The sequence below is a fragment of the Eulemur rufifrons genome, chromosome 22 (assembly GCF_041146395.1).
Source record: "Eulemur rufifrons isolate Redbay chromosome 22, OSU_ERuf_1, whole genome shotgun sequence".
In the NCBI taxonomy this organism is placed as follows: domain Eukaryota; kingdom Metazoa; phylum Chordata; class Mammalia; order Primates; family Lemuridae; genus Eulemur; species Eulemur rufifrons.
The window spans coordinates 1,674,557-1,788,879 of record NC_091004.1 but is presented as its reverse complement, the minus strand read 5'-3'; the positions used below and the strand labels follow the sequence as shown (position 1 = coordinate 1,788,879).

The window sequence follows — 114,323 nt, the reverse complement described above, 5'->3', positions numbered from 1 at the left end:
AGATTAACTTATTGTACCTGTGACATTGGGCCGATCACTTAACTCACACGGGCACCTCAGGAAAACGGAAGTTAACAGGGCTGGGTTCACAGAGCTACTGAGTGTTGCATGCAAGAAATTAGCCAACTCCAAGCCATCACAGAAACGTGAATTACGGTTCCGTATTTATTTAAAAATCTAGTGCAGTTGAAATGTTTCAAGAAAACCTCATTGATGCGGGAATTTTGGCACTATCTCCAGAAGCATTATTGAACGTTCAAAAATTAATTTGTGGAAGAGAGTACACAACCACATGTTTTCTGCAAGAAGTTACCATCAAAATAGTTGCTGTCGGTGCATCGCTTGAGCTGTTCCTCACCCACCTCACCTACAAAATAGGGCACATCTTCCTGCCATCAAAAGATTTGACCATATCATCTCTTGGGGTCACTCCCAGGTTGAAGATCTGTGGCTCCCACATTACAAACGCATCTCTTCTCCCCACTTGGCAAAGTGAGAACAAGGAGGAAGGGGAAACAGGTGTGTTTAAAAACATTCCTTATCACCTAGAAAACATCATAGGATTACGGACAAAATACTAAAAGCTGGGGTCACCTTGATAAAAGCCCAAATTGCTGGGTTTAAAAAAAAAAAAAAAAAGAAAGTAACGCATTCATCTTGGGAGTCAGTATTTACTCCTAGTAATTGAAGGAAAACAAAAATCAACGAGTCCAGGATCTGTGGCCCAAAAAGCATCGCGACCCAGCAGAGTACAGCCTAAATGCTTCCGAGCACCCAGGATGCAGAAAGCAGCGACTGCACCTTCCGGGGCAAGTCAAAAAACCATAAAAGAAAGAAAAAAAAAAAAAAACGCTGCACCTTCCGGGGCAAGTCAAAAAACCATAAAAGAAAAAAAAAAAAACAAAAAACGCTGCACCTTCCGGGGGCAAGTCAAAAAACCATAAAAGAAAAACAAAACAAACAAACAAAAAAAAACGCTGCACCTTCCGAGGCAAGTCAAAAAACCATAAAAGAAAAAAAAAAACAGAAGGCTGCACCTTCCGGGGCAAGTCAAAAAAATCATAAAAGAAAAAAAAAACAAAAACGCTGCACCTTCCGGGGCAAGTCAAAAAAACCATAAAAGAAAAAAAAACAAAAAACGCTGCACCTTCCGGGGCAAGTCAAAAAAACCATAAAAGAAAAAAAAAAACAAAAAACGCTGCACCTTCCGGGGCAAGTCAAAAAAACCATAAAAGAAAAAAAAACCAAAAACGCTGCACCTTCCGGGGCAAGTCAAAAAAACCATAAAAGAAAAAAAAACAAAAAACGCTGCACCTTCCGGGGCAAGTCAAAAAAACCATAAAAGAAAAAAAAAAAGTAAGGAAAATCTACAATCCGAGAGTCGTAGGATCAAGAGAAGCCGTTTTTTTTTTTTGTTGTTGTTGTTTTTTTTTTTTTTTTTACAGAAATACCAACGACCCTGCAGGAAGCTGCTTCGCACAGACCCGGGCGTTACCTGTTAGCCGGGTGCACCTGTCGAGAGGGCGGGCGTGGAATCGCGCTCGGCCCCGGCCCCGCACGTGCGCCCCTTAACAAACCACACATGAGACGTTCGGGAACGTTTCAACGCTAAGCCGGGAAAAAACGACGCCGCGGCGAGCAAGGCGCGATAAATTCCGACGCCCGCCGGATGCACCGCCGCCCGCTTCCGACCTCCGAGTCCGCCGCGCAGGGAGCGAGCGGGCGGCCCGGCGGCTGCGACCGACCGGCGACACCCGGCTGGGCGGAGGACGATGGCGCCAACGCGGCCGCGGTGTCCTGAGGGGCGGCGCGCGGTGCCCGGATGACGTGCCCGCGCTCCCGAGCCCCGCCGCCCTTGACCCCCGGACGACCCCGGCGTCCGCGCCACGCCGGCCGCGGCGGGCCCGGCCACCGGCGCCGCCGCCGCCACCCGCCGCCCGCCGGCCGGAGGGCCCGAGCGGCGGCCGCGCGTTCCGGTGCGCGCGCGCGCCTCAGCCAATCGCTGGCTCGCCCGCCCCCCCGCCGCCGCGGCGAGGCTGGCGCTGGGAAGAGGAAGAAGAACCTTCGCCGCCCTCCTCCTCCTCCTCCTCCTCCTCCTCCTCCTCCTCCTCCTCCTCCCAGCGCGCGGGCGGCGGCGGCGGCGGCGGCACCGGGGTCACGAACTCTGACCTTTCACTGACAAAAACAATAACAAACGCCCCCTTCCCCGCGACCCCGGCGGCGCCTCCTCCCCGGGCCCGGCCCCGCTCCCAGCGCGGCGGCGTCTCGTCGCCTGTCGCGTGTCGCCCGCCGCCGCCGCCGCCGTCGCCGGGAGCCCGGCGTCCCCGCGCGCCCTGCCCTCCGCGCCGGGGGCCGCGCGCCGCAGACACGGGACCCGCTTCGAGGCCGCTTTGGCGCCAAATCCTGAGGTAAAACGGAAACGGGGTCGCGGCGGCGGCGGTCGCGGAGGGGGCGGGCCGGGCGCGCGGACATGGAGGCGCCGCGGCGGCGACGGCGGCTGAACCCGACCCTTTTACCTTTGCCACGGGGCGGCGGCGGCGGCGCTTTGCATAGTGGGCCGGGCCGCTCCCCTCCCGTCCCCTCCCCGCCCGCGGCCGCGCGAGGCGACGGTCCCCCCTGCCCGGCCCGGCGACGCGGGGGTGGGGGCGGACGGCGGCGGGGGGGGGGGGGGCGATGGCCGCGGCCCCGCCTCGCAGCTGGCGCCCCGCCAGCGCCGCCATCTTGTGCTCGCCGGGGACGGCGCCGGGCGGGCTCCTCCCCGCGCCCCTGCCGCCCGCCCGTCTCTCCCCGCCTCGCCCTGCGCCCTCCTGCCGTCCCTCCTCCCCTGTCCCCGGCTGCTCGGCCCCCTCCGCTTCCCGATCGCCGTTGGCGGCGGCCGCGGCCCAACCGCCGTTTTTTTTTTTTTTTTGTTTTGTTTTTTTTTTCCCTCCGAGGGAGAGGAGGAAGGCGGGGGCGGGGCGGGAGGCGCGGCCTTGTGAGCGACGGCTGCGCCGGCCAATGGCTGCCCACTAGGAGGGCCGGGCCTCCGTGGCGCCGCCCCCTGGGTCTCCGCTGATTGGCTGGCGCGCGCGAGAGGGCGGGGCGCTCGCGCCGCTGGGAGGCGCCGGCCCCGGCGGGGCGGGAGCAGAGCTCGGGGCGCGGCGTGAGGGGCCGGGGGGGGGGGGCGGGACCCGGGGGGGGGGGGGGCGGGACCCGGGGGGGGGGGCGCGGCGGGGCGCCCCGCACCTGGCGGCCAGGTGGGGAGTCGGGAGTGCGGTGGGGCGGCGGTAAAGGGACATGAGGCGTTTGGAATCCGCGGTCTCGTGAGAAGAGCGTTCCGCACGCGGGACGCCAGGCGGGGGCTCCGGCCTCAGTTTCGGGGCGCCCCCTTCCCCCGACCCCGGGGTCGCGCCTCCCTGCCCGGGGCCGGTTCGGGGGTCTCTCTCCGCTCGGACAATGGAGTCGAGGCTGCGTCGCGAGCCCCCCCCAGTGGTTTTCAGACGGCGTCGGCGTTAGAGACGGGAGCGGGAAGCTGGGGGGCCCGGGAGGGCGCAGTTTTGGGGGGATTTACGTCGTTTTGGGGCCGTGGGCGCGTCCCGAGAACCAGCTGCCCCTCCCCCCCCCCCCGGACTGGGGGCGTTCGGGGCGAACCCGCAAAGACGATTTCGGAGCGTGGCGAATTGGATGCAAGAAACCGGATGCTGTGCAGGGGCCGGTGTAGACGGGGACGGTCAGGGGTGCCGGGACCGAGGAACTCGCGGCGACCCAGGCGACACGCGGGGAGGCCGCGGAGGGACGGTGCTCAGTGGCGCCGAGTCAGGCCCGGGGTGGCCGGAGAGTGGCCGGAGCTGATGCATTTGTCCCTTCCATCGTCGCACCCCCCCACCTCCAGGCCACAGTCTGTGCAGTGTGGCCCAGGTGACAGCGAGATGTGACAATGACAGTCCGGGAAAATACGGCCACCCCGGGAATGGCTGGTGAACACGTGACTTGCAGGGGGCGGGGGGACCCAGAAAGTCACTTTACTGCCCAGATGGAAATCCTGTCTCGGCCTCTTCTGTCCCTCCTCGATTCATCCGATATTTGCCGAGTCTCGTGAATGCCCCCAGGTGCCCCGTGCCAGGCTGGGATGGCAAAGATGTAACTTCCGACGCTGATCGTCAAATATGCGTGGATGTGATTCTCTGCGTGTGAATTCTGTGCTCTTTCTCTCCTGTCTTTCTGTAGCGTTCTAGGTCTGCGCAGGCGCACACGCACGATTTGTCGACGGAAGCTGGATAGTGTTATTATGGGGTAGCACGACCTTCGCCAGCCGTGCGAATTTGTGCAAGTTACTTTGCCCTTCCTGGCCTCGGTATCCCCTTATCAACAGTGGCCGAACCTGCCTTCTAGAATGGAGGATTAAATGCATGTAAATAAAGAGCTTAGAAAAGGGCATGACACATACAGCGAATGCTCAATAAATAATTGGAGGCCGGGCGCGGTGGCTCATGCCTGTCACCCCAGCACTCTGGGAGGCCGAGGTGGGAGGATCGCTCGAGGTCAGGAGTTGGAGACCAGCCTGGACAACATAGCAAGATCCCATCTCTACAAAAAAGAAAAATGAGCTGGGCGTGGTGGCGCGTGCCTGTAGTCTCAGCTACTCAGGAGGCCGTGGCAGGAGGATCGCTTGAGCCCAGGAGTCTGAGGTTGCTGTGAGCGAGGCTGACGCCACGGCACTCCAGCCCGGGCGACAGAGCCAGACTCTGTCTCCAAAAAAAAGAGCTCAGAAAAGTGCCTGACACGTAGTGAATACTCAGTAAATAATTGGAGTAATTATTGTCATCACGAAGCACCGGTGACATCGTGTCTATATCACTTAGACATCGGGCTCATTAAGTGATACAAACACTGACATCTTTGGGCAGCAGGGTATAGGAGCAGAAACAACGGATTTAGAGCACCGGAATTCTTGTTTCGACTCTTTGTTTTCGGCCAGTCACTTGGGATCCGTGCCAAAAAATGTGTTTAGGGAAGAAAGTAGTGGAACCGAGTAGTATTCACGAAAAAGTGCAGGGTGCTTTACAGTTTGCAAATCTCATTTACGCTCATTACATTGTTTAGAGCTCGTGCAAAAGGTGGAGGCCCTTTTGCAGGCCCTCGTCTTGCTCCCTGATGCATAACCTTTCCAAGGGTTAGGGATAGGGCATTGTTTTCTTGTCCCTGTACCTCTAGCTCCCTGTGCTTTAGACACCCCGGCCTACCTTGAACTTGAACTTCCTTGAACTTGAACTTCCTCGACAGTGTGGCTTATCTTCTACCTTTTCATATGCTGTTCCCCCGGCCTGGAACACTCAGCTGTCTGCCCCCCTTTCCCCTTCCCCTCCCCCATTCCCCAGTTCCCTTCCCCCCATCACTTCTGCAGATCTTGGCTCAGATACCACTTCCTCAGGGAAGTCCTCCCTGATTGCCTTTGCCAGTCCAGATCGGATTCTTTTACTTTCGTAATGTGTTTCATTCCTTTATAGCCTTCATCTGACTTTGAAATCACACACTCCATTGTGTGATGATTTGATTAATGTCTGTCCTCCTGAGCACACCCTAAGCTTTTTGAGAGCAGGAATCGGTTTGTGCTCACCAGTGTGTATCTAGCGCTCAGCAGAGCGCCCGGCACTGTTTGTCGAGTAAATGAATTGGTAGTAATTTATGATATCACGGATAACTAAGTGGCTGCTCATCGACGAGGACCTTTTTATGTGGGCTTGTTTGGCAATTAATTCACACTGCACCGCCAGCAGTAAAACGTCTGTTGGGTGTTTGGATGAATTTAGGAACTTAAGATGTCTGCTCTTATTTGCGTGAATTTAAAATGTCTGTTACAGTATTTGGATGAATTTAGGAATTTAGGATGAACAGGCCTGCCACTGCCCGTGGACGTAAATATGGATAAGATGACCCATTTGGATTCTTTTTTCCCCACTACGTTGATTTTTTTATTTGTTTGTTTTTATTTGTTTTTGGTGTTTTTTTTGTTGTTGTTTGGTTTTTTTGTTTTGTTTTGTTTTGACAGAGTCTGGCTCTGTTGTCCAGGGCTAGAGTGCCGTGGCGTCAGCCTCGCTCACAGCAACCTCCAACTCCTGGGCTCAAGCGATCCTCCTGCCTCAGCCTCCCGGGTAGCTGGGACTACAGGCACGCGCCACCATGCCCGGCTAATTTTTCTTGTTTTTAGAGATGGGGTCTTGTGATGTTGTCCAGGCTGGCCTCAAACTCCCAGGCTCAAGCGATCCTCTTGCCTCAGCCTCCCAAGTAGCTGGGCCTGCAGGCATGAGCCACCATGCCCAGCTAATTTTTCTTTTTTGTAGAGATGGGGTCTTGCTATGTTGTCCAGGCTGGCCTCAAACTCCCGGGCTCAAGCCATCCTCCTGCCTCAGCCTCCCAAGTAGCTGGGACTACAGGCATGCGCCACCACGCCCGGCTCATTTTTTCTATATATGTTTTTAGCTGTCCAGATAATTTCTTTCTATTTTTAGTAGAGACGGGGTCTCGCTCTTGCTCAGGCTGGTCTCGAACTCCTGAGCTCAAACGATCCTCCCGCCTCGGCCTCCCAGAGCGCTGGGATGACAGGCGTGAGCCACCATGCCCGGCCTGACTTTTTGTATTCTATTTAGAGATGGGGTCTTGCTATGTTGCCCAGGCTGGTCTCCCCAGAGTGCTGAGATGACAGGCGTGCGCCACCGCGCCCGGCCTCACTATGTTGATTTGTTTATTTCTTTTTAAAGAAAAGAGATAGGTAATTTATCCATTCATTGAATTACAAGTTTAATTACATGAAAGCTAATAAGTTGATACGTCAAGAATTAAATAGCCCACAGATAATCCTGTCATTTACTTCAACTGAAGAAACAAAGCGCCAAGCTGACATGACTTTCTTGAAATCAAAAATTCTAGGTTTTATTTGTCACGTGGACCTGAGAACAGGGAAGAAGCCTTTAGTGGGTTTGCAGGGAGTTGGGGGTTCAAAGTCCCTATGGCCATCAATTTTGAATATTTAGCTTTCCAAAGATAAATGGATGCATGTAACGAAATTATTGAAAAATCTCCTTTTTAATTGGTTTCCCAAAGTTGCAAGCAGATGTTGCAAAGTATATGGAAAGTCTGGTAAATAAAACATCTGTATTGAATTATTTTATGTAATGTAACTTTTTAAAAATAAAACGACTGTTACCATACTTTAAAAAACAGTAACAGTCAGGAAAGTCTGGTAGATACAACACGGGTATTGCATTATTGTATAGAGTGTAACTTTGTAAAAATAAAATGACTGTTACTGTACTTGAAAAAAAATAACGGTCGCAGTTTTATTTAATTCTTCGTTTCCTTTTCGTATCCCTTGTTCAGTTCAACACTTGATCCCTTGAACTAATTACTCGGGGTAACCCAAGAACTGATAGTTTAGTGAAAAAGCGACATATTGTCTTACGCCGTTGAATGACTTATTTATTGCTTTCGATGGTTACATTTACAGCGACCTTGAAGTTCTGTTGTCGTTGGTGACGGTGCCTTTACAGAAAGAAGGAAAACCCTGTCACAACGTCCTCTCTTTACGAGGACTGCTGGGAAGGTTTTAACGTTTGTCTCCGAGGAGTCCCCTGACCGAGCAGGGAACCAAAAAGGCTTAGGCTGGGGAGGCGGGAGGACCTGGTTCCAGAACCTTCTCTGAGGCTTGTACACGCCCCGTTTATGAAATAGGGGTGGGGGAGCCCATACTGAGACTGGGGACAGGGGTGGCAGCCGCTTGTTGTCCACACGGCTTTGAGAACAAGGAGGGGGCCTGTGCGAAGCAGCCCCTCCTGCTGTGTCCCTGTCACCTGCCGCCTAGAGACTGCGATTCTCTGTCCCCTGCCGTCCTCTCTCCGTGTCCCTGTCACCTGCTGCCTAGAGACTGCGATTCTCTGTCCCCTACCGTCCTCTCTCCGTGTCCCTGTCACCTGCTGCCTAGAGACTGTGATTCTCTGTCCCCTACCGTCCTCTCTCCGTGTCCCTGTCACCTGCCGCCTAGAGACTGCGATTCTCTGTCCCCTACCGTCCTCTCTCCGTGTCCCTGTCACCTGCTGCCTAGAGACTGTGATTCTCTGTCCCCTACCGTCCTCTCTCCGTGTCCCTGTCACCTGCCGCCTAGAGACTGCGATTCTCTGTCCCCTGCCGTCCTCTCTCCGTGTCCCTGTCACCTGCTGCCTAGAGACTGCGATTCTCTGTCCCCTACCGTCCTCTCTCCGTGTCCCTGTCACCTGCCGCCTAGAGACTGCGATTCTCTGTCCCCTACCGTCCTCTCTCCGTGTCCCTGTCACCTGCCGCCTAGAGACTGCGATTCTCTGTCCCCTACTGTCCTCTCTCCGTGTCCCTGTCACCTGCTGCCTAGAGACTGCGATTGTCCGTCCCCTACCGTCCTCTCTCCGTGTCCCTGTCACCTGCTGCCTAGAGACTGCGATTCTCTGTCCCCTACCGTCCTCTCTCCGTGTCCCTGTCACCTGCTGCCTAGAGACTGTGATTCTCTGTCCCCTACCGTCCTCTCTCCGTGTCCCTGTCACCTGCTGCCTAGAGACTGCGATTGTCCGTCCCCTACCGTCCTCTCTCCGTGTCCCTGTCACCTGCCGCCTAGAGACTGCGATTGTCCGTCCCCTACCGTCCTCTCTCCGTGTCCCTGTCACCTGCTGCCTAGAGACTGTGATTCTCTGTCCCCTACCGTCCTCTCTCCGTGTCCCTGTCACCTGCTGCCTAGAGACTGCGATTGTCCGTCCCCTACCGTCCTCTCTCCGTGTCCCTGTCACCTGCTGCCTAGAGACTGCGATTCTCTGTCCCCTACCGTCCTCTCTCCGTGTCCCTGTCACCTGCCGCTTAGAGACTGCGATTCTCTGTCCCCTACCGTCCTCTCTCCGTGTCCCTGTCACCTGCTGCCTAGAGACTGCGATTCTCTGTCCCCTACCGTCCTCTCTCCGTGTCCCTGTCACCTGCCGCCTAGAGACTGCGATTCTCTGTCCCCTACCGTCCTCTCTCCGTGTCCCTGTCACCTGCTGCCTAGAGACTGTGATTCTCTGTCCCCTGCCGTCCCCTCTCCATGTCCCTGTCACCTGCTGTCTAGAGACTGCGATTCTCTGTCCCCTCCCGTCCTGCCGTCCCCTCTCCACGTCCCTGTCACCTGCCTAGAGACTGCGATTGTCTGTCCCCTCCCGTCCTGCCGTCCCAATAGGTCTGGCTTCCTGGGAGGGACAGCTGTGCTCGAGTAGGTCACGGTGACAGCGAGCGGGAGGAAAACCCAGATCCGGGCATCGGCACTAGGCCGTTTGTTACAGAGACAGTGAAGGCAGACTTAGAGGCCCGGCGTGCGGGAGTCTAGGCCTAGAGAGGTGGGAGGTGAGCTGCCAAGGACAGGAAGGGACTGGGCTGGCTCAGACCCCTAACTGCGTTTTCTGATTCAGCCTGGGACTCCAGGCAGCTTAGAATGACGAAAATCAACCTCAGATGCAAAGCATGATTTTTTTGTTTGTTTGTTTGAGACAGAATCTGGCTCTGTCGCCCGGGCTAGAGTGCCGTGGCGTCAGCCTCGCTCACAGCAGCCTCAGACTCCTGGGCTCCAGCGATCCTCCTGCCTCAGCCTCCCAAGTAGCTGGGACGACAGGCATGCGCCACCACGCCCAGCTCATTTTTCTTTTTTTCTTTTTTGTAGAGATGGGGTCTTGCTATGTTGTCCAGGCTGGCCTCAAACTCCAGGGCTCAAGCCATCCTCCTGCCTCAGCCTCCCGAGTAGCTGGGACGACAGGCATGCGCCACCACGCCCGGCTCATTTTTTCTATATATATTTTTAGCTGTCCAGCTAATTTCTTTCTGTTTTTAGTAGAAACGGGGTCTCGCTCTTGCTCGGGCTGGTCTCGAACTCCTGACCTCGAGCGATCCTCCCGCCTCGGCCTCCCAGCGTGCCGGGATGACAGGCGTGAGCCACCACGCCCGGCCCCTAACTCTCTCTGTAGGAGCCCCCTCTCCTTACTGGCTTCAGGGGGAGGGCCGGGACACAGACCCGGGCCGTCCTGTGGGCCTATTACGGCGGTTTGCATTTGCTCTGACTGCGTAGACCCGTCTTCTTGCCGCAGCGGGAGGATTCTGAGGCCAGAAGTTTGTCTTGCGTCGCTGCGCCTGGCACGCGTTGGGTGGATGTGGCCGAATGAGCCCAGCTCTGTTACTCCCGTGGGTGTTTTTGCAGGTAACGCAGCCTGGATGTTTTTGCTTTTGCTTTGCATGAAAGAGGACCTTGCAAAGACCTCACAAGTTTAAAACCATCAGATCGGAATTATAATCCCAGCTAGACTCGGGAGGTGGGGCCCGGAAGTTGGAGAGCGGCCTGGGCAACATAGAGATGCTGAGGCCTCCTGTCTGCAAAAAAGTAGCCGGGCCTGGTCTGCCTGGAAGGCCCAACTGGGAGGATCGCGTGAGCCCGGAAACTGGAGGCCGCGGTGAACAAAAAATAAAAATAAAAAAATAAAAATTGCCTCCCTAGGAAGCTGCGCGTGTTGTTTGCAGAACACGACGTTTCCGGGCCTCTCCAAATCTTCCCTCCTCCCCTGCTTGAAGCCTCAAAATCGTCGTCGTGAGTCGGCCGGGCTCCATGGCAACCTCCTCGCGAGCTTCCAGACTGGAAGCTCATGTTCAGGGGGACAGGATTGAGCGAAGGCGACGATCTAGGGGGGAAGGGAGAACTTTCTGCAAAGCCCGAGTGCGTCTTTCCTAGCAAAGCGGTTAATCGCATCAGGCAAACCGTGTCAACAGCTGGCAAAACAGCAGGAACACGTGTCTCTCGTCTCTCGGTGTGGCTTCCTTGGTTACAGGCAGTGACGGACTTGACCTTGAGCATGGGTAGTGGGGGGACGGTCACAGCGAGGGCATCTTTTTAAACAGCCCGGGGTCTGCGTTCTGGTGAATGGAATCCGCAGGCTCTGAACGCAAATGCCTGTGACTCCCCCGCAGCCAGACCCCCTGGCCGGGCTTGGTCGGCCTCTGTGTGTGTGGCCGGGAGGTTGACCAGCAGGACAGATGTCATTCAAGCTGCAAATACAGCTGGCCTGGCGCGTGTGACTGGCCCCCCCCCCCCAAAAAAGCAGGGCTTTGCAGCAGCCAGGTGTGTTCTCTGGGAGAAGCCTCGTTGGCCTGGCGCGGCGCTGGTTCGCGTGGGACCATAGTGGAGAGACAGACGCCTGTCGTCTGTCTCAAGGGTCCACGCAGGGTGGGCTGCCACGCAAAGCTCTGGCATCGTTTCTTCACGGGAATTCGCATCTGAGCTCGCTGGAGGAAGAAACTCGGGCGCGGCTGCCGCCGTTTGCTGTCCCCCCGGCAGGTTGACCCGCCTGGGGACAGAGTCGAGTCCCCACGCCGTAACCGCGCCGATGGCGCTCGACTTCGGATCTCCGGCTCTGTGCGCGACATTCAGGGCCCTCTGGTTTTACCCCTTTCTCGAACCCGTGTCCCCAGCCGGAAAATCCAACAGCTGTGACGTCATCAGTTCTGACGTCAGGGGTGCTGGCCTGCGGGGTGTGGGTCCCGGCGTCCTTCGTGGGCTGTGCCAGTAAAGAAGAGCTTGGCGTCCACGTGACGCCGCGGGACGCGATTCTGTCGGGGACACGGCGTGAGGCCAGGGGCGGGTGCGTGTTGGAGGCCGGCGGCCTCCCGTGGACTCTGGTGGCCGCCTGGTGCACACAGAGCGTTGACCCCTCTGCCCGCTGACCCTCCACCAGGGTTAGGGTCAGGGGAGTTAGGGTTAGGGTTAGGGTCAGGGGAATTAGGGGGGTTAGGGTTAGGGGGGTTAGGGTCAGGGGGACTAAGGTTAGGGTTAGGGTTGGGGGGCTAAGGTTAGGGTTTAAGGTTAGGATTAGGGTCGGGGGGTTGGGGTTAGGGTTAGGGTAGGGGGGCTAAGGTTAGGATTAAGGTTAGGGTTAGGGTCGGGGGGCTAAGGTTAGGCTTAAGGTTAGGGTTAGGGTTAGGGGAGTTAGGGTTACGGTTAGGGGGGTTAGGATTAGGGGTGTTAGGTTTAGGGGGGCTAAGCTTAGGGTTTAAGGTTAGGATTAGGGTCAGGGGGGTTAGGGGTGTTAGTTTTAGGGGGGCTAAGCTTAGGGTTTAAGGTTAGGGTTAGGTTCAGGGGAGTTAGGGTTAGGGGGGGTTAGGGTTACGGTTAGGGTTAGGGGGGTTAGGCTTAGGGGGGTTAGGGTTAGGGGGCCTAAGGTTAGGGTTAGGGGAGTTAGGGTTAGGGTTAGGGTTAAGGTTAGGGTTACGGTTAGAGGGGGTTAGGGTTAGGGTTAAGGTTAGGGTTACGGTTAGAGGGGGTTAGGGTTAGGGTTACGGTTACGGTTACAGGGGGTTGGGGTTAGGGGAGTTAGGGTTAGAGTTAGGGCGTTAGGGTTAGGGGGGTTAGGGTTAGGGGGGCTAAGGTTAGGGTTACGGTTAGAGGGGGTGAGGAAGTTTATGGTTAGGGGGGTTAGGGTTAGGGGGGTTAAGGTTAGAGTTAGAGTCAAGAGGGTTAGGGTTAGGGTGGTCGGGGTGGTTAGGGTTAAGGCTAAGGTCAGGGATAGGGATAGGGTTAGGGTTAGGGCTAGGGTTAGGGGGGTTAGGGTTAGGGGGGTTAAGGTTAGAGTTAGAGTCAAGAGGGTTAGGGTTAGGGTGGTCGGGGTGGTTAGGGTTAAGGCTAAGGTCAGGGATAGGGATAGGGTTAGGGTTAGGGCTAGGGTTAGGGGGGTTAGGGTTAGGGTGGCGGGGTGGTTAGGGTTAAGGCTAAGGTCAGGAATAGGGTTAGGGTTAGGGCTAGGGTTAGGAGGGTTAGGGTTAGGGTTAGGGTGGTCGGGTGGTTAGGGTTAAGGCTAAGGTCAGGGATAGGGTTAGGGTTAGGGCTAGGGTTAGGAGGGTTAGGGTTAGGGTTAGGGTGGTCGGGGTGGTTAGGGTTAAGGCTAAGGTCAGGGATAGGGCTAGGCGTGTGTAGCGCGTGGTGTGCGGCGTGTGTGGCATGTGGCGGCCCCTGTGAACGACATACAGAGGGAGGACGTGGGACATCACAGTTCAGGCCGCAGACGTCCCTCCGGCCTAGAAGCCTTTACCACACTGTGGCGTTTACAGCCTCCGTTGGGAGCCAGACGTTTCCCGTCTGAGATTTGTAACGTTATCAGGGTCCGCGTGATCTGTTTGTTCACAAGGTGTGAACTCCTGGTACCCTGCTAATACTCAATGGGAGTGTTGCAGCCCAAAGCCCAGAATAAATTACGGATTTAGTATCGCACAAGAACTCGGTGCCATGAGCATCATCGTCTTTGACCCAGATGTTTGTCTTTGAGCAAGTAAGTGACGACATGTGAAGCACAGCAATTTTTCCTAAGAAGCATTTCCTTTTTTCCTTTCTTTTTTTTTTTTTTGAGACAGAGTCTTGCTCTGTTGCCCGGGCTAGAGTGCCGTGGCATCAGCAACCTCAGACTCCTGGGCTCAAGCCATCCTCCTGCCTCAGCCTCCCGAGTAGCTGGGACGACAGGCATGCGCCATCACGCCTGGCTCATTTTTCTTTTTTGTAGAGATGGGGTCTTGCTATGTTGTCCAGGCTGGCCTCAAACTCCGGGGCTCAAGCCATCCTCCTGCCTCAGCCTCCCGAGTCGCTGGGACGACAGGCGTGTGCCACCACACCCGGATAATTTTATATATATATATTTTTAGTTGTCCAGCTAATTTCTTTCTATTTTTAGTAGAGCCGGGGTCTCGCTCTTGCTCAGGCTGGTCTCGAACTGCTGACCTCGAGCGATCCTCCCGCCTCGGCCTCCCAGTGTGCTGGGATGACAGGCGTGAGCCACCGCGCCCGGCCATGGTGTATATGATACACGCCCACATCATGTACCCAGGTGAGCAGGCGGCACCGTGAAGCGTGGCCTTGGCAGATACTGACGAACCTCCAGACACTCGTGTTACGATGGGCCTTTCTCAGCCGCGTCCCGCTGAGGCTGGGAAGCTGTCGGGACCCGTTCGTGAGCGCTGCTCACAGGAGTTTTCAGTGTCACGCTGCTTTTGTCTGTCGTCCCCTGCACTATTTTAAAAGCCTTTCTCGGTTCCTGCAGATCCTCTTGGGCAGCAAAAAAGAGCGCTTTTCTGGAAACTGTCATCTTAGAGGAGTGTTTCGCAGCTGGCTTTGGAGACAGTGAAAAATTTCAAAGACCGTCCCTAAAAAGTTATAGCGTTAACTTTTTACTCGACGAAAGTTACACAGAGCAGAGCTGAAAATTCCTTTGGCTTTTTCTGACATTTTCAACATTAAGAAACAGCTCTCTCAAGATTATATCTTCTTGGGGGTCATCCTGCGGCGACGATATCTCATGGATGCCTTTGTTATCGGGGGTCTGCAACTCACGACCGCGCACGTTTGTCACTCAAGGCCACAGTGGGAGCGAGAGGCTCGGTCCCCCGGCCACCCCCGGGCGTCGTTCCGAACCCCTTTGTGACCCAGCTCCGCCCCTGTCGCCCGCAGGTACCCGGCACGCAGACCTCCAGGCCGGAATCTCCAGGGATGACCAGCCCCTCCCCGCGCATCCAGATAATCTCCACCGACTCCGCCGTAGCCTCACCGCAGCGCATCCAGGTACCTGCACCGGCCACCGGCCTCCCGCCACCTGCCTCCCCTGCGTCCTGTCCCGAAGGAAACCCTGCCCTGGGGCATCGAGGACAGGACAGCCTCATTTATTCTTTTTTTGTTTTGGATGCAGAGTCTTACAGTCAAGAAGCAGCATTAGCATTTTCTCAGATATTTTACTCCCTTGCTATCCTGAGAGTCCGGACGAAGCGATCTTTTTTCGCACAAAGTATAAAATCAAAGCAACAGGTCCTTGGCGTACAGTTGAGCAGGCTGCGCACTGCACAAGCCCAGGGACATTGTATATAAGACTAAAAGGTCAGGGAGTGACCAGCGGAATCACACAGAGCAAAGAGTTACTTTGAGGAGGTATTAGAGGGGGATAGTGTTTGCCTCAATCAGAAAGAAAAACTTTTTACATTTTAAATTTTTTTTTGTTGTTGTTTGTTTTTTTTTTTTTTGAGATAGAGTCTCGCTCTGTCGCCCGGGCTAGAGTGCCGTGGCGTCAGCCTCGCTCACAGCAGCCTCAGACTCCTGGGCTCAAGCGATCCTCCTGCCTCAGCCTCCCGAGTAGCTGGAACTGTAGGAGTAGCTGGGACTAGAGGAGTAGCTGGGACCACAGGCATGCGCCACCACGCCCGACTTATTTTTTCTATATATATTTTTAGCTGTCCAGATCATTTCTTTCTATTTTTAGTAGAGACGGGGTCTCGCTCTTGCTCAGGCTGGTCTCGAACTCCTGACCTCAAGCGATCCTCCCGCCTCGGCCTCCCAGAGTGCTGGGATGACAGGTGTGAGCCACCATGTGCGCCCGGCCTGGACAGGTTTAATTAAGTTAAACCTATCCTCTATTATCCACTACTGTGTTCATTTCCTAAAAGAAAGGGCATTTTCATTCTAAAAGTAGCAGGAAAGGTAAACTCCTGTGGTAAAATCAGCTTTGTGAAAATTCATTTCCGACAAGCTCACTGTTGCGTTGTCTTTTTCTCGCTTCACCGCGTGGGCTGGAGAAACCGGCGTTAACTAAAGGACCGACGGTCGGCGGTCGCCACGCCCGGGCCTCGTGACCCTCCGTGTTGTGTCTTGCAGATTGTGACCGACCAGCAGACGGGACAGAAGATCCAGATCGTCACCGCAGTGGACGCCTCCGGGTCCCCCAAACAGCAGTTCATCCTGACCAGCCCCGATGGCGCTGGAGCCGGGAAGGTGATCCTGGCGTCCCCGGAGACGTCCAGCGCCAAGCAGCTCATATTCACCACCTCCGACAATCTCGTCCCCGGCCGCATCCAGGTAAAGCCCGGGGACAGGTCTCTGCCGAGCGCTTCCGCTGTCGAACTTGCTCCTGCCTGGCAAGCCACGTGCATCATTTCGTTTGTGCATCTGTTGGTGGACACGTGGGTTTTTCTCCCCTTTGGGGCTGTTGTAGTTGATGCCGCTAAGAATCCGTGTGTCTTGGGGGGTGACTTTTTAACTACGGAGAAACTTAGGGACGGAAAGCATTTTTTTTTCCTCTGATCATTTTGTTTGTCCATCTGTTGGTGGACATGTGGGTTTTTCTCCCCTTTGGCTGTTGTAGTTGATGCCGCTAAGAATCTGTGTGTTTTTTGGGGGGGCAGGGACTTTTTAACTACGGCGAAACTTAGGGACGGAAAGCATTTTTTTTTCCTCCGATCATTTTGTTTGTCCATCTGTTGGTGGACACGTGGGCTTTTCTCCCCTTTCGGGCTGTTGTAGTTGATGCCGCTAAGAATCTGTGTGTTTTGAGGGGTGACTTTTTAACTACGGAGAAACTTAGGGACGGAAAGCATTTTTTTTTCCTCCGATCATTTTGTTCGTCCATCTGTTGGTGGACATGTGGGTTTTTCTCCCCTTTGGGGCTGTTGTAGTTGATGCCGCTAAGAATCCGTGTGTTTTGGGGGGTGACTTTTTAACTACGGAGAAACTTAGGGATGGAAAGCATTTTTTTTTCCTCCGATCATTTTGTTTGTCCATCTGTTGGTGGACACGTGGGTTTTTCTCCCCTTTGGCTGTTGTAGTTGATGCCGCTAAGAATCCGTGTGTTTTTGTTGTGGGGGGGAGGGACTTTTTAACTACGGAGAAACTTAGGGACGGAAAGCATTTTTTTTTCCTCCGATCATTTTGTTTGTCCATCTGTTGGTGGACACGTGGGCTTTTCTCCCCTTTCAGGCTATTGTAGTTGATGCCGCTAAGAATCCGTGTGTCTTGGGGGGTGACTTTTTAACTATGGAGAAACTTAGGGAAGGAAAGCATTTTTTTTTCCTCCGATCATTTTGTTTGTCCATCTGTTGGTGGACACGTGGGTTTTTCTCCCCTTTGGGGCTGTTGTAGTTGATGCCGCTAAGAATCCGTGTGTTTTAGGGGGTGACTTTTTAACTACTGAGAAACTTAGGGATGGAAAGCATTTTTTTTTCCTCCGATCATTTTGTTTGTCCATCTGTTGATGGACACGTGGGTTTTTCTCTCCTTTGGGGCTGTTGTGGTTGATGCCGCTAAGAATCCATGTGTCTTGGGGGGTGACTTTTTAACTACGGAGAAACTTAGGGATGGAAAACATTTTTTTTTCCTCCAATCATTTTGTTTGTCCATCTGTTGGTGGACACGTGGGTTTTTCTCCCCTTTGGCTGTTGTAGTTGATGCCACTAAGAATCAGTGTGTCTTGGGGGGTGACTTTTTAACTACGGAGAAACTTAGGGACGGAAAGCATTTTTTTTTCCTCCGATCATTTTGTTTGTCCATCTGTTGGTGGACACGTGGGTTTTTCTCCCCTTTGGCTGTTGTAGTTGATGCCGCTAAGAATCCGTGTGTTTTTTGGGGGGGGGAGGGACTTTTTAACTACGGAGAAACTTAGGGACGGAAAGCATTTTTTTTTCCTCCGATCATTTTGTTTGTCCATCTGTTGGTGGACACGTGGGCTTTTCTCCCCCTTGGGGCTGTTGTAGTTGATGCCGCTAAGAATCCGTGTGTTTTTTTTGGGGGGGGGGGGACTTTTTAACTACGGAGAAACTTAAGGAAGGAAAGAATTTTTTCTGCTCCGATCGAGCTGGGATCGAAACACGGATGAGTTCGGCTCGCAGAACTGTCCTTTTTAGACGCCCTGCGTGGCACTTCGTGAGCACCGTGTCATCCTTTCCGCCGTGGGCAAGGGTGGGGTTTGGACACCAGCGAGGCCGCGCTGGGCGTCCGATGAAGTCGGCAGCTGGAATCTTCCCAGCTCTGCCCGGAGTCAGACACCCAGGATCAGGGATTTACAGTCAGACACCACTCGGCCTGGTGGTCTGGTTTCTAACGGGCGCCGTTTGTTTCCCGATTCCTCCCAGATCGTCACGGATTCTGCTTCCGTGGAGCGACTGCTGGGCAAGGCGGACGTGCAGCGGCCCCAGGTGGTGGAGTACTGCGTGGTCTGCGGCGACAAAGCCTCGGGTACGTGGCCCCCGGCCACGGCGTGGGTGGCCGTGTGGGACGGGGTGGGGACGTGGAGCCCTGTGATCATTCTGCAGCCAGCATCGGCGCAGGGCTTGGCTGTTTTGCAGGATGTGTATGGTATCCTGTGTGTGTGTATTAGATGCGTATGAGTTACCTGTGTGATGTCTCTTCTTCCTGACTGGGACCATCTCTGTCACCCCCTGACTGTGCCCCACCGTGATCACCTGCTGTAAGGGAGCAGGAGGGAGCGTGTGATTCTGGCCGGAGTCCTCGGGGCAGGACAGGCCCCAGAGAGCCGGTCACGCCCGGGCGGCTCGGAGGCTGGCTGGGCGCACGTTGGTGGAGTGGGAGGAGAAGGGCGTCCCAGCTAGTGGGACCCGGGGGGGCTCCTCGTCTGGGCCCACAGTGGCCTTGGGAGAGAGCTCCAAGGTCACGGGAAACTGGAGAGGATGTCTGGCCCAGAAGTCCAGGTTTTGGCCCGCTGGCACTAGGGAGCTACGGAAGGTTAGGGAGGGAGGCAGGTAGGAAAGGAGAAGGATTTGATGAGCCGAGGACATAGTTCCAGGGATGCCAGGGCCACAGGCCTGAATTCGGTGATGGCTGCTTGGTTCTACTTCATTCCGTGGTCACAGATGTGACAGGAACTTTGGACACTTTGTAGGTACTGGTTTGTTTTTGTGTGTTTGGTTTTTGTTTGTTTGTTTGTTTGTTGTTTGGTTTTTTTGTTTGTTTTGTTTTTTTAAGGGGAGGTAGGACCAACCCTCTTAGGCAGACAGCTCCAGGCGATCATCCAAGCTTCTAAGATGAGAAGCTCCAGTTTCTCCTCAAGCTGATGAGGCCGTTTCTCTGCCAGGAGTTCCTGCCCGGCCCTCTGGGCCTGGTAAAGCCGCCCTCCCGCCCCTTGTCTGAGGGCCTCGACCTACCCCACGTGGGCAGATAGACCAAGACGCCTCTGGTCCCAACTGCCCTTTTTGTTGTTGGTTTTTTTTTTTTTTTTTTGAGACAGAGTCTGGCTCTGTTGCCCGGGCTAGCGTGCCATGGCATCAGCCTCGCTCACAGCAACCTCAGACTCCTGGGCTCAAGCGATCCTCCTGCCTCGGCCTCCCGAGTAGCTGGGACTACAGGCATGAGCCACCATGCCCGGCTAATTTTTTCTATATATATTTTAGTTGGCCAGATAATTTCTTTCTATTTTTAGTAGAGACGGGGTCTCGCTCTTGCTCAGGCTGGTCTCGAACTCCTGACCTCGAGCGATCCTCCTGCCTCGGCCTCCCACAGTGCTGGGATGACAGGCCTGAGCCACCGCGCCCGGCCTTAGCACAGCTTTCATTAAAAGAATAAAATTGAGAACCCTCCAAACACACACGGGGGCAACGGCTCCACACACTATCGCCTAGGACAGTGGGATCTTCCGTGGCCACGAGAAGTGACAATCCTGTGAAATGTGTCCCTCAATCCTGTGAAATATGTCCTCCCTCGCAATGTAGCTGTGACATCGGGTGACACAAACACGACTGAGCCAGAAGCGCCGTGTCCACGGTCAGTCTCAGCTGGGAACAAACCAGGCGTAATGTGTGTGAACCAGGAAGGGTAAACTGAGGTACGGGGAGATTTTTTTTTAAAGATCGTTGAGAATTAGAAATCAGAGATACCGCGAACTATTAGTACACACCTGGCAAAGGATTCATACCCAGACTATATAGGAAACTTAAGAGCAAAAAGCAAAATAACCCAATTTGAAAGTGGGCAAAAGAGCTTCATGAACATCTCTCAAAAGAAGACATTCAGATTCCAACAGGTATGTGGAAAAATGCTTTAACATCACCGATCGTCAGGGAAACACATCGAACCGCAGTGAGGTGCTGCCAGACTCTAGTTAGCACGGCCATGGTCAGAAAGACAGAAGGAGACAGATGTTGATCGGGATGGGGAGGAAAGGGGGACACTCACACACTGTGGGCGGGACTGTCAATTGTCACAGCCACCCGTGTGGAGATTCTCCAAAAAGTTAAGACTAGAAGGCCGGGCGCGGTATCTCATGCCTGTCATCCCAGCACTCTGGGAGGCCGAGGCGGGAGGATCGCTCGAGGGCAGGAGTTCGAGACCAGCCTGAGCAAGAGCGAGACCCCATCTCTACTAAAAATAGAAAGAAATGATCTGGAGAGCTAAAAATATATAGAAAAAATGAGCCAGGCGTGGTGGCGCATGCCTGTAGTCCCAGGTACTTGGGAGGCTGAGGCAGGAGGATGGCTTGAGACCTGGAGTTTGAGGCCAGCCTGGACAACATAGCAAGACCTCATCTCTACAAAAAAGAAAAATTAGCCGGGCGTGGTGGCGCATGCCTGTCGTCCCAGCTACTCGGGAGGCTGAGGCAGGAGGATCGCTTGAGCCCAGGAGGTTGAGGCTGCTGTGAGCGAGGCTGACGCCACAGCACTCTAGCCCGGGCGACAGAGCGAGACTCTGTCTCAAATAAAAACAAAAAAAAACTGGAACTACGTATGATCCAGTAATCCCGCCCAAAGGAAGTGAGGTCAGCGTCTCGGAGACGTGTCTACACTGCCGTTTAAAGTAGCCAAGATATTCATTCTGTGTTTCCAAAGATCTGCAAGAGAGGCTTTTGCATTTCCCTGCCACAAAGAAGTTACGAATGCGTGCGGCTCAGTGGTCACGATTTTATCGTCACACAGCATGTGCGTGTATGGAAATGTCAAACCATACCCCATCAGTATGTGCAATTATAGCGTGTCAGTTAAAAGATAAATTTTAAACTTTAGGGACACCAAAATAATCAAGATTGGGGGGGAAAAAAAAACGGTGTTTAATGAATATATTCTCAGGACTGCGGCTCTAGAAGGCTCTGAGCAGCCTCAGCCAGCCGTGCGGTGACCGTCCTTTGCCCTGGGCCTTCACGGTCCCGGTCCCCAAGCTTCTCCTCTGACCACCCTCTTCTTCCTCCCGGGGAGGCGTAAGGCTCGGGACACGGATCAGAGAGAGGGGCCAAAGGCAGGAGCGAGATCCCGTGTGCTAAGACGGTACACACGCGTGTAACCGTCTGAACTTCAGTATTTGCATCACAAACTTGCAAGGCTGCTTGCAAGATTACAGAGAAATATAAACTTATAAACTTGTAAGATGACAGAGAAATCGGGGGAAGGGGTTGGCCACCACGCTTCACGTTCAGGCCTGCAGAGATCCACGCGGTCACCACGGTGAGACGTGGCCTGGGGCCGGTGATTGATCACCTCTTCGGGTGGATCCACAAAATAGAGGTGCTCAAACAAATGCTCACCGTGTTCTCGTCCTCCTTCCAGGCCGTCACTATGGGGCCGTCAGCTGCGAAGGCTGTAAAGGTTTCTTCAAACGGAGCGTGAGGAAGAACCTGACGTACAGCTGCCGCAGCAACCAGGACTGTATCATCAACAAGCACCACCGCAACCGCTGCCAGTTCTGCCGGCTGAAAAAATGCCTGGAGATGGGGATGAAGATGGAATGTGAGTAGCAGGGTCGGAAACTGCGGCTGGGCGCGGTGGGGGGGCGGGGGGGCTCGCGCCTGTCGTCCCAGCGCTGCGGGAGGATCGCTCGAGGTCAGGAGTTCCAGACCTGAGCAAGAGCGAGACCCCGTCTCTACTAAAAATAAAAAGAAATTACCTGGGCAGCTAAAAATATGTATAGAAAAAAATTAGCTGGGCGTAGTGACGCATGCCTGTCGTCCCAGCTACTCCTGTAGTCCCAGCTACTCCTCTAGTCCCAGCTACTCCCACAGTCCCAGCTACTCCCACAGTCCCAGCTACTCCGACAGTCCCAGCTACTCCCACAGTCCCAGCTACTCCTCTAGTCCCAGCTACTCCCACAGTCCCAGCTACTCCCACAGTCCCAGCTACTCCCACAGTCCCACCTACTCCCGCAGTCCCAGCTACTCCCGCAGTCCCAGGCACTCCTACAGTCCGAGACTCCGCAGCTCACAGTGATCTTCCCCCTTCAGCGTCACTGAAGGCCCCTCACTCTCTCCACCACGGGGGACACAGCGTTTACTGGCGGAAATTTCTAAACACGAGTGTTTGTGTTGCGATTTAAGCTGTGCAGAGTGAACGGAAGCCGTTCGACGTGCAGCGGGAGAAACCGAGCAACTGCGCCGCCTCGACGGAGAAGATCTACATCCGCAAGGACCTGAGAAGCCCCCTCATCGCCACGCCCACGTTCGTGGCCGACAAAGATGGAGCGAGGTCAGTCCCCCTGCTGTCCCCGCAGGCGGCCTTTGCAGCTGGTCGGAGGGGCGGGGGGTGGTCCCCGGGGGGGAAAGGGCACCGGTGTGGCTCCCAGCCCACCCTCCGGAACCTTCCGCCTCGCCCCGCCCCAGCCCACTCCTGGAGCCCCCCGCTCACCCCTAGACGGGCCCGTTTTAAGATGGAGTCAGCGATTCTCCTAGCTCGGGCTCAGATTACGTTTTTGCATTTGGGCATCATTTCTACGGGAAAGCAATCGTCCTGCAATTCCAGATCGGGGCTTTTTTTTGCAGCACAGACGAAAGGTTTAGGGTGAGGTGAGGTCTCAGATAGTGCTGCAAGTTGATTGGTCCATGCCTTTGACCTCATGGACCGAGTTTATTTTAAAAGGAGCAGAGAGAGAGAGAGAGAGAGGGAGAGCGAGAAATCTAAAATGTATCCCACAAAGGAAGTGGAGTTGGTGACTTTGTGGAGATGCCGTTAACTTTTCCCGGCAGATTGGCCGCAGTCTGCAGCCGGTCCGGAAGGCCTTGGGGGTTGGGGGTGTCTCTCTGTTCTGTCCCGTCTCAGCCCGTGGCCCCGACTCTGCGAGCCTCTCACTGCAGAGAAAGGGGGGCGCCCGTGAGCCGCTCACTCGGCGGCCGAGTCTCGTTAGGGCTTTTCTGCCGTCAGACGGTTCGCAGGCGCAGAAGGGGCTGGACAGCACAGCACGATCCACCGTGTCCAAAACCCTGGCAGCTACTCTGGGTTTCTTTATGTCTCAAATAGACCAACGGCTCTTCTTGATCCAGGGATGCTCGTGAACATCCAGCAGCCTCTGATCCGTGAGGACGGCACGGTGCTCTTGGCCACGGATTCCAAGGTGACGTCCTCTGCTCGTGCCTCTTCCCGTCCTCCTCCTCCTCCTCGTGCCCGACCGCCCGCCCGGCCTTCCGGGGCCGCGTGGGAAGCCTGGCGCGCCCCGCAGCCTGCTCCTAGCTGCAGTGGCCGTCCGGGGATTTGTTCTGAGAGAAGCTGGTGGCTTCTCAGAAACCGCAGTCAGGGCCGGCCGGCCGGTCGGTCGCCGTAAGCGGTCAAGTTCAGACGTGGATTGCGTGGACGTTCCGTGGCTCTGTTCTCTGTTAGGGTTCGCTTTTCCCGTATAGAGACGTCATAGCACGGTGAGCGAGGAGACAGCTGCCCCATCCCACACGGTCTTTCGCCAAAGCTCCCAGTTCCCTTTTCATCAGATGATCGGAAGGAGGAAGTTTAGCCGAGGCTTTGCTAGAACAAATCGGCCCGGGCGTTTGACTTGGGGGCAGAGATGTTTGTCGGTCCCAGAGGGAGAGGGGACCGGCCAGCGCCTCTGAAGATCACCAAGGGAGGGGGCTTTTGTCCAGGCTGGGGGACCCCACTCCCCGACTTTCTCTTCTTGCTGTAAACTGAGTCATGAGGAAGCCGCAGCCAGCCACAGCCCTGGCCGAGAGCTGGCTCGGCTGCAGCCCTGGGAGCTGGATGGAGCGAGGCCTGGTGGCTTCCGTCTGGTCTGTCCACGTGCTCAGCCGTGGGCACCCCCGGGGCGTCACGGAGTGTCATTTTGGGGACAGAGAAGGCAAAGTCTAGAGCCTTCGAACTGCTCTGTGAGCGTCGGGCTTCAGGACAGGCTCTGAGCTCCCCTGTCTGGGCGGTGGGGGGGATCGGGGAGACGGGGGCTGACAGATGCCACCCGGCTTGCCGCCTGTCCCCAGCAGGCGTTCTGGGACAGCCGCTTTCTAACTGCACAATGGGATATAGACAGAGACGGCGTCAGTGTGCAAGTCAGGCCCAGATAACCTTAGAAACTCCCGCTGACCCCCGGCTCCATGCACCGCAGCCGTTCTGGGCTGCCGTCCACGCAGGGGTTAAGGCCCAAGACCCCGCAGCCGGCGGGGCCCCCTGGCTCAGAGTGTCGCGCCGCTCTTAGCAGCTGCGTGCCTCGCCCCGTGCCTCAGTTTCCCCCCCCGTGCCTACCACACAGGGCCGTGGGGAGACTGGGGCAAGTTAATGTCATAGAGCAGTTAGACACAGCACTCAGCACACGGTCACTGCTAGGAATCAGTTCTTGTCACGGGGTGGAGGAGAGTGGACGCAAAAGCTGTGTTGTATTTATGTGATCAGGAGGAAAAGCTTCAGGGTGACAGTCGTGTCTGCTCCTTCGTCCCCTCCTGTGGGAAATGGAAATAACTATACCCACCCCACAAGTGTGTTTTTTTTTGTTTTTTTTTTTTTTTGACAGAGTCTCGCTCTGTCGCCCGGGCTAGAGTGCCGTGGCGTCAGCCTCGCTCACAGCAGCCTCAGACTCCTGGGCTCAAGCGATCCTCCTGCCTCAGCCTCCCAGGTAGCTGGGACGATAGGCATGCGCCACCACGCCCAGCTCATTTTTCTTTTTTTCTTTTTTGTAGAGATGGGGTCTTGCTATGTTGTCCAGGCTGGCCTCAAACTCCAGGGCTCAAGCGATCCTCCTGCCTCAGCCTCCTGAGTAGCTGGGACTACAGGCATGCGCCACCATGCCCGGCTCATTTTTCTATATATATTTTTAGCTGTCCAGATCATTTCTTTCTATTTTTAGTAGAGACGGGGTCTCACTCTTGCTCAGGCTGGTCTCGACCTCTTGACCTCTAGCGATCCTCCCGCCTCGGCCTCCCAGAGTGCTGGGATGACAGGCATGAGCCACCACACCCGGCCCACAAGTTTATGAATAATAAAATACATGCAAAGCACCTGAGGGTGGCTATTTTGAGAAGCTGTCTTTTTTTTTTTTTTTTTTTGAGACAGAGTCTCACTCTGTTGCCCAGGCTAGAGTGAGTGCCGTGGCGTCAGCCTGGCTCACAGCAACCTCAAACTCCTGGGCTCAAGCGATCCTCCTGTCTCAGCCTCCCGAGTAGCTGGGACTACAGGCATGCGCCACCATGCCCGGCTAATTTTTTCTATATATATTTTTAGCTGTCCATATAATTTCTTTCTATTTTTAGTAGAGATGGGGTCTCGCTCTTGCTCAGGCTGGTCTCGAACTCCTGAGCTCAAACGATCCGCCCACCTCGGCCTCCCAGAGTGCTAGGATTACAGGCGTGAGCCACCGCGCCCGGCCGAGAAGCTGTTTTTTAATGTTACTCTGAAATGAGCCGTTAGAGAGTTCCCGGGGTAGCTTTCACCTGGATCCTCCCAGTGCTCACGTTGTGCGTAACTGGTACAATGTTACAATGTTACAACCAGTGCATTGACTTGGATACAAACTGTGGGTCTTGTTCTGTCTGTCTGTTGTTTTTTTTTCGTTTTTTTTTTTCTGTTTTTTTTTTTTTTTTAACTCTTTTCAACTTTATTTCCTTCAACATACCTTTCTATCACGATGACCTAGATCTTACCGGCACGTGCCCAATATTCTATTCTAGGGTTCTATTGTGACTTATTAATCATTTCTCTGTTTATGACCTTTCCCTATTGATTCTCTTTTTACTTTTATCATCAAGACACGACAGACATTTGTGTCGTAGACATGTCTCGGGTTATTCGCGTATGTCTCAGGCTTCTTTTTTAAATTGCGATGTAATTCACACAGCATAAAATTTGTCCTTTTAGTGTATAATCGAGTGGTTTTTTTTTTTTTTTTTTTTGAGACAGAGTCTCACTCTGTTGCCCAGGCTAGAGTGCCGTGGCGTCAGCCTCGCTCACAGCAACCTCAAACTCCTGGGCTCAAGCGATCCTCCTGCCTCAGCCTCCCTCCCGAGTAGCTGGGACTACAGGCATGCGCCACCATGCCCGGCTAATTTTTTCTATATATTTTTAGCTGTCCATATAATTTCTTTCTATTTTTTAGTAGAGGTGGGGTCTCGCTCTTGCTCAGGCTGGTCTCGAACTCCTGAGCTCAAACGATCCGCCCACCTCGGCCTCCCAGAGTGCTAGGATTACAGGCGTGAGCCACCGCGCCCGGCCTCGAGTGGTTTTTTTAGTATATTCGCAAGGTTGTGCAGCCCTCACTACTAATTTTAGAATATTTTTCTTTTTGCATCAAAATAAACCCTGACGCAGTCCTTCATCTCTTCCCAACCCCCGCCAGTCACCGGTCTGTTTTCTGACTCTCTGATTTTGCCAGTTCTGTACATTTCACGTAAAGGAAATCAATCGTACATTACGTGGTCCTCTGTGACTGGCCTCTTTCACTCAGGGTGAGGTTTCAAGCCCTGTCCGTGTTGTAGCGTGGACAGTTTCTGTGCCATTTTACCGCCAAATAATACGCCATTGATCCACTCATCAGCTGAGGGGCATTGGGGCTGTTTCTACTTTAAGAATGGAATTGCTGGCCGGGCGCGGTGGCTCAGGCCTGTCATCCCAGCACTCTGGGGAGATCAGGCTGGACAGCATAGCAAGACCCCGTGTCTAAATAAAATACAAAAAAATCAGGCCGGGCGCATGCGGTGGCTCATGCCTGTCATCCCAGCACTCTGGGAGGCCGAGGCGGGTGGATCGCTCGAAGTCAGGAGTTCGAGACCAGCCTGAGCAAGAGCGAGACCCCGTCTCTACTAAAAAGAGAAAGAAATGAGCCAAACTAAAAATATATAGAAAAAATGAGCCGGGCGTGGTGGCGCATTCCTGTAGTCCGAGGTACTCGGGAGGCTGAGGCAGGAGGATTGCTTGAGCCCCGGAGTTTGAGGCCAGCCTGGACAACATAGCAAGACCCCATCTCTACAAAAAAGAAAAATTTGCCAGGCGTGGTGGCGCATGCCTGTCGTCCCAGCGACTCGGGAGGCTGAGGCAGGAGGATCGCTTGAGCCCAGGAGTCTGAGGCTGCTGTGAGTGAGGCTGACGCCACGGCACTCTAGCCCGGGCGACAGAGCAAGAATGTGTCTCAAAAAAAAAAAAAAAAGAATGGAATTGCTGGTCACATGTGATTCGGATTTACAGTTCTAGTGGCTGTTGAACATCTTTCCCTGCGCTTGTTGGCCATTTGCATACCCTGTCTGGGAAAATATCTGTTCAGATTCTTTCTCCGTTTTTAAATCAGGCTGTTTGTCTTGTTGCCGTTGAGTTGTTAACGTTCTTTAGATGTTCTGGCCACTAATCCGTTCTGGGATACGTGATTGGCGGGTATCTTCTCCCATGCCGTGAATTTTGGCTTTTTGGGTTTTTTTTTTGTTGTTGCTGTTGTTGTTGTTTTATGGGTCGCGTTTTTACTTTCTTGACCGTTTCTTTTGAAGCACAGATTTTAATTCTAGCGAAGGCCAGTTTATTATCTGTGTTCTGTCGTCTTATGGCATGTGTAGACCTGTGTAAAAACCACCAAAACCAAGGCACAGAACTGTCCCATCACTGAAAAGGTGTCCCTTGGGTCACCCTTTGTTGTCACACCGCCCTAGCAGCTGTTTCTGGCCCGAGAGTCATTTGCACGTGTCCTCACTTTTGATGTCACTACTTTTCTGTTTAATAGGCCGAAACGAGCCAGGGAGCGCTGGGCACGCTGGCAAATGTCGTGACGTCCCTTGCCAACCTCAGCGAGTCCTTGAACAACGGTGACACGTCAGAAGTCCAGCCGGAGGACCAGTCTGCAAGCGAGATCACCCGGTACGCGCCCACGAGGGTGGACACCCCCCGTCCCGACCTGCGGGGACGGTCGCCGTGGTGTGAAGGGTGGATGGGGGCGTTTGGGTGCCCGCGCTGTGTTTAATCGGGGACTATAAAATTGCCGTCAAGACCTGTGCGTCTGTCGTGTTTCCGAGTTTAACTAGGGGAACACAGACCGGCTCGCATGACGTGGTCTGTGGCCGTCAAAACTGTCTTTCAGGCCGGGCGCGGTGGCTCACGCCTGTAATCCTAGCACTCTGGGAGGCCGAGGCGGGTGGATCGCTCGAGGTCAGGAGTTCGAGACCAGCCTGAGTGAGACCCCGTCTCTACTAAAAATAGAAAGAAATTATATGGACAACTAAAATATATATATACAAAAAATTAGCCGGGCATGGTGGCGCATGCCTGTAGTCCCAGCTACTCGGGAGGCTGAGACAGGAGGATCGCTTGAGCCCAGGAGTTTGAGGTTGCTGTGAGCTAGGCTGACGCCATGGCACTCACTCTAGCCTGGGCAACAGAGTGAGACTCTGTCTCAAAAAAAAAAAAAAAAAAAAAAAAAAACTGTCTTTCACTCCAAACTGTGAAAAAGGAAATCTAGGAACTCCATGGAAATGGGGGTGGGGGGAGGGGCGTTCAGTGCGCAGAAGTTATTTGTGTTAATCACTATTTAACGTACCTGCATATTAGTAGTTTATCCCTTTCCTGCTTCTGTTTTAGCCTTAGTTTTCTTTCTTTCTTTCTTTTTTTTTTTTTTTTGAGACAGAGTCTGGCTCTGTCGCCCGGACTGGAGTGCCGTGGCGTCAGCCTCGCTCACAGCAGCCTCAGACTCCTGGGCTCAAGCGATCCTCCTGCCTCGGCCTCCCGAGTAGCTGGGACTGCAGGAGTAGCTGGGACTAGAGGAGTAGCTGGGACTGCGGGAGTAGCTGGGACTGTGGGAGTAGCTGGGACTGTGGGAGTAGCTGGGACTAGAGGAGTAGCTGGGACTAGAGGAGTAGCTGGGACTGTGGGAGTAGCTGGGACTGCAGGAGTAGCTGGGACTAGAGGAGTAGCTGGGACTAGAGGAGTAGCTGGGACTGTGGGAGTATCTGGGACTGTGGGAGTATCTGGGACTAGAGGAGTATCTGGGACTGCGGGAGTATCTGGGACTGCGGGAGTAGCTGGGACTAGAGGAGTAGCTGGGACTGCAGGAATAGCTGGGGCTGCAGGAGGAGCTGGGACTACAGGCATGCACCACCACGCCTGGTTAATTTTTTCTATACATATTTTTAGCTGTCCAGCTAATTTCTTTCTATTTTTAGTAGAGATGGGACCTCACTCTTGCTCAGGCTGGTCTCGAACCCCCAACCTCGAGCGATCCCCCCGCCTCGGCCTCCCCAGAGTGCTGGGATGACAGGCGTGAGCCACCACGCCCCGGCCTAGCCTTATTTTTCTCGCGTATATTTTTTTCTAAGTAGCGAGTTTAGAGCATAAATCCACCGGGGTGGCCAGACCGACACCAGCTGACAGATGGCACGAGCCGGACCCAGACGTCGGTCACTGCGGCCGAGGCCGGTTCTCCTGGCTCTGGCCCTTTGCCACTTCCGTTCCCGCCTGTCGTGTCGGGCCAGGGCAGGGGCCAGGCCGGGGCCCACACGAGCGCTCTGGTCCTCGTTGTTCCCTTGCGGTCCGATAACAAACAAGATCTCGGTCCCGCGAAAAGAGGGTTAGGTTCGAATTAGGTAGAATTCCAGGTCCACCACTTCCTACGTGGCTGGTCTTAGAGAAGTTATTTAATGTCTGTAAGGCTCAGTGTCCACACTGGTAAAAGGGAGACAGTTTCTGCCTTTGGAGGGTAGCTGTGAAAAGTGTCAACATTGATACTAGCTCAGTACCCGAGTTGCTGTGTAGACAAATACACAGAAACTTCCAAACCCTCTGCAGGTGGAGTTTAATTATCTTTTCCCCCAATACATCGTTTTGCTAAATCACGTCCCGGCTCGAGCTCTGTTTCCCCCTCAAAGCTGCGGACTCACAGCACTCGCTCGCTTCGTTTTTTGCTCGCAGGGCGTTCGATACTTTAGCTAAAGCGCTTAATACCACAGACAGCTCATCGTCCCCGAGCCTGGCGGACGGCGTGGACGCCGGGGGCGGAGGGGGCATCCACGTCATCAGCAGAGACCAGTCGACACCCATCATCGAGGTCGAGGGCCCCCTCCTGTCGGACACGCACGTCACGTTCAAGGTGAGTGGGCTGGGCCTGACCCCCTGCTCCCGGGACGGGAGTCCTCCGCCAGCGCTGGTCTGCGGCTTCAAACTCAGCCCTTGGAGGGGGCTTATTTCCATACCGTGACATTTGACATGGTGACTTCAAGCGGGGTTTTATATTCCAGAATAACCCACGTCCCGTTATGAAGCATATTTTATTTTATTTTTTTTTTGAGACGGAGTCTCGCTCTGTCGCCCGGGCTAGAGTGCCGTGGCGTCAGCCTCGCTCACAGCAGCCTCAGACTCCTGGGCTCAAGTGATCCTCCTGCCTCGGCCTCCCGAGTAGCTGGGACTACAGGCATGTGCCACCACGCCCGGCTCATTTTTCTTTTTTTCTTTTTTGTAGAGATGGGGTCTTGCTATGTTGTCCAGGCTGGCCTCCAACTCCAGGTCTCAAGCGATCCTCCTGCCTCAGCCTCCCGAGTAGCTGGGACTGTAGGAGTAGCTGGGACTGGAGGAGTAGCTGGGACTATAGGAGTAGCTGGGACTGGAGGAGTAGCTGGGACTATAGGAGTAGCTGGGACTGGAGGAGTAGCTGGGACTGGAGGAGTAGCTGGGACGACAGGCATGTGCCACCACGCCTGGCTACTTTTTTCTGTATATATATTTTTAGCTGTCCAGATCATTTCTTTCTATATTTAGTAGAGACGGGGTCTCGCTCTTGCTCAGGCTAGTCTCGAACTCCTGACCTCGAGTGATCCTCCCGCCTCGGCCTCCCACAGTGCTGGGGTGACAGGCACGAGCCACCGCGCCCGGCCTGTTTTCCCAGCACTCTCGACCACAGAGATCCGGCCAGTCCCTGCTCAGAGCTGCTAAAGGTCGCAGGTCACCAGTGGGGGCCCAGCGCCAGAGATAGGGGTGTTGCCAGAGCCCAGCCCAGCTTTCTGGCCGCGGGGTGTCTCCGTCCTGTCTCTCCCTCTCTGTCACGCACCGGCACCTTAGGGCCACCTGCCGGGATCCCTGTTCCCCCGAGAAGCCGACCCCCGTTCCCGATTCCAGTTTAGACCTTACCCCGTGGCTCGGAGCGGACTTGCCGCAGTTTGGCAAAGGAGACCGTTGAGATGTGTGTTTTGGGTTGTTTTTTGCTTTGAGTTTTTTTTTTTTTTTTTTTATTAAACATGACCGGAGAGAAGCCTGTTTTTGTGCGGGTGAGCCGGGGGTCTCCCCAGGCTCCGTCACCCCATCCCAGGGGCTGTCGGACTCTGTTGCGCGGAGCCAGACAACACAGAGTCAGCGCCAGCCCCCGCTGCCCGGGGACGCACCCCCCCCCGCCCCCGTCAGGAGCTTAAAAATCGGGGACAGGGGCCGACAGGCCGGGCCGGGCCCGGTCCCCGCTCACCTGGCGCGCTGGGCGTCCCCTCTCGATTGCAGCTGACCATGCCCAGCCCGATGCCCGAGTACCTGAACGTGCACTACATCTGTGAGTCCGCGTCCCGTCTGCTCTTCCTGTCCATGCACTGGGCTCGCTCCATCCCTGCCTTCCAGGCGCTGGGGTAAGTGGCTGCTCCCCCTGCGCGTGTCCCCTCTCTAGGAACCACCTGCGGGGTCTCCGAGGGCCCCTCCGGTCTAGCTGTCCCACGGCCTCGTCTAAGGGGGACCCCAAATATCTTACAAAACACGCGCAGTGTGGGAGCCCAGGAGTTTGAGGTTGCAGTGAGCTATGACGACGCCCCTGCTCTCCGGCCTGGGTGACAGAGCAAGAATCAGTCACCAACAAAAAACAAACGGCCCATGAAATCGGCATGGGGGGTGTCACTCTGGGAAGAAAATATTCCCCCCGTTTTTATTTCTCTTGGTTTCCCTCACGCATGGGTTATTGAGGATCTTGTGACGTGATTTCCAACCCCGTTTTTTAAGCAATTTCAGGTGTCTTCTGTCATGGGCGTCTGCCCTGATTGCATTCCGTTTTATTTTAATTCTATACAAATTAAAGACGTTTTATTATGATCCAAAAAAAAAAAACAAAAAGCAACAAAAAAAAAACGCACAGCGTGACTCAACAGGCTGAAGCCAGGCCAGGAGGCTGTACCTGAGCCTCAATGAGACAGGGGCCACCGAGTCACAGTCGCACACGAGAACGTCCCCGCGGGGTGACGGGTCCCTGAGCAGCGTGACCCTGTGCTGTCTCTGCAGCCCCACCCCCCCCCTCCTTCCCCGAGCGGCTCTTGTGGCTCACAGTGTAGCCGGAAGCGAAGTAGCCACGTAAGAAGAGAAATACAGTAACAGTTAATGCCTGTGACAAAGTGAACGTCCCAATGTCACACGTGGCAAATGCCGGCATGGAAGGCCGGGTCTCCACGGGTTTATCCCGCTGAGTTTGAGGCACACGGACCTGGTGCTGGGTCGTAAGAACAGGATGTCCCGGCCGTGTGGCCTTGTGCCGGTCCCTTGCCTTTCTGAGCCTCTGGTCTCCTCCTCCTCCCCCTCCTCCCCCTCCTCCCCCTCCTCCCCCTCCCCCTCCCCCTCCTCCCCCTCCTCCCCCTCCTCCTCCCCCTCCTCCCCCTCCTCCCCCTCCCCCTCCTCCCCCTCCTCCCCCTCCTCCTCCCCCTCCTCCCCCTCCTCCTCCCCCTCCTCCCCCTCCTCCTCCCCCTCCTCCCCCTCCTCCCCCTCCTCCCCCTCCTCCCCCTCCTCCTCCTCCCCCTCCTCCCCCTCCCCCTCCCCCTCCTCCCCCTCCTCCTCCCCCTCCTCCCCCTCCCCCTCCCCCTCCTCCCCCTCCTCCTCCTCCTTGAACCCTCACGAGGGGCTGAGGCCTGTAAAGCGCCTTTCCTTCCCCACCATACGGGGAGGACTCAGTAGAAGACAGCGTGGAGCTGCTGGGCCGGGCAGGTGGCAGGCAGTTGTCACATGGTGGCCTCGCTTGCCCGGTTAAACGAGAGAGGCCACCAGAACTGGCCCCGGGTCGTCCGAGGAGAACTGGGGAGGAGGTGACACTGAGGACATGCGTTGGCAAGTCACTGTTAACTTCCTGGGGGAACGGCCTGGCCCTCGCTGCCACCCGGGAGGTGGCGTGACCTTGGGCATCTTGTCGGTGACACCGCGGCTGTTGGTCCTGGTGGGGGAGCTAAGGTTTTTTGAGAGAGGTTGAAAAGCGATCCACCCGCCGCCCTGAATGTGTCTCTCGAGTTGTGATCTGGAACTTTCTCCCGCCCGGTTTCTCAGCCCGGACTGGACAGAACCCGCGACCACCTTTATGAAGGCGGTTTCGGTCGTGTTTCATGAACAGGATAAAATGCCAGACACGCACGGCAGCCAGGGCTATTGTCACCTTGCCGCGCCCGGGCCATCCTCAGGGCAAAACCAGAGCCGGCAGCCCGGTCCAAGCAGCCCAGCGTCTCGGGCCTTCTGGGGTCTGGGGACAAGAAAGGGACATGGTGCATTTGGCGTTTGCTGAGGCTGGGCCTGTCCCCCCTGCTTCTGTCCTGGCCCCCCGCTTCTGTGGGGCGCGTTTCTGCCCTTTGGAGCCCACGCTCGGCTTCTGGTCCTTTGGCCCCTGCAGCCTCTCCCGACCTCGGCTGCGGGACCGAAGTCACAGACGCCTGTCCCCCCGGGGCAGAGCCAGGCCGGGACCGCTGAGGACGTAGAAGGCCGTAGCAGGGAGTGACAGTTTGGCCGTGCTTGTTAAAATCGCTCATCCCTTAAATCCAAAGAATGTTTTTGAAAGAGAATAGAGGGTTTATCAAGCAGAGGAGCTGGAACGAAGACATTGATGGACTTTGTCGTTTTCCTGGAAAATGATCCGGGACACGCCACAGACCAGAATCCATGTGTTCTGCAGGGCGCTGGGGGCTTGAGCCCGTGCACCCCAAATCCAGAATCCGTGCATTCCGGGGGGCGCTGGGGGCTCGAGCCCATGTATCCCGAAATCCAGAATCCACGCATTTTGGGGGCGCTGGGGGCTCGAGCCCATGTATCCCGAAATCCAGAATCCACGCATTTTGGGGGCGCTGGGGGCTCGAGCCCATGTATCCCCAAATCCAAAATCCGTGCATTCCGGGGGGCGCTGGGGGCTCGAGCCCGTGCACCCCAAATCCAAAATCCGTGCATTCCAGAGGGCGCTGGGGGCTCGAGCCCGTGCACCCCAAATCCAAAATCCGTGCATTCCGGGGGGCGCTGGGGGCTCGAGCCCGTGTACCCCAAATCCAGAATCCGTGCATTCCGGGGGGTGCTGAGGGCTCGAGCCCGTGCACCCCAAATCCAAAATCCGTGCATTCCGCGGGGTGCTGAGGGCTCGAGCCCGTGCACCCCAAATCCAGCATCTGTGCATTCCGGGGGGCGCTGGGGGCTCGAGCCCGTGCACCCCGGGTCCTCGCCGAGCGCCGCCCGGCCCTGACGCGGCCCCGTGTGTGCCCGCAGGCAGGACTGCAACACCAGCCTGGTGCGGGCCTGCTGGAACGAGCTGTTCACGCTGGGCCTGGCGCAGTGCGCCCAGGTCATGAGTCTTTCCACCATCCTGGCCGCCATCGTCAACCACCTGCAGAACAGCATTCAGGAAGGTAGGGCGGGGACGGGGGCCCCCCCGGCGGGACCCTGTGCCTGGGGGCGGGGTGGGGAGCCCGGCCGTCGCTCGGGGAGGTGGCACAACAACTTAGGGTCCTTTCCCGGTGAGAACGTGGAAATCCCTGCCGGACCGCGCGCTCGGCACGCGGTGACCATCAAGAAGCAGAGAAAGTTTTACAAGTCAAGTTCCTGATAGGCGTTTAGTGACGTGTGCAAAATAATCCCACGTTATATTTTCATGCACACGTGACGGCTCACTTTTTTTTTTTTTTTTCCGAGTACGGTAGTTCACGAATGCTCACAACCGTATACAGTCGGCACTGTTACCTCATTGGTTCCGATGGGGAGACTGAGGCGCCGCTAAAGCCCTTTGCTTGGCCCCAGATGAAACGGGAAGTAGCAAAACGGGGGGCGCAGACCTGGGTCTTGCAACCCCCTAATCGAAGGCATCTTTGCCTCCCCCGAGAAGCTCCTCAAGAATGAACGAATGGGCCGGGCGCGGTGGCGCACGCCTGTCATCCCAGCCCTCTGGGAGGCCGAGGCGGGAGGATCGCTCGAGGTCAGGAGTTCGAAAGCAGCCTGAGCAAGAGCGAGAACCCGTCTCTACTAAAAATAAAAAAAAAAAATAGAAAGAAATTAGCTGGACAGCTAAAAAAATATATATAGAAAAAAAATTAGCCAGGCGAGGTGGCGCATGCCTGTGGTCCCAGCTACTCCTGCAGTCCCAGCTACTCCTGCAGTCCCAGCTACTCCTGTAGTCCCAGCTACTCCTGCAGTCCCAGCTACTCTAGTCCCAGCTACTCCTACGGTCCCAGCTACTATGGTCCCAGCTACTCTAGTCCCAGCTACTCCTACAGTCCCAGCTACTCCTCTAGTCCCAGCTACTCCTCTAGTCCCAGCTACTCCTGCAGTCCCAGCTACTCCTCTAGTCCCAGCTACTCCCACAGTCCCAGCTACTCCCGCAGTCCCAGCTACTCCTCTAGTCCCAGCTACTCCTACGGTCCCAGCTACTATGGTCCCAGCTACTCTAGTCCCAGCTACTCCTACAGTCCCAGCTACTCCTCTAGTCCCAGCTACTCCTGCAGTCCCAGCTACTCCTCTAGTCCCAGCTACTCCTGCAGTCCCAGCTACTCCTCTAGTCCCAGCTACTCCTGCAGTCCCAGCTACTCCTCTAGTCCCAGCTACTCCCACAGTCCCAGCTACTCCTCTAGTCCCAGCTCCTCGGGAGGCCAAGGCAGGAGGATCGCTTGAGCCCAGGAGTCTGAGGCTGCTGTGAGCGAGGCTGACGCCACGGCACTCCAGCCCGGGCGACAGAGCGAGACTCTGTCTCCAAAAAAAAAAAAGAGTGGAATGATTCTGCCGAGTGTTTGCACCCGCGGGTCTCCGCGTCGTGCCCAGCCTCTCTGAGGCCGTGCGCCGTGTCCTTGCAGACAAGCTGTCGGGCGAGCGGATCAAGCAGGTGATGGAGCACATCTGGAAGCTACAGGAGTTCTGCAACAGCATGGCCAGGCTGGATATAGACGGCTATGAGTACGCATACCTTAAAGCTATAGTTCTCTTTAGCCCCGGTAAGCTCTGCAGTGGGGACTCGCCGCACTTTGCCTCCCGTGTCTACTGCGATTTCCTAGCGTGAACGTGTCGTCCCGTCGCCCCGCGGTGTAGACAGGGCCCTGCCAGGCTGCCCGCGTGGGCCCCGTGTGCTCGAGACGCGTGCTTGGCTGGCCCCAACCCCGTGCAGCCCCGAGGACACGGGCTGCAGACCCCGGGTGCGGGGTGGGGGGTGGCGGGGGTCATGCATTGGGCAGATTTAGTGTGTAGCGTGATTAAGGGACCGGAGCACACGGAACACGCGTGTCCTGCTGGCCAGTGTCCTTTGCTCTTTCTGGTTTTGTTTTTTTTTTTTTTTTTGGTTTGGTTCTTTGCCGATTCCCGGGCTCTGTTAACACCGGCATAGATAATCCGGTAGAGATTGAAGCTACACGCTTCCCCCGTGGTCTCGGGGTACGGCAGGGCCGGCTGCGGGGGAGGAAGAGGAGGCAGAAGACAGCCAGGCCGGCCTCACGCGCCCGCTGCCCTCGGTGGTGGCCGCGGAGCCCATCGGGAGGTCACTCAGGGTGACCGTTGTCCTCGATGGCCGGCCGGGGTTGGACACACCTCAATCTTGTCCCTCCTCCCCGGCCATCCACTCACGGACGACAAAATAGCTAATAAAGGCTGGGAGAAACGATACGATCAAGTAATCTACAAAGTCGATGATGATTTCTGATTTTATGGCATCGTTTGAAAGTCGATGTGTTTTCTAGAGTAGTTAAGAAGCCGGTGGGGGGGTGTTAGACGCCCGAACCTTGACCCCCTCCCTCCTGCTGGGGACCTTCCGGCCTCGGCCGCAAACGGAGGAGAAGCCTGCGGGTCCCAGTGGTGCCCAAGCTAAGACCAGCCTTCCCGTCCCTTCTGTCGTGCTTTGGAGAAGTCTGTCGGAAGTTTGAGTGAAAGTAAAGATCGGAAATCTGCCCGGGAGACTTTGCAAATACAGAGGGGGCCGGGGGGTGTTTTCCTGTTTCCAGATCACCCGGGTTTGACGAGCACCAGCCAGATTGAAAAGTTCCAGGAGAAGGCCCAGATGGAGCTGCAGGACTATGTGCAGAAAACCTACGCGGAAGACACGTACCGGTGAGACGCCCGCGCGGGGGGCGAGGACGAGGGCGGCGGCCTCAGTCCTTCCGGATGTAGATGCTGTCGCCGTCCCCGGCGGCCGGGCAGAGCCTCCGTTAGATGACACTTTCACTCCTTTTTTTTTTTTTTTTTTTTTCCTTTGGAGACAGAGTCTGGCTCTGTCGCCCGGGCTAGAGTGCCGTGGCGTCAGCCTCGCTCACAGCAGCCTCAGACTCCTGGGCTCAAGCGATCCTCCTGCCTCGGCCTCCCGAGTAGCTGGGACTAGAGGAGTAGCTGGGACTAGAGGAGTAGCTGGGACTAGAGGAGCAGCTGGGACTGTAGGAGCAGCTGGGACTAGAGGAGCAGCTGGGACTAGAGGAGTAGCTGGGACTAGAGGAGCAGCTGGGACTGTGGGAGCAGCTGGGACTAGAGGAGTAGCTGGGACTAGAGGAGTCGCTGGGACTGTGGGAGTCGCTGGGACCAGAGGAGTCGCTGGGACTGTGGGAGTAGCTGGGACTGTAGGAGCAGCTGGGACTAGAGGAGCAGCTGGGACTAGAGGAGCAGCTGGGACTGTGGGAGCAGCTGGGACTGTGGGAGCAGCTGGGACTGTGGGAGCAGCTGGGACTGGAGGAGTAGCTGGGACTGTAGGAGTAGCTGGGACTAGAGGAGTAGCTGGGACTGTAGGAGTAGCTGGGACTAGAGGAGTAGCTGGGACTGTAGGAGTAGCTGGGACTGTAGGAGTAGCTGAGACTGTGGGAGTAGCTGGGACTAGAGGAGTAGCTGGGACTGGACGAGTAGCTGGGACTGGAGGAGCAGCTGGGACTAGAGGAGCAGCTGGGACTAGAGGAGTAGCTGGGACTACAGGCATGCGCCACCACGCCCGGCTCATTTTTTCTATATATATTTTTATCTGTTCAGCTAATTGCTTTCTATTTTTAGTAGAGACGGGGTCTCGCTCTTGCTCAGGCTAGTCTCGAACTCCTGACCTCGAGCAATCCTCCCGCCTTGGCCTCCCAGAGTGCTGGGATGACAGGCGTGAGCCACCGCGCCCAGCCGACACTTTAGTGCTTGAATTCAGAGGTGGGGACAGGGCAGGGACAGCCCCAGGCGAGGAGGGTCCGGACTCCAGGGTCGTGTGACGTGGGGAGGCCTCAGACTGCTTGACCTTAATTGGAGGGTGTCACCCGCCCTCGGGTAACACCGCGCGTGAGGCTCGGGTTCCCATGGGGGTCCCCCTTGTCCGGAATAGTCTGAGACCTGCCCCTCTGCCCAGCGTCCTCTGAGGTGGTGGCACTAACGGTGACAACTGACAGGAACTGAGTCTGGCCCTGTGAAGGAGGGGGCGAGTCGCACAAAGTACTGATTTTACCCTCCGATAAACTGACAGACAAGTCCCTCGATGTGGGCCAGATTTAATTGACCGTGTTCTTTGTGGTGGGTGCTCGGCAAGAAATAAACAAAAATGAGCCTTTCTCCTGCGGATCTGGGCGCCAAAGTTGTCCAGATCTATCCGAAGGCGGAACGCGCCGGCCGGGCGGGGGCTGCAGGAATCTCCGGGGTCCTTTCATGTGAAGCATTTCCTATTTGTTCCCTACCGTGTCCCCCGAAAATTTTGGAGCACGCTTATAGTCCCAGCTACTCCTACAGTCCCAGCTACTCCCACAGTCCCAGCTACTCTAGTCCCAGCTACTCCTCTAGTCCCAGCTACTCCCACAGTCCCAGCTACTCTAGTCCCAGCTACTCCCACAGTCCCAGCTACTCCCACAGTCCCAGCTACTCCCGCAGTCCCAGCTACTCCTCTAGTCCCAGCTACTCCCACAGTCCCAGCTACTCCTACAGTCCCAGCTACTCCTCTAGTCCCAGCTACTCCCGCAGTCCCAGCTACTCCCGCAGTCCCAGCTACTCCCCCAGTCCCAGCTACTCCCCCAGTCCCAGCTACTCCCGCAGTCCCAGCTACTCCCGCAGTCCCAGCTACTCCCCTAGTCCCAGCTACTCCCCTAGTCCCAGCTGCTCCTCTAGTCCCAGCTACTCCCCTAGTCCCAGCTACTCCCCCAGTCCCAGCTACTCCCCTAGTCCCAGCTACTCCCCCAGTCCCAGCTACTCCCCTAGTCCCAGCTACTCCCCTAGTCCCAGCTGCTCCTCTAGTCCCAGCTGCTCCTCTAGTCCCAGCTACTCCCCTAGTCCCAGCTACTCCCACAGTCCCAGCTGCTCCTCTAGTCCCAGCTACTCCTCTAGTCCCAGCTACTCCCCCAGTCCCAGCTACTCCCCTAGTCCCAGCTACTCCCCCAGTCCCAGCTACTCCCCTAGTCCCAGCTACTCCCCTAGTCCCAGCTGCTCCTCTAGTCCCAGCTACTCCTCTAGTCCCAGCTACTCCCGCAGTTCCAGCTACTCCCGCAGTCCCAGCTGCTCCTCTAGTCCCAGCTGCTCCTCTAGTCCCAGCTACTCCCCCAGTCCCAGCTACTCCCCTAGTCCCAGCTACTCCCCCAGTCCCAGCTACTCCCCTAGTCCCAGCTACTCCCACAGTTCCAGCTACTCCTCTAGTCCCAGCTACTCGCCCAGTCCCAGCTACTCCCACAGTCCCAGCTACTCCTCCAGTCCCAGCTACTCCCGCAGTCCCAGCTACTCCCGCAGTCCCAGCTACTCCCGCAGTCCCAGCTACTCCTCTAGTCCCAGCTACTCCCGCAGTCCCAGCTACTCCCGCAGTCCCAGCTACTCCTCCAGTCCCAGCTACTCCCACAGTCCCAGCTACTCCTCTAGTCCCAGCTACTCCCGCAGTCCCAGCTACTCCCACAGTCCCAGCTACTCCTCCAGTCCCAGCTACTCCCACAGTCCCAGCTACTCCTCTAGTCCCAGCTACTCCTGCCCTCCCAGCTACTCCTCTAGTCCCAGCTACTCCTACAGTCCCAGCTACTCCTCTAGTCTCAGCTACTCGGGAGGCTGAGGCAGGAGGATCGCTGGAGCCCAGGAGGTTGAGGCTGCTGTGAGCGAGGCTGACGGCACGGCACTCTAGCCCGGGCGACAGAGCCACACTCTGTCTCCAAAAAAAAAAAAAAAAGACCGTTTTGTGCGTTTACTTCTAGAAACCTTGGTGTATTTGATGTAACGGAGATGCTCAACACCAAAGGTTTTGTGACCCTTTTTCGTGTCATACACAACGAGCATTAACAGTCTCCATCATCATTTTCCATGGCGGACATTTCCCTGCTGGCGTAAACGTCGGCTGTTCCCAGTTCGGGGTGTCCTGCACAGGGCCCCCCGAGTTCCTCGGGGAGCAGGCCTGGCCGTGCGGGGGACCCCCTCCAGTCGTCCAGGGTCCCCCCCAGGGCCGGTGCTCGGTGTCGCCTCCCAGCCACGCTTTCTCCAAACGGAAGCTTCTCCACTGCGTCGTGTGTTGCAGTGACGCCAACTGGCTACTGGAAATGGGGACAGCCCAGAAAATAAGTCCCTGCCAATCCCAACACCCACGGCCCGGCCACGAGCAGCGTAGGGAACGTTTTTCTAGACGCTTTCTGCACACGCGTGCACACACACGCAGACACGCACAGACACGCACACACCGGGCTGGGCCGTGCGTGCCGCCTGGCAGCCTCGCGTTAGACTTTTGCAGAGCGGCATGTCGTGGGTGTCTTGTCCCTATCAGGAAACCGAGACCCTTGTCATCGTTTCTGACGGCCACCGTGTGCAGACGCTGTGTCAGCCTGTCCTGTCGGTGGGACCCCCGAGTGCGGTGCTGGGGCTGGGACAGTCGAGGTGGGAGGGACAGCGTGGAGGGGACGCGCTTAGACGTGCATTTTGCACTTGTCTGATTTTTTTTTCTTTTCTGTTTTTTTTTTCTTTTCTGTTTTTTTTTTCTTTTCTGTTTTTTTTTTCTTTTCTGTTTTTTTTTCTTTTCTGTTTTTTTTTTCTTTTCTGTTTTTTTTTTCTTTTCTGTTTTTTTTTCCCCTCGTGATAAATTCCCATAAGCGGAACAGTTGGAACAGTTGCAATCCGAGAACCGGGAGGCGGTGGCTGGTGGGGCTCCGTGCGGTGTAGACGGGGGCTCCCTGGCCGACCGCGTCCCCTGTCGCCGGTTTTGCAGGTTGGCCCGGATCCTGGTCCGGCTGCCGGCGCTGCGGCTCATGAGCTCCAGCATCACGGAGGAGCTGTTCTTCACTGGCCTCATCGGCAACGTGTCCATCGACAGCATCATCCCCTACATCCTCAAGATGGAGACGGCGGAATACAACGGGCAGATCACGGGCGCCAGCCTATAGTGCCCGCCGCGGAGCCGCCGGGGACACGGAGCGCGTGGACGCGGCGCGGTGTGTGTCGGTATGTGCAAAAAAAAAAAAAAAAATCTCCCGTGTCGGCCGCGTCGTCCTCGCCTGTCCCCTCCCCCCCCCGCCCCGGCGACAGCACCTCAAAGACTTCGTGGGAAACTCTCCCCGTCCCCCGTCACCCCCGAGACACGTTCTCATGCCTTTTGACGAAGCCGCCGATTTCCGGAACGATCTTTTAAAACTCGATTTGTACCTAGAGATTCTCAAAGGGCAAAAAAAAAAAAAAACAAAAAACAAAAAACGACGAAAAAAAAAAAGGAGAAAGAAAAAAAAAATATGAAGTTTTATAATGTCAGAGACTTAGTATTAAAGAAAACTCAAAGAACCTAAGAGACGACAGTATGTGTGTATGTATAGTTAAAAAAAAAGCAAAAAAGAAATGTCCTTGGAACGCATAGGTACTAATGACCAGGGTAATGAGATTAGCACTTTCTAGGCACTTCTCGGCCACGCGCAGCGTCGGTGACGTGTCACCCGTGGGCAGGGCCGGCGGGAACCGCGTGTGTGTTTTGCCGCAACGCTACCGATCTCTGTGAAAAGTCGCTTGGGGCACAAGAGACAATCATTCAGGCGTGAGGACAGAAGTTGGCGTTTGTGTCGGTGTCGGGCTGGGTCCCCCGTGGGTGACATGTGTCACACGGCTTCTTGGCGTCACGCCGTGGGTGGGAGCAGGTGGCACGGTCGGCGGGGACACGACCCGGAAGCTTCCAGCCGTGGAGTTGACACTCGTCACATCCCCTGACTGCCCTGGCCTGGTCGACGCCGGGCGTCTGCAGATTGTTCTAGAAGGAGGGGTTGGCGCCCGACGGCTGTTTTTTTTTTTTCAGAGCTGGGTCCAGTCAGACGCTCACGGCCAAGCGAGCCGTGAAATTCCTGCAGCAGCTGAAAGAAAACGTCCCTGAGTCCCCTCCCCACCCCCGACCACGGGTGACACAGGGGGCCCTCCGCAAAGGCGGGCGTTGGAGACCGTGGCGGCGCGTCTGGTGGTCTGGGTGGCCGCGTGTGGCCCACATGGAGTGTCACGGCTCTGTCCCCGGAGGTTCCGGTCCCCCGGGAAGGACTAGTTCAGGGTCTCGCTGCCCGGCCGGGGCCACCGGGGCCGGGGAAGCTTTGAGGACAGCCTCTTCCTGCTGACCTTGAGCATCGGGGACGTTCCGGAATGTCCCCAGGCTCGGGACTTCTGAGGTCCCTGCACGCCGCGCGCGCTTGGCTTCTCCAGGCCGGCTGCCACGGGCCACCCCGGGGCGTTTTCAGGGGCGGCTGCGGAAGCCAGTCCCTGCTCCTTACAGGACAACCCCCGGTCCCCAAGGTGACCGTCTCTCTCCTCCTCAGTCCCAGCAGCCAGAGTGTCCAGGAGCAGCGTGTTTAGCAGGAGGTTATGTCTGACCCAGAGCTCCCGCCAGTTCCGGTGGCTGGGAGTCGGTGGCCTGTCCTGTCTGGGGACGGTGGCCCGTGCAGGGCCGGGCCGAGAGCTTTGTCCTTTGCTTTGTGTGGCGGCCACGTTAAAACGCACCCCATCGGGTTAAATCTGTGTCTGGTGAACCCGTTGGCCGGAGAATATTCAGAAAGATCCGGCCCGTGTGGCCCCGTGGGGACAGGTGGCCCCGTGGGGACAGGCTGACAAGGGCCACAGCCCCGGGGCGCTAAGCAGCACTTTATGTCGGTCACCGTCAGTGGGACCGAGTTGGGGACGGCGTCTCCAGCCTCTGAATTCCCTCCCGTTTGGGCCGAGCGAGACTCTGCGGAGCAGCCAGAGCGGCCGCCGGAAAAAGTGGTGGGAAGTGTTTGATTTTTCCGGCTTCGGTGATTTGTAACTTTCCAACCCGGAAGTGTTGTCAGTTTCACAGTGAAGACAAAGAGCCGGCCGGGGGCAGTGAGGGCGGGTCTGTCTCCGCATCTCTGTCTGTGATGAAGGGTCTTGGCAGCAGTGTGTCCCCTCCCCCATCCCCCACCCCCCTGGGGACCGCTGTGCCGCCCACACGGAGCCGCTGCCTCTCTGTGCTCCTCCCGGGAGCCGTTCTGCGCTTTCGCTGGCTTCCCGGATCCTCTCGTCCTGCCTGCCTTTCCTGTGGCCTTTTCTTTTCTTTTCTTTTTTTGAGACAGAGTCTGGCTCTGTCACCCGGGCTAGAGTGCCGTGGCGTCAGCCTCGCTCACAGCAACCTCAGACTCCTGGGCTCAAGCGATCCTCCTGCCACGGCCTCCTGAGTAGCTGAGACTACAGGCATGCACCACCACGCCCGGCTCATTTTTCTTTTTTTCTTTTTTGTAGAGATGGGGTCTTGCTATGTTGTCCAGGCTGGACTCAAACTCCAGGGCTCAAGCGATCTTCCTGCCTCAGCCTCCCGAGTAGCTGAGCCTACAGGCATGCGCCACCACGCCCGGCTCATTTTTTTTTTCTATATATATTTTTAGCTGTCCAGCTAATTTCTTTCTATTTTTAGTAGAGACGGGGTCTCGCTCTCGCTCAGGCTGGTCTCAAACTCCTGACCTCGAGCGATCCTCCCACCTCGGCCTCCCAGAGTGCCGGGATGACAGGCGTGAGCCACCGCGCCCGGCCTCCTGTGGCCTTTTCTCTGAGGGTCACGTCCCTCGCGTCCCAGACTCGCTCGGAGCCTCTGACTGCGGGTCCCTGTCCCCTCCCATCAGATCGGTCAGGGAAAGTCGCCCAAAGTCAGGAATGAGTTAAAAACATCCCGGCCCCACGTTCGGGCTCCGCCTTTCACGGGGCTCAGAGTCCTCGTTGGCGGCTTGTGACACTCTGGGCTTAGGGAGGGTGGCCAGCCCCGGGCAAGGACAGGCACACGGCTCGGGGACGTGGGACAGACACTGTCACTCCGTGGTCAAGGGGCTGTTTTCCAGAAGCATCTCAGACGGTGTCGGACTCAGACACGCACACGCTGGAGTTGGTGGGGACTGTCACTCGGGAGCGTAGGACAGGACAGGGAGAGATTTGGAAAGACCAAGTCACCGAGGCAAGTGACGCGTTTCCAGTTCCTCCTGGAAGGCGTCTAAGGAAGCCTCGTGCCACCGCCCCCCTGCGTGTGACGTCTGTGTGTGGGGACCGGGGGCCGCGTCCTTTCCCGTCTGAGCCCTGCCGTGTGCGGTTTGTGTCTCTCTCGTTTTGGGTTTTGTGTTTAATTTCAGGCGGAGTCGCCTGTAAGGTGTCCTGTACCCGCCCCGCGAGGGGGACCGTGCGTGTGTGTGTGTGAGCTTCTCGGTGTCGCTGTTGAACCTGCGCCTTGTCCTGTGGCTTTTGGAAATGTCATAGCGTTGCTGTCACTGTTCCCAGGCGGCCGCCCGCCGGGACAGGCCTGGCTGGGGTCCCGACCTCTGACGTCCGGACAGAGCAAAGGTTCTGACGCGGTGACGTTTCTGCGTGTTGTCTAAGCCCAGACCAGGGCCGGGAAGCCGGAGGCCGGTTTGTCCCCAAATGTCCAAAACCCGGTGGGACTCTCTAACCCGCTTCTCGCTCGGCCTGACAGGGAGGAGCTTGGGGTTGGTGGAGCTGTCACCGTCCCGCATGTCCAGAGCTCTGTCACCGGGTCCCCAGATGGGCACGGTCACGGGCTCAGAATGGGCCATGTTGGGGGGGACCTGGGTCCCAGGTGGTGGCCTTTTCCCGAGCTCGCTCTGGGCTCGGTCAGCCGTGTCCGGGGACACCGCCCTGTGACCCAGCGGGACCTCTCGTCCCCCCAGCGCCCGTGAGACCCGAACACCCCCCATTAATCGGGCTTTGGGCCGAGACGCCGCGCTCGCTCGGGGGCCGGGTTCTGGGAGGCGGGACCGCCGGTGACCGCAGACATTCGCCACCCGCAGGTCACTGGTTTTGGTTTCAATCAGCTGGCAAAGTGCTCAGAAATGACCTCGTGAGACCCCAGTACTCAGTGCCTTCTGTGACAGGGTGGGTCCCTCCCTCGGCCTGCAGCTCCTCCCAGCCTCCCCGACCTCGACCGCTCAGCCTCCCCGACCAGCCTCCCCGGCCCGGCTGTCCTGACAATCTAGTTAAAATAGTCTCTAAGTGGATCTTTAACATAGAAGTTTGCCTTCAGGTGTATTTATCATCTTCACAGCAATCTAGAAACTACTCAACTGGGAGCTGAGCACAAGGGCCTCCCGGTCGGGGGTCGGGGGTCAAGAGAAACGTCAGACGTTTTTACCGCCCAGAAACCGGTAACTTCCGCGTCTCCATATTCATACATGCAGCATAGGGAAAAAAAAACAAAAAACGTTCAGCATTTACGCGTTGCCTGTGTTCAAGTTTAATGTTTGCATAACATTTGGAAATAGCAGCAGACTTAACAGTTAAAAATGGCTTTTCTTTAGGAAAGTATAATCAGTTGTTGTCATTTCAACGACCACAGCACGCAGGGACCCAAACGCGGCCTCCGCCGCCCCCCGCCGGCGACTCACGTGCTGGGATATTTTTCTACAGCCTCCGCCGCCCCCCGACGACCCCGTAAACCGGTGTTGGAACAGTTTTCTAACCGAAAAGCTGCACATTTTTCACAGTACAGAGACTGTAGTTTTTACCCGTAGTCTGGACCTCTGTTAAAAATGTCGCCCTTTTAAAAGGCGACCGTCACCCAGGGAAATCCGGGTGTTTGTTGTCAAGATTTTTCTTGGGACCGGTTCTGTCGCCTCCGCCCTTCCCGGTATAGAAAATATTTGTTTCTCCCATTTACGTTTTAAAATTCCAGGTTCAGAACCTGTCGGAAGCCGTAGCTTCCCGCGACTTTCTCCTCCTCCGCCACCCGCCCCGTGAGATCACTTTATATGTGATGGCATTAAAGAAAAAAAAACAAAAAACAAACAAAAAAAACGGCATGTTGTTTTTAAACTGAATTTTATATCTAATCCATGTCTTCGGTCTGGAAGGGGACCGTGCGTTGTCCTGTGTACATAGCGTGTCGCGGTGCATGAACTGGCCGTGTGCATTTCACTCGATGCTGTGTCCATGTGGCGTTACTGTCGTGGCTGAATTACTACTACCTACCTGAGGTTTCTACCATTAAAAGTGAGTTAAAGACGAACGCGGATCCCGCTTGTCATTTCTCTCCGTAGCGGTGACGCCTGGGTCCCCCGGATGCCCCCCGGGGAGCCTGGTGGCAGGTGTGTGAGGTGCCCCGGTGGCTGTGTTCCTGCAGCTCGCGCCCCGGCCGCGGCGGCCGAGGGGGGTCTGGTCTTTGATGGGGGCCCACGGGCCGTACGTAGAAAAGTCCCGGCAGGACGAGCGACACCGGCCGGGAAGGGCGTTTGCTCTCGAGGGTAAAAGTGTCTTCTTGCAGTTTCAGAAGTTGGGCCTCGCGTCATCTGACCTCTCGTGTCCCAGGTGAGGAGGGGCTCACGGCAACTCAGCGGCCGCCGGAGCAGCGGACAGGGGACGGCGGGGCCGATGGCGGCCACTTCAGAAGAGCAGGAATCGAGCACGTGTCAACTGCAGAGTCCTCAGGGCCACCTTCGTCTCTGCTAACCTCCCGTTTCTGTGCGTTTCAAAGCCGCCTTTCATCTCTACCCGGCGACACAGGAAGAGACCCCGGCTGGGGCGACAAGAGCCCGAAGGCGCTGAGAGCTTCCTGGTGGCCAAGTAGAAAAGTCCAGCCGGCTGGTGGCACCGTCAGGACTTCGGTCGGCTGCGTGGGAGCAGCGGGAACCGGGGACAGCGTCCCCTCCCTGCCCTCCGAGTGCCAAACTTCAGTTCCACACCGTTCAGCGAGCCTGTCCCCGCAGGGACAGCTGTGACCGCTGCGAAATCAGCCCACACACCCGCCAGCTTCCCGCCCAGCGCCCCGGAGCCGCCCCCCCGAGCGCAGGTCTGCGCGAGACCCCCACAGCCCGGGACGTGAGCAAGTGTCACACGCACAAGGATTTGAAACCCGCCCGAGGTAACGTGACTCCCCGGCAAAGCACGCTGCGGTTTCACACGTCACGAGCTGCCTCTGCGCCCACGTGACAGGTGGACAAGCCAGGTAAGGGACCCCGGGGGGCCTCGGGGCTCGGCCGGGGCCCTGCTGCCCCTCTGTGACTCCCGTGTCCCCCGTCCCCCTCTGCCCCGCGCAGGCCAGGCTCCCTGGCCGAGGGTCCCCTGGCATCTGTCGTCCGGCGGGTCCTGCCCTTTCGATTGGTGGAACCTGCTCTTCAGGGGACCGTGGCGGACGCCGTTTCCGGAGCCGAAACCAGCTGCCTTCAGGGAGGGACCCGCTGGGAAGACGCTCGGTGACAGATGCGTCTCGGTGACAAAGGCATCGCTTCCTCTTCCAAGCCTCCATGAGCCGCGACTGCAGGAGTGACCAGGCCGCGGGGCCCGGCGGGGGCCCGTCCCTGAGGGGGCCCGTCCTGCTGTCCCCAGGGCCCCTCCGTCTCTGGCCCGTGGCCGCGGTGTCAAAGGTGAGCGAACACTGCGGCGTTGCCTTTGAACTTCTGACAACCACCCCGAGGACCCGGCTGGAGGGGCGTCTACACGGCCGGCCCCACGGGACCCCGGCGGCCCCGCGTTCCCCAGAGGAGGGTCTGGAGGGAGATTCGAACCCAGCGGGGACCAGGAAGACGGTCGCAGGCCCAAGACGGGTGTCGACACGCTGTGGCCCGACACCGTCCCGGCCAGGAGCCCCGGCTTGGGGCCGCCCGAGTGAGTGACAAGCGCGTTACGTCCCAGTCCCTGGATCTAAGAGGAACAGAAGAAGGAAAAAAAACGAACTACAATAAAAAAAAAACAACAGTGTTTTCCTGAGCCACAGAGCAGACAGAGTCACCCGGCAGCTCGCTGGAGGACACCGTCTCCCCACGTCCCGCGCCACCACCGTGTGTCACGGGCACCTTTGATTGCGAGGGCGTTGCCGGGGTCGTCTCTCCGGGGACACAGCGGTCCCGTCCCCGGGGCCTCAGTCCCGGGCGCCGGCCCGGAGCGCGGCGCGGTACTTGCCGGTCATCTCCGGGGGCAGCGGCACGAGCCCGGGGCAGGGGACCTGGCCCTCGACCTCGCACATGCACTGGCGCGGGCAGTACTTGCGGGGCCCGAAGTTGGCCGGGTGGGACAGCTGCTGCCGCTGCTGCTGCTCTCTCCGGAGGGTCTCCCTGCGGAGGGGGACACACGGCCGCGGAGTGTCAGGACGGGGGGGACGTCTCGGCCCGGGGAGCCCTTCGGAGAGCCGGGGGGACCCGGGGCTCCTCGCACCCAAAGTCCTCCCCATCTGCACGGGGACCTGGAGCAGAGGGGGGACCGCAGCCCCCCAGGCCACAGGGCCAGACACCTGCCAGCTCCAAACCGAGATGTCCCCGGGGAGAAGCCTCGGCCGCTTTCCAGCCCCCCGCCACCCCCGCCTGCCCACCCCGTCCCCCCGCAAGCCCCCGGGCTGAGCAGTTTGCGGTCCCCAGCCCCGGCCGGCCACTCACTCGCTCTTCCCCAGGATCTTCCTGACGTGCTCCACGATCTCCTGGTTGCTCTTGGTCTCCACGTCCACCAGGACCTGCTCCCCGGAGTCTGCGGGGGAGGGGGGGGCGGGAAACTCGGGGTGAGCAGCGGCCGGGGCTGCACACAAGCACGCTCCGCTGAGCTTTTAGAGGCGGAAACTTTTTTTTTTTTTCCCACAGTGAAATGCGTGCATTATCCGTTTGCATACCCCATAACCCACCCTTCCTTCCTCCTCTCTTTATAGACATGAGCAGACGCAAAAAACTTTTTTTTAGCTCTGCTGCAAAAGCAGATTGTGCCGAGGGAGAGACAGCCCATGTTCATGGATACACTGGACCTTGGTCACGTGGCCAATTCCCCGCACGCTGATCCACAGATCCGATCCAGTGATCTGATCCACAGATCCGATCCAGTGATCTGATCCACAGATCCGATCCAGTGATCTGATCCATAGATCCGATCCAGTGATCTGATCCATAGATCCGATCCAGTCCCCGTGCAAATCCCAGCAGGTATTTACTTCTGTCCAAGCTGACAAGTTGGGCCTGAGATTCGTACAGAAAATGCTAACGACCCCAAACAGCCGCACGGTTTTGAAAAGCAAAAAAATGGGAGAAAATGTTCAACTTTCCAGTTCAAATTAACCAGACGTTGAAATGCCTGTGGTCAGCACTAACATAAGGACAGACACGCGACACAACAGAACGAGCCTAGACGCAAACTCTTTATCTGTATGGGCGACTGATTTTTTTCAGCAAAGACGCCACCCTAAAAGTCAATGAACACAGTCCTTTTTTAATAAATGGTGCTGGGACAACTGGCTGGTCACAGGCACATAAGTGAATTTAGATCTTTACTCCACAAGATAAAGCAAAAAGAAAAAAAGCAGACAAAACCTCAAAAAGCATCAGAGACCTAAATGTAAGAGCTAAAACTTTAAAAAAAAAAACTAGAAGAGAACATCGGAGAAAAATCTTCATCACCTTACCTAGGCAAAGATATTTTTAGATATGACATTAAAAAAAACCCAAAGTTCAATAAATTGAACTTTTAATGGAAATCCAACATTTTGCAGTTTAAAAAGACATGCTAAGCCACAGTCTGGGGGAAAATCTTTATGATGGATACATCTAATAAAGGATTTGTGTCCACAATATATAAAGAACTCTCACAACTCAATAGGATAAACAATCCAATTAAAAAAAAATGGGTAAAATATTTGAAAAAAACACGCAACAATCCAATTAAAAGAAAAATAGGCAAAATATTTGAATAAACATGTAATCCAAAAAAATTGCAATGGCTGATAATCATGAAAAGATGTTCAATATTAGTCATCAGGGAAATGCAAATTAAAAGCACAATAAGATGTTACAGTGGCTTTTTTCTTTTTTGAGACAGGGTCTTGCTCTTCCCCACCCCGCGAGTGGGTACCACCATGGCTCACTGCAGCCTCGAACTCCTGACCTCGAGCGATCCTCCTGCCTCGGCCTCCCAGAGTGCTGGGATCACAGGCCTGAGCCGCCGCGCCCGGCCCAAAATTTTAAAAAATGGTCCCTATCAGGTGCTCATGAGAAAACAGAATAACTAGGAACTATCACACAGTGCTGGCGGAAATGCAAAATATTATTACTGCCATGGTAGCCAGTGAACTAAGACTAATAAATACTAAATAAATAAACTGTAAAAGAAACACAACTGTCTCTATTTGCAGATGACAATGATACATAGAAAGTCCTGAGCAATCTAGAAAATAAAAACCACATGAAATAGTCAGCGAATTTAGCAAAATTTTCAAGACATGACCTTACCACAAAATTTTGTCCACATACAAAAATCAACGGTCCTTCTAACCACCAGACAACTGGAAAATAAAACGTTTTAAAATACTATTTACAGCAGTCACAGAACATACGCAATGTTGTTAAAAACCTCCAATCTCCACAAAATGATCTCTAACGCGATTCCCAGGGAATCCCGATCAAAACTCCCAGCGAGCTTTGTTCTAGAAACTGCCAAACAGATACTAAAGTTTCTATGGAAAATGCAAAGGACCAAAATAGCCAAAGTGACAGCCCAATACAGTTGGACTCATATTTCCTCATTTCAGCGCTGACTGCCAAGATTAACACTGTCTAGTTCCAGAAACTTCTCATCCTCCCAAACAGAAAACCTTGTCCGTACCCTGCAGTCTCTAGTCCCCTTGGCCCTGGGCAGCCGCTCTCTAGCTGTGGACTTACGTATTCCAGATACTTCACACAAAGATGACAAGGACACTAAGAGGGGGAAAGTAATCTCTCAAACGTGCTACGACACACAACCAGACAGCCCAAACTTAAAAGACGAAAATGAACCCCAATCCCTCCCCCACTTAATACAAGAGAACAACTCAAAGTCCGTCACAGGCCTAAACGTAACATCTGAAACTATGGTATCTCTCAAGGGAACACAGGGGACATTCTTGGAGGCCTTGGGGTGGCCAGAGACTTCCTGGACGGGACACAAAAAGCATCAAACATAAAACAAAAAGACGGGTAATGTGGAATTCATCCAAATGACAACTTCTCTTCAAAAGACACCGTTAAAGACAAACTTGTTACAAAAATAAGTGGACCAGCCGGGACAACACAGCAAGACCCCATCTCTACAAAAAATTTAAAAAGAGGGAGAGATGTACGTGATATTTCTCAAGGGAACACAGGGGACATTCTTTAAGGCCTTGGGGTGGCCAGAAAAGCATCAAACATAAGAGAAAAAGACGGGCAACGTGGAATTCACCCAAATGACAACTTCTCTTCAAAAGACACCATTAAAGACAAACTTGTCACAAAAATAAGTGGACCAGCCGGGACAATATAGCAAGACCCCATCTCTACAAAAAATTTAAAAAGAAAGAGAACCGTACGTGGCCAACAGCTCATGAAAGGCACATCACAGAGAAATGAGGATAAAAACTTCGGTTAGGACGGATGACATTCAAAACACTTAACGCCGTGGGAAAAATATGGTCCTGAGAGAGGGCCCATGTCCTGATCCCCCAGAACTTGGGGACGCACAGCAAAAGGGACTTGCAGATGTGACTAAAGCTACGGACCTCGACGTGGGGAGGTTATTCTGGATAATCCGGTCGGCCTGATTCGATCACGGGGGTCGTGAAAATCGGAACCTGCCCAGGCTGTGGTCAGAGGTGACGCTGGCCAGGCAGGACGGCCACACGCAGCACGTGGCTGGCTTTGCAGACGGAGGAGCAAGGTGACCAGAGAAAGAGCGTGTGCTCGGGGACCCGCGGGGTCTAGACAGAAGCGGCGAGAAGTGGATTCTCTCTGGCGCCCCCTCCGGAAAGGCAGGCCGTGTGGACGCTGCCCGCGGAACCACGAGAGGGTGTGTCTCGTATTCAGCCACCGATCGTCACAGCCCTGGGACACCCTCGTCACTCACCCAGGTAGAAGCGCAAGAAGGGAGACGGCGTCATGTTCTTGAACATCATGATCTGCACCCAGGGGTTCTTGTACTGGATCTGCGGGATGTTGAAGAACACGAACTTCCTGCCAGAGGGAAGAGACGCCACCCGTGAGAAAAAGAGTTTTTTAACCTAAATTTGTTTGTTTGCCCGCGTGGGTTTTTCTAATGACAAGGCCTAGAGCTTTCGTCACATTCTCTGGGGACCTCGCTCCCCACAAAAAGGCGGAGAAAAAAACAGCTCAGAGGGATCTTTCCTGCGTGTGTTCTCACGGGGGGAGGGAGGGGTTGGGACCCCCCCCCGGGGGAGTCATTTGAGGGGACAGAAATCCCTATCCCGACCTGCCCTGCACATAGCCTGAAACTCACCAACACGAAAAAAAAAAAAAAAAAAACGAAGAAAAAAAAAAAACGAAGGAAAAAAAAACGAAGGAAAAAAAAAAATGGAGGAAAAACAAACAAACAAACAAACAAAAAAAACACGAAATGACAAGGGCTGGGCTCACACCCGTCATCCCAACACTTTGGGGGGCCCAAGGTGGGAGGATCGAGCAAGACCAGGAATCCGGGGTCACAGTGAGCTACGATGGCACCACCGCGCCCCCGCCCGGGTGACAGAGCGAGACTATTAATTATCTTGATTTGCGCGGATACGCGGGGCACACGTGTGCGCAGAAAGTTCCCGGGGCTGCATCGTTCCGGTGGGCACCGCCTCTAGGCTCTGCCAGGATTTTAAAATAAACGAAGTTATGGAAATACACAAGGGGGGTGGATATTTTCGCGATCTGAGAGGAGAGGAACACGTTCAAACCGAGGAGGTTTAAAACAGAACCGTTAACTCTGGCTAACGTTAAAACCTTTGCGCGGCAAAAATGTATCCAAAACAAATTTGACATTCGGCAAACCAAAAGCAAAATGTGTGCAAAACGTAAAACGAAGGGCTTTTCTCCTCTGTGAAATGGGCAAAAAATAAATAAATAATTAAAAATCCAGGAGGAAAAAAAAAACAAAACAGGAAAAAAACCAAAAACACCAAGCAAAAAAAAAAACAAAGGGCTAATTCCCTCAATAAGGAGTAGTACATGTCATTCATCCAACCGATGGCATCTCACGACAACAGGCAAGGGCCACCGACAGGCGGCTCACAGAGCAAGACACCCGGACGGCCCAGCCTCGTATGAAGAGGTTCTCAAATTCTTCCCAATAAAGTCGTGTCAATTAAAATGATTCCTTTTCACCTCTTATGTCATTACAGATTTTAAGTGATGGAAGTGAGCAGACACTTCTTTTTAAGAACATGAATCGGTCAGGCGCGCTGGCTCACGCCGTCATCCCAGCACTCGGGGAGGCCGAGGCGGGAGGATCGCTCGAGGTCAGGAGTTCAAGACCAGCCTGAGCAAGAGCGAGACCCCGTCTCTGCTAAAAATAGAAAGAAATTAGCTGGACAACTAAAAATATATAGAAAAAGTGAGCCGGGCGTGGTGGCGCATGCCTGTAGTCCCAGCTTCTTGGGAGGCTGAGGCAGGAGGATGGCTTGAGCCCAGGAGTTGGAGGCCAGCCTGGACAACATAGCAAGACCCCATCTGTACAAAAAAGAAAAAAAGAACAATGAGCCGGGCGTGGTGGCGCATGCCTGTAGTCCCAGCTACTCGGGAGGCTGAGGCAGGAGGATCGCTTGAGCCCAGGAGTCTGAGGTTGCTGTGAGCGAGGCTGACGCCACGGCACTCTAGCCCGGGCGACAGAGCCAGACTCTGTCTCAAAAAAAAAACCCAAGTCAATTCAAACTCTTCCCCTGCCACCACCTGCCACTCGATGAGTCCCGCTGTGCTCCGGGCTCGCGGAGTCCCCCTACTGGGGCACAGCTGACATGACATGACATGACCCCGCGTCCCGGCCGGTCCTAATCAGCCTCCCTCGCCCCCAGCCGCAAAGCCCCGCTCACCACCCGCTTCCCCCGGGGGGCAGCTCGGACCACCCAGTCGCTTGCGCCCCCCGGAGCTGGGGAACAACGCAGCTTCTGCAGGGACCCCAAGACAGGGAATCCCCGAGAAGCATCCAGAACCCTGCGGGAGGGGACCCGGCCGATGCCAGCAGCGGTCGCTTCTCCCCTTTCACCCCCACATCAGCCATACACGGGGGGGGGAGGGGGGTCTCTCCTTCCGGGACCCCGAGGAGCAGCAGCCCCGCCCCCCCCCAAAGCCGGGGGGCGGAAGAGCCGGGATCCGAGTCGGTGCTGGGGGTCCCGGGGCCGGGGAGGGTGACCGCGTCCCCCGCGCCGGAGCGAGGACCCGGGGGAGCGGGAGGGGTCCCTGTCCTGCGCACCCCGCCCCCGCCCGTCCCGACTGCCCCGCTGTCCCCGTCCCCCGCAAGTCCCCTCGTCGCCTGTCACCAGGCCGCACGGGCCCCGCCCCGCCCCGGGCCGCCCCGCCCCCACCGCGGCCTCGCGGGCTCCCGCACCCACCTGGCGCCCTCGCCGAGCTCCCCGTGCGAGTTGTAATTCACCGTCATGACCTTCACCGAGTCCTTGAACACCACGTCGCCCTGGCTCAGGTACTGCAGGGTGCGGCGGATGGGGAAGCGGCCCTTCATGGGCATGGCGGCGGCGACACGAGGTGGCCGCGCGGGCCACGAGCACGGCAGCGCCCGACGGCGACCGGGCGGACTCGGCAGCCCGGGACGCCGGAGGCCACTTCCGGCGCGCCGAAATCCACTTCCGGCGCGCCGAAATCCACTTCCGGCGCGCAGGCGTCCGGGAGGCGCTTCCCGGAGGGCAGCGCGCGTGCGCGCGCGCGCCGCGAAGCACCCTGGGGCTCGTAGTCCTGGCCCGCGGCCCAGCCCTGCGCATGCGCCTTGGCTTCGGAACGCCCTTCCGCGGGAAAAGTTGGCTTTTCAGTCAGGGTCTGTGAGTGTCGTCGTTCCCGCTCTTGCGGGAAAATATTTTTAAATAGGCTCCGACTCAAGTCAAAGAGACGAGGTTACAATAGGGAATAATCAGGACAGCTGAAGTGTGGAGGCGAAGTCAGCTGATGATTTTGCTATTCAACTTCAAAGAAGTGAATTTCTCTCTCTTCGCGTCTGCAGTGTGGAAATAAAGCGCTTGAACGCCGCCATTTCTAACGCTAACGTTAAAACGAACTGATTTTCAAAGGGGAAAAAAAAGACGGTTTGAGATCTGCCCCTTCCGAGTTCAGCCACTGAGCGGCGCGACACTTCGGTTTTCTCATCCGCAAACTGTGGACGAGATGCGTTTGTGAATTCCTCTTCCGGATCTGAGAAAAGTTTTATTTTCTCCTCTGTTTTGGAGAATCATTTTTGCCAGATACAGAATTCTAGATTGGTGGGGTGTTTTGTTTTAATATTTCACTCCCTTCGTTTTTTTTTTTTCCTTGGCCCACTTTTGTCACCTTCAGCCCGAGACCATGTTTGAGCCCGCGCGGCCCCATCCCCCAGCTGGCCCAGCTCACACCCCCCTTGCTACGACTGAGGGCCAAGCGGGTCGGGCAGACCTGGGTTTAAACCCTCCCTGCCCCGCCGACTAGCTGCGTAGACTGAGCCGCTCTCAGTTTCCACCAGTGTGACACGGGGGGTGAGAGGATCTTGACGGGTGTCGCCTCAGGCTCGCGTGAGACGGTTCATCCTCACCAACGCCGCCGGGAGAACTTGGGACGAGGGACACAACGGGAACCGTCATCTGTCCCCCGCTCGGGGGGCTTTCACCAGACAGCTAACACAGGGGCTGGGACTGTCTTCTGATCCTCCATGTCACCGTCAGAAGGGGGTGGGGCTGTCACCGGGTGATTCCCACTGGTAACACACCTGCACACACACACACACACACACACACACACGAACGTCTGTTATTTTATTTTTTTTTAAAAAAGGTTCCCATACGAGACTCCAAAGTGGCACGTGCAACCTGACCTTTGACCCGACAGTCACCGTCTGCAACCTGACAGAGACCAGCTTGTCATCTCGAGCCCCATCGCCAACCCTGCCGACGTCCAACCCACCGCGGTGGCTCGTGATGACTCAGGGGGACGTTTTAGCATCTGGACAGCGAAGCCGCATTGAGCGACACGCACCATCCGTGTCCTCAGTGTATTAGACGGGGGGGAAATAAAAACGGCACGAAAGGGCAATGCCAACGTCCTTGGCTGCCTGAATCCCAAAGTCTCGTCCATTCCGTGACCGTGATCCGTGTCTGGGGACAGCCGCGGTGCCCCAGGCAGGCCTCGTTCGTGGGCCGAGGGGACGGAGCTGTCAGTCTCCAAGGACGGCGCGGGGCAGGGTGAAGTCTCGAAGAGGTAAAAGCTTGACGGCGTGGTCACCGTGACGGGCCACCGTCTCCCTGCTCTCAACCCCTCTCTGCAAATCCGACTCGGCGTCCGGCACACGGTACGACTGAGGGGACAGAATTCCGACTCCCGCCGTGTAAGAATGAACTGGAAGGACTCACGAAAGCACCCAGGCGTGGAAGAATTCAGTCCCATCGGAGGGATCTGATTTCAGTTTGCTTTAGTTCTATTTGGTGTGAGTTGCGTTTTTGTTTTTTTTCTCCAATAGTTTTGAAAAAACGTTTCTTGTGTGTTTCTCGACGCTCTTAGTTACTTATTTGCTACCTGGGGTCAGTTTCAGGCCAAGGGGGTAAGTTTAGTTTCGTTGAAATCAGCAGCTGATTAAAAGAGAGATGCTCGCATAAGAAAAGCAATGAGGACGAAAAGTGGCAATGAGCTTCTGGAACTGCCTCCTTTTTTTGGCACAGAGGGTCGCCTCCTCTTCAGCCCAGAAGTGACAGACCAAAGAGGAGGAGGAGGAGGAGGAGGAGGAGGAGGAGGAGGGGGAGGGGGAGGGGGAGGGGGAGGAGCCAGCCAGACATGGAACCCTCCAGGGTAACTAACTACGGGGAAGGTCATGGCCCCCGGGGAAGGAAAGAGGACTGTGACAGGCAACATTTAGGACGCCTGGTCCCCAACTTCCCCCGAAGAACAGGGCTGGAACCTGGCAGACACGTCCTTATATTTGTGAGCAGATCCCGAACTCTGGAAGGTTCCTCCACACACCCTCCCTCCCCGTCCCCACAATGCCATACGGGTTTTTCATTCAGCCAAAAGCCCCAGCAGGGGCTAAAGAAATGTGAACAGCCAGCACTCTGGGAGGCCGAGGCCGGAGGATCGCTCGAGGTCAGGGGTTCGAGACCAGCATGAGCAAGAGCGAGACCCCGTCTCTACTAAAAAATAGAAAGAAATTAGCTGGACAGCTAAAAACATATATAGAAAAAAATGAGTCGGGCGTGGTGGTGCATGCCTGTCATGCCAGCTACTCGGGAGGCTGAGGCAGGAGGATCGCTTGAGCCCCAGAGTTTGAGGCCAGCCTGGACAACATAGCAAGACCCCATCTCTACAAAAAAGAAAAATTAGCCGGGCGTGGTGGCGCATGCCTGTACTTCCAGCTACTCGGGAGGCCGAGGCAGGAGGATCGCTTGAGCCCAGGAGTCTGAGGTTGCTGTGAGCGAGGCTGACGCCACGGCACTCTAGCCTGGGCAACAGAGCGAGACTCTGTCTCAAAAAAAAAAAAAAAAAGAAATGTGAACAGCAACGTCGACAGATACAGATAATTTTGACAGATACAGATAATTTTGACACCGAGAGAGCTCAGACGTCCCCGTTAGCAAGAGGCGTCTTCACCAGAATGTAACAAAACGAATTCCCGCTCTCCCACCGGCAGCCTGTGAGAGTGTGGCCCCGAGTCCCTTACAGAGTTTAAAGTGACTAGTGGTGGGTTATTGTTCGTTATTTAAGAGGCGTCACTGCAGACAGTCTACCCGAGCGGAGCGGAGCGGAGTGCACATGGCTGGCACCATGTCACATGTCACTTAAGGATGATGTCCGTGTACACCAAAGCGCCGGAGCTAAATGCGCAACTTTCCCTTTCTGCGCTTCATGGGTGAGGGGTTCACGGCCCGTGGTGATGCCGGAATGATCCGGGCTTGTGCTTTCTGCGACACGTCGGTTTCTGGAAACCACACTAAGACATCTCATCCGTGCCCAGGGTCAGGGTGAATCAGAAGCGAAGGCGGCTGCTGACGGAATAGACTCAGAAGTCACTTGAATTGACCCCGACTCCGGGAAGCTTCCCCTCTCCTGACGGGTTTCCACAAAAGCTTCCTGATCACCGATTCCTAACTTTTTTTTTTTTTAAAAAGGCCCGGATCAGAGTGATTTCTGCCAACGCCCTGGAGGGAGGTTTCTCTCGGGGAGCAGATCGTTGTTCCAAGCTAGGAGAGACTCTTCTCCCAGATGATACTGACAGCGACCAGAAAAGTTAACCACGCCTGTGTTCTAGAAAGCTCGTGATCAGCTTCACAATGATACTCCTGCACCGGGACCTTAAGGTCCTGCAGAGAGACGTCAGCCCTCTTAAGGAGAGGTGCTGGGCCCTCCCGGGTCTTCTAGACTCTTCCCTACACAGCAGCCCCTCCCCTTGCCCTGCACGGGCAGGAGCAGTGGTGGCCTCCAGGTGAAATGGGACCCATAACCTATGGGACGGACTTCTGCCAGAGCAACATAAGGTTCAGCGGAAGAGGCCGGGCGCGGGGGCTCACGCCTGTCATCCCGGCACTCTGGGAGGCCGAGGCGGGAGGATCGCTGGAGGTCAGGAGTTCGAGACCAGCCTGAGCAAGAGCGAGACCCCGTCTCTACTAAAAATAGAAAGAAATTATCTGAAAAGCTAAAAATATATATAGAAAAAATGAGCCGGGCGTGGTGGCGCACAGCTGTAGTCCCAGCTACTCGGGGAGGCTGAGGCAGGAGGATCGCTTGAGCCCAGGAGGTTGAGGTTGGTGTGAGCGAGGCTGACGCCACGGCACTCACTCTAGGGTGACAGAGTGAGACTCTGTCTCAAAACAAAACACAAAAAGCTTCAATACAATCCTTCTTGTCTATCTCAGCTAAAGGAAGGGCTGACTTATAATACTGCGCAAGGACCCAAGACTGGGTAGTAAAAATGTCAAGTCCCTTCAAGCGGGAGGAAAAAAAAAAAAAAACCTCCAATCGGGGAAAAAAAAAAAAAAACTCCAATGGGGGAAAAAGAAAAAAAAACTCCAATCGGGAAAAAAAAAAAAAAAAAACCCAAAAACAGGAAAAACAGCAAACGCGTGCTGGCTCTTCCCGTTCCATTCCCATTTTATTATGGAAGCGTGGTGGAAACGCGTTGCAGGTGCGCACGTGCTCGGCGCACGCTCCCGCCCTAACCCTCGCGCATGCGCTCTGGTTCTCGCTGCGCCCCGGTCCGGTCCGTGCGCATCAAGCGCGCCCAGCCCTCCTGCTCCCCGGCCGTGCCCTGCAGGTGACCTGCCCCTGCCCCAGCCGTGACCCGGCCGCGCCCTGCCCCTGCCCGTGACCCGGCCGTGACCTCCCCGCGCACGCGCTCAGCCCGCGCCCCCCTGCTGCCGGGCCAGCGCGCGCCGCAGCTCGCGCAGGTTCTCGGTCAGCACGTCCACCTCGTCCAGGCGGCCGCCCTGCTTGGCGTCGAAGATGTAGGCCTTGATGTTGTCGATCTGCTGCAGCAGCAGCTCCTCCTCTATGCGCTCCTCCCGCTGCTCCTCCTCCCGCTGCTGCTGCTCCGCGTCCGCGCCACTGTCGCCGTCGCCGTCCGCCTCGAAGGGGTTGCCGCCCGCGGGCTCCTCGAACGGGTTGGCGCCGCGAGCCGGGGGGCTGCGGGGCGTCCGCGGGGGGCGTCCGTCCTCCCCCTCGTCCTCGCTCTCGTCCTCGAAGGGGTTGCGCGCTGCGGCACCGGGCCGAGCGAACGGGTTCCCCGCCTCTTCCTCCTCCTCCCCCTCCTCCTCCTCCTCAAAGGGGTTGTACTCTTTGGGGGCGCGCGCCGCAGAGCTGCGGGGGGCCCCCGCCTCCTCCTGCTGCTCCGCGGGGCCGGGGGCGTCGTCCTCGGCGAAGGGGTTCAGGCAGGGCGCCCCGTCTGGGCGTGCCAGGCCGAGCGCGGGCGCCCCGTCTGGGCGTGCCAGGCCGAGCGCGGGCGCCCCGTCTGGGCGTGCCAGGCCGAGCGCGGGCGCCCCGTCTGGGCGTGCCAGGCCGAGCGCGGGGGCCCCGTCTGGGCGTGCCAGGCCGAGCGCGGGGGCCCCGTCTGGGCGTGCCCGGCCGAGCGCGGGTTCCGGAAGCGCGCGGGGCGCCGGGGGGCTGCCCAGGTCCAGGGCGTGCGCCAGTGGGGCGCGGGGCTCCCCGGGGGGCTCCAGGCGGAAGGGCCGGGCTTCCCGGAAGTCCAGCGAGCGCGTGCGCGCGTGCAGGGCCACCGTGGCCGCGCGGACCTGCTCCCGCTCCCGCTCCCGCTCGCGCTCGCGCAGCCGCTGCAGCTGCTGGCGCTGCAGCTCGTCCTCCTCGGCCTGCCGGCGCGACAGCTCGATGGCCCTGTCCGTCTGCTGCTGGTCGTACGCGTCCTGCAGCTGCCGCAGGTTCTCGCGCAGCGTGCGCACCTCGTCGGCGCGGCCCGCGGCCCGGGCCTGGCGCACGAACGACGCGATGTTGCGGATCTGCTGAAGCAGCGGGTCCGCGTCCTCGCCCTGCGCCTGCGGCCCCGACTGCGGCAGCCACCCCTCCGCCTTCCTCGGCATCGCCGCCGCCGCCGCCGCAGCCGGGGGGACCCTGCGCGCCGACGCCACCTCCCCGTTGGCCGCCCGGCCCGCCGCGCCGCTCGGCCTCTCCTCCAGCCTTCGCTGCGACTCCAGGGCGGCCTGCGGGGACACGGAAACCGGAGGGGAGGGACAGGTCACCAGGCCGGTGGCAGCCCGTGCTGTCAGCCGCCCCCCACCGCGGTCCCTCGGTCCTCGTGCCACTGGCGTTCCAATCCCCCCTTAGACGCGGGCAGCCAGCTGCAGACACCCAGCGCGCTCTCGCGGGGGCCGTGGGAACGGTGCCCGACGTTAAAATATAAAATAACGGGCCGGGCGCGGTGGCTCACGCCTGTAATCCTAGCACTCTGGGAGGCCGAGATGGGCGGATCGTTTGAGCTCAGGAGTTCGAGACCAGCCTGAGCAAGAGCGAGACCCCACCTCTACTAAAAATAGAAAGAAATTATACGGACAGCTAAAAATATATATAGAAAAAATTAGCCGGGCATGGTGGCACATGCCTGTAGTCCCAGCTACTCGGGAGGCTGAGACAGGAGGATCGCTTGAGCTCAGGATTTTGAGGTTGCTGTGAGCTAGGCTGACGCCACGGCACTCACTCTAGCCTGGGCAACAGAGTAAGACTCTGTTTCAAAAAAAAAAAAAAAAAATATAAAATAACGGATCACGGGAAGGGGATCAGGCTTTCTCAGTCTCAGGCGCACTGGCTGGACGTTCTGTCCCTTAAAACTCTGAGGTTTGTCACCCTCATCTATAGGAGAGCCTCCTGTGATGGAAATACGCCTATTATTTTGTGTTTAATATTGGACATATTCCAGGCCGGGCGCGGTGGCTCACGCCTGTCACCCCAGCACTCTGGGAGGCCGAGGCGGGAGGATCGCTTGAGGTCAGGAGTTCGAGACCAGCCTGAGCAAGAGCGAGACCCCGTCTCTACTAAAAATAGAAATTAGCCAGACAGCTAAAAATATATATAGAAAAAATGAGCTGGGCGTGGTGGCGCATGCCTGTCATCCCAGCTACTCCTGTAGTCTCAGCCACTCCTATAGTCCCAGCTACTCAGGAGGCTGAGGCAGGAGGATGGCTTGAGCCCAGGAGTTTGAGGCCAGCCTGGACAACATAGCAAGACCCCATCTCTACAAAAAAGAAAAATGAGCCGGGCGTGGTGGCGCATGCCTGTCGTCCCAGCTACTCGGGAGGCTGAGGCAGGAGGATCGCTTGAGCCCAGGAGTCTGAGGCTGCTGTGAGCGAGGCTGACGCCACAGCACTCTAGCCCGGGTGACAAAGCGAGACTCTGTCTCAAAAAAAAAAAAACCACCACAAAATTGCATATTCCCATGTGTTCTGCAAAGAACTTCCTAGTTTCCTGGTCCTTTGCAACTTCCGCCACAGGGACAATTGACTGTCTCCGTGGTGCTACAGACCGGGGAGAACCGGCAGAACCTCTGGAAGACAAACAGGACCTGGGGAGAGAAACAGTCACTCCGGTTTCCACAGAGGACAGAGAGGCTGGGACAGAACAGAAGACAGAGACACTTCAGACTGTGACTCGCTCCGGCCTCGCGGGACCTCCCGGGCGCCAGCAGCCTCTGCGTGAGCCTCGCGATGTCGGACCCCGGGCCCCGCCTTCGCTCACCTGTCTCTCCTTTGCCCTCTTCCTCTCCATTTCCTCCTTCCTCTTCCTCTTCAGCTCCTCAAACTGCTCTTTGGTTGGCAGCGACATCAAACCGAGCAGCTTTTCCTGTCGGGGGGGGCGGGGGGGGGGTCACAGAAAGTTTGACATTTGGAGCCTTTTAGGAAAAACAAACGAACCTGGAGCCCCTGGATGAGAGTCTGGGTAAGCTGAGCTACTCTGTCCTCAGAGGGTGACACTTACAGACGGCAGCGGGACAGGAATGAGCCCTCACGCTGGGCCGGAGGGCCAACCTCGAAACAGCCCTGTGTTCTCCTTAACGCAAGGATCAACGTCAGGCATCCCAGTTTCCTGCCTGACTCCGCGTGTGTCTCCAGGGGCCTCTCCGTGAGGGCCTGTCCCTGACCTCCGTCCCCGACCTCCATCCCAGCCCTCCCTGTCCCCCTGCCCTGCTTTCTGTTCTACCGTAGCTTGTCACCATCTTCCACACCACACGTTTCAGTTTATTGTCTGTCGCCCTCTCTAGAATGTGAGCTTTATGAGAACAGCAATGTCTGTCTTTTTCATTCGCTGTGGGAAAGCCAACACCTAGAAGGCAGCACGGGACGTAGTAGGTGCTCAACTAACCACGGCTGAATGACGTCACGGATCCAAAGGCGACAAGGCCGTCTTTCCTGCACTAGTGTTAGAAACTAACCCGACAGGGCCCGGTGTCTTCGATCCCTTCATCAGGGAGCCCCGGGGGGGGGCTCACTGTGGCCCTCTCAGAAGGGGCTTCTAGAAGTAGAAAGACACAACTCGGATCTAACCTCCGATCTAGGTTTAGGATGCCGTGAACAGTCAGCCGTTTCCTCCCAACCCACGGCCCGGGAGGCCCCTTGGGAGCTTATCCTACGGAAGAAACACCATCACGGCAACACTTACAACCGCAAAAAATTAGAGTCTACCAAGCGCCCAGCTAACAGGCTTAGCAAGAGAAAGATGACAGGTACAGTCAAAGCAATCTTCTGTAGCGTTCAAATGACAGCTGTTGAAGCTCCGTGTGAAAACATGCTCGTGACATAAAATACGGTGAGGCCAACGTGCACTCGTCGTAAGTACTGGACACAAAAAAATGCAAATGGGATTAAAAAAAAGAAGGAAATCTACCCCCGGCCGGGCGCGGGGGCTCATGCCTGTCATCCTGGCACTCTGGGAGGCCGAGGTGGGAGGATCGCTCGAGGTCAGGAGTTCGAGACCAGCCTGAGCAAGAGCGAGACCCCGTCTCTACTAAAAATAGAAAGAAATTATCTGGACAGCTAAAAATATATAGAGAAAAAAATGAGCCGGGCGTGGTGGCGCATGCCTGTAGTCCCAGCTCCTCGGGAGGCTGAGGCAGGAGGATGGCTTGAGCCCCGGAGTTTGAGGCCAGCCTGGACAACATAGCAAGACCCCATCTCTACAAAAAAGAAAAAAAGAAAAATGAGCCGGGCGTGGTGGTACATGCCTGTAGTCCCAGTGACTCGGGAGGCTGACGCAGGAGGATCGCTTGAGCCCAGGAGTCTGAGGTTGCTGTGAGCGAGGCTGACGCCACGGCACTCTAGCCCGGGTGACACAACAAGACTCTGGCTCAAAAAAAAAAAAAAAAAAAATTCTGCCCCCATGATGAGTTCTTGTACTGGGGATATAAGATTATAAGTAGTTTTAGTTTTCCTTGAAATCCAGACTCTTCTCTGATCTGGATCAGAGAAAAAGGTATCATGAATTCGTGATCTTAAAAAATAATAAATGTATAAAAAAACATAAGCCGTTGGCAGGAATCTGCCTTCGGGGACACAGAAGAGCAGGCCGAGGGCAACACTTACGCCCCCGGGGACAGCTTTACCTGCACGAAAAGCGTCGCCGAGTATCTGATCATCCTCTGCAGCCGCAAGGTGTTTGAGTGCGGTGGAGGGTCCTGGTTCAAGCCCAAGGTCAGGATCTTCTTGCTGAATTGGAACAAACACATCAATTCACGAGCCCCGCCAGGCACGGAAACAAGGGCGGACAGTCTCTGGGGTCGCCGGGCTTGTGTACCAGGAGACTGGGTGGAGATGAGGAACTGTCACCACTGAAGTGTCCTCGAAGGCAAAGCCCGTTTCTGGCCGGGTGTCCGGTGGCTCACACCTGTCATCCCGGCACTCTGGGAGGCCGAGGCGGGAGGATCGCTCGAGGTCAGGAGTTGGAGACCAGCCTGAGCAAGAGCGAGACCCCGTCTCTACTAAAAATACAAAGAGATGATCTCGAAAACTAAAAATATATAGAAAAAATGAGCCGGGCGTGGTGGCACAAGCCTGTCGTCCCAGCTACTCCTCTAGTCCCAGCTACTCCTACAGTCCCAGCTACTCCCACAGTCCCAGCTACTCCTCTAGTCCCAGCTACTCCCACAGTCCCAGCTACTCCCACAGTCCCAGCTACTCCTCTAGTCCCAGCTACTCCCACAGTCCCAGCTACTCCCATAGTCCCAGCTACTCCTACAGTCCCAGCTACTCCTCTAGTCCCAGCTACTCCCACAGTCCCAGCTACTCCTCTAGTCCCAGCTACTCCCGCGGTCCCAGCTACTCCCACAGTCCCAGCTACTCCTCTAGTCCCAGCTACTCCCACAGTCCCAGCTACTCCTCTAGTCCCAGCTACTCCCACAGTCCCAGCTACTCCTCTAGTCCCAGCTACTCCCACAGTCCCAGCTACTCCTCTAGTCCCAGCTACTCCCATAGTCCCAGCTACTCCTACAGTCCCAGCTACTCCTCTAGTCCCAGCTACTCCTACAGTCCCAGCTCCTCGGGAGGCTGAGGCAGGAGGATCGCTTCAGCCCAGGAGTCTGAGGTTGCTGTGAGCGAGGCTGAGGCCACGGCACTCCAGCCTGGGTGACAGAGCCAGACTCTGTCTCCAAAAAAAAAAAAAAAAAAGTGACAGAGCTGTATCAAGAGTCAGAGCTGGCGCCTTCCTCAACCTCCCCCCCACCGTCACCAGGACTCTCGAGGGGCCACCGCGTGGTCCCTGCCACCGCAGCATCAGAACGGCACCTTCTCCGCTCTCCCCGCAGGGCAGGCGCCACCGCGTGGTCCTTACCTGAGCGCGTCTATCAGCTCGTACACCTTCTGCACTTCCACGCGGAGGTCGTTGGCGTGTTCCAGGCTGTACGTCGTCTCCCCGGCGCTGAGGACAAAATCACAGGGACGTCTGGTGTGAGTTTCGCTGCGCCGAAAGGAGCGCAGAGTGTAGGCGGAGGCGAACACGATTAATTCTCTCAGCATCCGGGGCATTCGGACCCTCAGATCTAACACAGCGTCCGTTCCTTGGAATCAACGAATCACCTGGACGCCGCTTTCCATCTGGGGACACCGCAGGGACAAGGCTCGAGCCCAGGACCCTGAGGACGAGCGACTGAACTTACTCTGGCCTCCCCTGCCTAAGTGATGTCGCTACACCCAAGGCGATGTGGAAAGCGGTTTACTGAACCAGTAGGTTCCGTTAGGTTAGAGCAGAAAGCCGCGTGGTTTTTCTCACCCAAAGACGACCCATGAAGGAAAGAAACGACCGGAGATTTGACTGAGAGACCCCCCAGCGGCCATCGTGTCAACTGCTCCCACGCTCCTCAATTGTCTCAGGGACAGTTGCGCCTGGTGTGACAAAACCACGTGACCCCAACTCAGGGTGGAGCCGGGGACGTTAGCGAAGGCCACAGGTGGCTTAGCCCAAGCCTCGGGGGGAACAGAAGCAGTTAGTGTCATAACCGATGTTGGCGTTGTTCGTTTACAAGGACGTCACCCCCTACAGGCTGCCCAATTCCAAGTGTCAGCATTCTGGTTTTCCATTTTTATAGCCTACGGGCTGAGAGGAACATTCTGGAAGCTCTCTGGGCTGTTCGTCCAGCCTCAGCGATGGGTGGGAGAAAGAATCCGAGGTGGGAAAATACTCGATAAGGCGGCTTCATCGTACCTCGCTGGACAGTTCACAAAAAGAACATCGGACTGTCAATCACAAGACAGGCTTTCTCGGCTGGGCGCGCTGGCTCACGCCTGTCACCCCGGCACTCTGGGAGGCCGAGGCGGGAGGATCGCTCGGGGTCGGGAGTTCGAGACCAGCCTGAGCAAGAGCGAGACCACCGTCTCTACTAAAAAAAATGGAAAGAAATGAACCGGACAACTAAAAATAGATAGAAAAAATGAGCCGGGCGTGGTGGCGCATGCCTGTAGTCCCAGCTACTCCCACAGTCCCAGCTACTCCCGCAGTCCCAGCTACTCCCGCAGTCCCAGCTACTCCTCTAGTCCCAGCTACTCCCACAGTCCCAGCTACTCCCGCAGTCCCAGCTACTCCTCTAGTCCCAGCTACTTTAGTCCCAGCTACTCCTACAGTCCCAGCTACTCCCGTAGTCCCAGCTACTCCCGCAGTCCCAGCTACTCCTACAGTCCCAGCTACTCCTGTAGTCCCAGCTACTCCCACAGTCCCAGCTACTCCTCTAGTCCCAGCTACTCCTCCAGTCCCAGCTACTCCTACAGTCCCAGCTACTCCCACAGTCCCAGCTACTCTAGTCCCAGCTACTCCTACAGTCCCAGCTACTCCCGTAGTCCCAGCTACTCCCGCAGTCCCAGCTACTCCTGTAGTCCCAGCTACTCCTGTAGTCCCAGCTACTCCCACAGTCCCAGCTACTCCTCTAGTCCCAGCTACTCCTCCAGTCCCAGCTACTCCTACAGTCCCAGCTACTCCCAGTCCCAGCTACTCCTCTAGTCCCAGCGACTGGGGAGGCTGAGGCAGGAGGATCGCTTGAGGCCAGGAGTCTGAGGTTGCTGTGAGCGAGGCTGACGCCACGGCACTCTAGCCCGGGCGACAGAGTGAGACTTTGTCTCAAAAAAAAAAACGAAAAAAAAAAAAAAAAAGAACCAGACGGTGGGCTAGATTTCGTCTGTGGGCAGAAGTGTGCCAAGCACTGCTCTAAGGGCCATGTCTGTTCCGAGCACTGACATCCCGGTGCCACCCTGAAGTGGCACGAGCGTGAGACCCACTGTCCCACCTCCGCTCCTTTCCCATGCCGCACCCGGCCGCAGGGCCTCGCGCCTGAGCCCCTTCCCGAATCTTCTCGGTGCGAAAAGCCAGGCTCACCCGAGCACGGCTGCGTATTTTCACAAGCTCACGGGACGGTAACGTGTACCCCACCGAGAGACCGACTCTCTCCAGCTGGTCCCAGGAGAAAGCCGTGGCTACGGTTAAGAAATTTCATTTTTGTCTACCACAGCGTGACCCTCGAATGTCCGCAAGCGCCACCGGGTTGGAGAAACAGACAGAAATCGCTTACTTTAACGATGCCGCCATCCTCATGTATTCTGGGGCTTCTTGGTCAACTTTCTCCATGCAGAGCCGTAATTTCTAGTAACGAAAAACAGGAGGTAAGTGACGCTCTCGAGACCTTCAAGAGCCGACCCAGAAACTCGGCTTCGCCAACGGAGATGCATTGAAAATGCTCACTTTGCTAAAAATTTGGTTTTTATTGTGGTTATCAATTTCCTGATGGATCGACCTTCTTTGCAAGCAGAAAACCTTGCAGGAGGGAAAGAAAGTGGGGTTGGAGCTTTTGACCGGACATTTCTTTCTTTCTTTTTTTTGAGACAGAGTCTCACTCTGTCGCCCGGGCTAGAGTGCCGTGGCATCAGCCTCGCTCACAGCAGCCTCAGACTCCTGGGCTCAAGCGATCCTCCTGCCTCGGCCTCCTGAGTAGCTGGGACTACAGGTGTGCGCCACCATGCCTGGCTAAATTTTCTCTATATATTTTCAATTGTCCGGCTAATTTCTTTCCGTTTTTAGTAGTGACGGGGTCTCGCTCTTGCTCAGGCTGGTCTCGAACTCCTGACCTCAAGCAATCCTCCCGCCTCGGCCTCTAAGTAGCTGGGACTACAGGCATGCGCCACCAAGCCCGGCTCATTTTTTCTATATGTATTTTTAGCTGTCCAGCTAATTTCTTTGTATTTTTAGTAGAGACGGGGTCTCGCTCTTGCTCAGGCTGGTCTCGAACTCCTGACCTCGAGCGATCCTCCCGCCTCGGCCTCCCAGAGTACCGGGATGACAGGTGTGAGCCCCTGTGCCCAGCCTTGACCAGATGTTTCTGAGAGCAGCGAGGACTTCTGGGGCGTAAGCCAAGGTGTCGACACCGAGACGGAGACGAGGAATGAGTCGCTACCGTCTTTCTCTGCCGGGTGACGCCATGCCTGAGCTCACGCCGCAGAAGGTGGCGGCCAGTCAATCCCAGGGACTCGGGAGGCCGAGGCGGGAGGCTCGCTTTGAGGGTAGAGTCTGAAACTCGAGGCTGAGCTTCCCGGGACTGTCCCGACCCACTGCGGCCTACGCTCTCCGGCTCCGGCATTTCCTGCGGAGCCTGTCCACACCCCAGGGCGACCGCCCTTGCTCTCCCTGCCCCGGGGCCGCCCAGGCCTCCTCCCTGCGGCTTCCGAGAGCGCAGGGGCTGCAGGTGTGGGAACAAGCTTGCTGCGACAGGTCTGCGACTCACGCAGGTCCCTTCAGCAGGAGCTGAAAGGGATTCAGAGCAACACCTTCCCCAAGCGTTCTCCAGAATGTGGTGTGTGCGTGACACAGGCCCAACCCGCCTGACGCCCCGGGCCCGAGCCCGCGCGCCCCCGCGTCACCTCGTAGAGCCTCACGACGTCGGGCGTGTGCTGCCGCTCGTCGATCTGCTGCTCCTTCTTGAGCAGCGTGTCCTTGCAGTGCGTGCAGCAGCGGACGCCGTCCTGGTCCTTGTCCTCCAGCACGGAGCTCACGCTGCTCACGCTGCTCACGCTGCCGCGCCGGGACCCGTGCACGCTGTTGGGTGACTGGCTGGGGCTGGTGTGGGCGCTCAGGGCGTCCTTGCTGGCGCTGGTCAGCTTGTCTGCAAGGCACAGCGCCCGGGGGATCAGCGTCCTCCGCGGCCTCCCGTCGCCCCGCCGCCCGCCACCACGGGGGGCCAGTCCGCAGGGGTTTGGTTGGGGAGGGTAGCAAGAGCAGGCTCGGCCGGGCGCCGGAGCTCCCGCCTGTCATCCCGGCACTCTGGGAGGCCGAGGCGGGAGGATCGCTCGAGGTCAGGAGTTCGAGACCAGCCTGAGCAAGAGCGAGACCCCGTCTCTACTAAAAATAGAAAAAAATTATATGGATAGCTAAAAATATATATAGAAAAAATGAGCCAGGCGTGGTGGCGCATGCCTGTAGTCCCAGCTACTCGGGAGGCTGAGGTAGGAGGATGGCTTGAGCCTAGGAGTTGGAGGCCAGCCTGGGCAACATAGCAAGACCCCATCTGTACAAAAAAGCAAAACAGAAAAATGAGCCAGGCGTGGTGGCGCATGCCTGTAGTCTCAGCTACTCGGGAGGCTGAGGCAGGAGGATCGCTGGAGCCCAGGAGTCTGAGGCTGCTGTGAGCGAGGCTGACGCCACGGCGCTCTAGCCTGGGCGACAGAGCGAGACTCTGTCTCAAAAAAAAAAAAGACATCAGCCTCCACCTGTCCCTGTACCTTCCCGGGGGCATCAGACTCTGGCGGGCATGGATTCCCACCGCCATCCAGGCAAGAGCCAGGGCGCCGAGGGAGGTCTGTCTTTGAGGCTCTCAGGCCTGCCCTTGACATTGGCCTTACCACCCACCTGCCTCTTCCGCTTGTCCTGGGCCTCAAGACACAACCCACCTTCTCCCGGGGGCCTTTCCTCCACGGCCGTCCCCCCTTCCCAGATATCTGGCTGCTACCCTTTCAGAGCTCAGCTCAAACGCCACGTTCCAGAGAGGAAAAGGGCACGGTGTCCCCAACCTGTAGCTTACGAAGTCCCAGGACACACAGGGAGTGAGTCTCAGGAAGAAAGCGTCAAGGCAGAGAGGGCCCGAGCGACGGGACCGTTGGACACAGGAAGTGTGAGCCTTTGCGCCCAGGTCCTGGCGACCCGAGGCCGGGGACACGCACGGTCAGCAGAACTTTCCAGCATGGCACGTCCACCCCCAGCTTCCCAGGAGCCGGTCGGACCAGCTCCAGCAACTTCTAACCCGCTGAGATGCAGAGTCCTGGAGCAACTGGTTCTACTGAACCTTCGACCTCATTCCACGATGCTCAAAGACGTGTCCTCCCCGCCCGACTAGTCAATGTCCCCTGGCGCCTTCCGGAATTCCAGCCTCTGCTCCTGCTCTTCACTCTGCCCAAACGCCCTCCTTCCCCGTCTCCTTGGCAACCCTGCTCATCTCTGAAGGCTCGTCTCCAACGTCACCTCCTCACCCCGAGCCTCTGCGGCTCTCGGCACCTCTCACGTTAGTTGCTTTTTCTACGTGACAGTGAGTTGTTTGTGGCTTTTACCCTCTATTTTTTTTTTTTTTTAGACAGAGTCTGGCTCTGTCGCCCGGGCTAGAGTGCCGTGGCGTCAGCCTTGCTCACAGCAGCCTCAGACTCCTGGGCTCCAGCGATCCTCCTGCCTCAGCCTCCCAAGTAGCTGGGACTACAGGCATGCGCCACCACGCCCGGCTCATTTTTCTTTTTTGTAGAGATGGGGTCTTGCTATGTTGTCCAGGCTAGCCTCAAACTCCGGGGCTCAAGCCATCCTCCTGCCTCAGCCTCCTGAGTAGCTGGGACTACAGGCATGCGCCACCACGCCCGGCTCATTTTTCCATATATATTTTTAGCTGTCCATATAATTTCTTTCTATTTTTTTAGCAGAGACGGGGTCTCGATCTTGCTCAGGCTGGTCTCGAACTCCTGACCTTGAGCGATCCTCCCGCCTCGGCCTCCCAGAGTGCTGGGATGACAGGCGTGAGCCACCACGCCCGGCGGCTTTTACCCCCTATTAAGGGACTAGCCCACTGCTTATTTTTCGAGACCCTCTTCTCAAAGCCTCATCTGCTACTTCCAAGGAGAGAGCACAAACAGCTGGCCAGCCTCTCCCAGCTGTCCGACATAACTTCTCTCACTGCACGTATCTCTTTACGAGGTAATTATTTATTTGTGAGTCTGTAGCCCCTGCTAGATTCGGGAATCCTTGGGGTGAGGGACAGTACCTTACGGAGCAGAGGTGGGGGAAAGACCACCCGAGAGCCCAGTCCAGTCCACGGGCCGTTTCCGTATAACCCTCGGACTGAGTATGGTTTTTACATTTTTAAAACATTATTAAAAAAAAAGAAGAAGTGTCACAGGGACTGTGTGGTCTGCAAACCGTAAAGTAGTCACTATCTGATCCTCTACAAAAAAGGTTTACAGACTGTTGTATCCTGGCCCTATAGCGGGCTTCATAGAATCAACAAGAGAGTGGCCAGGCGCGGTGGCTCACGCCTGTCATCCCAGCACTCTGGGAAGACCAGCCTGGACAACATAGCAAGACCCCATCTTTAAATAAAATACAAAAAAATCAGGCCGGGCATGGTGGTGGCTCACGCCTGTCGTCCCAGCACTCTGGGAGGCCAAGGCGGGAGGATCGCTCGAGGTCAGGAGGTCGAGACCAGCCTGAGCAAAAGCGAGACCCCCGTCTCTGCTAAAAATAGAAAGAAATTAGCTGGACAACTAAAAATATATATAGAAAAAAAAAAATTAGCTGAGCATGGTGGCACATGCCTGTCAACCCAGCTACTCGGGAGGCTGAGGCAGGAGGATCGCTTGAGCCCAGGAGTCTGAGGCTGCTGTGAGCGAGGCTGACACCACGGCACTCTAGCCCGGGCGACAGAGCCAGACTCTGTCTCAAAAAAAAAAAAAAAAAAAAAAAAGGATTATTAAAAAAAAAAAAAAAAAAAAAAAGATTGTCACAGGGACCGTGAGGTCCACAAAGCCTAAAATAGTCACGATCTGATCCTCTACAAAAAAAGTTTACAGACTGTTGTGTCCCTGGCCCTATATTGGGCTTCGCAGAATCAACACGAGAATGAATGCAGATTCCCATGGGCCGTTACTTTAGCAGAAAGGTCCGGTGGTCCTAGTGGTGACCGGCAAATGAGCCCGGCCCGAGAGGAAATCGGGGTGCGGGGCTGCCGTGCACCTACTTGCCAAGGGGAGGCTGACGAGCTCCACGCACTTTTTGCACATGATGGACCCACACAGCCGGCAGTGGTGGCGGCGGTTGCGGATGCCGAACCTGCTCCCGCAGTCCGGGCAGAAAGGGACGTCCTGGTCGCTGACCCACGGCACCACGGACTTCTCTATCGCTGTGGGAAGAACAAAGCAACGACAAAGAAACGGGCCGTTTTATAAAAAGGGACTTGGTCAGGGACGAGAACAAAAGACTAGAACGCCCGCAAGCTGGGCTCCAAACTTACCTCGAATCTTCGCAGACTCGGTATTCGTTCTGTCAAACGCAGTCAGCTGGCCGGGAGGAAACAGAGCCAGACGGAATTAATCGGGTGACATACATATATACATAATCCACACTTTCCCCTCTTGACACGTCAGGCAGGAATTAGCACATTTAATTTCTCAAGTCACAGGCCGGGTGCTGTGGGCGGCTCATGCCTGTCATCCTGGCACTCTGGGGAGACCAGCCTGGACAACATAGCAAGATCCCGTCTCTAAATAAAATACAAAAAATCAGGCCGGGCGCGGTGGAGGCTCACGCCTGTCATCCCAGCACTCTGGGAGGCCGAGGCAGGAGGATCGCTCGAGGTCAGTAGTTTGAGATCAGCCTCAGCAAGACGAGACCCCGTCTCTACTAAAAAATAGAAAGAAATTATCTGGCCAACTAAAAAATTTATATAGAAACAAAATTAGCCAGGCGTGGTGGCGCACGCTTGTAGTCCCAGCTACTCGGGAGGCCGAGGCGGGAGGATCACTCGAGGTCAGGAGTTCGAGACCAGCCTGAGCAAGACAAGACCCCGTCTCTACTAAAAAATAGAAAGAAATTAGCCAAACAATTAAAATATATAGAAAAAATGAGCCGGGCATGGTGGCGCATGCCTGTAGTCCCAGCTACTCGGGAGGCCGAGGCAGGAGGATCGCTTGAGCCCAGGAGGTTGAGGCTGCTGTGAGCGAGGCTGACGCCACGGCACTCTTGCCCGGGCGACAGAGCGAGACTCTGTCTCCAAAAAACAAAGTCACAGCTGTCATCCCCAACGCCACAAAGTCACAAGATGGACACGTGTTTCTGCCCTACCAAGTGCCCAGAAAGAGCTGTCCCCGCGATTGCTGTCTCGCCCAGCACACACGATCCGAGTTATCCATGACGAGTATATACATATAACATACATGACCCATGCTATGGAAAGCAGATTTTTTTTTTTTTTTTTACACCTCAGAAAACATGTACTTCCAGGAAAAAAAAAAAAAAGTGTTTGAAGACCACAAAATTTACCTTCTCTAACCTGATTATTAATTTATTGACTTCCACGACGTAGTGGTCGATTCTGGCCGCCCGGTGTTTCTTGAAATCGGAAAGGTGGCTTCTCACGGCACCTAGGACGGGGCAGGGGGGGGAGGTGGGGTGGTGACATGAACATGCGGTCACCTCCTGAGGCCTTTCGTGGACAGCGAACAGGATCGTAAACGTGAAAACCGAGTAAGGTACCGGGAAGGAATCACTACCCATTTCGTGGAGAGAAAATACTATATTAATGACTAGTACCGAGATGGAAGATTAGCTAATTGAGCTTGGTGTGTGTGGCACCCTCCTTCTGGTAACATTTTATTGAGATATAATTCGCACACATACGCCACTTAAAGCGGATTCGGGCTGGGTGCGGCGGCTCACGCCTGTTATCCCGGCACTCGGGGAGGCCGAGGCGGGAGGATCGCTCGAGGTCAGGAGTTCGAGACCAGCCTGAGCAAGAGCGAGACCCCGTCTCTACTAAAAATAGAAAGAAATTAGCCGGACAGCTAAAAAATATATATGTAGAAAAATGAGCTGGGCGTGGTGGCGCATGCCTGTAGTCCCAGCGACTCAGGAGAATGACGCAGGAGGATGGCTTGAGACCTGGAGTTTGAGGCCAGCCTGGACAACATAGCAAGACCCCATCTCTACAAAAAAGAAAAAAAAAATTAGCCGGGTGTGGTGGCGCATGCCTGTCGTCCCAGCTACTCGGGAGGCTGAGGCAGGAGGATCGCTGGAGCCCAGGAGTCTGAGGCTGCTGTGAGCGAGGCTGACGCCACGGCACTCTAGCCCGGGTGACAGAGCGAGACTCTGTCTCAGGAAAAAAAAAAAAAAAAAAGACTTTACCCAGAACACAGAAGGTTCTCGATTGCCATTTGTTGAACGAATGGATGGATCTTCTTACCCAGTTCCTGGGGTTCCCACATGTACGGGTCGACCCCTCCGTAGCTAAAGGACTCATAGCCGTGGGTCCCCGATTCTGCTCGATCATCCCCTTCCCGTTTGAGCAGCTTGTTCTTTGCTTTCTTGGCCTTCTGGACGAGACCTTGAAAAAAAAATGGGACAGAGGATACAAATGAACCCACGGAGAACGCTCAGTAAAGGGTCAAGGGTAATCTCAAAAAACAAGAGTTGATAAAATAATTATCTTTTGTTTAAAAATGCAGGCGGGAGGCCGGGCGCGGTGGCTCACGCCTGTCATCCTAGCACTCTGGGAGGCCGAGGCGGGAGGATCGCTCGAGGTCAGGAGATCGAGACCAGCCTGAGCAAGAGCGAGACCCCGTCTCTACTACAAAAATAGAAAGAAATGATCTGGACAGCTAAAAATATATAGAAAAAATGAGCCGGGCGTGGTGGCGCATGCCTGTAGTCCCAGCTCCTTGGGAGGCCGAGGCAGGAGGATCGCTTGAGCCCAGGAGGCTGAGGTTGCTGTGAGCGAGGCTGACGCCACGGCACTCTAGCCCGGGCGACAGAGCCAGACTCTGTCTCAAAAAATAAAAAAGTAATCGGTGGGTTTGAGCCCCAGTCCTGGTTCTGCTTCTGTTTAGCTCATTTACCGTAAATAGAAAAAAAGGTGGTTGAAAATTAGCTACGGCTTCTGCTTTGTTAAGTGTTTTTAAAAATACACGGGCTTGTTGTTATCTGGCCTCCTCTGAAAGGCCTATTCCCTCTCTGGCCAGGTAGCTCGGCCTTTTTTTCTATTTCTCCTAAAATCGTTAAATGGCATAGACTGCCTGTCTAACTTGACTTGTTTGCAAAAATGAATTGTTGTTTGCTAACTCCAGTTTCCTGTCTGCTAGGCCCTCTGCTGACAGCTCACGGCTTCCCCTCCCCCTGTGGTTAGAAAAGACGGTCTGAATGCATCTTCGAGGATGTCCCTTCGTTCTGCTATTTTTCCAGTTTGGAAAAAGCCATCCCGGAGTGACTGATTTGCTTATTGGCTCAACTGTTTCTAAGAAAGATACATCTGTGATCTTGTCAGTCTCGCCCCCTGCCTGCCAGCTCTTTCCTGTCTGAGTTTACCTAGACGTTTTTTTTTTTTTTTTTTGAGACAGAGTCTCGCTCTGTCGCCCGGGCTGGGGTGCCGTGGTGTCAGCCTCGCTCACAGCAACCTCAGACTCCTGGGCTCAAGCGATCCTCCTGCCTCGGCCTCCCAAGTAGCTGGGACTGGAGGAGTAGCTGGGACTATAGGAGTAGCTGGGACTGCGGGAGTAGCTGGGACTGCGGGAGTAGCTGGGACTGCAGGAGTAGCTGGGACTGTAGGAGTAGCCGGGACTGCAGGAGTAGCCGGGACTAGAGGAGTAGCTGGGACTGCAGGAGTAGCTGGGACTAGAAGAGTAGCTGGGACTGCAGGAGTAGCTGGGACTAGGGGAGTAGCTGGGACTGCAGGAGTAGCTGGGACTGCAGGAGTAGCCGGGACTAGAGGAGTAGCCGGGGCTGTGGGAGTAGCTGGGGCTGTGGGAGTAGCTGGGACTAGAGGAGTAGCTGGGCCTGTGGGAGTAGCTGGGACTGGAGGAGTAGCTGGGACCGGAGGAGTAGCTGGGCCTGTGGGAGTAGCTGGGACTGTGGGAGTAGCTGGGACCGGAGGAGTAGCTGGGCCTGTGGGAGTAGCTGGGACCGGAGGAGTAGCTGGGCCTGTGGGAGTAGCTGGGACTGGAGGAGTAGCTGGGCCTGTGGGAGTAGCTGGGACTGGAGGAGTAGCTGGGACCGGAGGAGTAGCTGGGACCGGAGGAGTAGCTGGGACTGCAGGAGTAGCTGGCACTGGAGGAGTAGCTGGGACCAGAGGAGTAGCTGGGACCGGAGGAGTAGCTGGGACTGCAGGAGTAGCTGGCACTGGAGGAGTAGCTGGGACCAGAGGAGTAGCTGGGACGACAGGCGTACGCCACCACACCCGGCTCATTTTTTCTATATATTTTTAGCTGTCCAGCTAATTTCTTTCTATTTTTAGTAGAGACCGGGTCTCGCTCTTGCTCAGCCTGGTCTCGAACTCCTGGCCTCGAGCGAACCTCCCACCTCGACCTCCCACAGTGCCGGGATGACAGGCCTGAGCCCCCGCGCCCGGCCTGGTTGGCTAATTCAGACAGAGTAGCAGGAGATGGCGCCGGATCACAGTGACCACATGTAGTCAATTGCTCGATCCAATGCAGACTCCGCTACCGTGAGTGACTGTAGGCAAATTATCTAATCTGTCTGTGTGTCTGGGGCCCTCGTCAGCGAAACGAGGCTCACGGTCACACAGCTATCATAAGGATTAAGTGAATACATCGGGATCTTTAAAAACAAAAAGCCTGGCACAGGACAAACACTGGTTATCTGTTGGCTGCCACGTTCTGGTGGCAACGTGGCAGAGGAGGAAAAGTCCCCGATGAGTTAAAGCCTCACTGACGGGACAGGATCAGCGAGACCCAGGTCTCTTACTTTTGATTTGTCCCTTGACATCGCGATCCTCCCCCGAGTGCTCCTCCTCGTAATGCGACTGGAGCTGATAGAATGACTGCAGGTCTTTCAAACAAAGAGGGCACAGGAAGCCCTCCCTCACGTCCCCGGGGTCATCCAGAGACGCCATGGCCGTGCCCCCTTCAGCCCCGGGAAGGCCTCATGCCAGGGGGCGGCTTGATTCCTGCCGAGGGCCCAGGACTCCCGCGGCGTTAGCTTGAGCACGCGGTGGACAGATGGTGGCCGGGTGTGATCATGGCTCTGCAAGAGAGTTCCTCTCTGGAGTGGGGAGGAGCCCTAAGAAAGGAAAGGAGAAAAAAAAAACGCCAGTTCAGGCAAATCAGGAGCAAATGAGAATTTTTTGTGTTCTTTTTTTTTTTTTTTTTTTTGAGACAGAGTCTGGCTCTGTCGCCTGGGCTAGAGTGCCGTGGCGTCAGCCTCGCTCACAGCAACCTCAGACTCCTGGGCTCAAGCGATCCTCCTGCCTCAGCCTCCCGAGTAGCCGGGACTACAGGAGTAGCTGAGACTGTAGGAGTAGCTGGGACTGTAGGAGTAGCTGGGACTACAGGCATGCGCCACCATGCCCGGCTCATTTTTCTTTTTTGTAGAGATGGGGTCTTGCTATGTTGTCCAGGCTGGCCTCAAACTCCAGGGCTCAAGCAATCCTCCTGCCTCAGCCTCCCGAGTAGCTGGGACGACAGGCATGCGCCACCACGCCCGGCTAATTTTTTCTATCTATATTTTTAGCTGTCCAGATCATTTCTTTCTATTTTTAGTAGAGACGGGGTCTCACTCTTGCTCAGGCTGGTCTCGAACTCCTGACCTCGAGCGATCCTCCCGCCTCGGCCTCCCAGAGTGCCGGGATGACAGGCGTGAGTCACCGCGCCCGGCCCAAACTTCATAATCTTTCTGCCGCTTTAGCCACTGGGGGAATGTTTGAAGAACTTATCAACAAGCAGAGATTTTTCACTTGACGTCTTTTACCTTGATCATTCACTCAACCGCATGTATCAGGCTCATAATGTACACCCGTGTTAAAAACGCAAAGATGGAAAAACAAAACAGAAGCTTCGCAGATCTTGCGGTCATCCAAAAAGAAAACAAAAACTAAAAGAAACAAACACACAAAAAAATCCTAACCTCGGCCTAAAGGGGAACATTGGAAACCAAAGAGTGAAAAAGAAAAAAAAAAATCTCTCTTTGGAATTTTATGATCGTACGTAGAGAACTTTCTCTGCAATGAGCCGAGCAGAGTTTGTAAACCCGTAGGTACCCGCTGAGCAGGGAGCTTCGCGTTCTCGCTGCTTCAGAAACAAAAGGATTTTGTGCTGGAACATGTCAGGGCTTTAATGAGTTGGGTTTGCTGTCGCACTGGCCCAGGGCAAAGTCACTTCCAAGGTCACCTCGGAAAGACACACCCGCGGGGATCTTTCCCCATCAGTGGACAACCAGGGTCTAGTACGGCGCCTGGCACACACAAGGAAGACGCACGACAACGCTCGGTGAGTAACCGAACGAACTCTGAAACCGCATAACTGACCATACACCATACAGAAATCTACCACCGCGGTGGCTCACGCCTGTCACCCCAGCTACTCGGGAGGCCGAGGCGGGAGGATCGCTTGAAGCCAGGAGTCTGAGGCCAGCCTGGACACCATAGCAAGACCCCATCTCTACAAAAAAGGAAAAAAAAATGAGCCAGGCATGATGGCGCATGCCTGTAGTCCCAGCTACTCCTCTAGTCCCAGCTACTCCTCTAGTCCCAGCTACTCGGGAGGCCGAGGCGGGAGGATCGCTCGAGGTCAGGAGTTCGAGACCAGCCTGAGCAAGAGCGAGACCCCGTCTCTACTAAAAATAGAAATTATCTGGCCAATTAAAAAATAAATATAGAAAAAAAAAATTTAGCCGGGCATGGTGGCAAATGCCTGTCATCCCAGCTACTCCTCCAGTCCCAGCTACTCCAACAGTCCCAGCTACTCCCACAGTCCCAGCGACTCGAGAGGCTGAGGCAGGAGGATAGCTTGAGCCCTGGAGTTTGAGGCCAGCCTGGACAACATAGCAAGACCCCATCTCTACAAAAAAGAAAAAAAGAAAAATGAGCCGGGCGTGGTGGCGCATGCCTGTCATCCCAGCTACTCGGGAGGCTGAGGCAGGAGGATCGCTTGAGCCCAGGAGGTTGAGGCTGCTGTCAGCGAGGCTGACGCCACGGCACTCTAGCCCGGGCGACAGAGCGAGACTCTGTCTGAAAAAATAATAAAAATCTACCGCAAACCACCAAACCGGACGCCACCACCACAACCGAACACACCCACCAGCCCCTCACATAATAAACCACGCAAAAAAAAAAAAAAAAAAAACCAAAACCATAAAAATAAAACGCACATGTCCTGCAAGGACACACCCAACCCGAATGCCGCCCCGCCACCTCCTGCATAGACTACGCGTCCCCCGGTCGCACGACCGCGCATGACCACAACCCACCGACCCCGACGCGACTGTGCCCACGTCGCGTCACCGCGCGCGACACGGGAGACCCGGGCCCACGGAGCGGACGTGGCGACGTCCCACGTCGCACAGGCGCCACGCGGGACGCCGCGGACAGCTCCACGGCAACTCGGGACGCGAACGCTTCGCCACCAAACGACCCTAGAAGCCAACGCGACCCCTCGGGGGACCCCCGCGCACCCGCTGTCCCCGCGGCCGCGAGACCGCGCCCGCCCCGCACGTCACACCCCCCGCGACTTCGCGCCAGGGGGACGCTGCGACCCCGCCGCTCAGGCCGAGCCCGGCCCTCTGTACCCGGACGGGCTCCCGCGCTCGCGGGCGCAGAGCTCTGTCCCGTCCTCGGACCCGGGCTCGGGGCCTCCCGCCGCTCCTCACGCAGCCGCGGCCGCCATCTTCATCGGCAGCTCGGCGCTCGGCAAGCGCGCCTGCGCAGGCGCGGAAACCGGCGGGCAGCCTGACAGACGCCCGGAGAGCGCCGAGTCTTCGAGGGCGCAAAGGGGGCGGGGCCACACGGCTTGGAGCGGCGCGCGGGGCGGGCCGGCGGCTTCTGCGCAGGCGCTTCCGGAACGGGGCGGGGGCGGGGGAGGAGGAGGAGGCGGGGCTTGGGAAACTGCGGCACTCTGACGTCACAGGCGCGCGCCCGTGGCGAGGCACAGCCATGGCTGTTGAAGGGGCTCTGGGCGAGGTGGGAGCCAGGGCAGCTTTTGAGTAGGACAGGACAGGATGTGACCTCTGGGGTCACAGAAGTGACACGGGTCTGAAATGCCAACTGTGCTTGGGACATAGGAACGTCTCCATAAATCTCAGTTTAGAGGATGGAGATTGTAACCGTGGTCGCCTCCAGGGAGGGGGACTGGGGCACGAGGGAGACCCATTTTTCGCGGTGTGTGTTCTTTTCCTACGATTTGAAGCAATTTTTTCCTCTATCTGTTTTTTTTTCCCCCTGAAAAATACCTAAAACAGGCCAGGCGCGGTGGCTCATCCCAGCACTCTGGGAGGCCGAGGCAGGAGGATCGCTGGAGGTCAGGAGTTCGAGACCAGCCTGAGCAAGAGCGAGACCCCGTCTCTACTAAAAATAGAAAGAAATGAGCTGGACAACTAAAAATATATATAGAAAAAAAATTATACTGACATTTGGCTCTGAGAAAAAAAAAAAAAAGAAAAAGAAAAAAATGAGCCGGGCGTGGTGGCGCATGCCTGTCGTCCCAGCTACTCAGAGGCCGAGGCAGGAGGATCCCTGGAGGCCAAGACTTGGAGGCTGCTGTGAGCTGTGATTGCACCACGGCACTCCAGCCTGGGCAACACAGCAAGACCCTGTCTCCAAAAAAAAAAAATTAAATAAATTTAAAAATTAAATTAAAAAAAAATACCTAAAGCAGAATTAAAATTTAATGAAAAGAAAAATGGGACAAGATCGAAAAATCAGCAGAAAGCAAAACTGGGGAACAGGGTCTCCCCGATACCTCCTTCTCCGGTGTTTTGCTCTAATGAGATAAGGGGTCCTAATTCCGTCCCCGGAAGACTCAGTGAGCCAGGGTGTGGGGAAAGAGGCTCAAAAGTGTCACTGTCCCCAGCTCCCAGCCCGAGGGGGGCTTCCCTTCGCTCACAGTCGGGGGTCCTGCCTGCAGGCTGTGCAGCCGGGTCAGCGAGGGTGGCGAGGAGTCGAGCCGGCCACCGGGGGGCGCCACGTGGTCACTTCAGAGCCTTGTAGACAGCCCAGGTTTCAAAAGCCAACGATGTGGTTCTGGGCGTTGATTTCCAACGCCTTCCAGGGCGCCCTCCGGTCTAGCGGAGGAGGGGAGCACCCCGGAGGGCTGCACGGGGAGAGTCATTCCTCCTATCAAGGCCCCCCAACTTCTGACCTTAAGCCCCCGTTTGTCTTGCAGGAGCTCGGACGGTACAACACAGGCGTGTCCCCAGCGCCCTGGAACCTGCCACAGGGCCCTGGTTCTGTTCCCTCCAGCGCCGCAGCCCCACACCCGCTCCCTCCACGACCCCCATCGGAGTTCATGGCGCCCCCCCCTTCCACCCAGGTGCTCCCGCCAAAAACCTTGGAGTCTGTCCGGGCGCGGGGGCTCCCGCCTGTCATCCCAGCACTCGGGGAGGCCGAGGCGGGAGGATCGCTGGAGGTCAGGAGTTCGAGACCAGTCTGAGCAAGAGCTAGACCCCGTCTCTACTAAAAATAGAAAGAAATTATATGGACAGCTAAAAATATACAGAAAAAATTAGTCGGCATGGTGGCACATGCCTGTCGTCCCAGCCACTCGAGAGGCTGAGGCAGGAGATGGCTTGAGACCTGGAGTTTGAGGCCAGCCTGGACAACATAGCAAGACCCCATCTGTACAAAAAAGAAAAAAAGAAAAATGAGCCGGGCGTGGTGGCGCATGCCTGTAGTCCCAGCTACTCGGGAGGCTGAGGCAGGAGGATCGCTTGAGCCCAGGAGTTGGAGGTTGCCGTGAGCGAGGCTGATGCCACGGCACTCTAGCCCGGGTGACAGAGCCAGACTCTGTCTCAAAAAAAAAAAAAAAAAACGTTGGAGTCACCCTTGACCCTTTTCTTTCTCTCTCTCAAGAGATGGGGTCTCGCTCTGTGGCCCGGGCTAGAGTGCAGCGGCGCCAGCCTCCAACTCCTGGCTGCAAACGATCCTCCTACCTCAGCCTCCTGAGCAGCTAAGACCACAGGCCCGCGCGAGAACACACCGGGCTAATATTTTTGAATTTTTATAGCAACAGGGCCTTGCTGAGTTGCTGAGGCTGGTCTCGAACTCCTGGGCTCAAGCGGTCCTCCCGCCTCGGCCTCCCAATGTGTTGGCATTAAAGGCACGAGCCACCGCAGTGGGGCCCCTCTAATCCATCAGCAAGTCCTGTGGGCTTTTGCTTTGACAAGGATCTAGAACAGGGCCACTTTTTTCCAGCTGGCTGCCACCCCACCATCTCCGGACTCCAGAGCCTCCCCTGCTCTCGGCCTCTGAGCCAAACTCGGGTCCGCCCCGCCTTTCCTCAGCGCCTCCTACGCTCCCACTGCTGCCAGAAAAATCCAGAACCTTCCCCACGGCCCACGAGGCCTCTCAGAGTCACCTCTGCCGCCTCCCCTGGCCCCCAGCCTGCGGGCACGCTGGTGTCCCCGTCCTGCTCTCGCTCAGGGTGAGGACACTCCTGCCTCTGAGCATCCGTGCGTGCCGTTCCCTGCCCCGAACACTCTTTTCCCAGACCCCTGAATGCCCGGCTGCCTCACCTCCTCAGGGAGGCCTTCCCTGACCACTCTGTCAAAACGGCACGTCACAGCTGGAGCCGCGAGCAGGGCGGGGCATGTGACATGCCTGGGGACGACCTCTAAAGGGGTGTCCCCTTGAGGGACAGCTGGCGTTTGCCTCCCTTCCTTACTCTGGGAGTCTGAGCTGCCCTCCCTGGCTCGCCTCACCCTGCTTTGTCTTTCTCTTCTCCCCTGTGAGACATGTCCCTCCCGCTCGTACCAGCCGCAGAGGGCATTAAACGTTGTCTCCTCTGCTGCTGCGTCCCCAGTTCTGAAATCGCTGCTGGCCGATAGTAGAGGCCCTCTGTATACGTTCCTGGGAGGACTCGGTGAACACCGGTGTTTGATCTCGGGCAAGTCGGTTCATCTCTCTGAGCCTCCGTTTCCGCATCTGTAAAATGGGTACGATGACAGCCCACATCTCGTAGGGTTGTGCTATTGCCAGAGAGAGGGGGCCTGATAGGAGGAAGGACTCCCCGCAATGCAGCCCTCTGGGGTGCTCCCCTCCTCTGCTAGACCAGAGGGAGCCCCGGAAGGCGCTGGAGATCGACGCCCAGAACGACGTCGTTGGCTTTGGAAACCTGGGCAGGAGGGTCCCTTGGTGTAGAAGCCATACCAGTCAGCTAGTGCTGTGGAACAAGCGTCCCCGAACTCGGTGACTTCAAACAATAAGCATTGACTTTGGCTTAGTGCACAGATCAGCCTGTACCCTTCCCCCTTCTCCTACCCCCCCTGTCGAAGCCTGGCGAACTCCTACTCAACCTTCAAGACCCGTTTCAAACCTTTGCCCTGCCCTAGCCCTCCCAGAGTGCCAGAGAGTGCTCATCTTTTGTGAGTTCCCAATTCTATATGTATATTCCACAGGTCTGTCACCGCGCTAGACTGTGAACTTGTGTCTAAGGAAGGAGCCCTGTTGTCATCACCCAATACCAGCGACGCCCTCGCTGTGTGCCCTCCAGCAAGTCATTCAACCTCTCTGTGCAACTAGTTCCTCACCTACGAAACGGAGGTAAGAATCCTGCTTGGAGAATTGCGTCAGTATTAAATGAGTTAATGTACGTACAGCACGTAGAACACATAGGGAGCACACAGTAAGCGCTCAATAAATAGGAGCTATGGTCACCTGCAGTATCCCTCAGTGCTATGCAGAAGGGCAGACCTAGAAATTATTATTTTTGTTTGTTTGTTTTTGAGACAGAGTCTCGCTCTGTTGCCCGGGCTAGAGTGCCGTGGCGTCAGCCTCACTCACAGCAACCTCAGACTCCTGGGCTCCAGCGATCCTCCTGCCTCAGCCTCCCGAGTAGCTGGGACTACAGGCATGCGCCACCATGCCTGGCTGATTTTTCTTTTTTCCTTTTTTGTAGAGATGGGGTCTTGCTATGTTGTCCAGGCTGGCCTCAAACTCCGGGGCTCAAACCGTCCTCCTGCCTCAGCCTCCCGAGTAGCTGGGACTACAGGCATGCAACACCACGCCCGGCTCATTTTTTCTGTATATATTTTTAGCTGTCCAGCTAATTTCTTTCTACTTTTAGTAGAGACGGGGGACTCGCTCTTGCTCAGGCTGGTCTCGAACTCCTGACCTCGAGCGATCCTCCCGCCTCGGCCTCCTGGAGCGCTGGGATGACAGGCCTGAGCCACCGCGCCCGGCCAGAAATTATTTAATACATGAAGTAATTAATGCGCTGTGAATGACCTTCACCTTCATGAACAGAGGTCCGTGCAAGACTTCAGCTGGGAGCAAAAACAAGAATATCAGCAAGTGCTTTAGGCATTTTAATTACAGCCTCCTCCACCCCGGGGTCCTGTCTGTTATTTTTGTCTGGGCCCAGGGGGCACTTTGAGGACCAGAATTTGGGGCATCGTCTTCCTGCCTGTGTCCTGAGCCCCCGCGCCAGACCTAGTGGCCTCCCACGTCCCTCCCAGCCGCCTGCTTTAAATAACTTGCCCTGGTTAGCTGTCAGCCTGAATCCTGGGGCTGAGCTTACATAACCCAGCCGACCTCCCCCCGGTGAGCCGAGACCCCAGGACCAGGGCGACTCCCGTCGGCAGGGGGCGCCGCTGTCCGGGCACCAAGCGGGCCTCCCTCTCTCCACCCACCTTTTCTGGGCAGCAGCTTTTCCAGGCCTCTATCTGCCTCGTCCCTGTCGTCCTGGGCCATTTCGCCCTGTCTGCAAACCGCCTGTTACTGCCCTGGAGCACAACTCACTTTTAAAATCGAACCCCGGCCGGACGCGGTGGCTCCCGCCTGTCATCCCGGCACTCTGGGAGGCCGAGGCGGGAGGATCGCTCGAGGTCAGGAGTTCGAGAGCAGCCTGAGCAAGAGCGAGACCCCGTCTCTACTAAAAATAGAAAGAAATGATCTGGACAGCTAAAAATATATATAGAAAAAATTAATTGGGGATGGTGGCGCATGCCTGTAGTCCCAGCTACTTCTACAGTCCCAGCTACTCCTCTAGTCCCAGCTACTCCCACAGTCCCAGCTACTCCTGCAGTCCCAGCTACTCCTGCAGTCCCAGCTACTCCCGCAGTCCCAGCTACTCCTGCAGTCCCAGCTACTCCCGCAGTCCCAGCTACTCCTACAGTCCCAGCTACTCCTCTAGTCCCAGCTACTCCCGTAGTCCCAGCTACTCCTCTAGTCCCAGCTACTCCCGTAGTCCCAGCTACTCCCGCAGTCCCAGCTACTCCTCTAGTCCCAGCTACTCCCGTAGTCCCAGCTACTCCCGCAGTCCCAGCTACTCCTCTAGTCCCAGCTACTCCCGTAGTCCCAGCTACTCCCGCAGTCCCAGCTACTCCTCTAGTCCCAGCTACTCCTCTAGTCCCAGCTACTCCCGTAGTCCCAGCTACTCCTCTAGTCCCAGCTACTCCTCTAGTCCCAGCTACTCCCGCAGTCCCAGCTACTCCTCTAGTTCCAGCTACTCCTCTAGTCCCAGCTACTCCTCCAGTCCCAGCTACTCCTCCAGTCCCAGCTACTCCTGCAGTCCCAGCTACTCCTCTAGTCCCAGCTACTCCTCTAGTCCCAGCTACTCCCGCAGTCCCAGCTACTCCCACAGTCCCAGCTACTCCTCTAGTTCCAGCTACTCCTCTAGTCCCAGCTACTCCTCCAGTCCCAGCTACTCCCGCAGTCCCAGCTACTCCCACAGTCCCAGCTACTCCTCTAGTCCCAGCTACTCCTCTAGTCCCAGCTACTCCCATAGTCCCAGCTACTCCTCTAGTCCCAGCTACTCCCGCAGTCCCAGCTACTCCCGCAGTCCCAGCTACTCCTCTAGTCCCAGCTACTCCCGCAGTCCCAGCTACTCCCACAGTCCCAGCTACTCCTCTAGTCCCAGCTACTCCTCCAGTCCCAGCTACTCGGGAGGCCGAGGCAGGAGGATGGCTTGAGCCCAGGAGTCTGAGGCTGCTGTGAGCGAGGCTGACGCCACGGCACTCTAGCCCGGGTGACAGAGCGAGACTCTGTCTCCAAAAAAAAATAAAATAAAATAAAATAAAATAAAGAATTTCAGTTTTGTGATAAGTAATTAACAACTGCACAGTGCAAATTCAAAAGGTCGGCAAGGTGATTTAGTGAAAAGGGAGTGTCTCTTTCCTGCTTCTCCTCCAGTCCCCCGGCCCTCCCCAGGGCAAACCTTGGTGTCGTCCCAGCAGTCGTCTGTGAGCACAGAAAGAAATACAGACATTTCTCATGAAATGCATTGAGTTCTATGGTCCTTGGCTTGGAAAAAAAAAAAAAACAACGAAAGAAAAACCAAAAAAAAAGAAAGAAAGAAAAAAAAAATGAAATGTGTTGAGAACAAGGGTGAGGGGTAAGGGAGCCCAGGCGACAGCGTCAGCCAGCCCAGACGGGGACATTGGGCTGTGCCTAGCTGCTGAAAGCCAACATTTACTTCCCGGGGACCAGACAGTAGTCTGTGATCTTGCCGTGTGTTCCCTCATTCGGTTCTCACCATGCGTTCGAGACGTCAATACGAGTTCAGACGGGCGCGAGGTTTATTCGAGAAAGTATCGACGAAGGAAGATGGAGAAGGAGCCGGTATAAGGCTGCCGGATTGAGCAGACAGGAATGTGGGCTGCGGGCCGGGCGCGGGGGCTCACGCCTGTCACCCCAGCACTCTGGGAGGCCGAGGCGGGAGGATCGCTCGAGGTCAGGAGTTCGAGACCAGCCTGAGCAAGAGCGAGACCCCGTCTCTACTAAACATAGAAAGAAATTAGCTGGACAGCTAAAAATGTATATAGAGAAAAATTAGCCAGGTGTGGTGGCGCATGCCTGTCATCCCAGCAACTCGGGAGGCTGAGGCAGGAGGATGGCTTGAGCCCTGGAGTTTGAGGCCAGCCTGGACAATATAGCAAGACCCCATCTCTACAAAAAAGAAAAATGAGCCGGGCGTGGTGGCGCATGCCTGTAGTCCCAGCTACTCGGGAGGCCGAGGCAGGAGGATCACTTGAGCCCAGGAGTCTGAGGTTGCTGTGAGCGAGGCTGACGCCACGGCACTCTAGCCCGGGTGACAGAGTGAGACTCTGTCTCAAAAAAATATATACATATATACATATAATATATATAGGCTGCCTAGTCCAATCTGAATGTCAGATAAACAGTGAATAACTGTGTCTTACGCGGTACGTCCCAGGCATCCTTTTTTTTTTTTTTTTTTTTTTTTTTTGAGACAGAGTCTCACTCTGTTGCCCAGGCTAGAGTGAGTGCCGTGGCGTCAGCCTCGCTCACAGCAACCTCAGACTCCTGGGCTCAAGCGATCCTCCTGTCTCAGCCTCCCGAGTATCTGGGACGACAGGCATGCGCCACCACGCCCGGCTAATTTTTTCTATATATATTTTTAGCTGTCCATATAATTTCTTTCTATTTTTAGTAGAGACGGGGTCTCGCTCTTGCTCAGGCTGGTCTCGAACTCCTGACCTCGAGCGATCCTCCCACCTCGGCCTCCCAGAGTGCTGGGATCACAACCGTGAGCCACCGCGCCCGGCCAAGTGTTCATTTTCAACCATCAACCTTTGTTATTAAGAATCTTCTCATTCACCCATCTTCTAAACCCACATTAATTGAGCCCCTACTGTGTGCCTTGCCCAGTGCTACTTTCCAGAGCTGTAAAACATAGATCAGAATCCTTCTCTCTCTCTGTCACGGGCTGGTTTGGAGCCAGCAACAGCAAGAAAGACTTAGATTAGACACCAAGAAGAACTGGCTGGGGGGGTAGGAATAAAAAAAATAAATTAAAAAAAAAAAAAAAAAGAACTGGCAGGCATGACAGGTTAGCAGATTCCAGAAGGGGAGGAAAGGCGATTGGGGGGAAAAACTGGACTCAGAAATGGGGGGAGACGTTGGCTTAGAAAATGTCTGGGCTTCGGAGACCTGTGCAGCTCTCTGAGTCATAGCGGTGGGGTGCTGAGCAAGAGAAGGGGAGAAAAGATGTATTTTTCCAACCCCACGACAATGACAACAGGCTTCTGAAGAGGCAGGTGACCGATATTGTCACTCTGGAGCCCAGCAGGGCCCAGCCTGGCAGGATGGGGACGCTGATGAGATGTAAACAAGACAGGTGCCAAAATTTCTTCTTTGCCAATAAAAGAAAGTCACGATTTCAAAGGGGCCGAGTGTCCGCGGCCAATGGGAACAGGGGGTGTGACATACAAAATTCTCTTCTGTAACAAACCCATTAACCGGGGGTCCGTGGAAGGACGGGTGGCCGGGCCAGCCGGGGACACCAACAGCTCAGCTCGGGCCTCCTCCTCCTCCTGCAGGAGGTGCAGAGCTCAGAGCTCGTGGAAGTTTCCAGAAGATTCTGGGCTTGGAGACGCACCCCTCTCGGTGAATCTTAGAGGCTCTTTCCCATCCCAGGATTCTGGGGCCAGGTCCACGCAGCTCTCAAAGGTGGGAACCCAGATGAGGCACCTGATAGAATGTCGGAGGAAGTCCTGGAAGGCTTCCTGGAGGAGGAGGTATGGGTGGTAAGTTTGAAGCAGGAATTTTTCCAGGCGGGGCAGAGAGGCAGGAAGAACCCCCGGCCAAGGAAGCAGAATTGTGCGGGCGGAGAAGAGGAGCAGTTTGGGTTGCGGCTGGACGGGGCGGGCGGGGGGATGAGTTGGGGTCAGTGGGCAGCTTCGGGTCACAGAGGGCCTTGAATGGCAGCCAGAGACCTCGGCTTGTACCCCGAGGGCGGGGAGGGTCGCCGAGGGGCGGTAAGCAGGACAGCGACATGCTCAGAGCTGAGTTTTAGAATGATTTCTCGGCCGGGCGCGGTGGCTCCCGCCTGTCACCCCAGCACTCTGGGAGGCCGAGGCGGGAGGATCGCTCGAGGTCAGGAGTTCGAGACCAGCCTGAGCAAGAGCGAGACCCCGTCTCTACTAAACATAGAAAGAAATTAGCTGGACAGCTAAAAATGTATATAGAGAAAAATTAGCCAGGTGTGGTGGCGCATGCCTGTCATCCCAGCAACTCGGGAGGCTGAGGCAGGAGGATGGCTTGAGCCCTGGAGTTTGAGGCCAGCCTGGACAATATAGCAAGACCCCATCTCTACAAAAAAGAAAAATGAGCCGGGCGTGGTGGCGCATGCCTGTAGTCCCAGCTACTCGGGAGGCCGAGGCAGGAGGATCACTTGAGCCCAGGAGTCTGAGGTTGCTGTGAGCGAGGCTGACGCCACGGCACTCTAGCCCGGGTGACAGAGTGAGACTCTGTCTCAAAAAAATATATACATATATACATATAATATATATAGGCTGCCTAGTCCAATCTGAATGTCAGATAAACAGTGAATAACTGTGTCTTACGCGGTACGTCCCAGGCATCCTTTTTTTTTTTTTTTTTTTTTTTTTTTGAGACAGAGTCTCACTCTGTTGCCCAGGCTAGAGTGAGTGCCGTGGCGTCAGCCTCGCTCACAGCAACCTCAGACTCCTGGGCTCAAGCGATCCTCCTGTCTCAGCCTCCCGAGTATCTGGGACGACAGGCATGCGCCACCACGCCCGGCTAATTTTTTCTATATATATTTTTAGCTGTCCATATAATTTCTTTCTATTTTTAGTAGAGACGGGGTCTCGCTCTTGCTCAGGCTGGTCTCGAACTCCTGACCTCGAGCGATCCTCCCACCTCGGCCTCCCAGAGTGCTGGGATCACAACCGTGAGCCACCGCGCCCGGCCAAGTGTTCATTTTCAACCATCAACCTTTGTTATTAAGAATCTTCTCATTCACCCATCTTCTAAACCCACATTAATTGAGCCCCTACTGTGTGCCTTGCCCAGTGCTACTTTCCAGAGCTGTAAAACATAGATCAGAATCCTTCTCTCTCTCTGTCACGGGCTGGTTTGGAGCCAGCAACAGCAAGAAAGACTTAGATTAGACACCAAGAAGAACTGGCTGGGGGGGTAGGAATAAAAAAAATAAATTAAAAAAAAAAAAAAAAAGAACTGGCAGGCATGACAGGTTAGCAGATTCCAGAAGGGGAGGAAAGGCGATTGGGGGGAAAAACTGGACTCAGAAATGGGGGGAGACGTTGGCTTAGAAAATGTCTGGGCTTCGGAGACCTGTGCAGCTCTCTGAGTCATAGCGGTGGGGTGCTGAGCAAGAGAAGGGGAGAAAAGATGTATTTTTCCAACCCCACGACAATGACAACAGGCTTCTGAAGAGGCAGGTGACCGATATTGTCACTCTGGAGCCCAGCAGGGCCCAGCCTGGCAGGATGGGGACGCTGATGAGATGTAAACAAGACAGGTGCCAAAATTTCTTCTTTGCCAATAAAAGAAAGTCACGATTTCAAAGGGGCCGAGTGTCCGCGGCCAATGGGAACAGGGGGTGTGACATACAAAATTCTCTTCTGTAACAAACCCATTAACCGGGGGTCCGTGGAAGGACGGGTGGCCGGGCCAGCCGGGGACACCAACAGCTCAGCTCGGGCCTCCTCCTCCTCCTGCAGGAGGTGCAGAGCTCAGAGCTCGTGGAAGTTTCCAGAAGATTCTGGGCTTGGAGACGCACCCCTCTCGGTGAATCTTAGAGGCTCTTTCCCATCCCAGGATTCTGGGGCCAGGTCCACGCAGCTCTCAAAGGTGGGAACCCAGATGAGGCACCTGATAGAATGTCGGAGGAAGTCCTGGAAGGCTTCCTGGAGGAGGAGGTATGGGTGGTAAGTTTGAAGCAGGAATTTTTCCAGGCGGGGCAGAGAGGCAGGAAGAACCCCCGGCCAAGGAAGCAGAATTGTGCGGGCGGAGAAGAGGAGCAGTTTGGGTTGCGGCTGGACGGGGCGGGCGGGGGGATGAGTTGGGGTCAGTGGGCAGCTTCGGGTCACAGAGGGCCTTGAATGGCAGCCAGAGACCTCGGCTTGTACCCCGAGGGCGGGGAGGGTCGCCGAGGGGCGGTAAGCAGGACAGCGACATGCTCAGAGCTGAGTTTTAGAATGATTTCTCGGCCGGGCGCGGTGGCTCCCGCCTGTCACCCCAGCACTCTGGGAGGCCGAGGCGGGAGGATCGCTCGAGGTCAGGAGTTCGAGACCAGCCTGAGACCCTCGTCTCTACTAAAAATAGAAAGAAATTAGCTGGACAGCTAAAAATATATATAGAAAAAATGAGCCGGGCGTGGTGGCGCATGCCTGTAGTCCCAGCTACTTGGGAGGCTGAGGCAGGAGGATGCTTTGAGCCCTGGAGTTTGAGGCCAGCCTGGACAACATAGCAAGACCCTATGTCTACAAAAAAGAAAAATGAGCCGGGCGTGGTGGCGCATGCCTGTCGTCCCAGCTCCTCGGGAGGCCGAGGCAGGAGGATCGCTTGAGCCCAGGAGTCTGAGGCTGCTGTGAGCGAGGCTGACGCCACGGCACTCTAGCCCGGGTGACAGAGCGAGACTGTCTCAAATAAATGAATAAATAAATAAAATAATAAAACCTGGCCTCACGTGATACATATTAGGAAAGTACAGATCTCAAAGATGTCCCCAAAGGGTCGCAGAACAGGCTTCGAGAACCACGGGTATACATCAAGCTGAGATCCAGCGCCCTGTGTCTTGTCCGTCCCGCTTGGAAGCAGACTGGGCCTGGGTTTAAATCTCAGATGCGTGGGCACGTCGCCTAACCTCCCTGTGCCTCAGTTTCCCCCTCGAGACGGTCAAATAACTCGTTTCCGGGGGAGTAGCTTGAACGGTGCTTGGCACGTAGTAAGTGCTCAATAAACACCGAGTTTTATAATTATTAGCTCAGAGATTCCACTAGGAGGCGCTGCGTTTTTTTTTCCCCCAGGCCAGATGGATCATGTTCAGTCTCCCAGGGGTGGCCTGGGGGTTGACCTGGGACCCTGAGCCCAGCGTGTGCCCTCGGCCATGTCCCTGGCCACAGGCCCAAAGAGAGAGGCCGAGCGTGTGTGGGTGCGTGCCAAACGGCTGTACCTGCATGGGTGCCCATTAGAAAGTCACCGTCCACCACGGAGGGGACCTAATCAGCCCACCGGCAGTGTCCACGCCCGGAACGTGGCCACGATTCAGGAAAGATGATCCCGGAAGACCAGAGCCATTAACATCTTGGCACTGACCACGGGTCCCCTTGGTAACCTGTAACTCAGAGCGCAATGTCGCCAGCGAGCTAATTGATGTTCCGCGACACAGCCGGCTCCTACCCCGGCGATCGAAATGGGCTCTAATTGCCGACATCCTTCCAGTAAAGGAGCCCCCAGATGTTCCTGTGGCCCCCCCACCCCCGGGGGGACCCTGAGCAGGAACTGAGTCTGTCCCCGACCCGGTCCTCTGATTGCATCTGATTAATCCAACCGGGTTGGCAGAGAGGACTCGTTAATTAAAGAAGGTGTCAGAGGAAACGGTGACATCGTGATGTTTCACCGCGCCAAGCAAGACGGGCGTGAACCGGAGAGGCGGGTCCGTGGAGAAATGTTCCCCAGGCCCGGCGTGGTGGCAGCTCACGCCTGTCACCCCGGCACTCTGGGAGGCCGAGGCGGGAGGATCGCTCGAGGTCGGGAGTTCGAGACCAGCCTGAGCAAGAGCGAGACCCCCGTCTCTACTAAAAATAGAAAAGAAATTATCTGGCCAACTAAAATATATATAGAAAAAAATGAGCTGGGCGTGGTGGCGCATGCCTGTAGTCCCAGCTACTCGGGAGGCTGAGGCAGGAGGATGGCTTGAGCCCCGGAGTTTGAGGCTAGCCTGGACAACATAGCAAGACCCCATCTCTACAAAAAAGAAAAATGAGCCGGGCGTGGTGGCGCATGCCTGTCGTCCCAGCTACTCGGGAGGCTGAGGCAGGAGGATCGCTTGAGCCCAGGAGGTGGAGGCTGCTGTGAGCGAGGCTGACGCCACGGCCCTCTAGCCCGGGCGACAGAGCCAGACTGTGTTGCAAAAAAAAAAAAAAAAAATAGTAATATCTGGAAGTTCTGTTGCGAGAATTGAAAGAATTAACATATGCAAATTGCTTAGGCGTTCCTGACGCATAAGTGTTGTGTCTATGTACGTTTTATTATTATTATTATTATTATTATTATTGTTTGATTCCCACGCTGCTTCTCAAAGGGTTTGAATTCAAGCGTCTTCCGTGGGCTGCTGTCCCCGCCCCTCCCCCTTGTCCTGCGCCCAGCCTGCCGCCCCGAGTGGCCCCCGAGAGACCCCCCCCCCCCGGCTTGGAGTCGCCCAGCTGCAGCCGTGCTGAGAGCTGTGGTCCTGTCCCCCTTTGAAATGACACTCTTACAGGCCAAAGACGACCCCCTGTGCCTGCTATGACAACCAGAAACGCAGAACTGCACGGTGATCTAGATACTGTTTTATTATTATCACGGGGACGACTGTCGTTGACCAGGGGAGGGACCTAGAGGGTCACACGCAAGCCACGGCTTCCGGGGCGATGTTTATAGATTCCTCGACTCGGTTATCCCCCCGTGCACGGCTCGGCGCCATGTCCTCCGCCACACGCTGCCCCAGGCAGGACACGCAGCCCACAAGAATGCCCAGGAAGGGGGTGACATGGGGCTGGATCTGGACATCAAAGCTTCAATGCCACCCTTCTGTCACTGGCTCCTCTGCCCCGAGCCACCCTGCCCCGTTTGGGGGGACCCCTTTCTAAGAGACAGAAGGACCGTGTCAGCCAGGGCTAAGGAAGGGGGAGCTGGCGTGCAGGGTGGCAGGGACAGGGCCTCTCGGATCTGTCCCCTTGCTGTGACACACAGTACGGGAGGTGGCATTCGGACTTCGACGCTGCCTTTCTCGTGTCCCTAAAGGAGGCCGGCAGGGGGCAGGGACTGGGGTGCGTGTCTGTACGGCTGGAGGGGGGTGGGGACAGGTTTTTGGCCGGGGACTTCAGGGGGAGGGAGAGTGGGGGTGACGAAGGGGCTCAAGCCATTCTGAGACCCCCAGCTTTACGGGAAATGGGGTTCACTCCTTCAGGGGCTCCCCGACCCAGGCCGCCCGGCGCCCGGGGTGCTGACGCTTTTGCTCGGCCCCCTGTCCCCTGCTTAGGTCACCCAGGAGCCCCAGCAGGACGCTCGCTGGACGGCAGGCTCCTTGGGGGCCACAGGCGCGTCCCAGGCTCCTCTTGCCCGGATGCTGGCGTTTCCCAGGCGTCAGTTCTTCCTCCTCCTCCTCCTCCTCCTCCTCCTCCGCCCAGCTCCTCTGGGCCTCCGCATCCCCCCGCCGTCTGCCCAGTTGCTCCCACTTGGTGACGGCGTACCCGGGCCCAGGGGAGCGCCGGCCAGGGTGTTGCCGCTTGTGCCGGGCCCCATCGACGAACGGTGACACCTCCTCCTCCCGTCGGCCGGGGTGCTGGCGTTTCTGGGGCCCCCCGGCACCCCCCCGTTCTTCCTCTTCCTCTTCCTCGACTCCCTCTTCTGCCTCCTCCTCCTCCTCCCTGTTTCCTGGATCCGGGCGCTTGGAGAGCCAGTTGGACTCAAGGATCTGGGACTCTGGGGAAAGAAAGAGGACGATAAGGTGTCAGAAGTGCTTAGAATCATTCCTCGTTCCTTGTTCTGTCTGCCGCCCGGGCGACAGTGCCGTGGCGTCAGCCTCGCTCACTGCAACCTCCAACTCCCGGGCTCCAGCGATCCTCCTGCCTCAGCCTCCCCAGTAGCTGGGACGACAGGCATGCGCCACCACGCCCGGCTCATTTTTCTTTTTTTCTTTTTTGTAGAGATGGGGTCTTGCTATGTTGTCCAGGCTGGCCTCAAATTCCAGGGCTCAAGCCATCCTCCTGCCTCAGCCTCCCGAGTAGCTGGGACGACAGGCATGTGCCACCACGCCCGGCTCATTTTTCTATATATTTTAACTGTCCAGCTCATTTCTTTCTATTTTTAGCAGAGACGGGGTCTCGCTCTTGCTCAGGCTGGTCTCGAACTCCTGACCTCGAGCGATCCTCCCGCCTCGGCCTCCCAAAGTGCTGGGATCCCACCGGGCCTGAAAATACTAATGAAAACTGTTCCAGGCACAGAGAGTCTCTCTCTCCCCCTAGCACAGAAGCTTCCCCGGCTCTCTATGGAAAGTTCCAGAACTGAGGCAGGAAAGGAAGGTGCTCCGGTTAATGAGGCTTTCTGAGCTTCTGAGGCGGGGGAGGCTGGACCACCAAGCTGCTCCCTCCCTCCCCTCTGCCTCCCGGGTCCTCCCAGCCCCCCCCTGCTCCGCCAGGCACCCCCCAACGCCCCCCAAAATCACCCCAAACCCCCCAAAGGCCACCCACTCACCCGGGTGCTCGCTGGGGTCGCCTTGCAGCCGCTGGAGGGTCTCTGGGAGGAAGAGGAGGCTCAGGAGGTCGTCCAGGCCGGGGCGCTCAGCCACCTCCCGTGGGGCTGCCTGGGGCTGGGCGCGGCCACCGGGGTCACCGCTGGTCAGGGTCACGGTCAAAGCCAGGGCGAGCAGCAACCAAGGGCCGGGCATGGTGGCGTCTGGGGTTGGGGACAGAGAGCCTGAGCCCAGCGCATCCCCGACCCCCCACCCCCGCCTGTGCTGGGGTGGGGACAGCAGGGGACCCCCGTGTCACCTTGGGGCGTCCTCGCCCACCGGGGTGCCTGCCCGTGCCAAGCCCGTGGGGCCGGGGCCGCTGCGCCCTCCCCAAGGTCCCCACGGGGCCACATCCTGATTCCAACACCCGGTCGCCAAAGTCCTCATCCCAAGGCTCGGATGCCATTTCCAGGCTGAAATTCAGGGGTCCGAACCCCAAATGCCATTTGCAACGCCGAGAGTCTCGTTTCCACGCGGGCTCCTCCTCTGGCTAAAAACCCGGATCCCAACGCGGAGATTTGCGACGTCTAACGTCCGGCTTCGGAAACGAACCCCAGGCACCCCCAACCGCCACCGCCACCGCCACCACCGCGACACCCCGGAATGTCCGGTTCTGCCGGGGCCCCTGCACCCAGCGGGGAGGGATCCAGGCCGGGACGGGACGTCGCCCGCACGGGCCACCGCAGCTGTCCCCGGTCCCAGCCGTGCGCGGGGTCTGGGGACTCCCGGGAGCTCTCGGGGTGGGGACAAAAGCCAAGGGCCACCGCAGCTGTCCCGGGTCCCAGCCGTGCGCGGGGTCTGGGGGCTCCCGGGAGCGCTCGGGGTGGGGACAAAAGCCAAGGGCCACCGCAGCTGTCCGGGTCCCAGCCGTGCGCGGGGTCTGGGGACTCCCGGGAGCGCTCGGGGTGGGGACAAAAGCCAAGGGCCACCGCAGCTGTCCGGGTCCCAGCCGTGCGCGGGGTCTGGGGACTCCCGGGAGCGCTCGGGGTGGGGACAAAAGCCAAGGGCCACCGCAGCTGTCCCCGGTCCCAGCCGTGCGCGGGCTCTGGGGGCTCCCGGGAGCTCTCGGGGTGGGGACAAAAGCCAAGGGCCACCGCAGCTGTCCCCGGTGCCAGCCGTGCGCAGGGTCCATCTCCCGGGGGACAAAAGACAGGGGTCCCGGACGTCGCCTGCGCGGGACGCGGGGCTGGTTACCTGCGCGGGGATCCGGGACGCGGGTCGGAGTCGGCGGCGGGTCGCGGGTCGCGGGTCCCCGAGCGCTGGCTGCACCCCTGGCGCCGGCGGCAGCGACGTCCTCGGCGGGGCCACCGCTTATATGCGCGCGCGGTGAGGCCGCCGGGCAGGGGCGCTGACGACAGGGACCCCGCCCGCCCCGCAGCTCCGGAAACCTGGGGCGGGGACGGCGGGGACGGGAGGGGACGGGAGGGGACGGGAGGGGACGGGAGGGGACGGGAGGGGGACAGGAACAGGGACGAGAGGCAGGAGCGCAGGTGGCGACGCTGGCGCGCGCTCCTCTGTGCGCCCAGCTCCGGAGCAGGTCCGCTGTCTAAGCGGACGCCCGCGTAGACAGGCTACAGATGCGGGGTGGGGTGGGCAGAGGGGAAAAGGTCGGGGGGACAAGTGGCACCTGGGCTCCCCTCTTAACTGTGCCACCTCTGACAAATGCCTCGCCCTCTCTGGGCCTCAGTCTTCTCATCCGGACAATGGGAGAGGGGAGGTTTCCAGAATTCCCCAACTGCTGCCCGCATAGGCTGTAACCAGTTCATAGACGATTGGGTTTGATTCCTACGGTTTTGGGGGAAAAAAAAATATCTGAATAATCAACGCTTTAAAACCTGGAGAACTGGCCGGGCGCGGTGGCTCCTGCCTGTGATCCCAGCACTTTGGGGAGACCAGCCTGGGCAACATAGCAAGACCCCATATCTAAATAAAACACAGAAAATCAGGCCGGGCGAGGCAGCTCACGCCTGTCACCCCAGCACTCTGGGAGGCCGAGGCGGGAGGATCGCTCGAGGTTGGGAGTTCGAGACCAGCCTGAGCAAGAGCGAGACCCCCATCTCTACTAAAAATAGAAAGAAATGATTTGGACAACTACAAATATATATAGAAAAAAATGAGCCGGGCGTGGTGGCGCATGCCTGTAGTCCCAGCTACTCGGGAGGCTGAGGCAGGGGATGGCTTGAGCCCCGGAGTTTGAGGCCAGCCTGGACAACATAGCAAGACCCCATCTCTACAAAAAAGAAAAAAAGAAAAATTAGCCAGGCATGGTGGCGCATGCCTGTCGTCCCAGCTACTGGGGAGGCCGAGGCAGGAGGATCGCTTGAGCCCAGGAGTCTGAGGTTGCTGTGAGTTATGACAACTCCACTGTACTCTCCCCAGGGTGACAGAGCAAGACCCTGACAAAAAAAAGAAAGAGAAAGAGAGAAAAGAAAGTATTCTGAAGCAATAGACACCTGAAGCCACCCTTCCACCCAGAATCTGATGTCTCAGAAGCAGGGTGACTGTGACTTTAGGAACCAGCGTCACCAAGCTTGTCTTGGCATCATCTCCAGCGGGTCTGTGCTAATTCCGACGAGGATGGAAATGATCTGGGTGGGCCCAGGGCGGGAGTGGGGACGGGGGGGGGGGCGGGTGACAGACGTCTGGCAGCCCGGAAGCCGACAGACAGTCGCTGGCGGATCAGACACTCTGTCATCCGTCAGGGCCACCAGAGATAACAACTCCCCCCACCGTGTCACCACGCCCCTGTCATACCTTCCCGTTACACGAGGAAGATGCAAACCGGCTCCAAATTACCTCGGCCACTCGCGGGTATTTATTCTGCTGTCAGCCACCGGCAGGCCGAGTCCCAGTGTCCCGGGCTAATTAGAGCTGGGGGTTGGGGACAGGTCTTCACGTGCTGGTGACACGGGGTCATGAGTCGGGGTGATGGCTGGGGGAGGAGGAGGAGGGGCCCAGCGGGGGCCGATGGCGTCCTCAAAGTGGCCCAACGATGGTGCCCACTGTCCCCGCCGCAAACCAGGTTGCTTCTCTTCACGGCCCCCGTGAGAACCCACGTGGGCAGCTGGAACGGACGCCATGATGTTTTGCCCACCTGCGTCCCCCTTTTGACTTGCAGGGAGCAGAAGGGGACATCTGTCCAGCCGGGCCATTGGCTTCTCCCCGCCAAACGCAGCCTTGGGAGGATGCCAGTCACACGGCCCCACCTGGCAGTGCCAAGGGGTTGGCACGGGGGCCCAGACTGGCCAGGGGACACCCTCCCTCTTTGCTGGGATCTTGGCTCTGGCATGGGGAGCTTGTCATTGTCACCGCGGGGACATTTGACCCGCTGAGCATTGAATGCCACTTTCCAGCCAAGTGAGCTCGCGTTGGGTTCTGTTGTCTGTAACACACAGAGTCCCGCTAAGGCCTCGTCCTCTGTCCGCGACCTCAGGGGGAGGGGTTGGGGGTTCAAATGCTGGCTACGGGCCGGGCGAGGTGGCTCACGCCTGTCATCCCGGCACTCTGGGAGGCCGAGGCGGGAGGATCGCTCGAGGTCAGGAGTTCGAGACCAGCCTGAGCAAGAGCGAGACCCCGTCTCTACTAAAAATAGAAAGAAATTAGCTGGACAACTAAAAATATATAGAGCAAAAAATGAGCCGAGCGTGGTGGCACATGCCTGTGGTCCCAGCTACTCGGGAGGCTGAGGCAGGAGGATCGCTTGAGTCCCGGAATCTGAGGCCAGCCTGGACAACATAGCAAGACCCCATCTCTACAAAAAAGCAAACAAGAAAAATGAGCCGGGCGTGGTGGCGCATGCCTGTAGTCCCAGCTACTCGGGAGGCTGAGGCAGGAGGATGGCTTGAGCCCTGGAATCTGAGGCCAGCCTGGACAACATAGCAAGACCCCATCTCTACAAGAAAGCAAAAAAGAAAAATGAGCCGGGCGTGGTGGCGCATGCCTGTCGTCCCAGCTACTCGGGAGGCTGAGGCAGGAGGATGGCTTGAGCCCAGGAGTCTGAGGTTGCTGTGAGCGAGGCTGACGCCACGGCACTCTAGCCCGGGCGACAGAGCCAGACTCTGCCTCAATAATAATAATGGTGGCCGGGTGTCTGCTTAGGGTCTAGAGAGAAAGAGTATGTTTGAGGTCACAGTCCTGCCGGGAAGTAGATGGGGACCTCAGAGTGGCTGGTTTGAGGATAATTCCCTAAAAGGACTATTAATTAAAGCCCGGGCACAGGGCACGAGGGATCGTGCAGAATCCGGGGAAGGTAAGAGGGGATCTGTTAGCAGCCTGGAGGGGCAAGGGGGGGGCGGTGGAAGCTTCCAGAACCCAGAGAAAGAGGGGGCTACATGGGGCGCTGTAGCCTTCAGCAGAGGGACCCCCACAGAGACAGGAACCAGGGGGTTAAATGTCTGTCTGTCTCTCTCTCCTCCTGTCCTCTGCTGGCCTTCTCGGGTCCCCACTGGTCCCACCCAACAGAAAGCCGGGGACCGAGGGACTGTTGTTGACAAACTCTGGGTTCCAGGCGCCCAGCAGGCTGGGGAAGGCTGGACGGGGTCAAGTGCAAAGGTCAGCATCACGCCCCGCTGATAATGAACTTGAAGACCCCTCCGCGCAAACGTGACTTCGAGCCCTGCCCACGGTGACCACGGCCGGGTGGCAGGACGCAGGGAGGAAGGCACAGATGACAAAGCTCCGATGAAGGATAAGCTTTGTCTTCGCAGGGACGCAGCCTGGAGGTGGGGACAGGATGCCGGGGACGCCGTCTGCGCCGAGGGGGACAGGCGTGGCCGGGATGCGGCGCTGAGGACGAATGTCACCCGGCCGCCGTCCGCAGTGACAGATGAGCCACCCGAGCCCTACAGGTGGGGAAATGAGAAGAAATTAAAAAACAAGCAAAAGCTTCATAAATTCTGCCTGGAGTCACACAGATAAGCCCCTGTCCCCGCCCCGCCCTGTGTCCTGAGAGTGACTTTTTTTTTTTTTTTTAATTTGTAGCCGGAAATGTCACCCATAGAGTCACCGCCGCTGTTGGGATGACGGGGGGCTCAGGCTTCGGGTGCTGTGCAAACTCGTGACACTTTCACGGCCCGGCTTGGGGACGGGGAGCCCGGTGCCGAGCTGTCTCAGGCATGTCACCTCTCCGTGCTGGGGACAGAGGCCAGGTGGGGACGAGGACAGAGGAGGGTTGACACGTGCGGCAGACACAGAGCCTAAGATGGGGGCGCAGGCTGGGGGAGGGCCTGTCTGCAAACGTCCGTCTAAAAACCACAATTCCAGACCTCACCTGCCACCCCCCCCAGCCATCCCAGGGTGGCACGTCCCAGCTCCAGGGCCTTGGAGGAACGAAGCCACCATGCGAGCCTCCTCCCAGCTCCCTCGGTCCCTTCCCTGCTGCAGGGGGACAGGGTGGCCCAGACAGACAGTCCTCGGTGCCCCCCTAAGACGGCTCAGGCGATCAGAGGCTTTGCCAGAAGGTAGCAGAGTGTGCAATTAACAACGCTCACCGTTTCATTTAGGAGCCTGTTTAATTTAGATAACTCTCATGCTTGGCGAGGGACAAAACCACAGCCCTGCAGGGCCGGTGACAGGCGTGTCTCTTTGTGACGGTGACGCTGATGTAGGTGGCCCGGGAACACACTCGAGAAGCTCTCTGGAGGAGGGAGGTTAGGTTGAGATCCCGAAGGATTTTTTTTTTTTTTTTTGAGACAGAGTCTGGCTCTGTCGCCCGGGCTAGAGTGCCGTGGCGTCAGCCTCGCTCACAGCAGCCTCAGACTCCTGGGCTCCAGCGATCCTCCTGCCTCGGCCTCCCGAGTAGCTGGGACGACAGGCATGCGCCACCACGCCCGGCTCATTTTTCTTTTTTTCTTTTTTGTAGAGATGGGGTCTGGCTATGTTGTCCAGGCTGGCCTCCAACTCCGGGGCTCAAGCCATCCTCCTGCCTCAGCCTCCCGAGGAGCTGAGACTACAGGCATGTGCCACCATGCCTGGCTCATTTTTTCTACATATTTTTATTTGTCTGGCTAATTTCTTTCTATTTTTAGTAGAGACGGGGGTCTCGCTCTTGCTCAGGCTGGTCTCGAACTCCTGACCTCGAGCGATCCTCCCGCCTCGGCCTCCCCGAGTGCCGGGGTGACAGGCGGGAGCCCCCGCGCCCGGCCACAAAGGATCTTGGATCTCAGTGAAGGGAGTTCGAACAAGTCCCGTCTGCCTGTGTTGTCCCAGCTGGACACAGAGACGAGATGTCACTTGCAAGAAGTTTGAAACTGATCAGCCCCCGGGTTTGTCTTGGCAAAGCTCATTGGTTCTTCTGACGAACGTCCGTCAACACCTGCTCGGGGCCAGGCCTCGTTCGGAGCGAGGACCCCTGAGATGGGAAAAGCTACTCCAGTCTGCGCTAGTTTGGTTGGGGGATGGGACAGACATGGGAACAATGTCCTGAAATAACTCCGTGACCCAGAAGCTGAACTGTGACAGAAAACCGTGCTACTGCCGCCCAGGGAATGCAATGATTAACTCTGCTTCCCAGAGGTTGGGCTTTTTGGGCTGGGTCTTGAGGGATGAATAGGAGTTCACCAAAGGAAGACGTGGAGGGGGGGAAGTAAGGATAGAGTGGAGGTGGGGAGTTTGGACTTTCTTATTCTCCTGCAGGGACTGGTTTAACTCCAGGCTGGTGACCCTCCTCGTAGAGCCCCACGGTGGCCCCGGTGACACTGGTTTCTCTAGCAACCTGGGCTCACCATCCCCAAGTCACCCTGCCGTGCATGCCAAGGCCCGCTGCTTGAGTCACCTGCGAAGGTGGGGACGCCAGGGGGACAGCCTTCCTCACTGTCACACAATTAAAGTTTCCAGCTACTGCAGACGGTTTTGAAAGGACGTCTTTTCTTCCTTGGGCTGTACAATTTTTTTTTTTTTTTTTTTTTGGTCCCTGGGTCTATTATTCTCACATTTAATTAATGTTCCGCTTGACTGATAAGATACAACAGAAGCAGCTGGGGTGGCCTGGAGGCTGAGGGCCGGGAAAATCGCACGGCTTGGGGGGGAGAGGCAGAGGGGACAGGGCCGGCAGCCGAGGGACGGAGACAGACATAAACCAGGTCAGACACGGCTGGGGGCTCAGCTGTACCTTTGGGGTGAAACCTAACAGGGTGAGCTGCCCCCTCGCTCTGGGCTTTCCCTGGCTGTCCCCCTCCTGAGGACACAGTCCCGCCGTCTCTTCATTCTCCCAACTCAGACAGGGGACAGGGAAGCCCTTAACCGCCGTGGCCGTGAGCGGTGTTGATTCTGCGAGGACTGTATCTGTCTGGTCCCCTGCTGTCCCCAGCGTAGCGTTTGGCTCCAAGTGGGCCATCAATGAGCATTTGCAGAGTGGCTTTCTTTTTTTTTTTTTTTTTTGAGACAGAGTCTGGCTCTGTCGCCCGGGCTAGAGTACCGAGGCGTCAGCCTCGCTCACAGCAACCTCAGACTCCTGGGCTCAAGCGATCCTCCTGCCTCAGCCTCCCGAGTAGCTGGGACGACAGGCATGCGCCACCATGCCCGGCTCATTTTTCTTTTTTGTAGAGATGGGGTCTTGCTATGTTGTCCAGGCTGGCCTCAAACTCCAGGGCTCAAGCGATCCTCCTGCCTCAGCCTCCCGAGTAGCTGGGACGACAGGCATGCGCCACCACGCCCGGCTCATTTTTCTTTTTTGTAGAGATGGGGTCTTGCTATGTTGTCCAGGCTGGCCTCAAACTCCAGGGCTCAAGCGATCCTCCTGCCTCAGCCTCCCGAGTAGCTGGGACTACAGGCATGCGCCACCACGCCCGGCTAATTTTTTCTATATATTTTTAGTTGTCCAGCTAATTTCTTTCTATTTTTAGCAGAGACGAGGTCTCGCTCTTGGTCAGGCTGGTCTCGAACTCCTGACCTCGAGGCATCCTCCGGCCTCGGCCTCCCAGAGCGCCGGGATGACAGGCCTGTGAGCCACCGCGCCCGGCCCGGCTGATGGATTGAAATGGCACCGAGACCCAGAGACAGGCAGGGACGTCCCGACGACGCCAGCCGTGCGACTTTGGACGGATACCTTCAGCCCCCAGCACAGCTGGCTCACGTATGAAACAGGGGACTGGTTCATCCCATTCCCACGGTTGGCACGGGACGAAGGACGTCCCTAGAGGGGTTCGGAGCCACGCCGGGCTCCCGATAACTCAAAATCATTGGAAGCTGCTGTTGTGACTGTCCACATCTCGCTTTCCAACGCGACGATCACTGCCAGGCACACAGGACAGGGCCAAACACAGGGCCCTAGAGCCCCCTGGCTCCGCTTGTTCTCGGACTGAACTTGACCAAGTCGCGCCGCCCCTCTGGGCCTCAAGCGCCCCATCTGTGAAATGGGGATGAGAATTCCTGCTGCCCCAAAGCTGCAGCGGGGTGACATTTGCAAAGCTCTGGCTGGCCCCGAGGCCCAGCTGCACCCCCAGGGGGACAAATAGAGCCTGTGGCTTCCTCCTCCTCCTCCTCCTCCTCCTCCTCCTCCTCCTCCTCCTCCTCCTCCTCCTCGTCCCCGCGTTCCTGCTAAAGTCCCCAATAAAAGCCGAGCCTGTAATGAATGTACCTCTCAGCCAGGCACGGCCGCGGCCACACGGCTGTGACGAGCGAGGTCTTGGCTGGTGGCAGCCGCGACATCCACACAATTAAGCGGCTCGAAGGCATGGGGAGGGGAGGGGGGCGTGTGTGTGTGTGTCAACTTCCTGGCGGGACACAGCCCAGCAGTGCAAGAGACACAGGCAGCGACCTGAGGTCACTCAGCCGGGATCCAAGCCCGGGTCTGTGTGACTCCAAACTCTCTCTCGTCACCACCACGCTCGCTGGCAGCTGCCATTCGTCCCCTGGCGGGCCTCAGTTTCCCCAGCTGGGAGGGTCAAGGCAGACCGGATTAGATGGTGTTCAAGGGTTCACGTCACATTTGGTTTCCTGAGTTAACACTTTGGGGACAGGGGGTGGAGACGGTTGGGCTGTCTTAGGGCATCTGCCTGGAGCTGCCAGGAGCCACGTGGCCACCCGGAGAAGGACGCTTGGCAGAGATCGGAGCCACCCCGGAGGGCAGACGGACAACGATACATACATAGATTTTTTTTTTTGAGATAGGGACTGTCTCTGTCACCCAGGCTGTCACCCACAGTGGCACACTCAGAGCCCGCTGTGGCTTCAAACTCCTGGGCTCAAGCGATCCTCCTGCCTCAGCCTCTAGAGCAGAGGGGACTCCAGGTGCGTGCCACCATGCCCGGCTAATGACATCATTCAAATCCCTGGATGCGGCCGTGCATCGCGTCTCAGAATTTCAGACGTTGTCGCACCGCCTCAGGCCACGCTGTACCCGCTGTGCAAGCTCATTCGTGTCACCCTCTGCGCAAGCCCGGCCTCCCTCCCCGGACGGCCTCATCCTTTTGCTTTGCAAATCTCGCCTGGCTTCAAGGCCTGGCTGGAAGAGTCTCGCTTTTTTAGACGCCTTCCCTGGTCACAGCGGCTAGGATTGCTGCCCCGGATGTTGGACACCAGGTCAGGCACGGTCCCCAGCTCTTGCCTCCTGCATCCGCTTGCAGCCTCCCGCCCCTCCCCACCCCCAAGGTCCCTGGACCTGGAGGACTCAGGTCAACTCTGCGGCTCTGCTGCCCTCTGGTGGTAGAAATCGGAATTGCAGCAAACTGCCCGGCGCTACCTGACATCCACCTTCTGCCCCACCTGGGGCGGCCACACTGGGGCGTCCTGCGTTTTTATTTGGCTAAATCTGTCAACCCCCCCGCCCCCGCCCTTGGAATCCCTTTCGCAGAAACTTAGATTTTTTTTTTTTTTTTTTTGAGACAGTCTCACTCTGTTGCCCGGGCTAGAGTGTCGTGGCGTCAGCCTCGCTCACAGCAACCTCAACCTCCTGGGCTCAAGCCATCCTCCTCCCTCGGCCTCCCGAGTAGCTGGGACGACAGGCATGCGCCACCACGCCCGGCTCATTTTTCTTTTTTGTAGAGATGGGGTCTTGCTATGTTGTCCAGGCTGGCCTCAAACTCCAGAGCTCAAGCGATCCTCCTGCCTCAGCCTCCCGAGTAGCTGGGACGACAGGCATGTGCCACCATGCCCCGGCTCATTTTTTCTATATATATATTTTAGTTGTCCAGATAATTTCTTTCTATTTTTAGTAGAGACGGGGGTCTCGCTCTTGCTCAGGCTGCTCTCGACCTCCTGACCTCGAGTGATCCTCCCGCCTCGGCCTCCCAGAGTGGAAATTTCAATATTTTTTTAAGACCGGGGTTTGGAAGCCTCTAAAAGGGGCTGCCATGACTTTGCTCAGCCAATCACAGCCACGAGGGAAGAACGCCCCATTTCTGAAAAAAGACCAGAAATCTGGGTTTTATATGAAGTTTCCATATTTTGACAGGTTAGCGACTAATTCAAAGTTCATATATTACCACGCAGGTTCAACAAAATATACTTGGCAGGAAAACAGCAGCCAGTTTTTTTTTGTTTCTTTTTTTAAATCTCTGGGGCTGTCTCCCATTTTACAGACAAAGAAACTGAGGCCCAGAGAGGGGAATGAGGCTGCTTGGTCACAAGGATCACAGTCACAGTAAGTGGCATTTGGGGACATAGACCTTTTACTAATTGAAGATTTAATTTTGCCCGATTCTCCCATTCATGGTTTTCTGCCCTACCAGATATCAGACTTCATGAGTGTTAGGTCTGGAGCCGAGAGAGACAGGCACACACAGACACACACGAAGCCTCATGTGTAGCAAAATGCTGTTTATTTGGGGCATCTGGGTGCAGACCAAAGAGCATCCACCCTGAGAGGGGACAAAAGTCATAGGTTTTGCAGACGGTTGCACAGCAGGAAGTGAGGACCTGGGCCGGGACAGCTGCTGCAATAAAATTTTTTTTCCCCAAATCCCCAATTTCTGGGACCCCCTGAACTCAGTCTCATCCTGCAGAGATGGAGGGGGGGTAGGCATGCCGGAGTCTGCAGCCCTCTGTGAGATTTTACAGCCTCCGGGGACCGTCCAGACCCCCGCGGCCACTGAGTCACCAACCCGGGTTTTCCGTTCACCGGATTCGGTCCCCTACAGCGAGCTCCCGCCTGGAACCCACCTAACAACGAGGCCAGGGACACTCTGCTCGTCCCCACCTGGGGCTGGCAGCTCCTCCAACGCGGAGGAAGCCTCCATGCACAGGTGACGAACGGAGAAATGTGCCAGAAAAATGGGAATAAGAAACGGAGGGGCCGGTGGCCACGTGCAGTCCGTTCAGTGGGAATTTCTGATGCAAAAATAATCAATAGGTGACTCAAACTAATGACAACGGCTGCCCTTTCTCAGCGGCCTGCTGGATGCAGGAAGAGCGAGTGTCACCCAGATGGCCGCGTGCAAACCCGCTCCATCGCGCCCCGCTCGAGGATGTCGCTCCCGGGCCACAGAGGACCCGTGCCCGGCGCTTTTTGCCCCGGAGTTGACGGAGAGCAGCGAAGCGCCTTCTGCGCCTGCGCAGAGCGGCTCACCCGGCGACCGCGTGGGTGGGCGGGGCCACGTCGCCTAGAGCCGGCTCCGCCCCCTACGGCGGCGCAGCGTACTCCACCAGGAGACCGCGTGAGTGGGCGGGGCCACGTAGTCCAGGGCCGGCTCCGCCCCCTGCGGCGGCGCAGCGCCGTTCACCCGGCGACCGCGTGGGTAGGCGGGGCCACAGGGCCGGCTCTGCATCCCCTGTGGCGGCGCAGCGTACTTCACTCAGCGACCGCGTGGGTGGGCGGGGCCACGTCGCCCAGGGCCGGCTCCGCCCCCTGCGGCGGCGCAGCGCCGTTCACCCGGCGACCGCGTGGGTGGGCGGGGCTACGTCGCCCAGGGCCGGCTCTCATCCCCTGTGGCGGCGCAGCGTACTTCACTCGGCGACCGCGTCGATGGGCGGGGCCACGTCGCCCAGGGCCGGCTCTGAGCCCCCTTGCGCCGGCGCAGCGCCGTTCACCCGGCGACCGCGTGGATGGGCGGGCGAGGGGCGGGGCCACGTTGCCCTGGGCCGGCTCCGCCCCCTGTGGCGGCGCAGCGCCGTTCACCCGGCGACCGCGTGGGTGGGCGGGGCCACGTCGCCTAGGGCCGGCTCTGAGCCCCTGTGGCGGCGCAGCGTACTTCACCGGGCGACCGCGTCGATGGGCGGGGCCACGTCTCCCAGGGCCGGCTCCGCCCCCTGCGGCGGCGCAGCGCCGTTCACCCGGCGACCGCGTCAGTGGGCGGGGCCACGTCGCCCCGTGCCGGCTCTGAGCCCCCTTGCGCCGGCGCAGCGCCGTTCACCCGGCGACCGCGTGTGTGGGCGGGGCCACGTCGCCCCGTGCCGGCTCCGCCCCCTTGCGCCGGCGCAGCGCCGTTCACCCGGCGACCGCGTGTGTAGGCGGGCGGGTGAAGGGCGGGGCCACGTCGCCCTGGGCCGGCTCCGCCCCCTGTGGCGGCACCACGCCGTTCACCCGGCGACCGCGTGTGTGGGCGGGGCCACGTCGCCCCGTGCCGGCTCTCCGCCCCCCCCGCGACGTGCGTGCGCGCGCCCGCCCGCCGCCTCGCGCGTGCGCCGCCGGCCGGGGGCGGAGGTTGTGGGCGGTGGCGGCGGGGGCGCGCGCGCTCTTGCTCCCTGGCGCCGGTTCGCGCTCCCGCGCCGGGGCTGAGGCGGCGGCGGCGGCGGCGGCGGCGGCGGCGGCGCGGGGGGCGGGCCGGGAGGGGGGTGGCCGGGGGGGATGGGCCGGGCGCGGCGGCGGCCGCAGCGGCAGCAGCCGGCGCTTCAGTTCGAGCGACGGCGCCGGCGGGGACGCCCGCTGCTCCTCGCCGGCCCCCCGGTGAGTGAGCGCCCCCTCCGGGCCCCTCGGCGGCGGCGGCGGGCGGCGACAGTCGTGAGGGAGCGTGGCCCGCCGGCGCCGCTGCCGACGCGGGCCCGGCCTCCCGGGTGCGGCCTGGACCCTCGGTCGCCCCCGTCGAGGTGGAAACCCCGGGGCCGGGGACTCGACCCCCAGCGTCGCCCCTCCCCCCCCGCGGCCCTGTCCCCTTTCCCTGCTCGCCCCGCTGTCACTGTCACCCTGGGGTTCCTCCCGCCACCCCGTCGCCCCCTTCCCGGCACCCCGGCTCCGGGGCCGCGTGGGAACGGGGCTCCTGGGGGGAGGGGCGGGTCTGGGGTCTCATCAGCCCCCCGATCGCCGCGGGGGGTCCCATCCGTCGCCACCTGAAACCAGTTTTGCCCCTTTTGTTTGGATGTTGAACTTGGCGTCGGAGAGGAGGAGGGGGAGGAGCTGGTGCCAGGTCTGGCCTCCCGGTGCCCTTTTTATGAACCCGTTTAGGAAGGGGAAAAGGAGACGCAGCGAGTTGGATTTTCCCCACAGGGCCGGAGATCCGTTTATATTTTGCAAATCGCTGCTTTTTTTTTTTTTTTTTTTTTTAGCTTAAGTCGAGCTGTGTGCAAGTGTTGGTCCAGGAGTTGATTCTTTCCTTAGCAACCTCGTTGGTGACGGTCCCCAGACCCATCTGCTGGGCGTTTCTCGGAGCAGCCCACCTGGGCTGGGAGCTAACCCGTTATTTCTTCTCCCCACCCCGTCTTTTTGCTTTGGTGACATATTCCGCATGAGTCTTGGTAGATCCTAGCCCGGGCCGTTTGCAGGCTGCCCCTTCCTCGTGTCGTGGTTGTCATAGGGAACGGGAAGATGACCCACTCATGCAAAGCAGTTGCTGTTAAAGTCTGACATGCTCGTCTTTAGGAGAGGTCTGCATTCCTAAATTAGCTGCTGCTTTAAAAAACAAAAATCCACTTAGCACTCTGGGAGGCCAGGGCGGGAGGATCGCTCGAGGTCAGGAGTTCGAGACCAGCCTGAGCAAGAGCGAGACCCCGGCTCTACTAAAAATAGAAAGAAATGATCTGGACAACTAAAAATATATATAGAAAAAATGAGCCGGGCATGGTGGTGCATGCCTGGAGTCCCAGCTACTCGGGAGGCTGAGGCAGGAGGATCGCTTGAGCCCAGGAGGTTGAGGCTGCTGTGAGTGAGGCTGACGCCACGGTACTCTAGCCCGGGCGACAGAGCCAGACTCTGTCTCAAAAAAAAAAAAAAAAACAAAAAAAAAACACCAAAACAAAATCCAGGGCTTCAATAGCAGGTAGCTGCTTTAACAGAAAACCTGGATGTGTTGATGTCTTCTCGGCCATTATTTTAAATTTTGGAAGTGATGAGGTTAAACCAAACCCTGGTCGTTGAAAGTTACCTGTGTCTGGAAATTTTTGCAAAGGAATCTTGTGAAAACGTCAGTGTGTGAATGACATAAAATTCCCCCAGGACGGAGATCACTTTTTTTTTTTTTTTCCTTCTCCGTTTGTATTGTAGAAGATTGAAACTCACATTGTGAGTTACTAGTGTCACGTAACAAAAGATGCTTATAGGTGAGATTTTTAACTCCACAATACCTTGTCCTCTACCCGACAGAGTTGGCTTGTGGGTTTTTTTTTTTTTTTTTTGAAATCACACACCCACTTGCTGGCTAGTGTAGAAAGATGAAAAAAACTGCTTCTGGTTTGTGGGCGGAAACCTTTTCATTTCTAAAGAGTTTTCAGCTGCTTAGGCTGATCAGCAACATGGGAAAAATGTAGACGTTAAAAAGTCATTAACACGTGGTCTAGATGTGTTATAATTAAGAGCCTTTATTGAGAATTTGGCCTGTGTTGGGTGCTGTGTCCTGGGTAGAGGAAATGAGATTTCTCAAGAGTATTTGCATCTTCAGATAAACCGAAGTACACTCAGGTGACAATGTTGTGACAGCTTGTAGAAGTTGAGAGAATCTTTTACGAGCACACACCCCAAAAAAAAACCCCTGTAGTCTGCGATTTGATGAAGAGCCCCAATGTCCTGGGGCGGATCAGTGGTACCATTACTGTGAGCTCTTCCGATCTTTCTCTCTGCTGGGATGTTTTCCTTTGTCTGCAAAAGTTTTTATTTTTTATTTTTATTTTTTTTGTTGTTGAGACAGAGTCTCACTTTGTTGCCCAGGCTAGAGTGAGTGCCGTGGTGTCAGCCTCGCTCACAGCAACCTCAACCTCCTCGGCTCAAGCGATCCTCCTGCCTCAGCCTCCCGAGTAGCTGGGACGACAGGCATGCGCCACCACGCCCGGCTCATTTTTTCTATATATCTTGTAGTTGTCCAGCTAATTCTTTCTGTTTTTAGTAGAGATGGGGTCTCGCTCTTGCTCAGGCTGGTCTCGAACTCCTGACCTCGAGCGATCCTCCCGCCTCGGCCTCCCAGAGTGCTGGGATGACAGGCGTGAGCCACCGTGCCCGGCCAAAAGTTTTTATTCTTATCGCAAAGGTCCCAAACCTGTAACAGCCGAGGGCTTGCGTTTAAACAACTCAGAGTGGCGTTGATGGCTCATTAATTCATTTATTCATCAAATATTTATCGATGAATATTTTGTTCCAGGATTTTTTCCTAAGCACTGGGCTACAGTCAGGGAATGAAACAGACAAGACCTGTGCCCTAATTAAGCTTTATTCAGAGCGGGTGGGATTGAGGAATATACAACAAGTAAATAGACAGGGTCATTTCAGATAGTGCTAGAAACCATTGGGTAGTAAAGTTTTGTGTTTTTTTTTTTTTTTTTTGTGAAGAACTGGGCTTTATGGACCTTAAAGTCTATTTTGCATGTACTAAACTCTGCTGTTTTAAATTATTTTTTATTTTTTTATTTTTTTTTTTGAGACAGAGTCTGGCTCTGTCGCCCGGGCTAGAGTGCCGTGGCGTCAGCCTTGCTCACAGCAACCTCAGACTCCTGGGCTCAAGCGATCCTCCTGCCTCAGCCTCCCGAGTCGCTGGGACTACAGGCATGCTCCACCACACCCGGCTCATTTTTAAATTTTTTTTTTTTATAGAATTGAGGGTCTTGCTCTATTGCCCAGGCTGGTCTTGAACTCCTGGCCTCAAGCAGTCTGCCTGCCTCAGCCTCCCAAAGGGCTGGGATTATAGGCATGAGGCACTGCCCCCGGCCTTCCTGTATTTCCTAGCATTGAACTTGCCCACATAGCATGTCACTGTTGCTCTTGTGTCTTTTTCCATTTTGTTGCTGTCGGGGCTAGGAGGCCCTCGTCCTATCAAGTTTTAAAAGTCTACCCAGGCTGGGCGAGGCGGCTCAGGCCTGTCATCCCGGCACTCTGGGAGGCCGAGGCGGGAGGATCGCTCGAGGTCAGGAGTTCGGGACCAGCCTGAGCAAGAGCGAGACCCCGTCTCTACTAAAAATAGAAAGAAATTAGCTGCACAACTAAAAATATATATAGAAACAATGAGCCGGGCATGGTGGCGCATGCCTGTAGTCCCAGCTACTCGGGAGGCTGAGGCAGGAGGATGGCTTGAGCCTGGGAATTTGAGGCCAGCCTGGACAACATAGCAAGACCCCATCTCTACAAAAAAGAAAAATTAGCCGGGCATGGTAGCGCATGCCTGTAGTCCCAGCTACTCGGGAGGCTGAGGCAGGAGGATCGCTTGAGCCCAGGAGTCTGAGGTTGCTGTGAGCGAGGCTGACGCCACGGCACTCTAGCCCGGGCGACAGAGCCAGACTCTGTCTCAAAAAAAAAAAAAAAAAAAAAAATCTACCCATTGCAGAACCTAAGAATTGAAAGAGATCTTAACTTCTCACCAAATCGCGCTTTTCTGAAACGTCCTCGGTGATTTTTCAGCTTCTATTCGAACACCTTTGGTGTCAGAAAATTCAGGACTGTAAAGGCAGCTCGTGCAATGTTTAGATCTAATTGTTAGGCTGTTCTGCTTCGCGTGGTCATAGAATCGGGCTTTTCTGTCTCTCCTCCCTGATCCTGCCCACGATGTCCACCGCGGTGGAATCACACCTCATCCCAGGACCAGGTCTTCACGTTTAATGCATGAGGGAAAAAAAAACATAAAATGAAAACTTTGCTTGAAACATCCCTGAACTCGCTCGGAAAGTAGCCTGTGCATGGTTTTGCGTTCTATAATCATACATAATTCTTATGCACATTTAAGGCCGAGAAGCCACTGAGCTTGAGGGAAGGGAGGAAGAAGAAGACATAAGTTGTTACGTAGCTATGTGGACATTCAAACTGTTCTGCTTTTTCCGACATCCTTGGAATCTTGACAGTAGGGGGTGGGAGGAAGTTGAATATGTTTCTGCTTCCCCGTAGAGTTTATTTAATTGTACGTTTAATATTAAGCCTCTCTTACGTTAATAAATGTTTATAGATGCATTGTGACTATTAAACGAGGTCGTATATACGAGAGAACCTGGCACACAAAGGCGGCCTGTGAATGTGTGCAGAATTTGAGTCTCAATTTTTACTTTATTGGGTTGACACACACACACATACACACACACACACACACACACACACACGCACACACTGTCCTTTGCAAAGTTGCACAGAACAACTCAGCCACCTGCTTCCTGTCTTCCCATCTTGGCATTTCCTGCTGTGGCCGCGCTGACCAGCTGTCACTCTCTGTGTCCTTGAGCACTGCTGGCATGTGACAAGAGGTTGGCTCGTAAGTCAAATGGGTACACGGGGTCACCCTACTGGTGCTGCCTGGTGACCCTTAAAGCAACTATTGCTATTTCAGCCTGCCATTGAAGCCTCCACTTCTCAGGGACAAACGTGTTCATTTCTTTTACCTTTTTCTTACGTCTTCACCATTCTGGGTCTTGTAAGTGAGCCCATTTTTCATTCTTTCTTCTTTTATTTTTTTGAGACAGAGTCTGGCTCTGTCGCCCGGGCTAGAGTGCCGTGGTGTCAGCCTCGCTCACAGCAGCCTCAGACTCCTGGGCTCCAGCGATCCTCCTGCCTCAGCCTCCCGAGTAGCTGGGATGACAGGCATGCGCCACCACGCCCGGCTCATTTTTCTTTTTTTCTTTTTTGTAGAGATGGGGTCTTGCTATGTTGTCCAGGCTGGCCTCAAACTCCAGGTCTCAAGCGATCCTCCTGCCTCAGCCTCCCGAGTAGCTGGGACGACAGGCATGCACCACCACACCTGGCTCATTTATTCTATATATATTTTTAGTTGTCCAGCTAATTTCTTTCTATTTTTTTAGTAGAGACGGGGTCTCGCTCTTGCTCAGGCTGGTCTCGAACTCCTGACCTCGAGCGATCCTCCCGCCTCAGCCTCCCAGAGTGCCGGGATGACAGGCGTGAGCCGCCGCGCCCGGGTGATATTCACTAATGTTAATATGAAAAATTTTGCAGCCCGAGAACTGATACAGGTCGAGTACGCCTTACCTGAACTGCTTGGGACCAGAAGGGTTTCAGATTTTGGACTTTCTGAGATTTTGGAATATTTGTATCATCCTCACCGGTGGAGCATCCCTGATCTGAAAATCCTAAATTTGAAATGCTCCAACGGGCATTTCCTTTGAGCATGATGTTGGCGCTTAAAGGTGCAGATTTTGGAGCATTTCGAATTGGACTTTG

General features: G+C 56.4%; 4 protein-coding genes across 5 annotated transcripts; 1 reads left to right on the top strand and 3 right to left on the bottom strand.

The window, feature by feature from the left end:
* The first annotated feature begins 13,237 nt into the window (after positions 1-13,237).
* Positions 13,238-46,897, top strand: NR2C2 (nuclear receptor subfamily 2 group C member 2). Of its 2 annotated transcripts, XM_069497729.1 has the most exons (15): positions 13,238-13,325; positions 14,495-14,605; positions 15,686-15,886; positions 17,935-18,037; positions 21,352-21,531; positions 22,116-22,263; positions 23,032-23,125; positions 27,704-27,837; positions 29,881-30,058; positions 31,453-31,574; positions 34,435-34,574; positions 36,009-36,146; positions 37,143-37,248; positions 41,309-41,541; positions 46,835-46,897. In XM_069497729.1, the coding sequence occupies exons 1-14, from the start codon at positions 13,308-13,310 to the stop codon at positions 41,481-41,483; spliced, it is 1,848 nt and encodes a 615-aa protein (XP_069353830.1). In that variant the 5' UTR covers positions 13,238-13,307; the 3' UTR covers positions 41,484-41,541; positions 46,835-46,897. The 2 variants fall into 2 exon arrangements, with proteins under 2 accessions (XP_069353830.1, XP_069353831.1); XM_069497730.1 differs by lacking the exons at positions 41,309-41,541; positions 46,835-46,897 and having other exon boundaries at positions 36,009-36,108; positions 37,143-37,242.
* MRPS25 (mitochondrial ribosomal protein S25) lies at positions 44,534-55,091 on the bottom strand. The gene is made up of 4 exons (XM_069497735.1): positions 54,878-55,091; positions 52,396-52,502; positions 48,939-49,026; positions 44,534-48,620 (listed from the first exon to the last, which is right to left on the bottom strand). Exons 1-4 carry the CDS (start codon positions 55,009-55,011, stop codon positions 48,428-48,430), a joined length of 522 nt encoding a protein of 173 aa, XP_069353836.1. The 5' UTR covers positions 55,012-55,091; the 3' UTR covers positions 44,534-48,427.
* A 4,445-nt stretch (positions 55,092-59,536) lies between these two features.
* On the bottom strand, positions 59,537-80,309 carry RBSN (rabenosyn, RAB effector). Its single transcript, XM_069497657.1, has 13 exons — positions 80,232-80,309; positions 77,415-77,729; positions 74,902-75,042; positions 73,983-74,083; positions 72,955-73,000; positions 72,682-72,843; positions 69,335-69,576; positions 67,993-68,063; positions 65,769-65,855; positions 64,546-64,648; positions 62,685-62,789; positions 60,493-61,156; positions 59,537-60,387 (listed from the first exon to the last, which is right to left on the bottom strand). The coding sequence occupies exons 2-13, from the start codon at positions 77,560-77,562 to the stop codon at positions 59,843-59,845; spliced, it is 2,415 nt and encodes an 804-aa protein (XP_069353758.1). The 5' UTR covers positions 77,563-77,729; positions 80,232-80,309; the 3' UTR covers positions 59,537-59,842.
* Positions 80,310-94,493: 14,184 nt separating this feature from the next.
* Positions 94,494-97,093, bottom strand: TRH (thyrotropin releasing hormone). Its single transcript, XM_069497658.1, has 3 exons — positions 97,073-97,093; positions 95,842-96,042; positions 94,494-95,070 (listed from the first exon to the last, which is right to left on the bottom strand). The coding sequence occupies exons 2-3, from the start codon at positions 96,032-96,034 to the stop codon at positions 94,544-94,546; spliced, it is 720 nt and encodes a 239-aa protein (XP_069353759.1). The 5' UTR covers positions 96,035-96,042; positions 97,073-97,093; the 3' UTR covers positions 94,494-94,543.
* Between the last annotated feature and the right edge of the window lie 17,230 nt (positions 97,094-114,323).

Bases quoted from the DNA above. Each gene is read 5' to 3' on its own strand.
- RBSN (XM_069497657.1), bottom strand. From the start codon at position 77,562: ATGGCGTCTCTGGATGACCCCGGGGACGTGAGGGAGGGCTTCCTGTGC. The intron at 72,844-72,954 runs GTAAGTTTGGAG...TTCTTCCCACAG, and splicing joins CGAGTCTGCGAAGATTCGAG to CGATAGAGAAGTCCGTGGTG. The intron at 64,649-65,768 runs GTAAGGACCACG...GTTCCAATTCAG, and splicing joins GAGCTGATAGACGCGCTCAG to CAAGAAGATCCTGACCTTGG.
- NR2C2 (XM_069497729.1), top strand. The intron at 18,038-21,351 runs GTACGTGGCCCC...TCCTCCTTCCAG, and splicing joins CTGCGGCGACAAAGCCTCGG to GCCGTCACTATGGGGCCGTC. The intron at 23,126-27,703 runs GTGACGTCCTCT...TCTGTTTAATAG, and splicing joins TCTTGGCCACGGATTCCAAG to GCCGAAACGAGCCAGGGAGC.
- MRPS25 (XM_069497735.1), bottom strand. From the start codon at position 55,011: ATGCCCATGAAGGGCCGCTTCCCCATCCGCCGCACCCTGCAGTACCTG. The intron at 52,503-54,877 runs GTGGGTGCGGGA...TCCCTCTGGCAG, and splicing joins GAGCTCGGCGAGGGCGCCAG to GAAGTTCGTGTTCTTCAACA. The intron at 49,027-52,395 runs GTGAGTGACGAG...CCTCCCCCGCAG, and splicing joins CTTCTTGCGCTTCTACCTGG to ACTCCGGGGAGCAGGTCCTG.
- TRH (XM_069497658.1), bottom strand. From the start codon at position 96,034: ATGCCCGGCCCTTGGTTGCTGCTCGCCCTGGCTTTGACCGTGACCCTG. The intron at 95,071-95,841 runs GTGAGTGGGTGG...TTCTTTCCCCAG, and splicing joins CGACCCCAGCGAGCACCCGG to AGTCCCAGATCCTTGAGTCC.